At 36.5% G+C, this 142574-nt stretch overlaps 1 protein-coding gene, 1 long non-coding RNA gene and 1 pseudogene across 2 annotated transcripts; 2 read left to right on the forward strand and 1 right to left on the reverse strand.

Moving 5' to 3' along the window:
* The first annotated feature begins 10905 nt into the window (after positions 1 to 10905).
* On the forward strand, positions 10906 to 72071 carry LOC123938075. Its single transcript, XR_006817669.1, has 3 exons — positions 10906 to 11035; positions 50683 to 50738; positions 71952 to 72071. It is a non-coding gene; the product is annotated as an uncharacterized LOC123938075 (long non-coding RNA).
* A 2282-nt stretch (positions 72072 to 74353) lies between these two features.
* LOC123938894 (39S ribosomal protein L30, mitochondrial-like) lies at positions 74354 to 74945 on the reverse strand. Its single transcript, XM_046000672.1, has one exon. The coding sequence runs from the start codon at positions 74903 to 74905 to the stop codon at positions 74423 to 74425; it is 483 nt and encodes a 160-aa protein (XP_045856628.1). The 5' UTR covers positions 74906 to 74945; the 3' UTR covers positions 74354 to 74422.
* Positions 74946 to 142207: 67262 nt separating this feature from the next.
* Positions 142208 to 142342, forward strand: LOC123939292 (annotated as a pseudogene).
* The last annotated feature ends 232 nt before the right edge of the window (positions 142343 to 142574 follow it).

Raw genomic sequence — 142574 nt, forward strand, 5'->3', positions numbered from 1 at the left:
GAACCGAGGTGTATTATGCTGAGTGAAATAAGTCAGTCAAAGAAAGATAAATACCATATGATTTCCATCATATGTGGAATCTAAGAAACAAAACAGATGAATATAGGGAAAAAAGAAAGAGAGGCAAACCAGAAACCAACTCTTAACTACAGAGAACAAATTGAGGGTTATTGGAAGGGGAGATGGTTGGGAGGGATGGGTTAAATCAGTGATGGGGATTAAGGAGGACAGTTGTGATGAGCACTGGGTATTGTATGTAACTGATGAATCACTAAAGGCTACACCTGAAACTAATATTATACTATATGTTAACTAACTGGAATTTAAATAAAAATTTGAAAAAAATAATCAGAGTGCTGGTTGGCTATTTCAGTGCCTTATAGTTAGCATATGAGCTTATTGCTGTCCTATAATAAATATTAATAATTAATACTTTATATAGTACTTAGCCAAATGCTAGTCAATAATCTAAGCATTTTATGAATATTACCTCATTTAATCCTTCCAGTAACTGTATTAATGTAGGTACAATAATTATCCCTATTTTAGAGATGAGAAAACTAGGCACAGATGTACTATGTGACTTGTCTGAAGTCACAAACTGAGAAATGGCAAAGTCAGGATTTGAACCCACGTAGGCTGGGTCTGGAAGTCATGCTCCCACTCCTGTTCTATATAGCCATGTTAAGGGGTGGGCGTGGTGTCTCTGCATATTTGAAATCACACTCTACAGAATATGAACTTTGTGCTCCACTGATCCTTGAAGACTCCTGGCAGTCTCTTATCGTATTGACAAAGACAGGATGAAATTATCTAGGGAGTATTAAAAAAAACATAGCTGGAATTCATATTTTACTCACTTAGTCAACCAGTCTTTATGAAGCAGCTTCTAGGTTCTAGGCACTCTCTTATGTATTACTTGATACAATGGTAAGTGAAACACAGCCCCTGTGTCATGGTAGAGGGACACAGGCATGTAAATAGCTACATCATATACCATCTATTAGGATCAAAAGCACAGCACTATTAAAGGAAAACATCTCAGCATTGGTGCCTCTGAATTGGTCATAACTCAATATAAATATAATCAAACTCCTCAGATGCCAAGCAATGTATGTTGATGCAGTTCCTGGACTTCACTGCAGGACATTCTGATTGCTGACTCATTCATTTAAACACTCGTTTTGAAAAACCTGCCAGCTCATCTGGGATCTGCAGATAGTGTCAGTCATGACTCCCAGTCCGAGAAATGCTTGCTTGCATTTATGTATCCTTCCTCAGCATATCTGATGCAGGCAATCCACTGCTTTGTTGATCAATGACGGGAGTTTAGCACTTCATCAGAAGCCATGCCTTTAAAGTTTGGCACAAGAATTAATGCAGGATTACCAACTATGGACTTTTCTGGCCTCAATGATTTTATTATTATTATTATTAATCAAGGTCTAGTCAGTGCACTAAGCACTTCGCATGATTTTATTATTGATTTTATTATTTTTATTATTATTATTATTATCTATTAATGATTTTATTATTATTAATCAGGGTCTAGTCGTGCACTAAGCACTTTGCATGCATCCTTTAATCTTCACAGCTTCCCAATGAGGTAAGTATTCATAATTATCTCTGTTTTACAAATGAGAAACTGAGGTTCAAACTTTGCCTGAGGAGTGGCTCATAGGAAGTGACAAGGTCAGAACTCATCTCCAGCACTATCAAAGTGTAAGACTCGTGCATGTCCTTAACTGCCATGTTATCCTGCCTCTGTTTCATTCAAAAAGCACCACTGAAGAGCTTCACCACAATTTGCACCTCCAGAGTGGAACCCTCAGAGTACAGTGTGGAGACATGTGGTCCTGCAGCTCTTAATTATAAACAGTAAGCCTTCAATATCCAATGGCTGTTCTCCCTCCCACCTGTGACCTTTGAGCCTTTGAGCAGTGTTTAACGGTGCGGATGGGTAAGCTTACATTCATCCCATCAGTCTAACAAATCTCTTAAATAAAGGTAAGACCTCAGCATGGAACATATCTGGGCCCTCTAGCCTGCCAGGAAGCCAGCAGGGCTTAAGGACATTATTGCTAGTTATTGTTACATCTGAAGATCACCACTGTCAGCTCAGAAGGGAAAACAGGGCAGAGGAGAATAGAAAGGGCAGGGTAGGTGGATGTTTACTCATAAGTAGAACCGGTGCATTAGGTCGGAAGAACTTGAAGTTATTAGTGAAATCATAAATTTTAAGTTGTCATCTAAAAGTTGTTCCATTCTCTGAGAAATACAATTTAGTAAGGCATAATGTATAGATTATTAAGTTTTCAATAAATGCATAATATTATAGTTTAAAATAAAATAGTGTTTTATGTAGAGATTATATTTATAAGGATATTAAATTGAGAGAAAGCCATTATTAAAAGTATCAAGATGATAGGGTACCCTGTGAGATACATGGAGACTCTGTACTTAAGTATTCATCCATTCCTTCATTCACTCAGTCATCTTTCCAAAACACTGAGTATTAGACATTTCATTAACAGAATAGCAATAAAAATTTAAAATAATATTAAATTTTAAAAAAATTTTAGCTGGTTTGTGGATTTTAAGATAGACTTTAGAATGTTCCTTTTACTTAAAAGGAATTGAGGGGTTGTACTGAAAGTCAGTTACCATGATAAAAATTAGTATCCAAATTGAGCAAATCAATTAGCTTCTCTAAGCCTCAATCTCCTCATCTGTAAAGTGAAATGTTGGACTAGAAAACTCCTAAATTGTTCTCAGGTATAAAACCTCATGCTTCATGTACAGACCTCCCATTTATCTGCTTAAGGATAAAAGTAGTCTCTCTAGAATTAATCTCAATAAGCCAAGTAGTCGGAGAAACTTTATAGGCAATGAATATGAATATATACAAGACTTGAAATAGAACTGAACAGTGAATATATTGAGAGGAGAGGAGAGAGGACGGTGGAGATTCTAGAATGGAGAAAGAATATAGGCTAAAGAATGTTGCTTCTAGAGACTGACCTGTGGACAATAAGAAGTTACTGGAGATTTGTGAGCAGACGGCTAATAGTGGCACTATCTGGGTTTCATGCGAAAGGATAAATACTGTTGAAGACTTGACAAATTTGAAGTGTTTGGGGAACTGTTTAATTATCATTGAATTTTTCAAATACTAGAACTATCACAGATAAAAAAGAAAGGAAAGAAGGAAGGAAGGAATGGGGGAAGGGGGGTGGGGAGAGATGGAGGGAGGGAGGGAGGAAGAAAGAAGAGAATTTGAAGGAGAAAAATATCCAGATAAATGAAATAACCATTCTACATATCTATCTGAGCTATCTACATAGTTTATTACTATATATAATCTCATGCCTGGAGGCCAGTAGCCCTGCAGATAGGAATACATAATTTCATGGTTAGATACCCGAGTTACAGCTCCAACACCCCCTAGCAGATGTCTAGAAAATGTATCTAAACTCTTCCTCTCTCTCTATTTTTAAATATTTATCTATCTACTTATTTATTTAGAGAATGAGGGGAAGTGGAGGAGGGAGAGGGAGAATCTCAAGCACACTCCCTACTGACCGTGGAATCCCCATGGGGCTCAATCCCATGACCCCGATTTTATGACCTGAGCTGAAATCAAGAGTTATATGCTCAACCTACTGAGACACCCAGGCACCCCTATGTCTAAACTCTCTTCATAACAATATCCTTTTACAGAAATTTTTACAGAAAAAAATTACAAATTACGGAACAAAAAGATTGTCATGAGGTTTAAATAAAATAATACTGTAAAGTATACAGCTAGTACATGATATGTGACCAATAAATGCTATCAATAACAATAATAATAGCTGTTGTTATTATTACTATTAATATTATTGCTGCTGAGCAAATGTTAAACAAATATGACAAATAACAGGGTATCCAAAAGCTATATATGAGTAAGAGGGTGCTTGAATTTGAATCCAATTTTCCTTGAAATGAGTAGTTGAGAGTTGAGTAGTTGGGAGTTGAACCCAAGTTTTCCTTGAAATAAGTAGCATTTGGTGGGTGATAAATTCAAATTTAAATGTGTGATTTTAGAAACAGGACACATCAAAACTCAAGGGTCATTGGTCAGTGCATCACCTGAAATCCATGTCTCTTTAATTCCTTTTGTATGTTCAAAATTTTAACCACCTACTTTTCAGCATGTTGAGAAACACTGTTGTAATGAGAAGAAAATTGTATTAAAGTTGGGAGCTTTGCAAAATTTGCTTCTCTGGGCAAAAAAAACCATTTATCTGTTTTTTTTTTTAATTTAGAATCAATTTGTCAACATATATTACATCATTGGTTTCAGATATAGTGTTCAATAATTCATCAGTTCCATGTAATACCTAGTGTTCATCACATCACGTGCTTTGAGTTTTTTTGTTTTTGTTTTTTTGTTTTGTTTTGGGGTATTTGCTTTGTTTGTTTGTTTTAGCTTTGAAGGTTTATTTGGTCTTTTTTTATTACACAAGGGGAAAGAAACAGTTCTGTGGCCTTTGAGTTCTAAAGAGCTATGGTCTTCTGACCTAAATCATTGATGTATCTTTCTTTTTTTTTTTTTCATATTTCCATATATTTATTTTTTTTATCTTCTCCATTTTATTTATTTTTTCAGCGTAACAGTATTCATTCTTTTTGCACAACACCCAGTGCTCCATGCAAAACGTGCCCTCCCCATTACCCACCACCTGTTCCCCCAACCTCCCACCCTTGACCCTTCAAAACCCTCAGGTTGCCCCAACCTCCCACCCCTGACCCTTCAAAACCCTCAGGTTGTTTTTCAGAGTCCATAGTCTCTTATGGTTCGCCTCCCCTCCCCAATGTCCATAGCCCGCTCCCCCTCTCCCAATCCCACCTCCCCCCAGGAACCCCCAGTTTGTTTTGTGAGATTAAGAGTCATTTATGGTTTGTCTCCCTCCCAATCCCATCTTGTTTCATTTATTCTTCTCCTATCCCCCTACCCCCCCATGTTGCTTCTCCATGTCCTCATATCAGGGAGATCATATGATAGTTGTCTTTCTCCGATTGACTTATTTCACTAAGCATGATACACTCTAGTTCCATCCACGTCGAAAACTAAAATTGACTCGGAGATTTCACCCATGTTATATCAGAGCAAACCAAGGTCCTGATACTTAATTTAAACACGAATAAGTTTAAAATAAACAGCATGACCCCATGCAAAACTACAGCAAAATAAATAACAAAAAAAAAAGAAACAAAGAATGAAAAAGACAGAAAGAAAAGCCATTAATATAATTAAAAGACTTTTTTTTTTATATAGCCACACAGCTGTTCATATATAAAGAAGAAGCAGGCATTACAAACACAAAGAACTCTGAGAATATTGTAGGCATGAGCTGTTCATTAAAAAAATCTGATGAACTCCCTGTCACCCGCAGACATCAAAATAAAAGAACTAATGATGAACATTGATTCCAATGAAATATGGAACTGATCTAAACAGTGTTAGGAAAATGTACACAGATTATAAATTCTATAAGTCCAGACAATGTAAAAATAATATGGTGATAAACACACATTAAAAGGTTTAAGTTTCTTCTTTTCTTACTGGGAATGAATAGAAACTATCTAAAGTTGATAAATCAAGAAAGAGAAGTTTACATACATTGTATAAAGTATGCCGGCGAATAAAACTCATGATTGATATAATATAGAAAGCTACATTTTGCTAACAGAGGATATGCATTTTAAGCATCCCCTTTTCCCCCAAATAAAAAGAATATGGAATACTTCTGATTACAGTGAATCAAAAGTAGAGAATAACATAGAGATCAAAAAATTTCCAAGGACATTTTCCATTCTGCAAAAACAAAGTAAAACAAAATAAAACAAAACAAAATTTCAAAATTTATCCCAAAAGAAGGAAAAAGAGCCCCATGGGCCTGAAAGAAATAGAAGACCTGAAAGAAAATGTAAGCTTAATAAAGTAGACAACAAAAAATGAGTGACAAAATACAGAATGAGGTTTTTTTTTTAAAAAACGGAGAATACATATTTCCTTATTATTAAAGTCCTACATTAATGTTGTACGTTTGTTAGAATTGATAAGTCAATATTGATACATTATTATTACTGAAGTCTATGGTTTACATCAGGGCTCACTCCTTGTGTTGTACAGTTCTGCGGGTTTTGACAAATGTAAAATGTCGTGTATCCACCATTAGAATGTCCTAGAGAATACTTTCACTGTTCTAAAATACTCCATGTTGCACCTGTTCTTCTTTCCCAACTACCCCTCAACCCATGGCAACTACTGACATTTTACTCTCTATATAGTTTTTCCTTTGACAAAATGTCATCTAGTTGGAATCATGCAGTATGCAGCCATTTCAGATTGGCTTCTGTCACCTAATAATATGCATTTAAGGTTCTTCCATGTCTTTCCATTTGATAGTTCATTTCTTTTTAGCGCTGAGTAATGTTCCATTGTCTGGGTATTGATTCAGTTTGCTTATTCATTTACCTTTGAAGAACATCTGGTGGCTTTCAAGTTTTGGCAATTATGAATAAAGCTGCTATAAATATCCTTGTACAAGTTTTTATGTGGACATAACTCTCCAATTCATTTGGGTAAATACCTAGTAGTATAATTTCTGGGCCATATGGTGATAGATTGGTAAGAACTTCCAAACTGTCTTCCAAAGCAGCTGCACCATTTTGCATCCTCACCAGAAATGAATGGGAGTTCCTGCTGCTCACATCCTTGTCACCACTTGATGTTGTCAGTGTTTTGAATTTTAGGCATTCTAATAGGGGTGCAGTAGTATCTTATTGTTGTTGTAATCTGCATTTCCTAATAACATATGATACTGAACCTCTTTTATATGATTATTTGCCATCTGTACATCTTCTTTGGTAAGGTGTCTTTTCAGCTATTTTATCCATTTTGCAATTCAGCTGTTTCTTTTTGATTCTCTTTGTTTCCAGAAAAATTCATCATCTTCCATGCTGACCTCATTTTGTTGCTTTCAAAGGTGTCCCCTCTCTCTTTTAATTGTCATCAAAGGCACTTAGAATAATCTCTTCAGTAGGATTGTCCTTTAGGAAAACAACTGCCAGGAAGAACTTTATCTTTGAAGAAAGCCATGGGGTTTGGGGAATATAGCAGTAAGATTTTCCATTTTATAATCTGCTCTACTAATTGATTTTCCCTCTTATATATATAATTGTTTTCAGTTTTCAAGTAAGTAAATAAGTTAAGAAACAAAACTTCCATGATAGCAAGAAAAAAAAATTATAAGAAGCCAGTCACAGAAAACCTTACTCTTCTCTAATGTAATTTCTTATTTACTGCTTGCTTTCTCAACTGTTGCTAAATACAAAAGAGAAAGTAAAGAACTAAAAAAGAGGGGCGCCTGGGTGGCTCAGTGGGTTAAAGCCTCTGCCTTCAGCTCGGGTCATGATCCCAGGGTTCTGGGATCGAGCCCCACATCAGGCTCTGTGCTCAGCAGGGAGTCTGCTTCTTCCTCTCTCTCTCTCTCAGCCTGCCACTCTGCCTACTTGTGATCTCTGTCTGTCAAATAAATAAATAAAATCTTCTAAAAAAGAACTAAAAAAGAAAAGAAAAATCACATTAGCAAGATTTTAAAGAGGAAATGATCATTTAAAAACACAAATCTAGGGGCGCCTGGGTGGCCCAGTGGTTTAAAACCTCTGCCTTCGGCTCAGGTCATGATCTCAGGGTCCTGGGATTGAACCCCGCATCGGGCTCTCTGCTCTGCGGGGAGCCTGCTTCCACCTCTCTCTCTGCCTGCCTCTCTGCCTACTTGCGATCTCTGTCAAAATAAAACAAAAATCTTTAAAAAAAATAAAAATGCAAAGCTAGAAGATTTATGTAATATACAGGGAGCCTCCTACTCAGCTTCTCACCTGAACCCTCAGACAGTCAAGCTAACTTCTAGTAGCTGACAGTGTGGAAGTCTTTGATGTCCCACTAAGGCTGGAAAAACATGGCAGAGGATATTAAAGAAGAGGATGGTTTATGATTTCTGGTTTCAGTCCTAACAAATTATTGGTTAAGGTAAAAATAAAATGGCTTTCATTCATACTGAACTAAACAACCAAATACTCCTGTGTATTTCATAGAATATAACTAAAGAGAGATTTTTACCTAACCGTGAGTTCTCAGTGTTGTCCTTGACTGAAAGATGGTCTAACTTTTCCTTGAATCAAGATTCAGGGTAGAAATGAAACTATCTCTTCACTCAGGGCCTGCAGAAGCTGCTGCTGGGAATGAGTTAGGGTGTACGTCTTCCTAGCTAGTTGCTTTTAAATGTTCGGAATGAAGAAACAAATCATAAACTGAAGGCACGATTCCAAATTGTTGCCTGAGAAAACACCAAATATTTCTCTTCTTGTCCCTCTATCTCTCATTTTAAGAACCAAACATGCAAACAAACAAAAAAAAAAAAAAACAAAAAAAAAAAGAGGAAGAAAGAAAGACAGAAAGGGAAAAACAAACAAACATGCAAACAAAGCAACTACAGCAAATCCCCAAACCTTCCCCAATGACTTGTATGTATCTGTCAACAATCTTATCTTAGAAGAAAAAGAGAGGGAAGCTTAGAACTCCACCATTTTAGAGGGGTAAGAGAAGAAAACACTGTGTCCCTTTTCGGAAAGTTCCTTTCCAAACATCATCTTGAGAGCGAGTCCAAATCAAATGCATGTTGTTTGCTTTTTAGCAGAAAACTTCTACCAAAATATTGCATGTAATGGTAGAATTGCTTCTCCCTCATTTTTAATTAAACAAATAACTATAAATAATGTTCTGAGCTGGTTATGCCAAGGCCTTATTATTTTGAAATTAGGGGGAAAGTTCCAAATGAAGTCGTTTCAGTGATATAGCTTGGCTACCGGCTCCATCTCCTTAAGATAAAATTCAGCCTTTCTCTGAAAGTATCACCCTCCCCTATATTCCTCAACTCTGAGATTCAGATCTGGTTGGATTTTGGTCCTGATTTCATAAAGCAATTCCTAAAGTTCATGGAAGGATTTGATAGAGTGTCTTTAAATCAGAGTTCTGTGTTAAGGAAGCAAAGTGAAACATTATTCAACAAATAGTTTTTATGTAAGGAAAAAAATGCTTCAACTACCTTATAACATTCTTTGCGTATTCTCTCTTATACTGGAGAGTAGAGCTATAGTCATTTCTGTTTCTAAATAATATGGCCTCAGATCTGCCCACTTCTCTCTTTATCATCACAATAAATTGCCTAAATCATGATGTGTCCTCCATTCAGGCTGCCCCACTCAGTGTAGGGTAGGATTCTTCAAAGGAAATCAAATTAAGACAGATCATCAGAGGCTTAGAAATGTTTGTTGGGCCCTCTGGGGGGTTTCATGTGTGGCTCAGTCCGTTAAGTGTCTGACTTTGGCTCAGGTCATGATCTTAGGGTCCCAGGATGGAGCCCCCCTCCTCCAGCCCTGCCTTGAGCCCTTACTAGGACACCCCACTCAGCAGGGAGTCTGCTTGTCTCTCAGCCAACTTCCCAATCCAACTCCCCTACCCCTGCTTATGCTCTCTCTCTCTCAGATAAATAAAATCTTTTAAAAAAGAAAAGAAAGAAATGTTTGAGCCCTTTGACACAGGAATGACTTCTACTGATTTTTCCTGAATAAATCATCTTATGTGTAGAAAGAAATAAAAAGCTGATATATAGAAAGATATTAATCACAGCAGTATTTTTAATGATGAAAATTAAAAATAAATTAATGTCCAAGAATCAGGCAATCCCCACATTTAAACTTTGTAACCACTAAAATGTTGGTTTATCAAACATCTGAATTATTATGGGTAATAATTAATGATTAATTATTAGAACTATGTTAAAATATATAAGCATAAAAGAGATTCTGGAAATAAGTATGTCAAAGCATTATCATTGTAATGGGATTATAGATAATTTTATTGTGTTTTTTTCCCTATTCATTTGTATTTTTCTAATGATCTCTCATGCACTTGTATTACTTTTATAGTTTTTTTTTAATCATGCTTTTAAAAGTTGGAGCAAACAAAGACTATATTATTTATTATAAACCTCCTCTGTTACGAAGGCTTGTTTTTCTTATAGTGGCTACCAGTTCACACACTGCTATAGCACCCAGAAGCAAAGCAGGAAAACAGCATTTCTGAAACTCTTGGAGGAGAAGAGGGACTAATAGAGGTAAATGTCTGTCTTCCTCCCTGAGAAACCAGATAAAAACCAGGAGCCTAGAAATTATTTATAGCTGCTGGGAACAGACGAAGGAGTTAATAGAGAGATCCTGAAAAATGAGGTGTTTCTTCCAAAATAATAGTATTACTTAATATTTGAAGGGGCTTTCGCAGTTGAAACACATTACTAACATGATCTCATGCTATCCTTCTGACTACTCTGTTAAGAGAAGTAACATGGTTTTGATTTCACATATCATGCAGCTAAAGCTTAGAGAAGTTAAGGAAGTTTCCCACAGTCACAAAGCTTTTAAGTGAAAGCTATTAAGTGAAAGCTTGGGTTCTCAACTCAGGTTTCCTGATTTTCAGTTCGAGCTCTTTCTGCTCCCGAGTTGTTGCATAATGTACATGTTGTGTAAGACCCTCTCCATGTGCAAGACACACCGCTGGAATTGCAAGGGAAAAAAGAAGCATGGTTTCTAGTTGCCATGAACTTATGACCTAATAGAAAAAAACAGGACACAGAAAAACTGTCTAAGGGGACAGGTCACATTTAAAAATGCCAAGTCAGTAGTGTAGACTGAAAGTGCTATGAACGTTGAGAGGAAACAACATTAGCTGTGAGCAGAGGTGACTGTGGAAGGATGATCTTGTCATCAGGGAAGGAACTGGGGAAGGGAGGATGGTGCCCTGGCTGTGCTCAGGAGAAGAGGAGAGTGAATCAAGAAGCAGAAGTGACACCAAACCAGGTTCGATTCTCCCTTCAATCTGCGTGGAGATTCACTCATCCTATTGGTAATATAAACTCTCCAGTCATAAGTAAGTACACGAGTCGACTTTGTACCTTTTTGTTTTGGGTTGTGTGTGTGTATGTGTGTGTGCGTGCCTCATCACAATGAATTACAGTTATTGTATACCTTTCTCCTTCATTATCTGAGATGATGAATTTTCTCCATTGGTTAATCATTGAGCCACATATGTGTGGGCCTCTGATGAGCCAGACACCGGCACTGACATGGTACTGAGTACACACAGCAGACCAAGATATTGTTCACGGCCCTGCAGGTGCCTCTTTCTTTCTTTTTAAAAGATGTTATTTGTTTATTTGACAGAGAGACAGTGAGAAAGAGAACACAAGCAGGAGGAGTGGGAGAGGGAGAAGTAGGCTTCCCGCTGAGCAGGGAGCCCAATGCCGGGCTGGATCCCAGGACCCCAGGATCATGACCTGAGCCAAAGGGGATGCTTAAAGACTTCAGGCACCCTTTGGTGCCTACTTTCCAGATGGAGAGACTACATATAAAATGGGAACAATTATTTCCATGATGATAGAGATGAAAACTCACCAATTTATGAAGTAAAAGAGAAGTACCTACCTCTGCATAAATGGGGATGTGGTATAAGGAGGAGCTAGTTAAGGATAAATTGAAATTAATGAGCAAAGAAGGGAGGACAGGCAATTTCAGGCAGAGGAGGCTACATGGCCAAAGTTAAGAGTGCAAGGAAAGGCCAGTGTGCTGGTAATTGCTAGCAGTTTGGTGCTTTTGGAGATCATAGGTAAAAGGCAAAAGGGAGATGAAGTTAGGGAGATAGGAAATAACAGATTAAGTTGGGTTTTGCAAGCTATTTTAAAACACTTGAACTTTAATCTGTATAGACAATGGAGATGTACAAGAGTTTAAATCACAGGAAATGGTAGGTGTAATTAGTAACATAGCTATACCGTACTATACTATACTATGGCATACCACACAACTATACGTTAACTATATGTTAACAAGTACACGAAACATTTTGTCAGATTTTATGGGAAAATATTTTTTTAAAAATAAACAATGTGAACCTTACCAACTTTATGCGAATTTCTATGTCAATGCCTTAACTTTTACCGCATTAATGGAAAATCAGGAGAAATCTAGAAGAGCGTGATTTAATGTCCTCAGTATGACAGATGATTTCTGTTTACTCTCTACCAAGATTTGGGTTTGACTTGTTTATGTCATAGGAGGGCTGTAACCCAGAAAGTGACTGTAAAAGTCAATGGAATATTGTTCAATTGCTTATCTAGAAAAGGAAGGGTGAATATATCCTTACAGGATGAAGATATCTCTTGGGGATATAATTTAAAGAGGGCCCAAATTTTTTCAGACTACTGTAAACATTCTTTTATATTTAACAACAAAAAAATCAAATAAAACAAAAACGCATATTAAAAAATCTTGCTTTTTTTTTTGCTTCATTGTTAGCTTTCAAAAATTTTTATTTATAAATCAAGAAATGTATTTTCCTCAAAACTATGACTAGTCCAGTTGCCTGATCTTGGGACTAGGAGTTATAAATGGAGCCCTGTTCTTGTAGCTGATTTTCTGTTTAATATTATAAAGAGTCTCTCTGTGACTCAGCTCCTGTTAGAATCAGATTGTGGGGTTGCCCAGGTTTCTTGATGAAAAAAATGGAGAGATTTCCACACTTAGATGCAATCTATCTTAGAGGTATGGAAGCCCTGGAATCAAAGGATCTGGAATTTAAGAATAGGACTTAACATGTTATTTGAGTCAATATTTCCTTGTTATCCTTTATCCAATGTTCTGTGTACAGTTACACTAAGAGTTTGCAGAAGACCAGAGAATGGGCTAATTGGTCTAGGAGGGAAGCAAGGATCACACAGGTGAAAGGTAGCTTCAAGAAAGGGTTAGAAAAGGGGGCATTCTGAAGGCCATGGACCTTGAATGAAGATTGTTCCTTATGGGATGGGGCAAAATGGCACCTATTTGGATGTGATGTTAATGTTATTTCTGTAACTTGAGGTGTTATTCCCTCAAGCTGGACATCATGTCACCCCTACCTACAGTCTGAATCAAAATCCCAATTAATAAAACTTTTTTTTTTTTTTAGTTTAACTGGTAATGACAGCAACATGGGATGATTAGTTTTAATCCCTATTCTCTGCCCATCAAACATTACTACTCGGTATGGCTCATTTCCTCACTGAGCCCAGACTCACCCTCAGAATTTGTCACAGTCTAGTACTCTGGGCAGCCACTGCCAATGGACTTAGACTCTTAGCCCATTAGATACAATTTCTTTGCCATCCCCAGATTAGAATTAAAGGTATGTATACTGGTTCCAAAAGTTCTCTGTTACACTGGAAAGCTGGTGTGATATTCTTGTGGAATACATTCCTTTTAGTTGAATACTCAGTTTTCACTTAAGCCTACTCAGACAAGTATTTCTACAGTTGGCTCAAAGATGGTATCAAATACTTTACTCTGGATCCTTGCTCTGAAAGCTCTTATTCCAATAAGCTGACTTTCTTTGGTGTTACTTTCCCCTGTGCTAATTACTTTCATCATCTTACCCACAGGGAGGTAGATTATTAACATCGCTATATACATTTTTAAAAACCTCAATTTGTAAAATAAGCAACAAGAGCCCTGCCCTTTGCCCTAGGTTTCTACAAGGTGCCTAGTTAAACATGGCTTGTGTGCATTCAAGTTTCCTTATTTGATTTTAGAGGGCAGAGACCTCGCTTCTCATGATTCATCCTGTATATTTCTGACCCTTGCCACAGGGTGCTTTTGTCAATCATCTGCATAATTTTGGATAAGATGAATGTGCACACCCCCCACTCCATGTTTGGTTGCTGAAGCTCTCTCCATGTGGCTTCCATAGTCCTCTGTGGGGTTGTGGGTAGAGGAAAGGTGGTTCATCAATTTAGTCAAAAAATGTATACTGAACGCCTACTATGAACCAGGCTCTATACCAGAGACCGTGTTGCTGTGGTTGGTCAAATATAAATGATTCCTAGTTTCATGGAGCACAGGATTCAGTGGAAGAAACAAACAATAAACAGAGATAAATGATATACTAGCATAGTGAGATAAAGGCTTTGAAGGACAAGAACATAAGAATTATAAGAGAATGTATCTAGAGAATCCATTTATATTGGGTGACTGAGGAAGATGCCTATGAAGGGGTAACCTTGAAGTGGAAGCCTGAGGATAAGTGGTTAGTCATGAGTAGTGAAGAGAAGTGTTCCAAAGAGAGGGAGAAGTATGAGTGTAGTCTCTGAGGTGGCATTTGATGGGAACAATGACCCCAACTCCCCTGTGAGGGCCTAATCTGGCTCTCAAATAGCCACAGTAGCTTTGGCAGACAAATACAAATTCCAGTCCAGGAAAGAGGGAGGCCACCTTCTGAGCAGGGTGTCATATAAGAAAGATTTTCCATTTTACCTGGAGTGAGATATGTCTGTTAATTGATTTATGAATGTCTCATAACAATACACATGGGTCAGGAATGAGGTTTTATATTCATGGTAAAAATTTAAACATTTGGTACTGCCATTTGGGAAAGTCTGCACTGCAAAGGCCAAAGTCAAGACTGGAATGCTGGCTCCCCGTGTCCTCTTACAGTTTGGTATCCTTGTTGCTGTAGGTCAAATGATTTTCCATCACTCTGGCCTTTGAGAACTAAGGTGCCAGATTCTCTGAAGAGAGCGTTGTCCTGATAAAGGAAAAACATGAAGGCACTTGATGTTTTAACTGTGGAACATAAGAGAGAATGGAGGTAATGTTGTGTTTTAAATTTTTTCCCTCAATTTGCTTTACTTTTTATACCAAATTGTTTGGATACTGAAAGTCATGTTTTTGTACTTCTTTTGTGGCATTTTGACTGCCACAAAAGAGCCAGAAAAACTATCCCACAGCCAGAAAAACATTTTAAAATATAAATAAACCCAGACAGGCTCTTAGAAGCTGTTAAATTAGAACTATATTTAATTTTTTTTTCTTTTCTAAGTAACTATTACTTGGGCTGAAACCTAGCTTACCAGATCTGCCTCATTTAAAAGTTTTCGGAAACAAAATATTTGGCAGAGTTTCTTCCTGTATTAAAATTAATCACATAATATGAGGAAGGGCAAAAACTTCTTCCAGTCTCTACAGAGTGAAGGGGAAACAAAAAGGGGAGTTAATTGCCTAACAATTCACCTAAAAGGTTGCTTATAATTGTTCTACATTTCTCCAAAACAAAGATAACAAAGGTTTTCTTCTAATAGTTTAAGAAAGGTGGGGAGAGCAAGACAAACAATTCACTTAATTTTCCAGAAGGAAAACAAGTGGTAAGGCATACTCACTTGCCTTGCATCCACTACTCTCCTTTTTGCTTTACTCACTGTGCTCAACAATTAAATGAGTTAATATCCACCAAGCCTCCCAAAATATTGGGCCCATATGATCCCCTATACAAGTATGTGTTAATTTTTTTAAAAAAGAGAGAGAAATTGAAGAAGCATAGGAAAGAGAAAAAAGAGAATGAAGAAGGCAAAGGAGGAGCAAGCAGAGGGAAACTGGAGAATTCTGAAAAGCTCAGAATACATAAAATGAAGTTAAATTATTCCAGAATGCCTCAAGAACCTATACAATATCTTCTTAAACTCCAGTTACATTACTACAGACTCTCAAAGAGATAAATTCTGTAAATAGCAAAGTGAAGGTAAACTCTATAAGTTTCTAACTTACAGGTGCCATGATCCTGTGTCCTGAAACATATTCTATTCATTATAAGAAGTGCCTAAAGCTTCTTGGTTTTGAGTAGATGTAAAAAGATACTGAACTAGCCCTCCCCTAGTGGACAAATATGAAGCTGGACAACAGTGTGTAAAAGACTGCAATCTCTGAAAGAAGAGAAACTGACAAGAGAAGCCTCATATTAACCCCACCTCCCTGGGGGAATTTCCATACTGAAGCAGTGGAATGGAATAAGCAGAGCACGATGGTCCTGCTGACTTGAGGAAGCCGAAGCAGCTGAAATCTGCAGGGCAAGCACCAAAGAGGGGACTGCACAGAGCAACACCCCAGAAGTTTTCATGGTGATTGGACTGGAGAGTTCTGGACAAGTCCTTGACCATCAAGCTGTGCTTGATACGAGCAAGGTAAGCTGGGTGAGGCTTACTAAAGGGTGGAGAATAAAACAGAAATATTAGTGGCCCAGCAGTGCTGGGGACATAGGAGACCTGGCCCAGCAGGAATGGAAAGACAGCTACAACACCTTGTTAACATCACAACCAGTTATCTGAAACACCACAAAAGCTTTGATGGATTATGTAAATGAAATTATATTGTTGTACGGTTGTTGCATTTCTGAACTGGGAGTTGTGAAATACGAAATGGTTCAGTATTGACTATAAACAGACTTGGATAAGTTCAGACATATACTATTACCCGTAGAGAAACCACTAAAAAATAACAAAAACAGATATAGATAATAATTCAATAAAGGAAATAAAATGTGAAATAAAAAAAATTTCATAAACACAAAAGAACATAGGAGAAAAACAAAAGAGAAACAAAACAGACAAATAAAAAAAAATCAAGAAGATAGTTATAAACCAAATCATATCAATAATTACACCAAACATTAATGGTCTAAATACTCCAATTAAAAGGCAGAAATTGTCAGACTGGACCAAAAAGGTAAAATCAGGGGCACCTGGGTGACTCAGTGGGTTAAAGCCTCTGCCTTCGGCTCAGGTCATGATCCCAGAGTCCTGGGATCGAGCCCCACACCAGGCTCTCTGCTCCGCAGGGAGCCTGCTTCCTCCTCTCTCTCTGCCTGCCTCTCTGCCTATTTGTGATTTCTCTCTGTCAAATAAATAAAATAAAATAAAATAAAATAAAATAAAATAGTAAAATCAAATTAGATTTCTGCCTCAAAGAGACATGTTTTAAAGTTAAATACATAAATTTGATTTTTTCAAAAATAATGTCTTTTTTATTCTCTTTTAATAAATAAATAAATAAATAAATAAATACATTTAAAGACACAAATACATAAAAAGCAGGAGGAAACTGGGGATTATATTAATACCAAAGTAGATATCATGACCAAGAGTTTTAAGAAGGATGGAGTGCCATTTAATAATGATAAAATGGAATCACTAGAAGTCAACAATCTTAAATATGTATACTTCAAACAACAGAGCTTTAAATTTCATGAAGCAAAAATTTGCACATCTAGAGATAGAATTCAATCATATAAATTTAGTAAGTTTGTAGGGTACAAGGTCATTATACAAAATGATTCCATTTCTGTACTAGCACCAAGCAGTTGAAAAATGCAAGAAAATGCTACTTACAGTTACATGGAAAACATAAAGTACTTAGGAATAAATTTTATAAAAGATGAGCAAAACTTCTACATTAAAAATTATAAAATATTACTGTTAAGTATACTTTTATTTAAAAATCTAGAAAATATTACTGAGAGAATTAATAATGATCTAAATAGAGAGATATACCTGGTTCACTTAATATCATTAGGATATACATTTTCCCCAAACTGATTTATAGATTCAAAACAATTAAAATAAAATTTCTCCCCATGATTCTTTAGTCTTGTGGCTACTTCAATTCAAGACTTTTAAAATAGAAATTGACATGTTGATTCCAAAATATATATGAAAATGCTAGGGGCCTTATGATATTAAAACAATCGTGAAAAAAAAGAAAAAGAAGTTGAAGGGCTTATATGACTTATTTTAATACTTAACATAAAGCTACAAAATCAAGTAGCTTGGTATTGGGGATAAGATCAAAGGCACAGAACAAAGATTCCAGTTTGAATTGTAACTGATTGAATTGTGACGTCTCAGTATGGACAATTCTGAGATGTAAAAAGCCAGGAAAACTCAGTCATAAGTAGGCAGCCACAATTTTGTGAGATGTACCCCCTGGAGCTTGACCAGAATCTCCTAGTAAATATTGAAGAAAAATCCCCTCAAGTTTCTGGCAGAGGAAAGGGAGAAGGAACCATTTGGAAACATGCCAGAGCACTTTTTCCTAATAGTCCTGCCCTCAGGAGAAACTAGTTAATCAAAACCTAAGTGATGTGGAAGAAGGGAAGGAACCCAACTCCAGTCCATTTTAGCCATCCCAACTGGGTGGTGGTGGTGGGGAGGGGGTGGTGTAGAAAAAAACAGGAACAACTTGTGAAGCTTATAAGTTAAGAGTTAACCAGAAGCCTTACTGATGACACAAAATAGTTAATAAAAACATATTTTGTGTGTATTTTATATATATATGTATATATATAAAATATGCTATAATCTCACAATGAAATAAGCTAGAGAAAATAAAATGTTAAGAAAATCATAAGGAAGAGAAAACACATTTACACTATTGTAGTGTATTTATTGAAAAAATCCATTATATAAATGGACTGTGCAGTTCAAACCCATGTTGTTCAAGGGTCAATTGTAGTAGGCTATATTTTGTATAAGAAAGAAGGGGTAATGGGAATAGATATCACACATTTGCTTGTTTTTGCAAATAAAAAAACCCCAACAACATAGGAAGGACAGAAAATGGTTACCAATTTGGTATAAATTGGAATAGTAGAAGGATAAAGAATATTTTAATATAGTTTATAATTTGAGCTATGTAAATGTTCTATATATTCTTTAAAAATAAGGCTAAAATTAAAAGATTTTTTAAAAAGCAAACCCTAAAACTGAATACAAAGAGAAACAAATGAATCTAATCCAATTGCCTATTAAATTGATAATACAGCCATTCAGGAAGCAGAATTAATTCAAGCATCTTTGGAAATAGTGTCTTAATTATAAAGTCTTAGTGGGATCAATTATAAGAGGAAAGACAACTTAAATTTTACCTAAAAGTTTTATTGTTAGTTGCAATACTATTTTAATTCTTAAACTGTTGAATTTATGACATAAAATGAAAAATAGGTAAATATATCATTACAAGAAGTCAAAATTCTCACTATGAGAGAAAAAATATAAATATAACAATTAAAAATCTGAGAAAAATGATGTAATGCTAAATTGGAATTGGAATTCCTTTTAAAATATATTGCCTAATTCTATCCATTAGAATAGCCTAGGAACAATGGTACCCCAGTAAGGAAAATACATACTACTCAGATACTAGTTTTTAAATACCACTCCCTAATAAAAGGAGCTGAGCATTTTGGAGAACAGACTGATTCCAGATATGGGACAGGAAAAATCTATAGTAAGCATGGGATCCAGAAAGCAAAGGAGCACTCAGAGACAAATGGGGTAATAGCAAAAGGACAGAGGAGTATACTGAAAGGGGCTCCTCTGGGCCAAATTTGATATTATTGGAGTTTCAAAAAGTATAGAGATAATAATATATTTTAATGCATTAAATTTTAAAATAATTCATGACTCCACTGTGATATTCAAAAGGGATAGGAATGGGGAAGGAGTGGCTCATATTTTGAGAAAAATTCTGGTTAATAGATAGGATTAGCCATTTTGCCATCTCCAGTGTAATAGCTTATCTAGGTAAACACCATCGAAGAACACTAAAATTGGGATGTGGGATTGTAGGAAATAAGATACTCACAGAGTTACAAAGATCACTTACTAGATAAAACTTTTTAAATTCAAGTATAATTAACACTAGTATTATATTAGTTTTGGGTGTACAAGATCATGATTCAACAATTCTATACATTACTCAGTGCTTATTAGATATAATTTTAAATAAAAAGAGTTAATGTTCATCACCTTCACCAAGTAATTAATTTCGCATTAATAGCAGTAGTTCAGGAATGCCTGGGAGGCTTAGTGGGTTAAGCCTCTGCCTTTGGCCCAGGTCATGATCTCAGGGTCCTGGGATCAAGCCCCACATTGGGCTCTCTGCTCAGCAGGGAGCCTTATTACCCCTCCCCCTCTGCCTGCCTCTCTGCCTACTTGTGCTCTCTCTCACTCTGTCAAATAAATAAAATCTTTTTTAAAAAGTAGTAGTAGTTCAATCTGGCATTATATGGCCTCTGATATTATGCACTAAGTATGCATTATCTCCTATAAATTATTCTTACTGGAAATATTCAATGTGAATCTAAACATGAGAATGCAATTTGAAAAGCTCAAAATGTCAGACATTCTACAACTGTCCTGTACTTTTTTTTTTAAGTCAATAAATGAAAAACAAAACCAAAAAGCAGGGGAGCTATTCTAAATTAAAATTAAAAAGGGGTCAGGGGGCAAGATGGCAGAAGAGTAGGGGACCTTACTTCAACAAGTCCCCTGAATTGAGCTGGATATCTACCAGACCACTCTGAACACCCACAAAATCACCCTAAGATGTAAGAAGATATATCTGGATCTCTACAAACAGAATATCTCTGATAGTTGGTTTCGAGGTATGAAGTGGGGAGCTGTGATTCTACAGGCAGATATTGGAAGATAAATGGAAGGGAGAAGGAGATTCTGGGATCCTGTGCCACCTAGGCACAAAGCCTCCCACAGCGGGGATGGGGCACAGACTTGCAAGCCAGTAGTGGCAGGGAAAGGACTTTAGGACAGCTCCCCCAGACTGAAACCTGGAGCTGTGGGGGCACCCAGTGAACTGGGGGCAGCTAGTGGTTTTAGAAGCACAAAGGGCAGGGAGATGTTTGGACCTGTAAACGAGGTCTGGGAGGGCTGCTGTGGGGCACAAAACCCTGGGTGGTGTGGTTTTTAACAGCATAGACAAAAATAGAGACAGTATGGCCTGGAGTGCTTACTGAAAAACAGGCTGCAATCTATCTGTTATGAGACAGAGATTTGGATACACTCATTTCTGCTCTGATTCTCCAAAGAGATGCAGAAAGCCACCAGGGAAAGCTTCCAGAGAATAAAAGCCCCCCAAAACCAGTTTTCACTGGGTCCATCCCCCCCCCACAGGGGACAGGGCAACTCTGTCCAAACAAGGTTGTCTGAGGAAAAGCAAGGCAGGCCCTCCCACCCCAAGAGATCAAGCTAAAAGAACAAGAGACCGACAACCCTAAGGTCCCTATAAAACAAGTGCAGCTTGCTTGGGTTGTGGTCAATAATTTGGACTCTGTACATTCCCTCAATTACCCCTCAACAGAATGACAAGAGGAGGAACCCCAAACACAGGAAAAATTGAGAGACTGTGACCGCTGCCACAGAACTAATGGATATGGATCTAAGCAAGATGTTGGAAATAGACTTCAGGTAACAATTATGTAGATAATAGCTAGGATGGAAAAAACCATTAATGGCAACATAGGTTCTCTAAGGGCAGAAGTGAGAACTGATCTGGCAGAACTTAAAAATGCTAACAATGAGATACAATCTAATCTAGACACTCTAACTGCTAGGGTAAATGAGGCAGAAGAATGAATTAGTGATCTAGAAGACAAACTCATAGAAAAGAAGGAGCAGGAGGAAGCCTGGAACAAACAGCCTAGAATCCATGCAAACAGAATTAGAGAAATAAATGACACCATAAAATGTCCCAATGTCAGAATTACTGGGATCCCTGAGGGGTGGAGACAGAGAGAGGACTAGAAGATATATTTAAGCAAATTCTAGCTGAGAACTTCCCTAATCTAGGGAATGAAAAAAGTATTCATGTTCTAGAGGCAGAGAAAACCTCTCCCCAGATCAAAGAGAAGAGAGCAGTATGCCCCAGTATGTAACAGTAAAACTTGCAAATCTTAAAACTAAGGAAAACATCTTAAGGGCAGTTAAGGGGAAGAGATTCCTTGCATACAGAGGGAGGAACATCAGAATAATGCCACACCTATCCACAGAGACCTGGCAAGCCAGAAAGGGTTGGCGAGACATATTCAGGGTAAGAACATGCAGTCGAGAATACTTTTTCAGGCAAGGCTGTCATTTAGAATGGATGGAGAGATAAAGAGCTTCCAAGACCAGCAAAAACTGAAAAAAAACATGTGACCACCAAGCTGGCCCTGCAAGAAATATCAAAGGAGTTATATAAAAGGAGAAAGACCCCAAGAGTGATATAGATCAGAAATTTACAGACAATCTATAGAAATGAGGACCTCATAGGCAACATGATGACAATAAAAGCATATCTTTCAATAATCACTCTCAACATGAATGGCCTAAACGTTCCCATAAAACAACACAGGGTTGCAGATTGGATAAAAAGACAGGACCCATTCATATGCTGCCTACAAGAGACTCATTTTGAACATAAAGATACATACAGACTGAAAGTGAAGGGATGGAGAACCATCTTTCATGCCAATGGACCACAAAAGAAAGCTGGGGTAGCAATTCTCATATCAGACAAATTAGATTTTAAGCTAAAGACTGTAGTCAGAGATAGAGAGGGACACTACATAATTCTTAAAAGGTCTATCCAACAAGAAGGTCTAACAATTGTAAAGATCTATGCCCCTAACATGGGAAAAGCCAACCACATAAGCCAACTGTTAACTAAAATAAACAGACATATTGATAATAATGTGTTAATTGTTGGAGACCTTAACACTCCACTCTCAGCAACAGACAGATCATCTAAGCAAAAAATCAACAAAGAAACAAGAGCTTTGAATGACACACTGGACCAGATGGACCTCATAGATATATACAGAACATTTCACCCTAAAACAACAGAATATACATTCTTTTCAAGTGCACATGCTACTATCTCCAGAATAAATCACATAATAGACCACAAAACAAGCCACAGTAAATTTAAGAAGGTCAAAAATCATGCCATAGATCTTTCCTGATCAAAACAGTTTTTCCACAAAGAAAATAAAATTGGAAAAAGTTCAGACACATGGTACTAAATGACATGATACTAAGCAAGTAAGGGCTCAATGAAGGCAATCAAAGAAAAAAGTTTAAAAAATATATGGAAACAAATGAAAATGAAAACACAGCAGTCCATAATCCTTGGGACACAGCAAAAGTAGTTCTAAAAGGTAAGTAAATAGATATAAGCCTATGACAAGAAACAAGAAAAAACTCAAATAAACAATCTAACCTTAACCTAAAGAAAGTAGAAGAAGAAGAACAAAGCCCAAGATGAGTAGAAGAAAGGAAACAATAAAGATCAGAGCAGAAATAAATGACAGAAACTAGAAGAAGAAGGAGGAGGGGGAAGAGGAAGAGGAGGCGAAGAAGAAGAAGAAGAAGGAAAAGAAGAAGCTGTGAAATGTGTAAGCCTGATGATTCACAGACCTGTACCCCTGGGGCAAAAAACACATTATATGTTAATAAAAATAATTTAATTAAAAAAAGAAGAAAGAAAAGGGAAAAAAATCAGTGAAACCAAAAACTGTTTCTTTGAAAAGATAAACAAACTTAACAAAGCCTTAGCCAGACTCATCAAGAAGAAAAAGAGAAAGGACCCAAATAAATAAAATCAGAAATGAAAGAGAAGAAGTAACAACTGACACCACAGAAATACAAAGAATTATAAGAGAATATTTTGGAAAATTATATACCAACAAACTGGACAACCTAGAAGAAATGGATACATTCCTTAAAACACACCATCTTCCAAAACAGAACCAGGAAGAAATAGAAAATCTGAACAGAATACAAGTAACAAAATTGAATTGGTAGTAAGAAAACTATCAAAAAATTAAAGTCTAGGACCAGATGGATTCATAGGTGAATTCTGCCAAACACTTAAAGAAGAATTAATATCTATTCTTCTCAAACTATTCCAAAAAATAAAAGAGGAAGGAAAGCTTCCAAATACATTCTGTGTGGCCGGCATTACCCTAGTAGCAAAACCAAAGATACCATGCACACACAGATACATACGCACACACACACAAATTACAGGCCAATATGCCTGATGAACATAAATGAAAAAATCTTCAACAAGATATTAGCCAACCACACTCATCTATCTATATATTAAAAATATCATTCACTACAATCAGGTGGAATTTATTCCAGGGTTGCAAGAATGGTTCAGTATTTGCAAATCAGTGTGATACACCACATGAATAAAACAAATGATGAAAATCATATGATAGTTTCAATAGATACAGAAAGACCATGTGACAAAGTACAACATCCATTCACCATAAAAACTTTCAATAAAGAGGGATTGGGGAGCATACCTTAACATAATGAAGGCCATAAGTGAAAAACCCACAGTTAAAACCATATTCAATGGTGAAAAACAGATTTTCTTCAAGATCAGGAACAAGAAAATGATGTCCACTGTGGCCAAATTTATTTGACATGGTACTGGACGTCCTAGCCACAGCAATCAGACCAGAAAAAGAAATAAGAGGCATCCATATTGGTAAAGAAGAAGTTAACTGTCACTATTTGCATATGACACGATGCTATAGATAGAGAATCCTACAGAGTCCATTAAAAAGCTAAAAGATGGTTCTTCATCCCTTCACTTTCAGTCTGTATATATCTTTATGTTCAAAATGAGTCTCTTGTAGGCAGCATATGAATGGGTCCTGTCTTTCTATCCAATCTGTAACCCTGTATTGTTTTATGGGAGCATTTAGGCCATTCATTTATTCAAATGAATTTGTGATCATTTGCATGATCAATTTGCATGATACAAAGTTAATACCCCCAAATTGCTAGTGTTTCTATATCCTAATGATGAAGTGGCTGAAAGAGAAATTAAGAAAACAACACCATTTACAACTGCACCAAAAAGAATAAAATACCTAGAAATAAACTTAATCAAAGATGTGAAATACCTGTATTCTGAAAACTAAAAAACACTGATGAAAGAAATTGAAGATGACACAAATGGAAAGATACTCCAAGCTCATGCATTGGGAGAATATTGTTAAAATGTCCACATTATCTAAAGCAATCTACAGATTCAACCTCAATCAAGATACCAACATTTTTCAGAAAACCAGAAAAATAATACTAAAATTTGTATGGGATCGCAAAAGACCCCAAATAGTCAAAGCAATCTTGAGAAAGAAGAACAAAGCTGGGGGTATCACAACTCTAGATTTCAAGATGTACTACAAAGCTGTAGTAATCAAAAGCCAATGGTACTGGAACAAAAATAGACACATAGATCAATAGAATAGAATAGACATCCTAGAAATAAACCCATGCTTATTTGGTCAATTAATCTATGACAAAGGAGGCTAGAACATACAGTAGGGAAAAGACAATCTTTTCAATAAATGGTGCCAGCAAAACTGGATAGCTACATGGAAAAGACTAAAACCGCACCACTTTTTAACACCATACTCAAAAATAAACTCAGAATGGATTAAAGACATAGATGTGAAACCTGAAACCATAAAAATCCTAGAAGATAACCCAGGTAGTAGTTTCTCTAACACTAGCTGTAGCAACATTTTCTAGATATGTCTCCTAGGGCAAGGGAAACAAAAGCAAAAATATTGGGACCATGCCAAAATAGAAAGCTTTTGCACAGCAAAGAAAACCATCAACAGAACAAAAAGATAACATACTGACTGCAAAAAGATATTTGCAAATAACATATTTGATATAGGGTTAATACTCAAAATTTTTATTTTTTAATTTTTTTTAAAAATTTTATTTATTTATTTGACAAATATAGATCACAAGTAGGCAGAGAAGCAGGCAGAAAGAGAGATAGGAGGAAGCAGGCTCCCTGCTGAGCAGAGAGCCTGATGTGGGGCTCAATCCCAGGACCCTGGAATCATGACCCGAACCCAAGGCAGAGGCTTTAACCCACTGAGCCACCCAGGCACCCCCCTCTTTTTAAAAGATTTTTTTTTTTAAATTTTTATTTACTTGACAGTGAGAGAGAACACAAGTAAGCGGAGAGGCAGGCAGAGAGAGGGGGGAAGCAGGCTCCCCACTGAGCAGAGAGCTCAACATGGGGCTCGATCCCAGGACACTGAGATCATGACCTGAGCCGGAGGCAGAGGCTTAACCCACTGAGCCACCCAGGCGCTCCAATACCCCCCATTTTTTTTTTTTAATTCTACAACTCAACACCAAAACAAACAAACAAACCAAAAAACCCAACCAATCCACTTAAAAATGGGCAGAGGAACTAAATTGACATTTTTCCAAAGAAGATATACACATGGCAAACAGACACATGAAAAGATGCTCAACATCACTAATCATTAGGGAAATGCAAGTCTAAATTATGATGAGATATCACCTTAAACCTGTTAGAATAGCTAAAATTAGAGACAAGGAATAACAAGCATTGATGAGGATGTGGAGTAAAAGGAACCCTCATACACCATTCCAACCCTCATACACTGTTGGAATATGAAACTGGGGGAATATAAATACAAACTGAATTAGGCACCAGGAAAACAGAATGGAGATTCCTCAAAAATTAAAAATAAAAGTACCATATGATCCAATAATTCCACAACTGGGCATTGACCCAAGGGAAACAGAAAGAAACACTAATTCAAAAAGATATATGCACCCCTATATATATTATTTACAATGGCCAAAATATGGACACAATCCAAGTGTCCATCAATGGATGAAAAGATAAAGAAGATGTCACACACACACACACACACACACACACACACACACTGGAGTATTTATTATACAGCTGTAAAAAGGCTGCTGTTGTGCCATTTGAGACATATGGATGGACCTAGAGTATATTATGCTAAGTTAAATAAGGCAGACCGAGAAAGATAAATACCCTGTGATTCCACTCATAAGTGGAATCTAAAAGAAAAAAATTAAAAAAAAAGAGCAAAAGCAAACCTATAAATACAGAGAACAAACTGATGTTGCCAGAGGGGTGTGCAGGGGTTGAGTAGAACAGTTAAAGGGAAGGGGGAGATATAAGTTTCCAGTTAAGGAATGAATAAGTCACAGGAATAAAAGGTACAGCATAAGAGACATAGTCAATGATACTGTAATAGCAATGCATCAGAGCAAATGGGAGCCGCAGTTGTGAACACTTTACTGTTGCTGTTTATTTGTTCTCTGAAACATCTTACTGAGAGGCCAGCTGTGAGTTCAAGTTTTTCGATGCCAAGCTGAGAATGCCGCACCTCACATACCACTTCCTTTGGAAATGCATAACAATCCAAGTTTTTCAAAACCCCAAACTATCTTTTCTATTCTTTGAAACTCCATGCTTTACCACAGTGCAAGTCTCTTTAGGTTTTTAATCAAATATTTGCCAGCTGTTTTCTAATCAAGAAGGTTCTGTTCTTTTCACATCAAGGAATCACTTGATGTGGAATCACTTAGGAGACAAACAACAACATAAAATAATTAGATTTGATTGAGTATAATTGATTCGAATGTTAATGAAACAGTGCCTTCAATATGTTTCATTTCACTTAAATTTTGATGACACTTAAGCAGTTGTCTTGCTTCCCCCAACCTGCCACCCTTTATTTTCCCCCACCATCGCATTTGACATTTATTGTTCCTGTGTATCAACACTGTTTGTCTGAAAGCCTTTTAATTAGCTGTGGGTGAAGTAGGAGAGGAGCGCTCAGCTCTTCCAGCTCTATCACCTCCCATGTTCGTTGCCAAGGGAACCATCTCACTGAGTCAAAAATAAAGGACTCGTCAAATTTGGTTGTTTTTTTCTTTTGCCTTGATCAGAGCCACTGAAATGTCCTCTTGCATCAGACCACATGTGACAATCTCTTCTTCCATTTCTTCCCAAAATATCTGAAAGCGATCTTTATAGTATGGGATCAAAGAGGGAAGTTTGACAAGCTAGTGTTGTGAAAGTTGGCTGAGGTCAATGCCATGAAAACAATATGCCTTTGTTTTCTAAAGGAAATTTAAAAATTTTAAATTATAATTGATAAAAATTATAAAATTTAAAATTATATATTGAGATATTTGGACATTGTAGGCCCTGTTTGACTGGAGTGGGTGGATAGGTTTGTATTTTATTCTGACCAGTGTTTTGAAATATCAATAAGGCAAGTGATGAGCCTGGCCTTGAAGGCAGGACAGGATCTAAGCTGTTTTGTTTGCTTCTATAGTACTCTTGTCCACTGGCACAAATAAACTCTCAACAAATGAAAAGAATTTCTCACCAATGGCTGCTGCCAACCTACAGAAGTTCTTCTGAACTGTTTTAAAATATCCAGCCAAGTTACTGTCTGGAAAAATCTAGAGGCTGGTGAGGAAGAGTCTTTGCAGCTCTTCTACTCAATATACCCTGCCCTTACCTCTTCTGAGTTCTAAGCAATGAAGCTCCATGAACACAGGGGAGGGAAGTCCCTTTGTGGAGAAAGAATCGTCCCTTGGCCCGTTGTGAGAGTTCGGGGTGAGAGAAAAATTGTTCTGCCTACGCACCCTCATTTTCAATATTTTATGCAAAAAATATGAAGTTAAAATGGGCATTATGGGACATTTTCCTTGGGGAAAATGGATAGCCAAGCTGAACAGAAGGGAAGATAGAGCAGGTCTGGAATGGGAAGAGCCAGCTCCACTCTTTTAATCCAGGTTTCTATGCAGTAGAGGGAAGTGGTCTGCCTGTTTTTACTATATTTTTGTACCAGTTGAGCCACCTCTTTCTGAGTCATTGCCCAGCTTCTCAGCTTTGACTGTTTCTCAAATTGTGGCCATTTATTACCTGCATCAGCATCATCTGAGGGGCATAAAATAACTGCAACATCCTAGGCTAGACCCCAGACCTGTCGAATCATTCTCTGAGGATGGAAGCCAGACAGCCATACACTTTACAATTACCCCAGGTGATCCATATTTATATAATGCATAAAGACTAAGCCCAGAGAATCTGTGATCACGGTAAGAAGAATTCTCTAAAGGGAGGGGGCACAGGGCATTCTTTTCAGAACACAAGTTCTAAATATGGATGAGCTTTGGTGCGGGAGGGTCCATAACATACCTAAAGCTGTTTGAGAATTTTTGTGTGAAAGCATGTCTAAATGCATCTTTCTGGTGAAGGGCTTTGGATCTTCAATCAGATTCCCCAAGGAGTCCACGACTCTCCCCAAAATGTTAAGAGCCACTTGTTTGTGGAATGCTTGAGCTGATGATGTCAGGAATAGTGGCAAGTATCTCCAAAATAAAATGTCTTGAAAAATCTCCTAACCCACTCTCACTCCTTCCTTTTCCTCCCCTGCAACATTGGCCCCAATGTGGATACTGAAATAGTCCAGATTCATCAAAATCTCAATTACCAAATCTTTTTGGTTTGTAGTCAAACAAAATGACAAAGTGAGTATTTTAATGGCTTTCTTTTTTGGACTAAATGATTAACTCAAACCAGAAAACAAAAGGTTAATTTTGTCCTCTGCCCACATTACAAAAACAAAATCAGTATTGATGCAGTCACTCCACTTCTCCAAAAACCAAAGTGGTTCTGAGAAATCCCTCACCACTTTGAAGAGTGAACTATTAGAACACTCATGATTAGAGAAATCAGATTAATTGGCCCAGAGTGTGATGTGAGAGTGTGTTCTTTAACGACGATAGCTGTGCAAAGTGGATGAACACAGCACTCATTCAGAATGGTTCACGGAACTAAGGCCATGTTTCTCAAAGTGTGTTTAGAGAACTACATGATCAGAGTTATCCTGGGAACCCTGCTAAAGATGCCAATTCCCTGTATCCATCTAGACCTTAAGAATCAGACACACTAGTGATGCGTCCAGAAAATTAGTTAGAACAAGTATGGAGGAGATTAGTAACTATGAAACATCAAGAAATGTGAGAGTTCTCTGGGTAACATTTCTCCTGAGTCATCTTTACATAAGGACAAAAGTTACAGAACAGAGAAGCCAGTGCTAGTGAGCCTAGCACCTGAAGCACATTATCGACAAATAGTAAAATGGCACCCAGTCTCTCTCCATAGGGGATTTTAACCCTGTCCAGATGTTTCCTTTAGAAGGTTGAGAATTGGAAAATGATTGCATAATCATAAAAATTCTGTCCTGAACACAATTAAGAAGCTTATTACACCATTGTGTGCAGTAGATATCTTAAAACTTCATTACTCTACAATTGAAAAATCCCAATGAGTATCACCTCCATTCAGCCAAAAGGGCTCACCCTAAGTATGAAATGATAAATTCTAAAATTATAGGGCAATTCATATCCCACCTCTAAGACTCTCTGACTGATAAAGGATGTTCAGACCTGAGCCTGTCCATCCCCTGGTGTATGCAGGGTTAGGGAAGGGTGCGGACTTCACATATTGTAGTTTTACTGCTTTCAGAAGGGTGTGTCTATGAGACCAGGGAATCCATTCCCAATTCGGTCAGCCTCAGAGAAACAAAACATTTCTGTTTATTCTTCTCCTTTTATTAGTCTCTGAAATTGTCACGGCTTAGAACACAGGCTGAGATGATCTTTCAGTGTTCATTGATTCCACACCAAAGCATTTCTAAGGAAGCTGGGAATAGATCTATAGCCATAAATAACATAATTCGTTTGTCATCAGATAACTAGTGAGAACGTTTGCAATGTCTTCTTGTATATTTTTGCTCTCTCCCAATGTTGTGCAAAAGAGAGATCTGCCTCCTTGGAAATAAAGTTAGTTGTATTTTAACATTTCCTTCTTTATTAAAAAGAAAAAAGAATGCTAAAACAAGGCACTAAATTTACTAGGAGGTATAAGCAGATCAGTAGATACAAAGTGATGTCAGAGAGCTATGTCCACCCCCATAAATTTCTGTGGAAAGAGTTTCACAGTAGGGTTTGCTGAAAGACCTTTTCACTAGTCTCCCCAACTAAGTTAATGAGGTCATTTACACAGGAGCAGTGAAGTTCTGAGCTATTAGAGCCAATTGGGGACAGCAACTTCTGGCTTGTTATTTATTGTGGACAGAACAGTACCCCCACCCCCGCAAATGCCTATATCTTAATCCACAGAGTCTGTGAATATGTTACTTTATATAGCAGGGAAATTAATGTTGCAGGTAGAATTAGGTTTGCTAATCAGCTGATGTTAAGAAAGGGAGATTATCCTAGATTATTCAGATGAGCCCAATGTAACCAGAAGGGTCCTTAAAAGTAGAAGAGGGAGGCAGAAGAGTGTGAGAATATCAGTGTGAGGACCTGACATGCCATGCTGGCTTTGGAGCTAGAAAGAGGCTACGAGTCATGGGATGTGGGCAGCCTCTGGAAGATGTTAAAGGTAAGAAAACTAATTCTTTCCTAGATGCTCCACAATGTAACACAACCCTCCCAACACCTTGGTTTTCGTGATACCCATTTCAGACTTCTGACCTACAGAACTATGAGACAGGAAATTTGGTTTTGGTATGCCACTAAACTTGTGGTAATGTGTTACAGCAGTATTAGCAAAACTAATACATTCATCTCAATATTTAGATATCTCTAAGCTTTTCCTTTTCAGAACAAAGTTAATTTTTAGTACTTTGAAAATATTAATCTGGATTTTTCTTCAAATTGAGGAAAATTTCAGACAATTTCCTATTTCACTTTAATTATCCCTAACATCTGAGCAATGCTTGACTTATTGCAGTCATATTAAACACTTAACGATGATCATCATGATATAATAATAGAGCATCTTGAGCACTGAGAGGACTTTGGTTTCTGGGGAGATACCAATGTTCAAGTCTGGGTTGATAACTTTAGGAGCCCTAGATATCTTAGAGGAAAGTAGGGTATGGAATTATGCTCAATCAGGAGAAAGTTCATCTTCCAGCATCTGCTATGAAGAAAACCTGTTTCAATTGTTTTCATTTGCAATTCCCTAATGACATGATTTTGAGGACCTTTTCAAATTCCTGTTTGCCATATATATATCTTCTTTGATAAGGGATCTGTTCAGATCCTTTGCACATTTTATAATTGGATTGCTTATTTTCTTAAAGTTGAGTTTAAGAATTCTTTGTATATTTTGGATGCCAGTCCTTTAACAAATACGTGATTTGCAAATATTATCTCCCAGTCTGTGGCTTGTCATTACCTTCTCTTAACAGTGTCTTTCACAGAGCACAAGTTTTTAATTTTAATGAAGTCCAACTTATCAGTCTTTTTTTTTTTTTTTATGCGCCAGGCTCTTAGTGTTGTACCTAAAAAACCATTACCAAACAAAAGATCATCTTGATTTCCCTCTAATTTTCTTCTAAGAGTTTTATAGTTTTGAATTTTAAATTTAGGTCTATGATACATTCTGAGTTAACTTTTGTTTCACTTTTGCATGTGAATGATCATTTTTTGAAAAGACTGTCTTTGCTACATTGTATTGTCTGACTCCTTTGTCAAAAAGCAGTTGACTATATTTGTGTGGGTTTATTTCTGGGTTCTCTATTTAGCTCCTGTCATTGATTTTTCTATTCTTTCAGCAGTCTTAACTAGAATCTTAGAATACTATGAAAAGAATGCCATTATCATGTCCTTTGTAGCAGATATTTTATTTTATTTATTTATTTATTTTATTTCTTTGCAAATTGATTATTCTTCCCCTGTGACATTTGAAGTATGGCAGAAGGCAATTGGTTCTGTTTAGTGTTGGTCCCTTGCAGGACTTCTAGGTATTTCTTCCATCTTTTCTTCTATATCCAGATGAAATCCGCTGCAATTAGTTTGGGTTAAAGACAACTAATTAGTCATTGAGTGGGCAGAGTTACAGATGAAGTTAAAAATAGAGAATTCAAAAGTGTGAGGTCTCATTTGAATTTCCTTTTCCACTAATACTGAGATACTTTCTTATCGCACACTCCTCTAAGACAGGTCATTCTCATTTTGGATGCATAGCTCCATACCACCCATACCCTTGGATAAATTCTCTTAGTCTCTTAGACTCTTTTCTGCTTCTTTAAGATCACCCAAGAGTGGTAACATCGGTGGCTTTGTTTGGAGGTTAAATAGGTAAAAAAGATTCTTTGCCAATTCATTTAAGTAAATCGAGGCCAGCCAAGATTAAACAAAGCATTTCTCCACAAAAACAGTGTAGTTCTCCAGAGCTCTCCTTTGGCATTTGGAACCAAGGTCTCTGCCAGCAACAAAGTCTAATATTTTTCTTGCTTTGTCTTCTGGGTGATGACCTTGAGGTAAGGTTGAAAGTATAATTCAGCATTCTGGGATTCTTGGACAAATTCCATAATATCTTCAAAATTGCTAACAAGTCTAATTGCTAATGTGATCATAGCTTTCTACTTTGATGCATTTTAATCAAAAAATTAAAACTCTGTCAGTTTGGTCCATATTAAATTCTCCATAAATGAAAATGAGGTTCAAATTACTTTTGCTACTTAGGATAAATAGTCAAATCGATAGATTTGGCTTTTCACCATCCAAAAGGATAAGGTATAATTTTGGTTTAAAATCACATAGCAATCAAAGTTCTTCATGTAGGCCTGCTGATTTTAGAACACCCCTATTACATCAGCTGCTATGCATACAATTTCTCTGATCTTAAAGGGCTTCCTAATAAGTGTCTCCCTTTTCTTGTGTAAAAAAAGGGGGGGCGGGGTGCCTGGGTGGCTCAGTGGGTTAAAGCCTCTGCCTTCGGCTCAGGTCATGATCCTGGGGTCCTGGGATCGAGCCCCACGTCGGGTTCTCTGCTCCCCAGGGAGCCTGCTTCCTCCTCTCTGCCTGCCTCTCTGCCTAGTTGTGATTTCTCTCTGTCAAATAAATATTAAAAAAAAAAAAAAAGGGGGGGGCAGGGAACATTTCAGGTTATGCATTGATTCTCATTTGCTTAACTCATTTATTCATCAATGACTTCCCGAATATTTATTATATACCAGGAAATATACTAAATTCACTTCCTGAATATTTATTATATACCAGGAAATATACTAAATGATGGGAGAACACAAATGAGTGAGACACAATCCCTTCCCAAAAGAATTTACAGCCTATAGAAAGCCTAAATTCTTTCCCAAAAGAATTTACAGCCTATAATATGATGCCAAGGAAGGTCTCTTTCTGTCTTCAATACATTAAACATGTGGATCTTAATCACCAAGACTAATCCATTTTATTTCCAAACGAAAAGTTTAATCAAACGTACCTAATCTGGCTTGTAGTCTCCCCTTGGTTTTTTTTTTTTTTAATAAACATATAATGTATTTTTATCCCCAGGGGTACAGGTCTATGAATCACCAGGTTTACACACTTCACAGCACTCACCATAACACATACCCTCCCCAATGTCCATAACCCCCTCCCCCTCTCCCAACCCCACCTCCCCCCAGCAACCCCCAGTTTGTTTTGTGAGAGTAAGAGTCACTTATGGTTTGTCTCCCTCCCAATCCCATTCTCACCAAAATACTAGCCAATAGGATTCAACAGTACATTAAAAGGATTATTCACCACAACCAAGTCTCCCCTTGTTTTAAAAAATAAACCTTCAAAATGAATTTTTCAAACACAGAAACTAGTTCTTTATTCACATGTGTATTTACATGGCCAGGCATGTAGTCCCAGAGTTTTTCTTGAGATTGGTGCTGTTATTGAAGGGCCATGGCTCCTAGGTTAACTGGATTTTGGGTTTGGTTAAATGGTTTGGTGAAAGCTGTAACTTCCCTGGGTATTGCAAGAGTCTTAGGTTCTGATGGAAGCAGAAAGAAATCATGAATGTGGATGGGATTAAGAAGGTCAGTAAGATGGGATTGGGAGGGAGACAAACCATAAATGACTCTTAATCTCACAAAACAAACTGGGGGTTGCTGGGGGGAGGTGGGATTGGGAGAGGGGGAGCGGGCTATGGACATTGGGGAGGGGAGGCGAACCATAAGAGACTATGGACTCTGAAAAACAACCTGAGGGTTTTGAAGGGTCAGGGGTGGGAGGTTGGGGGAACAGGTGGTGGGTGATGGGGAGGGCACGTTTTGCATGGAGCACTGGGTGTTGTGCAAAAAGAATGAATACTGTTACGCTGAAAAAAAAATAAATAAATAAAAAGGGTAAAATAAAAAAAAAAAAAAAAAAAAGAAGGTCAGTAAGTGTATGCCTCACTTGATTACTTTTTAAACCCTTGGAAACTTAATTTCATAATGGCTTTTCTCCCAATTAACACCATTCTGAGAGGACTATTCCCTAATCTACAATTTAAATAGCTAAAAAGAAAAAGGTCTCTATGTCTTCAATGCATTGATAATTCAGAAAATACAAGAGCATAGTGTAGCCAAAGAAAAGGAAGTATTCCCTGCAGACATAAATTATCTAATGAAAGAAGTTACAGCAGGGGAAATTAAAACAAATCCCCTCATGACAGTCTGCTTGAGGGGACATATTGTTGCTCTAAGAAGAACACAAATTAAAAAGAATATTTGGTCGAGTTTCATTCTTCTACATAGCGCTGTCCAGTTTTCCCAGCACCATTTATTGAAGAGACTGTCTTTTTTCCATTGAATATTTTTTCCTGTTTTGTTGAAGATTATTTGACCATAGAGTTGAGGGTCCATATCTGGGCTCTCCACTCTGTTCCACTGGTCTATGTGTCTGTTTTTATGCCAGTACCACGCTGTCTTGGTGATCACAGCTTTGTAGTAAAGCTTGAAATCAGGTAACGTGATGCCGCCAGTTTTGTTTTTGTTTTTCAACATTTCCTTAGCAATTCAGGGTCTCTTCTGACTCCATACAAATTTTAGGATTATTTGCTCCAGCTCTTTGAAAAATATCGGTGGAATTTTGATCGGAATGGCATTAAAAGTATAGATTGCTCTAGGCAGTATAGACATTTTAACAATGTTTATTCTTCCAATCCAAGAGCATGGAACAGTCTTCCATCTTTTTGTGTCTTCTTCAATTTCTTTCATGAGTGTTCTGTAGTTCCTCGAGTACAGGTCCTTTACTTCTTTGGTTAGGTTTATGCCCAGGTATCTTATGGTTCTTGGTGCTATAGTAAATGGAATCGATTCTCTAATTTCCCTTTCTGTATTTTCATTGTTAGTGTATGTGGTCCATATACACAATGGAGTATTATGCCTCCATCAGAAAGGACTAATACCCAACTTTTGTAGCAACATGGACGGGACTGGAAGAAATTATGCTGAGCGAAATAAGTCAAGCAGAGAGAGTCAAGTATCATATGGTCTCACTTATTTGTGGAGCATAACAAATAACATGGAGGACATGGGGAGATGGAGAGGAGAGGGAGTTGAGGGAAACTGGAAGGGGAGATGAACCATGAGAGACTATGGACTCTGAAAAACAACCAGAGGGTTATGAAGGGGCGGCGGGGGGTGGGGTGGGGGGGGGGTGGGAGGTTGAGGAACCAGGTGGTGGGTAATAGGGAGGGCACGTACTGCATGGAGCACTGGGTGTGATGCCAAAACAATGAACACTGTTATGCTGTAAATAAAAAAATAAAAAGAAAGAAATAAATTAAAAAAAAAAAGAACATTTGGAATATAACACCCAAGAGCTTAATATATGAAATATTATACACTGTTCGAAATCATAAAAGTAAAATTGGGATCTACATCTGCTGAATGCTTTAAAAAACTTTTTATTCACTTTTGACCAAAAATGTGCAAAGGAGTTCAACTAATGTTAAATCTAGGAGAAAAAGGACATAAAACCATTTGTGTAGAAGAGCCAGAGAAGTGCAGACAGTGAGAAGAGCCAAGGAAAAAATACTGACAATGATTTAAAAATAGGAACAAACAGCAATAAGTGGAAGAAACATCACCCAAGGGATGAACTATGAGGACACCCAACACTCCTGTGCAGCTGCTCTGGTCTCTTTTCAAAACGTGAGCCAAAATAACTCAGGGAGCTATTCTTGACTTTAACTGGGGGACTACAACTCTGGCAAATTATGAGGATGCTCAGTGTTAATACTGCTGGGGAATTTCAACTAGGCTAAAGCCTGCCTGAAAATTCCAGATGCTAAAATTTGCAAACATGTCTTCATACCAGAAGTGCCTCTATGTAAAACACAAACATTCATAATTTGTTTTTTATGTTCATCTTTGTATAATTCATAATTTTACATTTTAGGTCCTTTGCACAACTACTGAATTGTTTTATCTTGAGGGGGTATATGGGCCATTTATCATTCCCCATTTTTTTTTTCATTTTGTATTTAAAATATGAATCTAGTTTATAAGTAGAAAGAGACTGCATTTATTGAGCACTTACTATTGTCAGACCCTGTAATACACATAGAAGCCAAAGCTGAATGTAGGCTTTCTGGGCCCTTAACGTCTTTTGAAAAGCAGTAACATTGTAATATAGTGAGCTCAGATCTGAAACTTTGGTCTTGCTACTTTTTCTCATTGGGAATAATCTTCTCCCTTCTCCCTAAAGTATAAAATAACAAGAAAGAGAGCTCCATGGGTGAAATGAATAAAACAGTGAGTATATTTTTTTGCTTTCTGAATGTTACCAAGTTGAAATAAATATCATAAATATCACATAGGTTCTATTGTTCCAACTGTGCATATTGCAAAAAGTTTCAAAAGCCAGCGGGACAATGCTAAATCTCCAATATTATAAACTCATTCAGAAAATCTTCCCTCAGCACAGTTATTCTCTAACAGGTATGCATTCTTCTCAATTTCCTTCTTTGTTTCCTAAAAAGAACAGTGTCTTTGGTAAACTTTTCCTGGGTTCAAATTCCTGGTTCCACCATTTACCAGTTATATAAATTGCATAACTTTGATTTATTTTCATCTGTCAAATAAGGATAATAATACTGCCTGGTTGTGCTGTTGGGAATCTTAAATAAGACAGATGCATTTAGTATAATGTTTGGCATACAGCTGGCACTCAATAAATGTTCATTTTCCTTCCCATTGCATTATAAATATTGGTCTCATCAACAGTTCATCATTTCCCCTGAACAAATTTTTCAAAAAATTTCTTTAACTTTAACCATCATCCTTTTTATAAAACCAAAAAATATTTGAGCTAAAAATAATCTTAGAGATTACTTCAATGCTTTCATAATCCTCAGTGGGGTCTAAGTATAGGTAAGGAAACAGACCCAGAAGGGTGAAGTGACCTGTTCAAGGTCACAGAGGTGGTGAGAGGTAGAATTTTAGGACCAGATCACAAGTCTCAAGACAATATTATTCCTATATTGCCCAGGGCCTCCCTATAGATGGTTTTCTAATTCAGAAAAGATTAAAAATGATTGAGTTTTTTATAATACTCACTGAAATCTTCCTCTTTGCCTTAAAGAAATGGCAAGTTGGACCTTGGGATGTGGGCTTGAGATGTTTGCATTATACTCTTTGTTCACTTACTTGTGTTGTAGAGTATGTGATGCCAGTTCAGGAACCATTTTCAGGCTCCAGAGGCAGCATTGCTAACTCAGAATTACAGTGTCTATTTCTCACAGCAGTATAATTCTGGTGTGCCAAATACCAAATATTCGTTCTTTCCTTTTGATACCTGTTTGTTTGGCTTGGTTTTAATCTCAAAGAAGTCATTTCATGAGGAGAATTCTGTCTCAAAATCTAACAAAGAAGTGGACCTTCTTAAGTTCTGACAGGGTGGAAGACACCCTAGAATGAACTGCTTATCTAAACCCATTAAATGCTTCTGCACAGCAAAAGAAACAGTCAACGAAACAAAGAGGCACCTCGCAGAATGGGAGAAGATATTCACAAATGACACTACAGACAAGGCTGATATCCAAGATCTATAAAGAACTCCTCAAACTCAACACCCCCCCCCCAAAAAAACCAGATAATCATGTCAAAAAAATGGGCAGGAGACATGAACAGACACTTCTCCAAAGAAGACATACAAATGGCTAGCAGACACATGAAAAAATGTTCATCATCATTAGCTATCACGGAAATTCAAATCAAAACCACACGAGATACAACCTTACACAAGTTAGAATGGCAAAGATTAACAAGACAGGAAACAAGGTGTTGGAGAGGATGTGGAGAAAGAAGAACCCTCTTACACTATTGGTGGGAATGGAGGTTGATGCAGCCAAACAGTGTGGAGATTCCTCAAAAAATAAAAAATAAAGTTACTCTATGACCCAGCAGTTGTACTACTGGGTATTGACCCCAAAGATACAGATGTAGTGAAAAGAAGGGCCATATGTACCCCAATGTTCATAGCAGCAATGTCCATAATAGTTAAACTGTGGAGAGAGATAAGATGCTCTTCAACAGATGATGGATAAAGAAAATGTGGTCCATATATACGATGGAATATTACTCAGCCATCAGAAAGGATGAATATCCAACTTTTGTATCAACATGGACGGAACTGGAGGAGATTATGCTAAGTGAAATAGGTCAATCAGAGAGAGTCAAGTATCAAATGGTTTCACTTACTTGTGGAACATAAGGCATAACATGGAGGACCTTAGGAGGAGGAAAGGAAAAGTGAATTGGGGGAAATCAGAGGAAGAGACAAACCATGAGAGACTGTGGACTCTGAGGAACAAACAGGATTTTAGAGGGAAAGCGGTGCGGGGATGGGTGAGCCCAGTGGTGGGTATTAAGGAGGGCACTTATTGCATGGAGCACTGGGTGTGATACATAAACAATGAATCTTGGAACACTGGAAAACTAAAATTTAAAAAAAAGAACATTAAATGGCAGTTCTTTTAACAAATGTAAGTGAGTTAGTCTTTACTAACCAGGAATTATGATTCAGAGAGCCACTCCATTTACCTAACAGAAATAAAGGAATATATTCTCAAACAGTGTTCTAATATTGTGGACAACAGTAGAAGATTCCATTCTGGCTTGGATTCAAGAGAATTTATTCATTGACATGCCAGAAGTATCTTATCAGTAGCTAGTTTTAGCTAGTAAGGTTTCTCATAGTATGAACCCCCAAAGGAGAAAAAAGCAAGAACAACAACAAAATTATAATGATGTTCTACAGTGAAACTTTCAGTGAAAGTGACATAATGAAATCCTTTAAGATTCTTCTCCCCCTCAAACTTAGCGGTGCTTGTTACCATTACCAAGTATTCTGTCTAGATGGGTGAACAATAAAGGATAACCTGGGTTTCAGGACACCCCAGACTTCTCTATTAGTCACACATTAAATAAAACTTTCTTGAGGATCTACTATATAGTCTGAAAGCTAATTTAAAAGTCTGGATATGGGGCGCCTGGGTGGCTCAGTTGCTTGAGCATCTGAGTCTTGATTAAGGGTTTGATCACGATCTCGGCGATTGAGCTCCCCCACCCCAGCTGGGCCCTGTTTTCAGCAGGGAGTCCCTTGAGATTTTTTTTTTCCCTCTCTCTCTCTCTTTCTCTCTCTCTCTCCAAATACATAAATAAATTGTTTAAAAAGCAAGTCTGGGTATGACAGTCTTACACGTGCCCCTCTTCACCTACTGCGCATGTGCACCCATATGCTCTTTCTTTCATCATCTTCACATTCAACAAATAAACTTGTTATCAGGGTGAAACACTCTTCCCCTCCTAGTCTGCATCCCTTCCAGCCAGAATCAAGGCGGCAAACTGTCCTCTCTGAAGCAGTGCTATCCAATATTAGGCTAAATGTGCTTCTGACAAAATTGGTTCTGTTATCAGAGCAATATTGGCACATAGTGTCCTTTCTTTCCCTCGTCCCAAATTTGCCTTTTAAAATCTCAGACAGTGTCACTTAGTTATATGAAAGTACTATGATACTATCATAAAGCCAACAAGCTTGTGGTATTTGCTACTTCGAAGTATTATTGGCTACAGAGGTAAATTATTAGGAAAATTGGTGGAAAAGTGGGATATTTCTAGCAAATGAAGACAAGCTGAATATGTTAGGTGCAGGTAATCCCAATGTTTAGCAAATGAAACAGGCTATTACACATTCCTATTTTGGTGCCCCAGAGAAAGAACACTCAATGACTTCTGCCAGGTAGTGTTGAATTTAATTGAAGTTGAAGTGGCTTTTCTGAGAACAGAGGCTATAATATATATCTTTGTATTCCCAGCACATAGTAGGTAGAAGGCACAGCTATATATATTCTAAGAAGCCACTGATTTTAAATGCATCATTATTTTGTATGCAACTAAGAAATTTTAAAATGTTGCCAAATAACCCAATAGTTTTATTCCTAGTGAAAGAACTGTATGAGACATAGATTTTTCACTCATTGCTCATATGAAATAAAATAAATTGACTAAGATATTCCTAAAACTTCACATCAAGATGCCATAAACTAGAAGGTGTAAAAATTTCAGGAATATTAAAATATGGAAATAATGTGCACTTCAGAATTGTAGAAAATGAGAGTTGGTATTCAGTATCTCATGTTTGCTATTGCTGCTGACAATGGTAATAATCATCTGCATGATAGTGATCAATAAACACTAATTCCTAGTTAATATTTTCCATTAGGTTGTGTGACTATTCCACTAATGTCCTTCTATGCCACCTAACTATAATCTCTATGAGGGCAGTTACTGTGTCTGCTTTTCACATCACTGGCCCTGGCCTATAGCTGAGAGTTCTGTAAATATTAGTTGCATATTGATAGACTGAATAAGTGAACGATGATGATGATGGAGTGCCAGTCATACACATAAGAATAGCCTGAGGAATTTTTAAATGATATTATGACAGGTGGATTTCATCCTTGGATCAACTTGAGATGTACATTCTCAGGAATGTCAGGAAGTTAACTTCCAAAAAGCCACTTTTGAATTGCAATGGTAAAAAGCTTCTTGAAGTGCAGATACTTCTTTGAGATGGAAGAATCCCAACCCAGCTAAGTGTATTAAATAATTTGCAAAGCTGAAGGCTGAAGTCATAACAATGACCTACCAAGATAAAATTTCATTTATGCACCCTCATTAGTGAAAACATAGATGATAGTAAATAAGAAACGTGATTTTCACATGTGACAGCATCTAAGAAAGACTTGAGTCACATGTGTGAATACTTATAAATGTAGTAGTGTATCAGAATTTTGGTTAAAAACAAAACTGTAATCTATTTTATCTGAAAAACACTTTTATACAGTATTAAAATTAAAGTTTTAAACTCATCTTAGAAAAGTCCCATCAGTGAAATCAATGGTTCGGTACTCACTAAAGGGTAAGTTCTGGGGGAGCCTGGGTGGCTCAGTAAGTTAAGTGGGCAACTCTTGGTTATCGGCTCAGGGTCATGATCTCAGGGTCGTGAGATTAAGCTCTGTGTAGGACTCCATGCTCAGCACAGAATTTGCTTGAGATTCTCTCTCTCCCTCTCCCTCTGCCTCTCCCCTCTGCACTGTCTGCCTCTCTCTCCTTCTAAAATAATAAATAAATAAATCTTTAAAAAAAAAAAAAACTAAGTTCTGTGAGAGACTTGTCTTTCTTGGCATATCCCCAGCACCTACAATTGTGTTTAATAAATATTAAGTGCTCAATATACATCTATTGAATAAGTGAACTAATGTTTTGACTATGTTGAAACCCTTTCTGCCATTCATTTAGTGGTAAAATGATATTAATGGAGGATTCCTGGTGCTTGCTAGCTGATATAAGGAAGATTTAGGAAGCCTGAGTTTGAATCCTGTTTCTACTGCTGCTTCACACTCACACAAATCACATAATGTCTCTGGGCTTCTGTTTCTTCATCTGTAAGGCAGAATTGGTTATAGAGTAGTCTTTCTCAGAATTAAGTAATAGATAGACTCTGTGTTAGATATGATAGGCTAAGTCATACTGCAATAGTAAATTGATCTCAATTCTCAATGAGACACAATTAGATTTTTGTTCCCATCCATATTCCATGTCCATTAGGGACTTTCAGGGGTCTCTGTTCATCTAGACTCACCAACTAGACCATGCAGAATTCCAAATTACAGCAATAGGAAAAGGATTAGAAATTGTGCATTTCATTGGCTAGAAATGGTCATATAGCCCCAGCTTAACTACAAGGAGAAAAAATGTGAAAGCTGATGGTGTCTTGGGTCCATTACTAGTGAAGTCATCCCCCAGTTACTGTAGGTGTTTGTTGCTAAGACCTCAGAGTTGCACCCTTTTTCTTTAGAATTATCCCCAGCTAAGTGGAAGCCATCTTGCCTGGGAAGATTTTCCATTTCCCAGGGATGGCAACAAAGACTGACTGACACCCTGGTATACAAAATCAGGCCCTTTGCCTCAAAGACCACCACTTCTGTGGTGAAAATCAGACTCCAGAGCTTCCTGAGAAAGGTTAAGATAGACTCCTATTGAGACCTATACTTTGATTAGCTTCCCTCCAACTCTTTCCAGTTTCCCTCATTCTAACCTCTCAGAGTACTCCCTCAGTAATTCTCTTGCATACAAATCTTGCATAGAAATCCTCAAACTCTGCTGCTAGAGAACTCAATGTAACAGAGTTTGTACTGATAGGTCCTAGAAGCGTGCTCTAACAATGGGATTCTGAGGTAAGATCATTGAAAGCTGTATACCAATTAACAGACAGCATTAACAGACAGCATTAGTGGCAAGTGGAGTATTACTAGGTCCTGGCATGTAGCAGTCGAATCACTGTAAGTTTTACCTGTAGTGAACTGGAGTGGAATACAGGTATAGTGGGATACACTGGCAGATGCTGTGCCTTTGGTTTTGAGAGGTAGAGAGAGGAAATAGTAGTTATAAGGACTTCATAATTGTTTGAATAATGCTAAGTGCCAATAATGCTTTGAAGAGAGGAAATGGAAGGCTCAAATACATTAATATCAACATAAAGCAAAATGTGGCAGTATTTAAAGGAACTTTCATTTTTTTCAGCTGAGAGTAGACAGAGATAAATAGTAGACACAATACTTATTGTAAGAGTGGTGGAACATTAAAAAAAAAAAAAAAGTGAATTCTCTGCCTTGGCAGAACTACAGACCAATATCCTTGATGAACACAGATACAAAAATTCTCACCAAAATACTAGCCAATAGGATTCAACAGTACATTAAAATGTTTGATTATTTGAAAAAGCATTATTTTCCATACCCACCAGAAAGGGGGATCCAAAGCAGATTCTATCTATAGCTAGTGGTGGAGGGAAAAATCTGAGCTTGGTTCATAGGTGCATTGGCTTAGTATGTAGGGTCAAGCTGGAAATGTACTGCTATTGAACCAGACTCCACTCAAGGATGGCCCTGAAAGACAGTGATGAGTGTTCTCCATGGGGATGAAATCCTCCAATTGGAAGAACTTCAAGCAGTGCATCTGGTCATTCACCTTGTGAATCACAAAGAGGCAGTCTATAATAAGGGTAAAAAATTGACTGCATGGTAAATGCCTTATATGGTGTGTTAGAAGCCTGGTAGGAGTACAATTAGATTAGAGACATGGAAGAAGCATCTGTATAGTGCTGGGGAATGAGTACAACATATAACAATATTTGCATCATAAATCAGTGCTCATAAGACAGTGTCTGTCATGGAAGAGGAACTAAATAACAAAGTTGACAGGGTGACTTGGCCAATAGATGGCAACCAACATCTGTTGTTGGTTGCACAGTGTTCATGCAATGGGCTCTAGAACAGGGAAGTAATGGTAGCAGAGATGAAGGTCATGTGAGAGCCCAGACAGCATGGATTCCCTCTCATGAAGGATGATCAACTGCTGCCACCAGTGAGTGTCCAATAGGCCAACAACCCATACACTGAGAATACAGTATCATCCTCCAAAGAGACCAATCAGTTATTTGGTGACAAGTTGATTACATCAAACCCCTTCAGCATTATAGGGGCAATATTTCATCTGGACTGTCAACAACTTTTAGTCTCTGCCCATAGCACCCAGCTAGCAGCACTCCAAAGTGTCTGATCTAAGCCTCCAAATCCCACTTAGCATTGCTAGGGACCAAGAGACAAACTTTATGGCAAAAGATGAGCAGTGGTGGAACATAGCCATGGTATCTATTTATTGATCCCACTATATTCTGGATCATCCAGAAGCTGCTAACTTAATAGTGGTGGAATATCCTCTTGAGGGGTCTTGAATTTCCACCTTGTCAAAAATACTTTACATGGCTGGAAAGCTCTTCTTCAGGATGTAGTATATACCCTAAAACAATGGACATTAGTAGTTCTGTGTCACCAGTAAGTAGAATGCAAGGTCTGGGAACAAAGGAGTAAAAGCAGGAATGGGCCCACTCACCATCACTCCCAGTCACCCACTCAGGGAATTTGTGTTTCTCCACATCTATAACTTAGGATCCAGTGGTCCTGGTTCTTAGAGGGAGGATGCTTCCACCAGGGGACACAGGGAGAATCCCAATAAACTTAAAGCTATGACTAACTCCTGGATACTTTCAGCAACTCAAGCCAGTAGACCATCAGACAAAAAACAGTTACCATACCAGCAGAGTAACTGACCCTATTCATCATGAGGAAATAAAGTATGGCTAGCCAGTGCAAACAGGGAGATTTGTTGGGTTATCTCTGCATTTCTATGACCAATTTCACTATAAAGAACAAGTCCAATAACCACAGGCTGATAAAAGCATGGTAACTGCGTCAGATGCTATAAGACAAGCCAACTAGTCCAACAGAGGTGCTACCCAAGGAAGAGACATTCTAGAATAAGTAGTAGAGAAGAAAGGATAAAGGCTATGTCTGGACCAATTGTATCACAGGAGCTGTACTTTATTTAAATAAACTTCTTATAAGTCTTTCCCAAACATTGACCATTCAGGACCCCAGAAAAACTGTGACTAGATGGAGTTAACTTAATCTGAGAAGCAAGTATATCTGAGGACTGCAAGGCAGGTACTATAGCAGGCCTCGTGGTTGCTCTCCCCAGATCCACTTCACTGGGCTAGAATACCCATCCCCCAGTTCTCATGCCTTAGCCCTCATTAGTGGCTCATAGCTATTTCTCTCCTCCTAATGGGAGCCATTATAATAACTCCAGGGGGCAGTAACCCATGGTGACACTGAATAAGCTGCGGAAATTCATGCTCTATAGCTTCCAGTAGAACCAATCTAGTTCCAGCTGTTCTCCAGCTGAGACCACATCCTAGCTTAGCTCCTCCTTCCGTCCTATGCTGCTCTCACTATCCCCCATCCTCTTCTGAAATCACTTCCTCAATAAATCATTATACAAGAATTCCAATCCCTGGCTCTGCTTCTAGGAAACCCCATCTAAAACAGGGAACAAATGGATCATTTGGCAGACCATCATCTCTCAGCCACAGATGCCTTTAAAAGGAAAACATTTCTTCCAGATTCTTGTTGAAAAAGATCACTTTTGTTTAAATATTAATAAAATATGCTCAGAGGTAAAGGTACTGTGGGTAGCTCTAACAAAACTATAAAAACAGAATAAACTTGCAGCCAATTAGATTAACCAAAGCAAAAATAAAATGTAAATTTACTATATTAATGTAATGTGACAATTTTTTTCTGAAACAAATTGTCAGTGTTTTTAAAAGAGAAAGATGTAGCCCCAGTTTTGGTCCTTTATTTAGTCTGTTCCTGTATTTTAAACTCAACAATACAAATTCAGAGCATGTCATTGTTGTTATTGTTTAAGTATTTTCTACAAAATATCATTAATAACTTCCAGGCTTTTTTTGCTAATTCAGAACAATCAGCTTGCATTCTAAACTAAAAGCCAGCTAGTAAACAATTCTTTAGTGGCGATTGTAATTGTAATAAATTCTCACTTGATAATTTGTTAAAGCATTCATTCTTTGTTGAGGTAATGGTTCAGAATAAAATGGTTCAGGCTCTTTTGAGTTTGGAACATCCTTTCTGTATGCCTCATGAAGATTCAATGCATTTACTACTTTTATCAGTTTGATCTACTATGCCACATCCATTCATCGCATGCCCCCTGACACCCGTTGAGATTTCTTTGATGGGAGTAATACCAGAAACATAAAGGCAAATATGATCATTAAAATTAGGAAGCTATGTGGAAGGTCCTCCCATAACCCCCAAAGTGGTTCTATTATATTACAGATCATTAACAAATTGAAAATAAACAGCTAAAATTTTATCTTAAAGAATTCATATGCCCCTGGTGATACACTACACACACCATCCCTTCAGCTTGTATGCTTTATTTTGGGAAGTGGTGCTCTAAAAGAACTATGAAATCCTTTCTATATTAAATTATATAAATGTTGCCAGTCTCAAAGCTGCCATAAATTGTGACTGTTCATCTGAAAACAAAAACAAAATAAAACAAAACATTGGCTATTAGAATATGATGCCTTTGCATTCCCACCAGAAAACACTGACTTTAACAGTGAATTGAAACAATTACTGGTTTTCTCTCATTAGTAGTGCCCTGGCTTTAAGAAACCTATTCTCAGCTGGATTTTAAGGTTTTCTTTTCCTTTCCAAGTAGTAAAGACTTATGGATGAAACTGAATTATGGATGAAACTGGGTGGCTCAGGTAGTTAAGCGGAACTCTTGGTTTAGGCTCACATCATGATCTCGGGGTATTGGGATTGGGCTCTTGCTCAGCACAGAATCTGCTTAGGATTCTCTCTCCCTCTCTGTCTCTGCCCCACTCACTGAATTATGGATGAAACTGGGTGGCTCAGGTAGTTAAGCGGAACTCTTGGTTTAGGCTCACATCATGATCTCGGGGTATTGGGATTGGGCTCTTGCTCAGCACAGAATCTGCTTAGGATTCTCTCTCCCTCTCTGTCTCTGCCCCACTCACACATGCATGCTCTCTCTTTCTCACTCTCTCTAAAATAAGTAAATAAATCGTCTAAATAAATAAAATAAAACAGTAAAGCAACATTTCTTTTTTTAAGGGGAAAAATGCCTACTTTGAGCTAATTAAATTCCAGTGGTACCAATTCATATGAATTAGCAAGAAAAATGAAGAATAAAAATATCCTCTCCATTTCAAGTGCCTCTGTGGAGGTTGACTCAGATATAAATGCATTGGCTGTATCTAAACTCTCATTTGTCATCTCAAAGACAGAACATTTATTAAAAACAAATAAAGCAAAACTGTTTTTAGAGATCTATTAAAAGTTTATGACATTTTGAGACTCTATTAGGCATTTAAAGTCAATTTTCTTCTCAGACCTAACTCATAAATAGCATTATAAGAAGCAATTTAAAGAAAAGAAAAAGATTGGTCACTAGTATATAAGCTGCCCTCCTTTAGGTCTGGTTAAATTGCATTATTGCGATGTGACCCAAGACACCACTACAAAATAACTGAAATCAGTTATCTAGTATCTTAGGGGAATTCAAGTTCTGAATTAGAGAATTTTTCAGGACAGAGAAACTCAGCTTTTCTGTTGTGGTTAAAAATAGAGAAAATGCACAGTCCTACAGACATAGGTTCATATCCTATCTTCTTTACCTTGGGCTATCTGTGTAATTTTGTCACCATCATCTACAACATCTACATCATCATTTGCAAGAGCAAAAATTACTAAGGTTTCCGAGGATGACAAAATGTATGAACAGCTTGAAATTGCTGCTTGGCACATTAAGTCAAAAAACTAGGCACTTTTCACTCATTTCGAGGTCATTTTTAAATTCACTGCAACTGATTTTCCTTAAGCCCCTTTTTATGAACTTCTCTGCCCTTACCCCATTCTTGCCCTGACTTCTTCCTGGGATTACTTCCAAAGTTAGTATTAAATACAATTCATACTTTTCAGGCCTTTCCTTACTTGACTTCTTTGCAGCATTGATGCTAGTAACCATGTATTTCCTTCTTAGAAAATTTTCTCTTGGTTTCCACCACACAATGATCTTTTTGGATTTCTTTTAACTCTTATGGCTTCTCCACAATCTTCTCTGCTCACCACTTAACTAGGTGGTTGCCAGCTCCAAAACCAATTCTCCAATTCTCCAAACACTAATGGGGTGTCCAATGATCAATTAAATTCTGACACCTAGGACCCAAAGAAGTATCAGACTCCATAGGTTTAAGGGCTCAGTCCCACACAAAAAAATGAATGAATGAATGAATGAATGAATGAAATTAGAAAATGGCTGCCCTCATTTCAGAAACCAATTTTAAGTCCCTGGGAAACCTGTACTTCTGACTTTTTTCTTTCCTTTGAATAAAGGGGTAAGCAGAAATTGAATAGAGAGCAAAAGAGATAAAAACTGTCAGCAGTTAAAGCATATAAGAAGTGTTATTCCCCTCCGAGGAGCACACCTATAGCAGAAAAAAGAAATAATCCTAAAGGCCCAAAGACAGAGCAGTACAGGCACAGAAGATTTTTACACAAATAAGCCAAAGGACTTGAGCTTATCTATTTAAAGGCAAATTGAGAAAAGAATTTATATTCACAGTGCTAAGAATTATGAGAAAAGGTAAAAATCACACCTTTGTATTTCTTTAAATATTTCTCTACATGATATATCCAAGTTAAATGTATTGTTTAATCAATATGCATGATTTGCTCATTAAAAATACTTCAGAGTGCCTATTGTAGAAGAAATATTATGAAAAAGACTGAAAGGATTACTGACTTTCCTGTCTAGCACTTACTTCATTGTGATCTCAGCCTATCGCTCAGTCTTTGAGCTATTTTACAACTAAGTTGTAAAAATCTGACAGTAATGCAAAAGATTTTGGTTCATAGGTATGCAGATGGTGCCTGGTAATATGCAATCCATTATCTTCTTGTAGATATTAGCTAGTGTCTTCAGTTTTGCATCTATTTGTAACTTCTTCTCAGGTCTTGATGCCTGTATATTTGCCCACTCTTCGGATTCTACTTCAGATCAGCTGTTCCACGTATTGATTCCCTCATTATTTAAAAATAAAATTCATCTTTTATAACTACATGTGTCGGCAAGTGTTGTAGTTTTAGGGATTGAGCCCTAAAGAAGATAGAGTTCCTTCTAGCTTACTCTTTTATCACATTTGTTGTTCTAATAAAGATTTCTATGATTTTGTAAAGTCTGAGTAAAAAAAAAGTTATTTCCCTAATTAGGTGGATTTGATTTATGGTGGCCTATCATGTGACTAGACATCTAGTAAGTAAATATCAACCCAACTTCCAGTTCATTTAATAATTAAAGTTTATGACTTTTTCATAAACTTTAAATCAAACTCCCAGATAGTTCTCAGTAAGTATAACTTTCATTCTGTCCTGGGCAATGTATTCTCAAAAAGTTGGTTTTAATAAATATTATCTGTAAAAAACTTGCTGGGTTGAGTTTGCTTATGTCTCTAGGTACCCTAAATTCAGGGCCGAGATTGGAGTTATGTCAGGCCATCAAAGAATTACTCTACTCCTGATTATGTCTATTATTCTATGAACTTAACTGGAACAATGCATTTGAACAATTTTTTTGAGTTAAAAAAATATTGTTCCTATTCTTCAGTATACTAAAGTATGGTTTCATCTTTGTACCAGGCTCCATTAAGGGAAATTCTGTTATATAATAGGAGATGCTCTCTTCCAGCAAAACCTGACAAAATGCCAGAGAAAGACAACTAAGAAGGCCTGCTTTACCATGTGTTTTATATTTAGATAAAATTCAAGTTTCAAGTTCCTGAGAACACTAGATACAGCAATGGAATGGATCATTTATTTTCTCTGTGCTTGGAGGCTCTTTTTCATACCTTTGGTGTCTACTGACTGTTTAGCACATCTTTTCCAGATTGTGAAAGAGATTTCTTTTTTTGCAGTGAGTGTGTCCCAAAGGCCATATTTTCGACCCACTTCTACCTGAAGAGCATGGCACTGTATCCACCACACCAAGCCCCGTGGTTCTAAAATCTATTATCATCTTCAGAATCTGGGGGAAAGAATGATTAGGTTTTAGATGACTGTCCTATTCACACTCCATAATCTTCTGACATCTATTTCTCTTAGAAATAGTTCCAAGTCAAGGACAGGAAAAAAATGTATTCAACCCTTACACTTATAAATCTCTTTTTTATATTTCAGAATTACAAGTCCTATTAAAGTGTGAAATTTGGAGAATCCTTTAACTCTTTATTCAGGTAAGAAAGATTCTTCTTAAGAAGGTAGATTGGCTTTGTATTGATTCAACAAATATTTATTGAATGTCTGATCTATGCTGAGCATTGTCTAGGTGCTGGGGATGCAGAGATAAGAGACACTCCTTGAGTTTCCAAGAGGCCATACTCTAGTGAAGGGCACAAGGAAGTACACAGTCATTACACACATTATCATACTTGGGAGAGGTAAATATGGGACAGCTGGGAAGCACACAAAAAAAGGCCCTTAACAGGAAGAGGCTTAGGAGCTTCCTATGGAGGGAGATTTCTGAGCTGGGTTTTCACAAATGAGTAGGTTTAGCCAAACCAAAAGAGATGGCAATAGAGTAAGGCACGCAGAGAGAGCTGCAAGCACAAAGGTACTGACAGGGAGAGCAAGAACTTGCAAGATTATAAGAAGCTTCAGGCTTTTTGAACATCACACTTCAGATTTCAAGTTGGAAGTGATGAGGTGAGAAAAGGAGTGTTCCTTCCTCAGAGCAGAACTTAAATATTTTCTAATCCACTGAGATAAGATGACTTTTAGTGCTTTTAAAAGGTAAGGGGAAAAATTAAAACCTGTTCTCAGAAATAGTCACAGTGTACAAATTAAATCAAGTTCCAAATGTAAATTATAGGCTTTTCCTTTAATGGTAATTAAATTCCTTTAATTTCCTTTAATGGTTCCAATGCTTTGGAACTATCTGGAAATGGGGCAAGTTACCTAGCCAGTGGCTACCAACTCATTTGACCTTGTGCTTCCCCCCTTCACCAGAACCATATCTCTCTGGGCCATTTCTTGACCATTCACCCAATTTTATGCTCTGTAAGTATTCTCAGCTTGATAGGCTGGACAAGCTCTAATCACTTCTCTAGCGTAACAATTGAATTAGTGATATCAAACAAAATACTAACGTTATTTCTTTTTTATGTTATTTCTTTTTATACTTTTATATACTTTTTATAACATTCACAAAATTAGTGTCCCATATCAAGAAGTTTTTTATTTCGTAAAGTGATATATAAGTTTATATGTGAGAAAATACAGATGAAAAGCAAAAAAAATTTTAAAAAGGAAAAGTAATAAGTAATGACTTCTTTTCACAGTATGAAAGACTTATTTTCGAGCTATTATAATTAAAATAGCATCTTATTGACATAATATATCAATGAAACTGAAAAGAAAGCTAAGATATTGATTTGAGTAATATCATCAGGCCTTCTTCTGAGCCCTTTTCTTTTCTCTAGAACTCTGAGGTGATCTCATCCAGTTTGTGGCCTTAAGTACCATTTACATGCTGATGATTTCCAAATTTTTTTCAACGTAGGCTTGATCTCTCAGTTCCAAACTTGGATATCCACTTGCCCACTGTATTAGTGTTCTCCAGAGAAACAGAACCAATAGGATATGTGTAGATATATAAAAAGATGCTTCTTATGAGGAATTGGCTCACACTATAATGGAGGCTGAGGAGTTCCTCCATCTGCCAGCTGAAACCTGAAAGCCCAAGAATGCTGGTGATGTAGTTCCAATACAAACCCAAAGGCCTGAGAACCAGGGTGCAAGTGGTGTTAATTCTCAGTCCAAGTCCAAAGGCCTGAGAACTAGGAGGCCTATGATGCAAGTTGTGGTACAAGGCCAAAGGCACAATAATGAGGAGTGCCACTGTGTGAAGGCAGGAGAGGATGGGTGTCCCAGCTCAAGCAGATCAGAAATCTGCCCTCCCTCCATGTTTTTGTTCTACTCAGTTCCCCAATGGATTGGATGATGATGCCCATCGGCACTGGTGAGGACAATCTTCTTTACTCAGTACACAGATTCAAATGCTAGTCTCTTCTGGAAACTCCCTCATGGACACACACAGAAATAATTTTACCAGCTATCTAGATATCTCTTAGTCTAGTTGGGTTGACACATAAAATCAACCATCATATGTTGGGGTTAAGGTAGAGCATGAAATCAGCCATAATACCTGGCTTGCTAAAATGTAATGTGGAGGCCACTGGGGGCAAAGGAAGGTTTCAGAGAAGAGTGGAGGCCTTTGGACTGCCAAGGCATGTGTAGCCACTCAGCAGTTGGAATGCTGCAGGGAGTTGCCTTCCCCAAGCTTTCTTAGCCCAAACCGCTACCCTGTGATCTGAGAGATGAATGCATTGTCCCTTAGGCTATATTTAGTAGAACTGACAGATTAGCATATCTTATCTTTCCTGTAAACTGACTCTCCTAGTTTCAGTAGGAGCCCTGGTCACACATCAGGTGCTGAGAAACAGTAATAAGGATTTGTGATATCCTGAAGGACCAATATAAGTGGGAGAAGAGTAAAGGGTGTTCCATCTCTGAGCGTTGACGCCCTTGCCTTCTCTCTTTCACAGCAAAGTTTGGAGTAATCTTTTATCCGCGGGTACAGGAATTGCTGGCCATCCCCACAATCATATCTATACAACAACCTACTTAATTAATTCTCTGAAACTCTATTTCTCCCAAGATGGTCTTCTATTTCTTCCCTTCTCAATAAATGCCACCTCAACTCACAGTTCCTAGAGCTGGAAACCTGAGAAACATTCTTAACTTTCCTTCCCTCACTCCTCATATCCACTTCTAGAACAAGTCCTCTTGTTTCTAACTCCAAAACATAGCTCCGTCTCACTGCTACTAACATAGTCTAACCTACAAAACTGGCATTGACTACAGCAAAGGCCCCCAAACTGATTTCACTGCATCTACTCCTGTCCTCCTCCAATTATTTCTCCTTTCCTAGTGATTTTGTTATAAAATAAATCAGATCATGTCACTCCCAACTTAAAACTCCTTAATGGTGTCTCATTTAAGTAGACAAAATTCCATCTTTACAATGCCCTGCAAAGCATTGCATGATTTGGCCCCACCTGAATAGCAGAAGTGCTATTAAAAATCATTGAAATAGGAGCACCCTATTCAACTGAATGGCTCAGTCAGTTAAACCTCTAGTTCTTGATCTCGGCTCAGGTGTTGATCTCATGGTCGTGAGTTCAAGCCCCCAGCTGGGCTCCACTCTGGCCATGGAGCCTACTTAGAAAAAAAAAGAAGAAGAAGAAAAAAATCATTGATGTAAATTGGAAATTTTTTCACACTTATCTCATTTCTACTTCTTACATTATTGGCAAAGTATAAACTGAGCTCATGATCTTAACAAGAAATATAAGCACACACACATCCACGAAACATACAAAAAACACACATATCTCTGTCTTTGCTAGGGCAGGCCCATCTCTGCTGGGTATTTTTGTTACAATGTAAGTGACATGTTACCATGCAACGCAGGCCATATCAATCAGTCCTGAGGAAAAAAGATAGCAGAAGCCACTTCATCAATTATCACCAAATTTCACAAACTATGTAGCTTTGTCAAGTTTTATATGGTACAGTAATAAGCTGGGGGAAAATTATGATTCTGTACCTGCTAAGGTTTTATTCAAAAAGAAAAGTGAATTGGGCACCTAGGTGGCTCAGTGGGTTAAGCCTCTGCCTTTGTCTCAGATCATGATCTCATGGTCCTGAGATCGAGTCCCACATCGGGCTCTCTGCTCAGCAAGGAGCCTGCTTCCCCCCCTCTCTCTCTGCCTGCCCCTCTGCCTAATTGTGATCTCTCTCCATCAAATTAATAAATAAAATCTTAAAAAAAAAAGTAGATTAAAGATTTCAGGTAAACAGGGAGCACCTGGGTGGCTCAGTGGGTTAAAGCCTCTGCCTTCGTCTCGGGTCATGATCTCAGGGTCCCGCTTCAGGCTTTCTGCTCAGCGGGGAGCCTGCTTCGCACCCCCCTCTCTCTGCCTGCTTCTCTGTAGACTCTACAAAAAGTGCTAAAGCACATCCTGCACACTAAAGGCAAAGGTTACCAAGATACACCCTATTTGCTTCTCAGCAACAGGTTCTATTTCTTCACTGCTTCCCTACTCCAGAGGTGCCTTGGGAATGGTTTATTTCCCCCTACTACAGCTCACCTCTCACCCTCACGGCCACTCATCCTAACACACAGGCCAGACTATCAGTTTAGCACGCTGTGATTCCCTCACTCAGAACATTTCCCCCAAATGCAAGGTCTCGGTTTCACTTCTGCTTCATGAATACTTACTTAGCGTTTAAATTGCAAACCCTCAGTCACTCTAACGTTGTGTTTTTAGGGTTAACCATGTGTATGCATTGCTTCTGCTAGAGATCTTGGTTTTGCTTAATCAGTTGTTCAATCAGAACCCTGTTGTGATTATTTTATCAGGAAGGGTAAGTGGTTAATACTCCCCCTAGTTCTTCACTCATCCAACAATATCTTCCTTCCATCATGACAGGGAACTGAAATTTTGGGTGACTTCATGATTGCTCATCCCAGTCACTTCTTTATGCATAGATGTTATTTCACTATTTATTCTAGCTTGCAGCTATTTTGACTTCTGACATTTATAAATCTTTTTCTAAATAAAAGCTGTGATATTTTCTTCTTAAATTGAGAAACACAATAATTTTACCAGAAATATCTCTACTTGTATGTCCTTTTCCATCTCTTATTTGGGATTATGGGAGCTTCATTAACCTACCAAATAAGGCCTACAAATCAAAGACTTTTTTTTTTCTCTTGCCCAGAACTTCAGATATTCATAATAAATTTAAAAATTTCCCAAGAATACATTACACTTTTAAGTATTCCTCCATTCATTTTATGTAAAACAATGAATAGACTCTGTAGAAATGTTAACAAATATAATAATTCAAAAAGGATTAGGCCTTATTATCTACTGATTTCATAAAGAACACATCAAAAAAAATTTTCCTAGCACATGCAAGTTACAAAATATTCTAAAGCTACACGATGATTCTAAAATTAATAATTTGACCTGCATAACAATGGTAATAAGAAATAATAAATATATTAAATTTCATGCAAAGTCTCTCATGAGTCATAATAAAACTGTTTGAACCCTAAATGATTGTTCTAAAAGTAAAATAAATGATAAAAAGAAAGGCCTGGTTTAATACAGATAAAAAGGAACATTGATTAACATAATATTCTGCAGAAAGAGTGTTTTGCATAGCTTAATTAGATATATGCTTTTTTTGGAAACTGACCTTCTTAGGAACCACATGACTTAAATGAGAGTTCATTGGACCCCATGACTTCATCCCTCTGTTAGCCCCTACTTTGTATCCCCATCTCTTAGCCCTACATTGAAAGTTCTTAGCATTTCTCAAAGATTCCCAAAAATGCTGCAAGGACAGAAGGGAAAATTTTGTCTACCCCAATTACTGGCAGAATTGAGAAGCAGGCAAAATCTATTTTCATTTCTCCTAGCTATTCATCTCTACATTAGTTACTTTACCCTTTCCTGCAGGCACCAATGCCTAATGCTCTTAGAATGGATATAAGCCTAGGGGCTCCTGGGTGGCTCAGTGGGCCAAAGCCTCTGCCTTCAGCTCAGGTCATGGTCCCAGGGTCCTTGGATGGAGGCCCGCATCGGGCTCTCTGCTCAGTGGGGAGCCTGCTTCCCCCTCTCTCTCTCTCTGTCTGCCTCTCTGCCTACTTATGCTCTCTCTCTGCCAAGTAAATAAATAAAATATTTTAAAAAAATAATGGATATAAGCCTTAAGAACACAGAACAAAGAGAAGACACAGGGGATGAAAACCCAGGGAGAAGGTTGTTAGGTTATTGGGGCACCAGTTCAGTGGTGTAGGAATGGCAGTAAAAACCTCAGATGATCCAAAGGAGATGACAGTCCCAGTCAGAACTAGATGTTCGAGGCTTATCAAGTAGTGTGAGAGAGTCTATGCGAGTGGCACAGGGTCTGAAGCTGTGGGTGACAGTGGGAAGTCACAAAGTTATTGACATCACATAGGCAGAGCCTGAGGTATAGAGCTAGCATTCTAAAATTGCCCCAGATCCAACTGGAAGTAGAACTGTCTGATGTGGAGAAACAGAACGGATACTGAACAAGCCTAGAGTAATCCTCCAATATGCTGATGCTGGAGGAAATACCCAGTATATTTTGGAGAGAGAGAATTTGTTAGGTATGTAACAGTATACGGATAATACACACTCTAGTATCCCATTCCAGGTAACAAAGAAATGCATTGCATCAAATTCTACCATAGGTACATTGGGTCACAGTACTTACAATCTAAAGACCAAAGCATATTCTAAGGTAATGATTAGAGAGAGAGGCTGTAGGTTCAATGACTATTGCAAGCATGAGCTTCCCACAGTAATTAGAAGGCTTTATAAACTAGTCCAATTGCACCGCAATTGATTTTTAGTCATTTGGGAACTTCTTAAGCTAGGTATCATGCTAGACACTGACTATGGCTGCATACATGAACAAGATGAAATTTTCATCCTTGTTATCTTCTTTTAACGTGGTATGGCATTAAGGTATGTGGACTTGAGATCAGCCAGATTCCAATTTTGGGTTTCATCCCTTCTGAGTTGCCATGGGTAGGTTACTTAACTAATGAATTCTTAGTTTCCTCATGTGTCAAATAAAGATAATGTCCAGATCACAGAGCTATTAAAGTCAAACACAGCAAAGCCTGCAGTGCACTAATACTTAGTAAATTCTCAATAATTGTTAGCTGCTATTATCCTTTAACATTTTGTGAACAAGAACACACAGTTGTTGAGAACCGTAGTAGGAGACTCATATATGAGAATTGCTGCACATTAATTTATACCTGATGGCAATCTAGACTTTCTTCTGTCACTTTTCCAAGAAATACTACTACAGAGGCATTAGTGAGCTACGTTCATATTCAGGAACCTGTCAGAGTTCCTAACTGGTGAAACTGACATCTTGGTTGGAGATGATAAATGTAAAAATTAATGAAACATAAACATGTGAATGATAGAGTTGTAAACATGGTGGATGCTTCTTAAAAATCCAGAAATAAGGCACAAGACCCAGAAGTCTGAAGCTTCTGAGTATAGAGCCACAGAAGGGGATCCAAAAGAAGAAGAGAAAAGTTCAGGCACAAGATATATTAGGTAAACTCTGCCACATGACAAGAGTCCAGGAGTGAGGGACATGCCAGTGAGGGCATACCACTGGGTTCAAATTAGACCAGAAAAGAAGCGCAGGGTGGTGGTAAATCTGGGCTAGAAATACAAAGTGTGATATTGACTGTGGTTGGTAAAACTGATGGTTTCTCTGCACTATCAGATAGAGTGGCTCATCAGCAAGGACTGACAGTTCCAGAGGGAGAAAAAAAGATATGTATAAAGTCCAAATTGGAACAAAATTGGCCATAGTTCTGGTCAGACTGAGGTAAAGTGGCTGTGGTTGTCAAAGGCATAGGCTCTTTCTTAAGGTCTGAGTCTTCAGGGAGGCTCTTCCCAAGGAGAATGTCATGTCCAAAACAGTGCCATTTAAGATATTCCCCGAGCACGATCTAGAAGCCACTGATACTTTAACAAAGAAAGGAAAGAAGAAGGAGGAAAGGAAGGAAGGAAGGAAGGGAGGGAGGAAAGAAGGGACTAGATCAGTTTAGCCTCAGCTACAACGGTAAGGACCTAAGGTGAGCAGATGCTAACCAGTTCTGTACTTAGGTTGATGAGAAAAAAAGAATCAAAATGTCTCTTCCTTATACATTATTGCAAATCTAAAAGATTTGTCCAAAAAAGTTGCCTTTTGATGTCTGAAGTTAATCTGTATAGCAATGCAAATGAACAAAATTTAGTAATGAAAATCTAGGACAAATGCATAGCATTTCATTCCTTGGAAATGAAAGATTTAAATGTGTGTGTGGCACATATAAGCAAAAGCTTATGTATATAGCTGACTGCTACTTTAAAATGAAACATATTCATACAAGTTCATATCATTCTAATAATGTAGGAAAGCAATAATAATCCCAGTAAAGTCAGTCCTACCATATCAAGAGAAACCTTTCTCAAATCACTCAACAAATGAAATTTTGAGCTTTGGGGGCTACTGAAGAGAGGAAAAACAGAATTAATTTTCATAGGAAAAGTGATCAGATAAATATGGACAATGTAAGGTGTTTCTAAATCTTGCTTCTTTAGGAACTTTGTGAAAGTTCCACTGTCAACTGAAAGGGATTAGCATGGCTTTAGAACCCTGCTAGTGGGTAAACTTCTGCCCATCGAAAAAAGAACCACTTTGAAATTAAAGCTCAGATTCCATAAAAGAAAAGTTCTTCAAAATTTGCACCATGTTCCAATAAATTTGCTTTAAATCAGAGAAAACAATCCTTAATCTCTGAGTAGAAATGTTTCACACTGTTGGCTCAGTCTGCTTAAACAAATCTAATCTATTCTAATATATCAGCTATGAGAGGGTCTGGGGAAAAGGGGAAGGACCTGCACACTTTTTATGCTATTGCTGTTGATGGGGTCACAAAGAGGGCTTGTTTTCCATCTTTTCTTATATCTGATAATAACCAGAACTGATGTGCAAACAGCTAAAAAGGCCAGGATAACGGAGATCAAACAAGTAGAGACCCTGTGAAAGACAAAAATGGATGGGACATTTAAAGAAATGAGTTTATTTAGGTTATGGCAATGAGGATAATGTTCATTAGTGAGAAACATCTAAGGAAAGGTGGAGGGAGGGCCTGCAGTTTTATAGAGGCAGATATGAAGAAGGTTGGAGATGGGTCCTACATGAGTCGCTGAGAAATGGTGGAAATGAGTCTTACGTGAGGGCAGAGTGGTCTTTGAAAGTAGCCACATCTCAGAATACAAAAGTCAAATCTCAGGGCTCAAATAAAGTACAATGCTGTCACCCCTTTTTATTCTTTAAAAAAAGTCAATTGTTAGTTGGCTTAAATAAAAGAGCTACTTTATTCTACACAATACTACATCATTCTTACTTACAAACTAAAGCAAATTGAAATAGTAAATAGTACTACAAGTAGCACAAATAGTAAATTTAGAAACAACTGTGATGGAAATGCTTTCAAATTTATAGTTAAAAATAAATTACAGGGAAGAGAAGCAAAGTTTTGTAAAACATATATTTGAAGTCTACAGTGGTTGTTTTTTGCAGATCTCTAAAACCAAAGAACTGGAATAACAAAACTAATGTATCTTTTTTTTTGGGGGGGGGTGAATGAAGACTATATAATCCCTGAATCTGTTTCTTGCACAGTGGTACTTTGATTATTATTTATTAAGGCAACTTTCAGAGATTCATTAAAACAATACAATAGCATAAGTAACACCCATGTACCACAACCTGACCTCAGTGATTGTTACTATTCTACCATTCTTATTTCTTTATTCCCCAAGAAGTTTTTACTCAAGTATTTTAAATAAAAAACTAAACATCGGGGCACCTGGGTGACTCAGTGGGTTAAGCCTCTGCCTTCGGCTCAGGTCATGATCTCAGGGTCCTGGGATCGAGCCCCGCATCGGGCTCTCTGCTCAGCAGGGAGCCTGCTTCCTCCTCTCTCTCTCTGCCTGCCTCTCCAACTACTTGAGATCTCTGTCTGTCAAATAAATAAAATTTTTTAAAAAAATTAAAAACAAAAAACAAAAAAATCCCAAAACATCATATTTAAACAAAAATAGTATGAATATTTAACTGGAAATGGCTTGTTTTTAACCAAAGGGAAAATACCATTATCAGAACTTTAAAAAGATCAATAGTAAGTCCTTAATGTTTTATAGTGTTCAGTCTCTGCAATTTTCCTCATCTCCAATAGAGGTTTCTTGGTTTACTCAGATTAGGATCCTAATGAGATGCATACATTGCGTTTGGTTGAAATATCTTTTTAAGTGTTTTTTCATCTCTAATATCTCACCTTTCCCTTTTTATGCCGTGTGTCTGTTTAATAATCCGAGTCTTCTTTTGTCACAGAATTTCTACATTCTAGGTTTGACTAAAAGTATCCTTAGAATTTCTTTTAATCTGAGTTAGAATCTTGATTCAGATTCAAGTTTTATGGCAGGAATATCTAGCAACTTTTTGTTCAGATTAAATCCTATTAGGGTTGTGGATATATTAAATACCTTCTTTAGATGGATCAAAGTTCCTGAACACAAGTGAATTTTTAGAGCTCCATCTATTTGTTCTATTTCTCAGCATCCAAAATGATCCTTAAAGAACAAACTTCAAATTCTAGGTGTGTCCATAGAAAAAAGCATGAAAACCCAAAGGACTGCATTTCTAAAATACTTTCCTTATTTGGACATAAAGGGACTAAACAGAAAGAGATGCTCAAAGCCCAGCTTCACAGAGTTCATATCTCTTCCAGAGTGCTGTCTTGGGGTAAAAGCAGATCTTCTTCCTCCAAGATAATTTTAAACTCTCACTCCCATTTCAATTATTGATGTGTAATTACTCCTATCCACTATTTCTCATGTACAAATTTACTCTCTTCAAATGTAGGATCTTTTAGGTTTATTCTTTTACCTTGGACCCAAAAATCACTTCCAACTTCCAGATATTATCAGGTTCTAAAGGAATAAATGTTCATCTTGATGAAGGTGAAGCTATACTTCTGGTTGTGCTAAAAGCATGTCGGGGGGCTTCAGGACACCCCCCCCCCTTGAAGTAAAGGAAAGGTTGCAACAGAAAGCAAAAATGAGAAAGAAGGAAGAAAGCAAACATAAATTACAAGTCCTTCATGGTTTAACCAAGGAATGGCCATGTCTATGTATTGAATGAATCTGTCCAAACCCTTACAGTAGATCACTCTGTTTCTATCACAGAGATATTTTAAGATCTGTGAGACAAGAACATCAAATTTAAGTACACTGTCCTTTTTCTGGGATTCGCAAATTACATCTGAGAAAGATAGAAACATAGATCCCATTTAATTTATCATCTACTCACATCTCTTCCCTCAGCATCAGTCCTTTATTTTCTGAATAATTTTTATTCCTTTTCTTTGCTTATATCTCCATTTAGGTAATACTGGCATGACTTTACACGCTAACAGGCTCATTACTAGTTCCTGATCATTTTTGTTTGTTTTTCATATTTTATCCATCTCCCACAGAAAGACTATAACATCTAAGTCATTTATTAGTCTTGGTAGGAAACAAAATCTTTCCTTTATATGTAATTGTTCTGAGTTGTTTAGATTCTGACTGACTTTATTAAGATGAATTGAGCCATGGTAGGGAAGGCTTCTTGCTAATAGTTAATAAAGTTAAATTTTGTATGTGCAAAATGATCTCAGGGCCAGGGTGGATCTTATGATTAAAAACATTATTTGTCCTGGCTTTTAAACAGGGAACATTGCTGGTTAACTTAGTAGGAAGCAGAACAAATATCTGGTCAACATCACCCTTGACTTTGGACACTTAATGATTTGTACATCTTGTTTGTTGAACTGAACTGGTTCACTTAACTCTAATGGCTGTTTTCAAGGTTAAATTCATTTTTAAGCCTTCAGCCATGGAAATGCAGGAAGTAAATACTCACAGAATGGCAAGCTTGTAATAGGAACATGGTGAAAAACAAGGTGCTCATTCGACTAAATACAAAAAGGAATCATAATACTGAAGCCAGTCTGAAGATTACATGACTTACTGATTGGGCAACAAATATGGAGATTTTTTTTTTTTTGCCACTGTTTAACCAAACCTACATTAGCAATAGATTGCCATGTGAATAGGATCTAATAATCTTACTGTATTGGACTAGCTTCCTTAACAGTCAATTCAATAATAATCAGCATTCTGATTATGATGTTAAGACACTTGACTTTTCTAGAATTATTTCTACTCACTGAGAGAGTGAAAATGGCAGCATTCAAACATAAGAAACACGATTATTGTGCTAGAGTGGGCATTTTAGTATAATATTTGAAATAAAGCTAAGGTATTCTTATCTTTAAAGGGAAGGCCAAATGTATAAGGAAGTTTAAAAGATAGTTGAGGTCTTGAGGTACACTCTAATATAGAAACATTGCGTTATCTTATAATTCATGTGTTTAACAATAGCATTGAGATATAATCCATTTAAAGTGTATGATTCAATTTATTTTAGTATATACGCAGCTTTGTATAAACATCACCATAAGGTAAATTTAGCACATTTTGTTGATCCCAAAACAAACCCTGTGCTCATTAGCAGTAACTCTACATTCCCTCCTCCTCTCAGCCTCTAGTAATCAGTAGTCATCTTTCTATCTCTATTGATTTGACTATTCTGGATAATTCATGTAGATTATATTATATAATATGTGGTCTTTTATAACTGGCTTCTTTCACTTAGCATGATGTTACAAGATCCATTCAATACTTCATTACTTTCTATTGCCAAACAATATTCAATTATTGCCAAACAATATTCAATTGTTATCATTTGGGCCAGTAAAAATAAAGCTGCTATGAATAGCTAAGTTTTGTTTTGTTTTCCAGTTTTATCGAGGTATAAATTGACAAATAAAAACTGTGTATATTTAAGATGTACACTATGATTTGCTCTATGAATATATTGTGAAGTAATTACCACAGTCAAGTTAACTGGTATCTCCGTCACCTCACATAGTTACCATTGTATGTATGAACATGGTGAGAACACTTAATATCTACTGTCTTCAATGGGGCTCCTGAGTGGCTCAGCTGGTTAAGTACCTGCCTTCAGCTCAGGTCATGATCTCAGGGTCCTGGGACCGAGCCCCATGTTGAGCCTGAGAAAGAACTGCACACAGTCTTCCAGACTGCCAGAAATAAGTGGGATTTTAAATGTAAGCTTGGTTTCCAAGGAAGTTGTTCCCGCATCAGGGCTTATTGTTTCCTAAGCAAGGAAACCTGCCCCTGAGCTGGTGAAGCCTGGGGCCTGCACACGGCCTTCCCAAAACCCAAGGTTGGCAGTTGTTATGGACTGTTTGGGGGACTGTGTCTCTCCAACCGAATTCATATGTTGAAGGCTTTCCCTAGTACCTTAGAATGTGACTGTATTTCGAGATAAGGCCTTTAAAGAGATAGAGTTAAATGAGGGTGTTAGGGGCCCTAATCCACTATGACTGTTGTCCTTATTGGAAAAAGAAATTTACACGCAGAGGGATGACCACGTGAGAACATAGTGAGAAGGAGGCCCTCCATAAGCTAAAGAGAAAGGCCTCAGAAGAAACCAAACATTCCAACACCTTGATCTTGGACTTCCGGCTTCCAGAACTGTGAGAAAATCAAGTTCTGTCATTTAAGCCAGCCAGTTATTAGTCTTTGGTTATGGTAGCCCCAACAAGCTAATAAAGCAGTGATCCCAGGAGGCTCTTTCCCTGGTTCTCTTGAGCTTCTAGCTGCTGGGCCATCTTGCTCATATCATGGAACTATCAGCCTCCTTTTTTTTTTTTTTTTTAAGATTTTATTTATTTGAGAGAGGGAGGAAGAGCAGACAGAGATGGACATGCAGACTCCATGCTGAACATGAAGCCTGACACGGCGCTTGATCCCTTCCCTGAAATCATGATGTGAGCTGAAACCAAGAGTCAGACGCCTAACTGATTGAGTCAACCTGACGCCCCAGTCCTCCTCTTAATTACTAACTTAATTTTAATTCCTAATAAACTAATTTCTTCTTTTCTTTTCTCATTCCACTGAGAATGTGACCTGTTCACATACAGTATTGCCTTATAGAACAATGACTTATACAAAGTTTTTCCTTAATTCATATTTGACCTGACAAATACCATCCTGCCACATAGTAATGCTAAATAGTTACTATATTTCAAATAAAATATAACTGTGTGACATTTTTGGATGTATTACTTACACAGTGAATGTGTAAGATTTAGAATAGAGAATTTAATAGAACCCAACAGTGTGTGTCCTCTACCTTCTTTCCACAGTTGAGGTAAGGAAACTGAAACTTATAATGGAATCATCAATGATGTTCTTCTCTGAACACAGGCTATTAACACAGTGATCTTTGCTGTCATTCCATGGCACTGGTAAAGAATTTACTTTTTAGCAATATGAGATAAAATAAAATAAAAACAGTAGACTCTTGGTCTCTATCTGCTCTGAACTCAATTTTTAAAAATCTGAGTTAAGTCACAAACCCTAATTATTTTTGTCTTTATAATATTAAATGATTTTACTTGATTGCTTTCCACTTTTAACTAACTACTCAAACACCACAATGTCATAGTATTTCATGAACTATCCCCGGGGATTTTTACCATTTTTAAGAGGTATACTCCACTCCAAGCCAAACCTTGACTTACGTAAAGTTAGAATAACTAGAAATTTTCAATTTGTTTCAGAAGGATTGATTAGTGTTTGTATTTGAACAGTATTCTCCCTTTCTTTTTTTTTTTAAGATTTTATTTATTTATTTGACAGAGAGAAACACAGCAAAAGAGAGAACACAGCAGAGGAAGTGGGAGAGGGAAAAGTAGGCTCCCTGCCAAGCAGGGAGCCCGATGCAGGGCTCGATCCCAGGAATCCGGGATCATGACCATAGCCAAAGGCAGATGCTTAATGACTGAGCCACCCAGGTGCCTCAGTATTCTCCCTTTCTTATTCTGAATATTACTTAAGTTTGATTCATATGAAACATTTCATATATAACCATTATATAAAACAAGATACAACTCTTTTTTAAAAGCTTTATTTATTTGAGAGAGAGCAAGAGAACATGAGCTAGAGGGGCCACTGGGAATCTGAAGCTGACTCTGCACTGAGTACAGGGCCAGAGGCAGGGTTCGATCTTATGACCCTGAGATCACCATCTGAGCCCAAATCAAGAGTTGGACTTACTGAACAAACTATGCCACCCAGGTGCCCCAAAATAAGACACAAGAGGCTTTCAAAATTTTTCTTGGCAGCTGTCAACCAGGTTTTACATTTTCAAATTCGTGTGGACACTGACCTCTAAGTTAGCTGACAGCAATAAGGCTGGCAATAGGACTTCTCTTAAATAATAACCACTTGGTGAACAAAATCTTTCTACTGGTTAGAGTTCTCTCAACATCTGAAGCAAGGGGAATTTTGTGACTAATTTAAGATGGAATTACTTATCATGGCTTGGTATCCTGCTCTTATGATCTAACATTGCCAAGGAAATCAATGAATAAAGTGTTAAAATTAAAATGGGGGAAAAAGTTTGAATGAGGAAAGTTTGTTTAAAAGTGCCTTTCAAATTCTTAGCCCAGCTTAGAAAATACCTTCTTTATAAAACTCTGAAGCTTTTCAGTATTACTTACAGATTGATTTATATCCTCTAATTCATTGCCAAGGTCTGGTATACACTCAGTGCTGTGTGGTTTTCAATGTGAAAATGCACATTAAATCAAAGAAGAGAAATGGAGTCCTAAAGAAATGTTTCATTTAAAATTATGAAATATAAAAAGACTACTACTACTACCATTTTTAAAGTTCTTTAAACCCAGGAGTTTACATTCTATCTTTTAACCAGAAAATAATTAGCTTTAGCGACTTTAGTAAACAAGTTCCTTCCTACATCTGACTTAGAGAAAAAAGATTGAACAGAAGAAATTGAGTCAATAACCAATAACCAATACTTAGTTAAATATAATAGTTAAAAATGTTTTAGTTTTTGTACTGAAGTCAGTTGCTGTCTCTCCCAGTATCTCATATCTCTGCCGCTACATGATTATCCAGTAAAAATAATCTCAAAACCATAAACACTCATGTTGGCAAAACAAAAACAAAAAACAAACAAACGAACAAAACCCTTATTTTTAAAAATTATTTTCTTTACTGAGACTATAAAGAGAAGCAAGTTATTTTTTTTTAAGGTTTTATTTATTTATTTAACAGAGAGAGATACAGAGAGAGAGGGAACACAAGCAGGGGGAGTGAGAGAAGGAGAAGCAGGCTCCCCGCTAAGCAGGGAGCCTGATGCAGGACTCCGTCCCAGAACCCTGGGATCATGACCTGAGCCAAAGGCAGATGCTTAACTGACTGGGCCACCCAAGCACCCTCAGGCAAGGTATTTTAGAAGAATTTATGACAAATGTTAAGCACCAAGTCTTAACACATTTACTTTTATAAGGCATAGGTCCTACTTAAAATAATCATCAGCAAGTCTATTTACAGTTTCTATCCCCAAAATAAATCCTCAGTCTGACCACTTCTTACCATCTCCATCACCTCCACCCAAGACTAGGGCTGAGACAGATAGAATGCACATATACAACTGTACTGGTCATTAAAATATTGAAGCAATTCTGGCAAGCTTGTATATAGCCTCTTAGCCATGTGCTGAGCCTGCCAGGTGCCCCTGCCAGCCACTCTGAGCTTTCCTCTGAGACACCCTAGACTGCCCTGGATATAGAAACTGAAGCGTTAACAGCTGATATAGCAGGAATCCCACCCACATTTTGATCCTTGCGACTGGTCAGTATGTATGACATACGGGACCCTCTCTTGCAGTAGACTCCCTGCTATCATTCTTATCCCCTTGACGTCTGTTCTACAGGAAGGCAAGGTGATTTTTACTATTACTAATGCAAATCAGATCATATTGCTTTCCTCTTTAAATTCTTCAGCAGTTTCTCATTATATTTAGAATGAAATCCAAACTCCTACCTAGGCTTAGTTGGCTTGCTGATGACTCTATCTGTTCCCAAAGTCTAGTCAGTGGCTATCCTACAATTTCCTTCCCATGTGCCTGTTTGTTCTTTCCCTCTGCCATAATACCCTTTCTTCCAATGCTTCCAGTCCAAAACCAACTCTTTCACTAACAATAAGCTCAAATGCCATCTCCTTAGGACATTCTTTGATCAACCTATAGATGTAATCTCTCCCTCTCAAGCATTGCTACCAATATTCCTCTATTCTCTTAAGACCTTAATTGCTGATTTTTATTTATGAATTACCTTCTCCTCCCAGTGAACCATATGTACTTTGAAAGATATATTTTTAACCCAGATATAAGCTTTCATTTCAGTCATCAGTAAGTTCCCATCTAGAATGAACTTGCCTTTCTGTTTATTAGCTGACTTCTTTCTTTATGATAAACCTCAGTTTTAGGTCATGGGACAAAGAGAGTCTTCATAAATTTGCACTTCATGGTGAGTTAACTTTGGCTTATGGGAAGGGAGCTGTGACAATTCCCCTCAGGACACATTGCTGCCTGCTTAGGAAAACTTAACTATAGTTTATAAACTTGAAGGAAAATAAGGTAGAACAACTCCCTAAAGAGATTCTTTCCAGATGTTTTTTGAGTAAAGTTAAATCCTTATAATCATTCAATGTTCACTAGTCTCCTTGCTCAAGAGTTCATCCAACTATGCAAGTCATATTTCTTCTCTAATAAAAACAGTTTTAAGCCAATGAAAGTATTTACTGGCATTGGTTCACTTCTATGAGAAGTGAATATTTTAATATTTTTAAGCAGATGATCTAACTGCAAAGCTAAATTATTTGTACTTCTCATAAATCTTATCTTTTATCATCAAACAATTATTTTTGGAATTATAATATTTTAGTGCCAGAGTTCCTTAGAGTCCAGATAACAATAGCTAACACCTAACAGAATATGCCAGGTATTGTTTTAAGTGCTTTCTATGCAGTAATTCATTTAATCTTGACAATAGCCTCTGAAATAAGTACTATTAATATCATCATCCTTATTTTAAAGAAGGAAAAATTGAAATACAGAGAAGTTAAGTAACTTATCCAATGTCACAAAGCTAGTAAACAGCAGAGATGGAATTTGATCCCAGCCACGTCTTGTTTGGATTTATATGGCAAACATGTCCTTGTTCTAACCCCCTTCTCCATCACCTAGTTTTGAGGTAAAATATTTGACTTCTTAACCCCCTTCTCCATCACCTAGTTTTGAGGTAAAATATTTGACTTCTCAGCTTCCCTTACATATTGAGGAAGATATGTGGCCCTTCTCTGCCCAGTAAGAGTAGACATGAGTTCTTGGGAAAGATTTCCCTTCCTGAATAAAAAAGAAAACTTCATAAAGAAAAATATTTGGCCATTTGCCTTATTTACATTGTTGCTCTCATATCCTAATTTTAGGATACTTATTACTTATTTTTTAGTGGGAGTTGTTCTTTCTTATTTAGTCAATACCTGAAAAACAGTTTTAAGAAGAAAGGGAGAGTGAGATAGGACACAAGCAGCTTAAATTCAGGTATATTGCCTCTCCTCAGTTCTGCTGTGTGCTGTGCCCTGGGGCATGTTACCACTCCGTCCCTACACTAATGAGGACATCGATTGTGTCCTCAGCAATCAATGTGGTATAAATGTATACACACTCTCCACTTCAGGGTGAGCAGGGTGGTTTACTGAGAACTATATGTCACATATAGTTATTTTTTTATTTCTTTGGAGCAGGAGGGTAGTTGAAATGATTTATTTATTTCTCTTAAACTGACTCTGGTAGATATTGGTCTGGGACTTGACCTCCATAAGTAAAGTGAGGGTTAAATAAAACAGTGCATGTATAGTTTCTGGCATATGTGATGTGCTAATTAAGTTCTAGCCATAATTGTTTTGCTCACATATGTAATTCTCTAGCCATAATTAAAATAAAACAAAGTCAAGCAGATTTATACCACACTCTTAAGATTACCTAACCACTTTCTTTGGTTGCTTAGCAATGAAGGACAAAAGGACAAAGCTACCAGTGTGACCAAATACTGAATTTACATGATTGGAATTTTAGCCCCAAGAAGTCTTTCAATAGTAGATATTGTCTTAATGTGAAAATGACAATAAATACTCCATATCTGACCTTGTACTCATATTGAAACATGTTTCCAGATATAAAAGCTATCCTTCTCCTTTGCAATAATTTTCAACTGGGAGACATTTTCACTGAGGAAGAGTTTTGCTTACTATTTAGTAAGTTTTGACTTTTATTTACCATGATGAGTCGACAAATGCAATAGAATAATGTGTTATCTTAAATATCTTGGGTCAGTGGAGGAAAAAAACAGAGGCAACCTTCATGTGTTAATGATATTTAACAAATGAAATGACAAATGTGAAAACAATGTTTTCAAACTATTTCAAATAGAGATAAATAGAATTCAGTGAAGGAGAATTGAGTGATGAGAGGACACACCATAGCATAAGCAAGATCTACTCAAAAGGACTGACATTTTGCTAATTAATCCATATATATATATATATAGAGAGAGAGAGAGAGAGAGAGAGACAGAAGAGATATATGTCACTCATTCTATTTCTATAGCTACCAAATCGCAAACCATCATTAGCAATAAGTGTAGCAGTAAGAATATGAAGAATATTTTGTTAATAGATTGTTAAACCTTTTCCAGTATTTTAATTTCAAGCACAACCACTGAAATGACTGAGTCATTAAAATAATGTGAGAGTAGTTTAAAAACAGCTTACTGTTTAACAGAAAGAATATCAACAGCATTAATGACAATGACTTAGAAGATGGCCCATCATAAGCAAAATTTAAGGAATCATGTTAATCACAAGTGAAAAAGAGACTAGCAAAGCACATTTTCAAACCAATAAGCTCAACTTTAGCAATTAATTAAAACACTATTTATCATATCAAATTAATTTTAATGTTATTAGTTGTAGAGTTCCCTTTCAAAATTTGGGTATTTTGGTAACCACTTTTAGCAAAAATAATTCCAAACTTAACCAGAATATGAAACACAATTACTTCCTGCATCTTAGTAAAGTCACATAGAAGCCCTCCAAATTTGTCTAGAATGTTTTAAAACTTTTTTTAAAATGTGTGATATACTATAAATTTATTCTTATTTTAAAGCAGTAAAAGGCTCTAGCATAAGTAGTTTACTCTAAATTGTTAATATATATTTTCACATTATTACAATAAAAATTATGCAAGTCAAAACTCAAGTTCTTAAAAATGTTTTCCTTACAAAGTAGTCTATATATCATACTCAATTTTGAGAATCTGAAATTTTTAAGAAATTGAATTGTGTTATATTGTCAATATTGATGCATGTATCAAATGTAATGTTTGTTTATGCTTCTTCTCTTAAAAAAAAAACTGCCTACAACTTCAAGATTTAGTTTAAAAACCACCAATTCTGTGAAGCTATTCCTGAACTCCACACCACCACAGTTAACAATAGAGTTAATCACTTCCTCTGCAAGTAGCCTTTATAGCTCTTTCACATTTCAGTGTCCTTTTATCATCTTCTGATCTTCCTTCCCAGAAAGCAAAGTCTTTTAGGACATAGTCTGTAATTTATTCATCATTGAAATCACAGTTCCTGGTCCAGTCCCTGGCACATGGAAAACATTCAATAAATGTCTAATGAATAAATAAACAAAATAGTTGTTTAATTAATTGGTGGAAAGGCAGAAGCAATTACTCCCATCAGTAATAAGACTCAAAAATCTGCAGCATGTGATCTCTTGAAACACATCAATGTCAGAAAGCTAGTTTGTAATGTTCATACACCATCCTGGCTTTTTCATACCGGAGAAAAGCAAGAATACTCACTGTAGGAATTTACAGATTGTAAATCAGTCTATCAGCAAGTGTTTCCCAAACTGTCATCTCAACCTCTCATCTTGGGGAATGATTTCTTAGGGGAAGTAAGAGGAAGGGTATCAGAGAGCTGTGCTGAAAAATAACCAGTTCAAGAAAGTCACTGAACTTTGAATGAAGTTGCTGCTGGGGACACATCTGTTTAGGACTCAAATGAAAGGCAACAGAAGAGACATGGACCCCTTTATGAGTTGTGTGTAAGTCCCAGCACCATGTCTGAAACTCTTATCAGCTGGAAATATAAGCCAAGTTCCTACCTAATTTTCCTTTTCACCCTGGGAATTGCTTGGCAGAAACTGCTATGCTTTGGTAACAAAGAACTACCAAATCCTAGCAGCCTAAAACAACAACGGTTTCTTTCTCACATGAATGTCCACCAGCTGGTGGTTTTGCTCTGCGCCATCCTCACTGAAGACCTAGGCTAATTGAGCATCCCCTGTCTGAAACATCCTGGTCGTCTTGGCAGAAGTAGCTTTTGAGGGTCAAGCAGCAGCAACTAAATGCTCCAGCTCAAAAGTGATATGTGTCATTTCTGCACATGACACATACTTTCCAAAAATAGTGGCCCCTCCCAACCACAAGGTGGCAAGCAGTGCCATCCTATTTTGTGCTCAGAAGCTGAGGAGCCAGCACTTACTACCACCCCTAAGACTAACTCATTTGGGAGGTATGCCTTGCCAGATTACCAGAATCTTGTCATGGGGATTACCCTCTTTTCAGTTAGGAAAAAACAAAAACCAGATCAGACCAAACCTAAAAATCTTCTTTTCCTATTAATTTATTAGCCTCAAATTTGCCTTTCAAGAGATGAACTATACTCTGTGAACAGCCATTATGTGGGGCAAAAGAAAACAGACACAACGATGACATACTGCATGATAACGTGAAGTTCAGGAACAAGTGCGCCTAATCGATGGTGAGAGAACACTGGAGGGCGATTACCTCGGGGTGTAATACTGACTGGGAGGAGTACCTTCAAGGGGCTACCAAGGTTTTTTCTCTGCAGGTACATACAGAAAAGTTGACTGAACTGTACTCTTAAGATTCGGTTGTTAAATGTGTGTGTGTTATAGCTAAAAAAATAATTCTCATATATAGAACATAGGCATTAATGGAAGCTGGGGAGAAATGAAAGATTCGTGTAAGTCCATCTTTCTCTCTCTCTCTTTTTGTTTTTCCTCATACACTCTCTCACACACATTTTATTTCTTTTTTTAAATATAATTACTTAACATACAGTGTATTATTAGTTTCAGAAGTAGATTTCAATGATTCCTCAGCCTTAATAACAACCACTGCTCATTATATCACCTGCCTCCTAAAGCCTATCTTTTATCTAGCATATTGTTTAAAAAACAAAACAAAACAACAACAACAACAACAAAACTGCATCTGTAATCCAAATGAGAAAACTATTCACCCAGAATTCATGAGAAAGTGAAAAGTGAAACACTGGAGATGTTTCCATAAATTCTATAAGCAAGCCTTTTCTTAAGTGATTGCAAAACATCCTCATCTTCAATAATAGGTATATGCAGCTGATACACTTAGTCAACTCTAAAGATACTCTAATGTAATAGAAAAAGAGATGTTTCCTGGAAGAGGCTAATGCAAAAAAGCCAACTTGTCAGGAACCCCTGTCAATAGACATGAAGTTTTAAACAAAATTATTGATCCATAGGCAGAACTAAAAAGCACATGCCAGGGGGACATAAAGTAATATGGTTCTGGTTTTTATTAGGGATTGAAAATTTTCAATAACTCTTCATTATTATAGGCCTTTACTCTACATACTATTTAATGAGGCTTTGAAAATCTTTGTCTTTGTACTTATTTAAGAAAATAAGGGTTACATTTGGAGATTAAGTCCTCTTAGTGAAATTCCATTACTATATAATAATTTTATAAGGAAATGTGTATTGTTTCATATTAAATGTATTATGAGTATAGGTAAAACTCTAGTCATTTTGACACTCTGAATAAAACTAGCTGATTTCTTCAGATTGTTTAATAATTTACAAACAATTATCCTCTTTAATGGTTCTCAAATTTGTTCAAGTGGCTAGAGACATCATGGAGACCTTTTCAAAATACCATAATCTTTTTAGCATATGTTGAAATTTCATATTTAATTCCTTCACACAAATAAGAAACTACTTTCTTAGTCCAAAAAAGGCAAAAAAAAAAACAAACCCCAACCACACCCATACACATACACACAAAATATAAAGTCACAATCATTAGCACACAACTTCTGAAAAGAAAAATAATTATCAAATCAAGTATGATAAACTGTTTTTAGGTTTTCCTATATTCACTTGCTGCTTTTAATTCAATAACAATAAATAATATATAAATAATAAATAATATACTTATGTATCATATGCTATAATGCATAATAGATAAAAATATTTATATATTGTACACTATAATAAATAATACTGAGTTCAATAATTCAATAACTAAAGATCACTAATAGACAAGAAACAGCTATCACCAAAGCTTTTAATAAAATTTTAAGAAGGAAAAAATAAAAAATAGAAAAAATCTATTGATTTTCATGCTTTTTTTAAAAAAAGTAGGAAAAAAATATTATTTAGCATTAACCTCAAAACACTTTCTTTCAACTTAAAGAAGCCCAGAGTTTCAGAACACATAGCTTGTTTGATTTCTCTGTCAATGATAAGAAGTGGAAATCCTTTTTGGTTTTATTAGAACTGCTAAAGCTTTCCTGGGATCTGATTTTATTTCAGCTCCTTTACTTTACTGCAATGAAGGCAAGGGAGAATTGGAAAGTGTTTACATATAAGGGCTATACCAAGAAACATCACAGGACAATAACCTCTAATCTTTTTTACTCCTATACTACTAGAAAGAATTTTGGCAAATTGTATGCCTCTTTGCACATTTTTAAGTTAACCATAATTTTTTATCATAAATCTATATTATAAACAATATAACTTCTGGTCTGTTTAAATACTGACATGTAAATAAAACTGCTATATTTTATATCCAAAAGGAATAAATATTATTCTCTATTTTAATTAAATATTGAATTAGCTCTTCTTTACAAATCAGAAATTTCATATTGCTTCCTTTTCTGCTCAAAACTTGTATTTCCATTCCACTTCCCCTACAGAATTTTACCCTAATCCAATCTATTTTTTTTTTTAGCCAGTGAAAAGGATTAGTATTTAAAATATATTTTAATGAGAACACAATGATTTACATTTCTTAATACGAAACTGCTCTGGCCTTAGGACTTAACTGCTTCTTGGTCTATGGGGTTTAGATGCCACCGCACTAATTCCCCAGTGCTCTTGAGGCACATGTTGGACATGTCCTCCTCTGCTGGAAGTCCTTGGGGTAACTTCAGGGGCTTGATCCTTATCAAATGTTTAACCACTTTCAGTTTCGCACTCACTGAAGGGATATTCTTATGAACTTGAGGAGTATGTGCTTTTTCTAGTCCAAGCATCTTTATTGTATCTTTTTCCCAATATAGACGTCTTTTTGTACATGTTATTCTGGTAACAATATGCAGTTTATGAGGGTGCTGTGGATCCCCACCATATTTTTCATGATCTGCAGGTGAAGGCTGAAATACTTTATCTGGAATTCTTGACTTGGTAAATTTGTGACGAATCCAATCCACGTAAATAAGAGACTCCGTACCTTTTGTCATCGTTTGGAGTCTGCCTGGGGGCCTCTGAACTATTGAGCGCAAAATTCCCGCCATGAGTGTGGTGACGGTTTTCTTCTGAGGTGAGTGAAAAGTGAACAGTCTAATCCAATCTATTTTTATATTTGAAATTATTTTTTTAACCAACCTATCTTACTTTCCTAACACAAAAATCTGTACATAAATTTAAATGTTTTTTAAGTCTGTGAGACCATAGGGGAGCCTGGGTGGTTCAGTGGGTTAAGCCTCTGCCTTCAGCTTAGGTCATGATCCCAAAGTCCTGGGATCAAGCCCCACATTGGCCTCTCTGCTCTGCAGGGAGCCTGCTTCCCCCTTTCTCTCTGCCTGGTGCTCTGCCTACTTGTGATCTCTCTCTCTGTCAAATAAATAAATAAAATCTTTAAATTTATGAGATCATAAAGCTAGATTTAATTATTTCAAATAATAGTAAATAATTAATCAATATGATATCAATAGTATAAATATTGATAATTACCTGACATAGAAAAGTAAAATTTTATTGGAAATGTAAATTAGTAGGTATGGTTGTTTTTGCAATTGGTTCACTACTTATTTCTAGGATGAGACCAGGATTAACAAACATTCCATTCCCACTCCATTTTTTATAGATGTAATTGCTGAGAAATTATATAGAGGAAAATGGAAGGAATTTTGTATACCAGTGTTACTTAATTCTTTGACTCCTTCCGTGTTATGTGGTTAAAAACTGCACACTAATTGTATTAGTAAACCATCACATTGATCCATTATCAAAAATTATTTTCAGTTCTCTATCATCTGACACTCAATATGTGCTCCTTCAGTATTGTTAAAACAGAAGAACTGGCCTAAACTGCAAGTGAATTTGTTACAGTCAAAAAGCAATGTACTTCTTCAACTTCTCGAAAGTATACCCAAACGAACTTATCAAGACTATAAAATGACTATTCATTGTATCTTTTACTCCTACCTCTAAGCAATTTATCCAAACTGATGCAATCAAAAAGAATTGGAAAAAATTCAAAATATTGTTAACTTCAACACATCTTGCCCCAAATAATTTTTAGTTGTTTATTTTTATTTCATCATGTGTTTTACATATAATTTTGTTAAAACTTTGGCACTATAGATTTAACTCTTTCAAGTTATGGAAAATGTCTGTCTTATAACCTAATATAACCTAATTAGCACAATCACCCTACTGCCTCTTTCCTTGACTGCTCAAAGTTCTTATAACTTGGGTTTTCTATCAGTATATGTCATCTTTGGAGGACAAGTATAGGTATGGGTTACAGAGAGAAAACAGTTTATTGAATTATATGCAAGCCATTCTGCTAAGAGATAAAAGCTGCTCCTTAGATCTCATCTCATTCACCTCTTCCTAGTTCCCTGCTGTCCAGTCTGAAAGACCTCTTCACAAGCTTTGAATATGCCAAGCAGAAAACCACTTCCTGGAATGATTCCTCACTTCATTAAGATATCTGATCAAATATACCTTATCAAATGAAGTACCCCACCACTCACTGTCTCCTTACTCTGCTTCAATTATTTCTTCAAACTTATGCCCACTTGATATATTATATATTAGTTGGCTTATAACTTGAATCCACTCTTGTCAGCATTTAAGATCCATGAGAACAAATATTTTTGTTATTCCTGCTGTGTTCCAAACACCTAGACCAGTCCTTGATAGAGCATCTCAAGTTTTTCAGGATCTAAGTGGATAAATGAATGGGAATCTCTCTCATTGCATTTTTTTTATAATTCTTTTTTTTTTCTATTTTTTTTATTTGTTTATTTTCGGCATAACAGTGTTCATTGTTTTTGCACCACACCCAGTGCTCCATGCAGTACCGTGTCCTCCCTATTACCCACCACCTGGTTCCTCAACCTCCCACCCCACCCCACCCCCGCCCCTTCAAAACCCTCTGGTTGTTTTTCAGAGTCTATAGTCTCTCATGGTGGAGTAAAATAGTAAGAGGATAAAAAAATGAACTAGGATAGGATTAATAATAGTAATAGTCTATTTTGCCAACTGGACACTTAGAAAATTGTTATATTTCCTAAAACAAAGAAATCTTAAACACAAAAACTGTAAGTAAGTTTTACTTTTAGTAAGAATCCACTATATCAGAAACAAATGAGTATATTAAACCGTTCTAGAAATTCACTATACTTTTCCTTATTTTCTTACTTCATACTAGTGAAAACTTGAGCAAGGAAATCATTGTTACAAATACTTTGGCTGTCAACACTTATCTGGGTCATGCTAGGATACAATCTTATTCTCACTTAATCTTAAGAAATAAGATTATTTCTTATTTCAGCTGAGGCACTGGTAGTTGATAGCTGGATGAAAACACTAAAATACATTTGAAAGCAAACAAACAAAGAAACAAAAAAGTTGGATGGCTGATTTCAGATGAAATTTAAAAATGTCTCACAGCGTTCTAGATAGAATGTCTAACTTAAAGAAAAGAGGAGTAGTCTTTGTGGAATTTGGGGCTTCAGAAACTGAACTGTGAGAAGGAAATTGTTTTTCAAAGCATCCTTCAAATTACTTTCATAAAGGTGAGAGCCCACAGATAAACTTAAAGGAAATTATGACATTACACCTGACATTATAACTGAGATTTGAGGCAAACCTGAAGTGGAATTTGCTAATTACTGACCTTCTATATCCTATCTCTTTGGGCTTTACCATTTACATGTATCATAAAAGATGTCATTTTATGTGTTACCTCCTGGCCATTTTTCATTCGTTTGTTTTAGGTTTAGCTATATGGTTCATTTATTCTTTGGTATCTTTTAGGTCTAGTAACTTGGAAGGGATACATGCTGTTTTACTTGAAATCTTACAATCAAACCATTAGTCCCTAATTATCGGTGTCAAGAATGAAACAGTCATTATTTGCTTTTTCAATGACAGGACAAAGTAATTTGCATATTTGTACTTTCCTTAACACCCCTATCCTCTCTTTGGTGGTGTTTTGCTTTTTGTTTATAATCTGGAATGTTTTTATTATAATCTGGGATGATTTTTAAGTTATCATCAATTTTAAAAATTATGTTTATTTTGTAAACAGACAACAGTTGTTTACACTTTAAATGGTTTCAGTGCTCAACATCGGTCTTTTCCTATCATGGTATAGGTGAGGAGTTTTTATTTTGATGTTATCTCTTGTTTGAGTTCATCTTCAAATGATGTTGGTGCCCCTAGGCCCTATTTCACCACTGCTCTGTCACTAACCAACTCTAACCCCTCCAGATTAGGAGGTCTTAAAGGGGTAGACCAGCATTTCCTCATTTCCTACAAAGGATGCAATACCTCACTACATTCTTAAGAAGTTTAAGAGTCTTTGGTGGCTCCTTTAATTGGTCTCATCTGTGCTCTATCTAATAAAAATCCACCAACATTACATTCATGTCATAGCATTATTACTATTCTCTACTATTGTTATTCAATTATCTTTTCAATAGGTTTTGGGGAAAGAGCAGGTCTGAAAGGAAGATTTGATCACATCATTCTTTTGCTTCAGATGTCCTAGCTAAGTCCTCACCTATAGAGTAACATTCATACTCTATAGAAGAAAGATCCTTCATTCTTTGGCCCAGCCTAAATCTTATACCAGAGCAAGTGCCGCATTCACCTCACCTAGATCTGGTCTTCTGCGTCTAGATAAACACAGAGGAAGATATTTTGTCCTTAAGCTGGTTTAGACAGAGTCCAAAATTAAAGCCATTCTTATTTTACTTTGCCTTTGATATCTTATTAAGTACCAAAAGTATGAATGAAAAATCAAGTCAAAGTAAATAAGCACATCAATAGCAGTTGAACATGGAAGCATGTAGGACAATTATCTATGAAAAACCTGTTTTTATATTTTGACAAATATCACAGGAACTAGCATCCTAAGTAAAGCCAACTATAGTGCAAGCCAACAAACACCTTGGAAAAATTTACCAGTGCTTTTGGCCATGAATAGTACTTCTCAAATGTTAATAAACATGAAGAACTACCCTACTTAACCAATAATATCATTCACCAGCATCATCGGGGAACTCTCAGCAACTCTTCAGTCCCAACCATCTGACTATGTTGACGGCCAGGTCAAATACTTTTCTAGCTTGAAAATCAAATGAAGAACATCTTTCTAGTTTGTTCTTAATTCTCCTCTATATATTGCTTATTATAAACAATTTTATGAGTTCCCATGACATTTATACGTAGAATAACTGTTAAACCTAAGTTAAATTTCTCAAAAAATATTACTATGTCTAATGAAGTCGCTTTTCTGATCTATGTTAATCTTTCTTGCAAATCAACTTTAAATTACATTCAAGCTTCTAGGCATACTAGATTATGAGTTGCTCCACAGCAAACACTAGATATGTTTACTTGGTCTAATTAACTAGGATAAAAGGATCAGCTGGCAGTACCTTGAGATATTTGCTGTAGATTTCTAAAAATACGCGTAGAAATTGTTCTATACCAAAAGGTGCTTAATGAATTTGTGGGCACTCAGAAGTTTGGACAAATAAATCAGGAAAAACACATTTTCTCTTTTGGACAATGGTAAATCAAGATAATTTTCATTATCTAGTTAATGCTAATCATTTGAAATATCTCTTATTAGCATTGAACCAAATGCCTCTATCTGTAATTAATCTAATAAGCTTTTAATACTTACCGCAATAAAATGACTGGTTTGCATTTATATACACCCCGGTTTTTTCCACATAAAAGGCACATAAATACAAATTAGTATACACTTTTACCAATAGATGAAATTGAGTTACTATTAATTTTGCATGAAAATTTCTATCAAGCATCGAAGAAGTGGTCAGCCTTCATTTGTACACAGTCATTGGATGGCAAATGCTTTTTTTCATAGGAATCTGAGAATTCAAAAAAATTCGCTGCTAGAGGTCTGCTATTACGAAAAGTATTAGAAACAGGATAACCAACTTAAAATAAGAAAATGGGTTTTTCAGATATAAAGCTCTGATGATCAGATCCCTAGCATTATAATAATTTTTAAAAAATTTCTAAGTGTGTTTAAAACGGGTCTTCTCTTCAGTACATCATTGGAGAGCAAGATTTTTGGTTTTTGGCAGTGGCGGCAGAGTCCCATAGTCTCTATTGCCTCTTATAGGAGAGGAGATGGCTTTTATTAGAACAAATACTTTTGAGACATGAATATTAGTCAGTTTTGGTAATGAAAGAAAGTAGTTGTGCCTCTCCTCCTTCCTCAGTGAAGCTCTCCTCAATCTCCTTTGTTTTCCAAGGCCTCCCCAAGCTCTTAATTTTGAAGATCTCAGTATCTCAAGATATTCTCAGTCCTCTTCTTTAGCTACAATCACTTGGTGATTTCATTCAGGTTTGAGGTTTAATCCACCTTCTCTCTATTCTAATGCTCCCAAATTCTTACCTAAGTCCAGACCTTACTCCCAAACTCCAGATTCGTGTATCCAATAGCTGCCTCAACATTTCCACTTGGATGTTAAATAGCATGCCAAAGTCAGCATGCCCAACACTCAGCTCCTATTCTTTCTCTACAGAGACCTTTGATCTAGATGTTTGTTCCCTTTGCTGGAAGAATCCCCCCCCCCCCACACACACACAGAGGAATGACCACGTGTACATGCATAGACAGACACCACACACACATACAAACCAGACTGCTGCCTGGTTAAACTCCTAACCTCCTGAACCGCCTACAATCTTTGCTCAGATACTGCTATCTTAATGAGTCCCACCCTGATTGTCTATTTAACACTACAACCTGATCCTCTCTGTGACCATAGGCACACTGATGATCTTCCTTATCCTGTTCTACTTGTTTCGCTTACAGCACTTTAACTTACTATTTGATCCCTTATTTATTTTGTATCCTCCTGTTGAGATATAAGACCACTAAGGGTACCATCTTTTTCTCCTTGGTTCATGGTATATCTCAAACACATAGAATAGTACCCAACACAGAGTAGTTGCTCAGTAATTATTTATTGAAAAAATGGGTGGCAATAAATAGACACAATAAATAGACACTGAATTCTCAGTACATAGGGTTAATCTTGTATGAACTTATATTTAAAAATCTATCTCATTGCCCCTCCACATTGCATTCTTTCATCTAGCTACTTCTCTTCTCTTCTCCTTCCTTTCCTTCCTTTGCAGATGCCCAATGCTCTCTTGCTGCCCCTTGATTTCTACTTAGGAAACTATGAAAAGTAGAATAAGACATGAGGAGCTCTCCTTGAACCTTTGTTCCTCAAATTACTATTTCTGTGTTTTGTTCTTAATACTATTGTGCAGGAAATTCAGAAAACATCAACTGGATGTTAACAGAGATCAGCAAAAATATGCCCCCAACTTGTCCAGACTTAATTCTATTGTCCAGTAAACACATTAAAAAAACCTTGAAAATGAAGGTCACTCTGTGTGTGTGTGTGTGTGTGTGTGTGTGTGTGTGTGTGTATTATAATACATGCTGTTATAAATATAAAGGATTATTTGCTGGAAGTTCTTATAGTAAGTTCTTAGAGAAAATGCAGTCATTTGTACTTTATAATCAAGGATGCTAAGATTTTCCAATTCAGAGTTTGACAGGTATAGACCCTATGAATTAAGGCACAGCAGAATTGACCATTTTGTCAGATAAGAACATCACACAACATGCTGGATCTAGGGTACTTTTTTTTTTTTTAAAGATTTTATTTATTTATTTGACAGACAGAGATCACAAGCAGGCAGAGAGGCAGCCAGAGAGAGAGGAGGGGAAGCAGGCTCCCTGCTGAGCAGAGAGCATGATGCGGGGCTCAATCCCAGGACCCTGGGACCATGACCTGGGCCGAAGGCAGAGGCTTTAACCCACTGAGCCACCCAGGTGCCCCACTAGGGTACTTTTTAATATAAATAAAACTTCAACTTGGATCCCATTTCTTTCAAGATGTTTATGAGCATTTCTGGATTTCTATCCCATCCCCTCCTCAGCCAGGACTAGGAAGATCACAAGTTCTAACATTCTTGATCCACACTGAATTAGGTGTTTATTAGATAAAATTATTTCTGTGCCGTCAAAGCTTTCTTGTCATTTCATAAAACCTAAAAAACTGATCACTCCGCTACTAAAAATTTCCTTATTAGACAACATGAGGGTTCTTTTGTTTGTTCTCCCTTATGTGCCAGTTTTTGATGGTGGTGATTCTGGTGAGGTAAGATTATTTTTTTTTCCATTTTATTTATTTTTTTCAGCGTAACAGTATTCATTCTTTTTGCACAACACCCAGTGCTCCATGCAAAACGTGCCCTCCCCATTACCCACCACCTGTTCCCCCAACCTCCCACCCCTGACCCTTCAAAACCCTCAGGTTGTTTTTCAGAGTCCATAGTCTCTTATGGTTCGTGGTGAGGTAAGATTAGAGGAAAGGTTTCTAAAGGTTCCTGCTAGGCATATCCCCTTGGCCCTATGGAATCCTCAATTGTATTAAGGAACCCAGAACAAAGTAAGGTCAGAGTAGGTCTAAAACATAAGTCTCCAGGTGGCCCTCGGCTGAAGACAGTATTGCCTGTATGACTCTATGGAATATAAAATTAATACAATTACTTTGTCACCTTGAACAAGTTCAATCATCAAGCAGTAGAAACAGACAGCAAGTCCAAAAATATTCACTTTCCAATTGCTTTACTATATTTCTCCCCTACTGTCAATACTGAATTCATCTGATAGGTCCACTATCTACAAAACCTTAAGCCAAAGCCAAGAGTTCATCAGCAGAAGTAATAACCATACCTATCATGGTACCCCATTTTTACTCTTTTCTTATCTCCTTACACTTCCTGCCATCTTAGATCCACACATCACATATCCACACACCACATATCATATATCTTAATACCTCTGATCAGTTACTGATACACTTACACACAAAATCCATTTTTATGTTATTTTCTAGATATAGCTCTTAGGATATCTAAAGGAAAACTTTTATTTCTTCATGTATTAAAAGTGTTAAAAGCATAAGCAATTAATTTCACATGTTGTAAATGAAATTATTTGACTGACGTTGGACGACATAGAAGTTAGTGGTTGTTTACAGTTTGAAGTCTTCATAAAGTAATAGCTATAAGACTACATTTATCAATATTTATCTGAAAATAATTACAAAATTTCTATCATTACCATCCTAGTCCACCAACACACACATAGACACACACACACATACACACACACACACACACAAGTTTTTCTTTTTTAAGTCATTGGTTTCTTAAAACAAAGGGACTGTCTTTCCTGCTCTCATTAGATTAGTATTTGCAAACTCTAAGTTTGATGGTAATAACAGCTGGTTTCTTTTTTTTTTTTAAATGAATGTAGTGAAAAGAAGGGCCATCTGTACCCCAATGTTTATTGCAGCAATGGCTATGGTCGCCAAACTGTGGAAAGAACCAAGATGCCCTTCAACGGATGAATGGATAAGGAAGATGTGGTCCATATACACGATGGAGTATTATGCCTCCATCAGAAAGGATGAATACCCAACTTTTGTAGCAACATGGACGGAACTGGAAGAAATTATGCTGAGCGAAATAAGTCAAGCAGAGAGAGTCAAGTATCATATGGTCTCACTTATTTGTGGAGCATAACAAATAACATGGAGGACATGGGGAGATGGAGAGGAGAGGGAGTTGAGGGAAACTGGAAGGGGAGATGAACCATGAGAGACTATGGACTCTGAAAAACAACCAGAGGGTTGGGGCGGGGCGGGGGGGGTGGGGGTGGGAGGTTGAGGAACCAGGTGGTGGGTAATAGGGAGGGCACGTACTGCATGGAGCACTGGGTGTGATGCAAAAACAATGAACACTGTTATGCTGTAAATAAACAAATAAACGAATAAAAAAATTAAAAAAATAAAATAAAAAAATGAATACTGTATTTTATCTATTTGTTTTATTTTTATTTAAATTCAATTAATTAACATATAATGTATTATTGGTTTGCTTTGTGTCAAGCATATACTGAGCCCTGTGAATGGACTTGTTCATGTACATCTGACAACAATCCTGTGACATAGGTTCCATGATTATTTCACTTTACAGGTTAGGAAACTAAGGTACTTTTACCATGGTAAGTAAAGCTAACTCTACCCCAACCTCTGATGTTCTTAACTCATTGTATAAGAACTTGTCCATTGATCATATCAATTATATTACCACTAACAACATTTTTTTTTCTGCCCAAAAGCCCATTTATTAACTTTTCCCCTAAATACATGATTTGCATAGTAAGAGACATTAAAAATAAGATTTAGAAGAAAATCTGCAACTTGGATCTACTGATAATGAAGAAAAAATGTTTTAATTTCCATCTTGCTTCTCATTTTTTTTTCCAGTTTTAAATTTATTTTTTCAGCGTAACAATATTCATTGTTTTTGCACAATACCCAGTGCTCCATGCAATACGTGCCCTCCCTATTACCCACCATTTTAAATTTATAGAATATAATATCTTACAGACTTAAGAAATACATCTTTCACACATACACACAGAAATAAAACAAAAGTTTCACAAATCAGTAATCAACCTTACTATTTTACTACATGCAAAGTCACTCCCATACTTTCAATATTATTCTAGTCTAGTCTAGTGTATTTTTTAAGTATCATCAACTCATTAAATTGATTTTATACCCGATTACAAATATTCTGAAAAATGGTAAATAATGATATTTAGCTTTTATTTTTCTATTACTTTATTTTTTTTTAAGATTATAGATCAGTGGAACAGAATAGAGAGCCCAGAAATCGACCCTCAACTCTATGGTCAACTAATCTTCGACAAAGCAGGAAAGAATGTCCAATGGAAAAAAGACAGCCTCTTCAATAAATGGTGCTGGGAAAATTGGACAGCCACATGCAGAAAAATGAAATTGGACCACTTCCTTACACCACACACAAAAATAGACTCCAAATGGATGAAGGACCTCAATGTGAGAAAGGAATCCATCAAAATCCTTGAGGAGAATGCAGGCAGCAACCTCTTCGACCTCAGCCGCAGCAACATCTTCCTAGGAACAACAGCAAAGGCAAGGGAAGCAAGGGCAAAAATGAACTGTTGGGATTTCATCAAGATCAAAAGCTTTTGCACAGCAAAGGAAACAGTTAACAAAACCAAAAGACAACTGACAGAATGGGAGAAGATATTTGCAAACGACATATCAGATAAAGGGCTAGTATCCAAAATCTATAAGGAACTTAGCAAACTCAACACCCAAAGAACAAACAATCCAATCAAGAAATGGGCAGAGGACATGAACAGACATTTCTGCAAAGAAGACATCCAGATGGCCAACAGACACATGAAAAAGTGCTCCACGTCACTCGCCATCAGGGAAATACAAATCAAAACCACAATGAGATATCACCTCACACCAGTCAGAATGGCTAAAATTAACAAGTCAGGAAATGACAGATGCTGGAGAGGATGTGGAGAAAGGGGAACCCTCCTCCACTGTTGGTGGGAATGCAAGCTGGTGCAACCACTCTGGAAAACAGCATGGAGGTTCCTCAAAATGTTGAAAATAGAACTACCCTATGACCCAGCAATTGCACTACTGGGTATTTACCCTAAAGATACAAACATAGTGATCCGAAGGGGCACGTGTACCCGAATGTTTATAGCAGCAATGTCTACAATAGCCAGACTATGGAAAGAACCTAGATGTCCATCAACAGATGAATGGATAAAGAAGATGTGGTATATATACACAATGGAATACTATGCAGCCATCAAAAGAAATGAAATCTTGCCATTTGCGACGACGTGGATGGAACTAGAGCGTATCATGCTTAGTGAAATAAGTCAATCGGAGAAAGACAACTATCATATGATCTCCCTGATATGAGGACATGGAGAAGCAACATGGGGGGGTAGGAGATAGGAGAAGAATAAATGAAACAAGATGGGATTGGGAGGGAGACAAACCATAAATGACTCTTAATCTCACAAAACAAACTGGGGGTTGCTGCGGGGAGGTGGGATTGGGGGAGGGGGAGCGGGCTATGGACATTGGGGAGGGGAAGCGAACCATAAGAGACTATGGACTCTGAAAAACAACCTGAGGGTTTTGAAGGGTCAGGGGTGGGAGGTTGGGGCAACCTGAGGGTTTTGAAGGGTCAGGGGTGGGAGGTTGGGGGAACAGGTGGTGGGTAATGGAGAAGGCACGTTTTGCATGGAGCACTGGGTGTTGTGCAAAAAGAATGAATACTGTTACGCTGAAAAAATAAATAAAATGAGAAAAAAATAAAATAAAAAAAAATAAAAATAAAAATGTAACTTCACTAAAAAAAAAAAAAAAAAAAAAAAAGATTATTTATTTATTTATTTGTCAGAGAGAGAGAGCAGAAGCACAGAGAGCTGCAGGCAGAGGGAGAAGCAGGCTCCCCGCCAAGCAAAGAGCTCGATGCAGGACTCAGTCCCAGGATCCCGGGATCATGACCTGAGCCAAAGGCTGACGCCTAGACTGAGCCATCCAGGCACCCCTATTTTTCTATTACTTGATAAACTTTCTAATCATTTGCCAAATTTGATGCAAAAATAAATTTTATGATTTCCTGATAACCTTGTTTTAAAAAACAATAAAACATTCAGATTGTATCTACTCAAGAGAAACACAGAATTCAACACTTCAAAAGATCTGACAAGGGTTGTTTTTTTTTTTTTTAATTTTTTATTAACATATAATACATTATTAGCCCCAGGGGCACAGGTCTGTGAATTGCCAGGTTTACACACTTCATAGCACTAGTATAGCACATACCTTCCCCAGTGTCCATAACCCAATCACCCTCTCCCTACCCCCCTCCCCCCAGCAACCCTCAGTTTGTTTTGTGAGATTAAGGGTCTCTTATGGTTTGTCTGACAAGGTTTTACGTATTTTCTTAAACAGCAAAAGTTACATGAAATCTTCATAATCATGATAAAGCTAAGCACACAGTAGTCTCTTCCTATATATTACAATAAAAAGAATTATGTTGCAATAAGTAATAAAATGGAAATTAACTTTTAAAATGTGTTTTATTTATCGACAAATATATTTTTAGTTGCTTGAAAAAGTAATCAGTTTCTTTCACATCTTTTCTTAGGAAATCTAAAACTGTCTCCTATACACAAAGTTTTTAATTCTAATTTTTAATATTTTCTTGGTAAATAAATCACCTAAGCATAATTTATCTTTTCACAATATACAGTGGAATCATTCCTCTCACATTTTCATGGTTGGAATGACTTGAAAGGATATTATTTGTTTTTATATAAAAGAATAAGACAGGATGCCTGGGTGGCTCAGTCAGTTAAGCATCCAATTCAGGTCAGGTCATGATCTCAGGGTCCTGGGATCAAGCCCCATGCCAGGATCCCCACTCAGCAGGGAGTCTTCTTGTCTCTCTCTCCCTCTGTTCACTCTCCCTGTCTCTCCCTCTCTCTCAAATAAATAAATAAATCTTAAAGAAAAAGAATAAAGAAAAAACACTGATTGGAGAAACTACATTTTTCCAAACTGAGTTTAAGCATTGGTCATAAGACAAAGTGTAAACATTTGAAGATTATCAAAGCCAATGTCTACCCAAAGTTGGGGTCAGCCAGTCTTTGTTTACTTGGGAAGAACAAGGATTAGGCTTTTATTCAGAGACGGTGTTAAAAGCCCTCCTACCCAGTATAACTCCTAGCCACATACCCGTGTCCAGAAATAAATAGCTGGTCCACCTTCAGTGCAAGTTAACAGTAAATGCAAAAAAGGAAAGGCAAGGATGGATGGAAAACTTAGAGTTAACCAACTGATTTGCAGGAAGTTTAGAGGTGGAGTTTCATATTTGTGAAATGCTTTTGTGTAGGTATCATGAATTACACATGGCCCATTTCTAATATATATATTGAGAGAACTAACAGATACCAGATGTGCAATAGTAGCCTAAAGGAGTAATAAAGAGAGGTAGACTTCACAGTGTCATCACACTTATGTCATCTATAAATGACACAGTTCATTTCCATTAATGGCTTCTTCCCATTTTTGAACTTTCTCAAAATGTGAAAACATATTATCACTCAAATGCTATTTTATTCAAGTGCTAAATAAATTTTTTGTCCTTGGACTTGACTAGTTAGTTAAAAAGAAACCAAACCCTATACTTGTTGAGGGTAATTTGGACACTGTCCACAAGATGCTCATGTCCATAATCCTCCCATCTGGTTTCCCTACTAGAAGAACTTGAGAAAGTAAGGAAGTAACATGCTGAATTGTTACAATATTTTTTTTCAAACCTGTGATTCCATATGGAAACAAAAAGTCTCTTGTTCCTGGAAACTTGATTACTAAAAAACTTGTTTGCTCTCTCTAATTTGTTTGCAATCTTTTCTATATTGCAGAGTCAGAAAAATGTCAAATACCACAGAGATTTAGCAAATCTCTCTGATGCCCAGCCCTGAGCAGGGCAGGAGAAGACTGCTTACCAGTTTGCCTCTTTTTCTCCCATAAGTTCAAAGGCGGTTCCCAGTTAGATCTAGCGGTTCAATCGAACAGCTTGTGTTCATAACCTTGAGTCTCAGTACAAGATTTGTTCCAGACTGAGGAACCAAATAAGAATACTCTTTACTGAGGAGCCAAATAAGAATACCAATAAAAATACGAAATAAAATACAAATAAGAATACTCTCTTCGGGAGATATCTAGTTGGACTACAGGCCTCAAACACCAATGAAGTCGTCTCAGGAACAACATAGGGAGAGCACCCGGCAGTTCAGTGCTACTGCAGCACAGGCAAACACATGGTACGACTCAGCTGGGATAAGGGTTGATGAAAGGCATACTCTAACAACACAAGGACCAAACTCTGCCCACAACACGCAAAAAGAGATACTGCAGATACTGGACTGAAGGCAAATGCAGCTCAACCACAACAATAAAGACCATAAAATACACATAGGAAACATCCTGAAACACCAGGATCTGGTGAACAGGGGACACTGCACTTCAGGGCACTACAGGACCTCTTCTTCATAAGGTCACTACTTGTAAGAGTAGGAAATGTAGCTTTCTTTCTTAACACATAGAAACAGACAAAGAAGGTTAGACAAAATGAAGACAGAGAAATATGTCACAAATGAAAGAATGGGACAAAATCACTGCAAGAGAGCTAAATGAAATGGATATAAGTAATATGTGTGATAGAAAATTTGAAGTAGTGGTCATAAAGATGCTCATTGAACTTGAAAAAAGAGTGAAAGACCTCAGGAGACCCTCAACAAAGAGATAGAAAATATTAAAAAGGACCAATCAGAGAAGAAACAATGGAAGAAAACAATAAATTAAATTAAGAATACAATAGAGGTAATAAATAGTAGACCAAAAAGGACCAATCAGAGAAGAAACAATGGAAGAAAACAATAAATTAAATTAAGAATACAATAGAGGTAATAAATAGTAGACCAGAAGAAGCAGAATAAAGGGTCAACCTGGAGGACAGGTTGACAATGAAAAGCAACAAAGCTGAAAATCAGGAATACGATCAAGCATAATAACATTTGCATTATAAAGATCCCAGAAGGAAAAGAGAGAGAAAAGGAAGCAAAAAATTTATTTAAAAAAATAATAGCTGAAAACTTCCCAAATCTGGGAAAGGAAAGAAAGCCAGATCTAGGAGACACAGAGAGCCCCCAACAAAATCAACCTAAGGAGGCTCACACCAAGACATATAGTAATTAAAATGGCAAAAATGAGGGGTAGAGAGTATTTTAAAAGCAGCAAGAGAAAAGAGTTATATACCAGAGAAACTCCATAAGGCTCTCAGCTGATTTTTCAACAGAAACTTGGCAGGCCCAAAAAAAGTGGCATGATATTTAAAGTGCTAAAGGGGCGGGGGGGGAGCTGAAGCCAAGAGCACTCTATCCAGCAAGGCTATCATTTAGAAAGGAAAGAGAGATAAAGAGTTCCTCAGACAAATGAAAGTTAGAGGAATTCATCATCACTAAACCAGCCCTATGAGAAATGTTAAGGGAGATTCTTTAAGTGGAAAGGAAAGGCCACATGCAGGAGTATGAAAAGTAGGAAGCACAAAAGCAGTAAAGTTAATTACATCTATATAAACCAGTCAAGGGATTCACAAAATAAAGTGATGTGAAGTATGACACTATATACTTAAAATGTGTGTGGGGTGGGGAGAGGGGTAGAGATTTCTACTTTTTAGAATTTTAGAATGCTTTTTAGAATTGGTTCAAACTTGGGACACCTGGTTGACTCAGTCAATTAAGTGTATGCTTTTGGCTCAGGTCATGATCCCAGGGTCCTAGGATTGAGTCTCTCATCAGGCTTGTTGCTCAGTGGGGAGCCTGCTTCTTCCTCTGCCTGCCACTTCCCCCCTGCTTGTGCTCTCTCTCTCTCTGACAAATAGATAAATAAAATCTTTTAAAAATAATAGGTTTGGGACACCTGGGTGGCTCAGTAGGTTGAAGCCTCTGCCTCCAGCTCAGGTCATGATCTCAGGGTCCTGGGATTGAGCCCTACATCGGGCTCTCTGCTCTTCAGGGAGCCTGCTTCCTCCTCACTCTGCCTGCCTCTCTGCCTACTTGTGATCGCTCTGTCAAATAAATAAATAAAATCTTAAAAAAAAAAAAAAGGTTCAATGACCATCAACTTATTATAGACTGTTACATGCATAAGATGTTATGTATAAACCTAATGGTAACCACAAATCAAAAACTGGTAATAGACATGCAAAAAATAAAAAGAAAGGGATCCAAGTATATTACTAATTAAAGCCAGCAAACCATGAGAGAAGAAGGCAAGAGAAGGAAGGAATAGAGAAGAACTACAAAAACACCTATGAAACAAGTAACGAAATGGGAATAAGTACATACCTATCAATAATTATTTGGAATGTTAAAAAATAATTACTTTGAATTTAAATAGACTAATCATGCTAATCAAATGACACAAGGTGATGGAATGGATAAAAAAAACAAGACTCATCTATCTGCTGCCTGCAAGAGACTCATATCAGACCGTATCAGTCACATGCAGATTGCAAGTGAAGGAATAAAAAAGCATTTCTCATGCAAAAGAAGTGAAAAGAAAGGAAAGCTGGGGGTAGCAATACTGGTACCAGACAAAATAGACTTTAATACAAAGACTGTAACAAGAGACAAAGAAGGACACTACATAATCATAAAGGGAACACTCCAACAAGAAGATATAACACTTATAAATACTTATGCATGCAACATGAAACTTATAAGCTCCCAAACTGAAGCAGGAAGAAATAGACAACTTGAACAGCCTGATTACCTGCAGTGAAATTAAATCAATAATCAAAAAGCTGCCAACAAACAAAAGTCCAGAACAAAATGGCCTCAGAGGTGAATCCTACCATTTAAAGAGGAGTTAATACATATTCTTCTCAAACTAGTCTAAAAAATAGAAATGGGAGGAAAGCTTACAAATTCATTCTATGAGGCTAGCATTAATCTGACACTAAAACCAAATAAAGACACTATAGGTTACTATCTCTGATGAATATAGGTACAAAAATCCTCAACAAAATATTAGCAAATCAAATCCAACAGTGCATTAAAAAAATCATTCACCACAATCAACTGGAATTTATTTTTCAGACATAAGTGTGGTTCAATATTTGCAAATCAATCAACATGACACATCACATCAATAAGAGGAAGGATGAAAACCATATGATCATTTTAATAGATGCAGAATACATATTTGACAAAGTACAACATCCGTTCACGATAAAAACTCTCAACAAAGAAGGTTTAGAGAATACCTACCCTAACAAAATAAAGTACTGTGTTAAATATTTAATATCATAAACTCACAGCTAACATCATACTCAATAAAAAAAATAGCTTTTTCCTCATGATCAGAAGCAAGACAAGGATGTCCATTCTTACCATTTTTATTCAATATAGTACTGGAAGTCCTAGTCACAGTAATCAGACAGGGAAAATAAATAAAAACCACCCAAATTGGAAAGGAAGAAGTAAAACTTTCACTATTTGCAGATAATAAGATACTATATATTGAAAACCCTTAAGACTCCACCAAAAAAACCACTAGAACTAATAAATGAATTCGGTGAGGTTGCAGGATACAAAATCAATATATAGAAATCTATTGCATTTCTATACACTAATAATGAAGTGGCAGAAAGAAAAATGAAGAAAACAGTCCCTTTGCAAATATACCAAAAATAATAAAATATTTAGGAATAAAACTAAGCTATGAGGTGAAAGTTCTGTACACTGAAAACTATAAACACTGATGAAGGAAATTGGAGATGACATAAACAAATGGGAAGATATTCTATGCTCATGGATTGGGGGAACAAAAATCATTAAAATGTCTATACTACCCAAAGAAATCCACAGAGTCAATGAAATCCTTATCAAAATTCCAATAACATTTTTCATAGAACTAGAACAAACAATCCTAAAATTTGTAAGGAACCACAAAAAAACCAAATAGCCAAAGCAATCTTGAGAAAGAAGAACAAAGCTGGAGGTATCACAATCCCAGATTTCAAGTTATGCAGCAAAGCTGTAGTAATCAAAACAATATGGTACTGGCATAAAAATAGACACATTGATCAATAGAATAGAGAGCCCAGAAATAAACCCACAATTGTATGGTCAATTAATCTTTGACAAAGGCGGCAAGAATATGCAATGGGAAAGACAGTCTCTTCAATAAACGTTGTAAAAAACTGTACAGCTACATGTAAAAGAATGAAACCAGACCAGTTTCTTATACTATACACAAAAATAATTCAAAATGAAGTAAAGACCTAAATATGAGACCTGAGACCATAAAAACCCCAGTAGAGAAGGTTTGGCCCTAGCAACATTTTTCTAGATATATCTTCTAAGACAAGGAAAACAAAAGCAAAAATAAACCATTGAGACTACATCATAATTAAAAGCTTCTGCACAGCCCAGGAAACCATCAATAAAACTAAAAGACAACCTACTGAATTGGAGAAAATATTTGCAATGACATATCTGATAAAGGGTTAGAATCCAAAATATATAAAGAACTTATACAACTCAATACACACACACACACACACACACACACACACCCAATTAAAATGGGCAGAAGGCAGGAACAGACATTTTTCCAAAGAAGACAGACAGAGGGCCAAAGACACACACAAAAAAGATGCTTAATTAACATCACTCATCCCAAAGCCTCCATTTATGTTAATTTGTTAATTTGTTTTGTGGTACTGTTTCCAGTTCATTCTGCCACATAGACAACAAATATTCAAGTTCTTTTGATGTAGCTATCATTATGCTGACCTTTGAGAAAGAGATAGAGAAGTATAGTATGTATCTTCTTCTCTCAATGAGTTTATAAATGAATTGTGGAGACACACACACAAATTAATTAACAATACAAACCGTATTGAAGAAGTGTGATAAAGCAATATTGTATCAAATTTCTACTTAGTGGCACAGAAAATATATGCCAAGTGTTCAGAGGAAGACTATCTACACTGTCAGGGAAGGTTGAGGGAGAAAGGACTTTACTTGGGACGAAAACAATTAATACAATTTAGATAAATAGATTATGCAGTTTTCCAATAAATGTGTGTAAAGTCACAACCTAAGCCAAAATTCAGAGCAAAAACTGCATGTACATGTTCAGACAACAGCAAGCAAATCCAGTTGAAAACAGAGTTTGTATGTGTAGCACAGCGGCATTTTTTTACAATTCTTTTTATTGCAAGGGACACATATCCAACTAAAATGGGAGACTGAGGAATTGTTTTAATTCACTCAGTGGTACTTGCTTCAGACAGGATTGGGACTATATTATTACTATAATTATTATTATTTTAGGGATGATATTATTATCTTAGGGCTGTCTATCATTCTTTATTTCTCTGCTTTTTTCCTCTTTGTGGTCTGATTTCAATCTGTATATTGGCTGTCTGTGTAGGGTGGGAAAACTGGCCACTGACATTACCATATTCATACCTATTTCTCTTAGAAAGTTTATGGGGGAGGGGGGGAAGAACTTCTTTCTCATAGCACCTGAATGTCAGTTCAGGGGCTTGGTAGAGATCATGTATCAGATGGACTAACTATAGGGGCCAAAGGAAACAGAAAGGTATTATAATTTCTTCAGCCTTCATCATGTGCCTACCACCCTGTGATTATCATACGGAAGAGATGCACAAGAATTGGAGGAGGGTATTCCCTAAACATAATAGAGATGCTAAACAGGCAAAAACAAAACAGAACAACAAAAAACAAATAAACCAACAGATTTCCCTATGATAGTTGATAACAACCTTTTCCTTAGATTTTTTAGTTCAAAACATTTGAGGGGTACAATATATCTATATACTACATGCACTACCTATGAACTATGAAACTCAATCCTAGTTCAACAATTTCTAGGATGATGTCTGGAGTCTGAAAAGTTCCTTTAGTGACCCCACTACATGCCCCTAGAAGGTGGGTGCACTCTGTCATCCCATCCTAATCACTGTTATAGGAGGATAAAGCTGGGGAGATGATTCAAATTCAGACAAAGGAGTATATTAAATGTACAGATAAGAAGACTGAATTTTATTGGATTTGTACTTAATACAGGCAGTTACTGGGATATCATCACAGAAATTAACATTTATACTTCATTTTTTAAAAAATCTAGTATTTGTTCATTATGACTCGCAAAATTATGAGTCTTTCTTGCTTGCTTATTGTCTTCACATGGAGAAACCTAAAACTATAAGATTCAATTAATCTGAGCTTCTCTCTCTCCTCTCTCATCTACATGTTCCCCTACTTCTCACGTTTTAGCTATCTTATACCTATGCCCCAAAACATTCTGGAGAATGTCAGAAGACTGTGTGGTTTTATTCCCTAACCTCCCCTTCCCTAAAATCCTCCATGCCCTTCTTTTGTGTAGGTAAATAGAAAATCTAACCACTGAGAAATCCTGGAGCATGTGACTAATCATACGTGTAAGACATGCTGTCAGGGACAACAGTAGAACGTTCTGAGAAAGAATTATGAGAAACAGGATGTGAGAATAAATCTGATAAAGAATTATGAAAGAAAGAGTGTCAGAGTAAACTTGGTAAAGAGTTATGAAGTGTAGTATGTCAAGTAAGTTTAGTGTAACTATTGATGCAAATTATATATTTGCTATTACTGAAAGTAGGATGATGTATAATAATTAAAGCTTTACTTCCATATGATAGAGCTGAAAATACACTATAGCTTTGTAGCCACATGCTGGCTAACTTCATGCATTCAGGATATCTTCTTTGTTCAATAATAAAAATAAGCAAATTTCATATTTGTGAATTGGCTTGTTCTTTCAGATCTCCATTTTCTTTTTTCCCCAAAGTCTGCATCTGTTCACTTAGAAGTTTCAGTGGGTTCAGGAGTCAGTCTAAGAAACTAAAGAGAGGGCATGTCAGAAGAATGAACTGAGGCAGTCTGAAGAACAGAGTGGACCCTGGGCCCAAAGGAATTCATTAAACACTTTGTGTCATTGAGATCATCTAAAAGCTAAGCCAAAATTCTTTGTTCAGAAAGATGTAGCCAAAGTGTTTCTAAAATTAACTCAGACCCTGAAAGAAACCAAATTGCTACTTGTAGGCTACTGAACACTAAAATACCTATGAGTTTTCTTTAACTTTTGTTAAAGCCAAATATTCTAGTTTGTCCTTGTGAAATTACTGGCTCTCACCCATCATCATGAATAATTAGATCAGTATTTTAAAAGCATAAAATGGATATACCAAAGCATACAGTTTTAACTGGTTTTTGTATCCCATTTTATTCTTTTGCTACTTGTTCACATTCTGTTTCTTTTTGTTTCTTTTATATATTATATACATATATATACAATATTAAATATGATATTAAATACATGCTTTAAAAAATTGCATAGTACCAAACGAAAAGTTAAAATCTCTCACCCAATCCCATAAACCCCAAACTTCTTCCCTGGAGAAAAATAACTTTTAACTAATTCTCCTTTTAATCTTCTGGTGGTTATCACCACAATTCTAAATGAAATGCTTAATCCATGGCTGGGAACACTGTCTTTACGTGGATGACTCCAAAACTTTTAACTCTAATCATGCCTTCTTGACTGAGCTCTAATCTCATAGAACCAGCTACCCCCTTGCATGCATAATAAACCCAAAAAACTCTTCACTCTTCTAAAATAGAATTCTAGATTCCACTTTATTTCCTGCCCCAAACTAAGTCATAGCATAGTCTTTCCCATTTCTGTAAATGGCAACATGATCTATTTGAGTGCTCATATTAAAAACCTACGAGTCTTCCTTGATTTTTCTTTTTACTCCTTCCTCTCTATTTAATCAATCAGCAAGTCAAAAAATGCTCTCTGACCAAAAAATATCTTGAATCTTTCCATTTGTATACAACATCTCGCTCCTCTTGGTTCAAACCACCATTGTTTCCTAACTGAGTTCCTAAACGAGGTATTAACTTGTTTCCTTGTTTCAAACCTTGCCTCATTTCAGTCCAATTCTTATCATCCTTGGACAATGAAGCATTAGGGGCACCAACCACCCACACAGTCTAAAACCTACATATAACTTTTTTCTTCCTCATATAACTTTTGACTCCCCAAAAACTTATTAATAGACTACTGTTGACTGGAAGCCTTACCAATAACATAAATGATAAATAAATACATATTTTGTATGTTCTATGTATTATATACTATATTCTTAAAATAAAGTAATGTAAAGAAAAGTATGTATTTTTAAAGATTGTTTATTTATTTGAGAGACAGACTGAGAGAGAGAGAGAGTATGAGAGCAGGGAGGGTCAGAGGGAGAAGCATGCTCCCTGCCGAGTAGGAAGCTGGACACGGGACTCGATTCTGGAACTCCAGGATCATGACCTGAGCCAAAGGCAATTGCTCAACCAACTGAGCCACCCAGGTACCCAAGAAAAGAAAATGTATTAAGAAAATCACAAGGAAGAGAAAGTACAGTGCTATATCTATTGAAAAAACCCTGCATATAAATGGACTTACACAGTTCAAACCTTGTTTTCCAAGGGCAAATTGTATAGCAGCCAGATAAGTCTTTAAATTGTGAAGTCAGATTCCATTACTCTCCCTTTTAAAACCCTTCTACTATATTTGGAACAAAATCAAAATGCCTGATTGTGACCTATAGGTCCCTGCATGATTGGATTATTGCCTGTTACTCTAACCTCATCACTTGCAACTCCTAGTTGCATCCTGTGCTTCAGTTGCACTGGCCTCTGTTCTGTCTTTGAGTCACCAACAGGGATTTTCCTGGAATGCTACTCTTCTGGTTTTTGTGTGGCTTCGTTCTCATCCTTGAGGTCTTAGTTCTTAGTTTAAAGATGCAATTCTTGTGGAGCCCATCCAAACGCCGTTCCTCTTACTTTTGCATGTAGGTTTCGAAAGACAGACTTCCATTTCTCAGCCTCCTTGTAGCTAGAGGAGGCCATACTACACAGTTTTGGCCAGTAAGACATTAGCCTGTGGTCTCTTCTATTTCTTCCTTCTTCCCTGGAATGCAGATAGAAAGCTAGCTGTGGAGCAAATTCTTGCTAAGAAAGGCAAAACAGGGAGGAAGGAAGAAACTTGTTTCTTAATGACATCAGTTACTGTCACCATATCAATCATATACTGAAACCCCACACTTCATATTTCATGAGAAAGATGACTCTTTATTGTTTAAGCCACTGTTAATGAAGTTTTCTGGTGATCACAGACAAATGTATTCAGTCAGAATTATATCACACTAAGTAGCACACTAAGTATCACTTGTAACACTAAGTATCCTTAGTCTCCCACTTTATTTACTTTGTAACATTCATCTTATACTTCATAACATTTATCTGGATCAGAATTATTTTGTTGGGGCGCCTGGGTGGCTCAGTGGGTTAAGCCTCTGCCTTTGGCTTGGGTTATGATCTCAGGGTTCTGGGATCAAGCCTCACATCAGGCTCTCTGCTCAGCCAGGAGTCTGCTTCCTCCTCTCTCTCTGCCTGCCTCTCTGCCTACTTGTGGTCTCTCTCTCTGTCAAATAAATAAATAAAATCTTATTAAAAAAAGAATTATTTTGTTTACTAATTTTATTAGTTTATTATATATCTATCCCAGTCAACAAATAAAGGCTGAACAAATGTTAAATAAATCTCAATAACTGTTACTTTACTGACAGATAATTTCTTTTCACGCCTTGTTAAGAAGGGTGAAAATGTAGCTTACTAATCGTCAAATAATTTTATTGTGATATGACATTTAATTCTTTGTAGTAAACTTTTGGACGTAAGTAGTTCTTCAATCACAACTTTTTAGGCACTATCTATTGACTTTCCATTATCTGAGGTGAGGAAATCAGCAGTGCTGCATTCTCCAACTATCTCCAAATTCCATGAGAATTTTTACATTAGCAGGACTTAACGTGTTTATAATCTTTTCTATACCTAAAATTAAATCATTCATAATTTTGCCTAGGGGTGGTTCTACAAATCAGCAGTTTTGAAAATTATTTTTATAGCTATTTTTATTCTAGAACAGAATTATATAGATCAACATGTAGAAACGTTGTCCCATGTCACTAGCCTTATTTTTAAATTATAATACATGCTTTTTGAAAACTGCAAAGAGTATTGAAGACTATAGAAAATAGTGAAAGTGTACATACTTTTGTATAGGGTTTTAATTATTTAGTAGGAGTGGGATTTCATTATATACATATACATATATATTTCCATTATCTTTTTTTTTCTTTTTTGCAATATTATGGCCATCTTTCTATCTCTCTGGTGTATTTGTATTGCATTTTCTTTCATCACTGTTTCGCATTCGATATGTATGTTTGAAACGGGTTTTTTACCCCTACTGGAAGATCATTGAAAATGTTTCCTACCATTTGCTGTCACATTAGTAAGATGTTTCCTATCATTTGCAGTCACTTTAGTAAAATGTTGTATTTGTAAAGGTACACATGTGTTTCTACAGGATACATTTCTTTAGTCAGAAGATAAGTCCATTATACATTTTAATAGCTATAGTAGAAATTTTCCCAGTGAAACTTTTGGATCAGTGCTGTCCAATCAAATATAATCTAATCCAAATATAAAATCTTAAATTTTCTACTAACCAGAAAAAGAGGAAAGGGAAAAGATAAAATTAATTTTCAGCATATATTTTATTTAACCCATTATGCCCAAAATATTATAATTTCAGCATGTGACCAAGATAAAAGGTTATTAATGAGATGTTTTACATTCTTCTTATCATACTAAGTCTTCAAAATCTAATACATATTTTATACTTGCAGTACATCTTAGTTCAGATGCGAAATTTTTGTTAGAAATATTTGATTTATATTTAAATTTCACAAATACATAGTTGTAAAAGTAAATTTACATATCCAAATTGCTCTAAATATACTTCAAAGTTTTTCAATGATTGAACTGAGTATTCGTTTTTAAATTTAACTTTATATTAAATTTAGAAATTCAGTTCTGTTACACTAATCTCATTTTAAGCACTTAATAGCCAAGTGTAGATAGTGGCTTTAGTATCAGACAGCACAGATATAAATTAACCAGATTAACCAAAGCTTTCTATTCTCTCTGTTCACCAAACTAACAAAAAGCTGAATACTTGCAGCTAGGAAGCTATCCAGCTATCCTTTGGTAGCCCTAACGAGCATTTTCCTACAATTGAGTTGAGTTTTTTATTTACAAAGATGAAGTTGCACTGTTATGAAATATAGTTGATCTCTTTGTTTTTGTCATTATAATTGTGCGATTTGATCAACATTACAAAACACTGATGAAAAATGAACTAGTTGCTTTGGAAAAACTTAATAAAAGAACATTTACTTAATAAAAATCTATTGATTTAGAAGTTGGCAAGATGACTGCAAGTGTTTGGGAAAACACTGTAAAAATATTGTAAGAATTCTTTACTCCTTTTGCTTGGTAAATTTCTTTAGGACAGATACTGGAAATAATAGACAATTTAGAGATCCCTTTAGATAATCATATAATTTTCCTCCTTTTAACTGTTTAAGTAATCACATCTAGAGTTTTACTAATATTTTATTTCTATGCTTTCATGTTATTCCCTTAATACACAGTTGGGTTTAATTTCTTAATATTTTTGTCACTACTTTTGTACTTATTTGTATTTGTACTTTTCCATGCCTGATTTCTAGTATCCAATGCCTGCCCCGAAGCCATTTGCATAGTTTTAAGAATTGCATAATATAAAGCACCATGTCAGATGGAAGCTATGCTGACAAACTGCGTTTCAGGCAATGGCTTTGATTTCCCTTAGACATATATGGCATAGCTATTCTTAGTCTTTATTTGGTGAATAGGAAGATCCTAAATCACTTTCTTCCTGTCTCCCAGTGTGAACCAAAAATAAAAGGCACATTTTCTTTTGTTCTTTCTATTGCCTAATGTGTAGAGAAAATGAGTTGTATCATTTGAAATCTGTCTAAATAATGGTGCTTAATTAATTCTCTGCTTTAATTTCATATCATTCTCTTTAGCAGTTTAAATGCTCTTGGCTGCAAGTAACAGATTTCCTGACTACCACTACACAATGTGAAGACATTTATTTCAACAAAGAGGATCAGATAAAACAAAAGAAAAAGTTTGCACCATTAGTAGATAGAATTGAAAGAGGAATGTCATGATTTAGTAACTAGAGGGAAACATACGTTTCTTCCCCTGTTATCTTTTTTCAAATATAATATAGACAAAATACTAAAATAATCTGACCTTACAATCAGACCATTAATATTTGTATCATAAAAATTTTTAAAGATTTTATTTATTTATATTATTTTATTTATTTATATATATTTATATTGTTTTATTTATTTATATTATTTTATTTATTTATTTGTATACTTACAGCAAGTAAAGGGAACATAAGCAGGAGAAGTGGGAAAGGGAGAAGCAGGTTTCCCGATGAGCAGGGAGCCTGATATGGGGCTTGATGTGGGGCTCAATCCCAGGACCCTGGGATCATGACCTGAGCCAAAGATAGACGCTTAACGACTGAGCCACCCAGTGCCTCTAAAATGTTTTAAAAAGAACTGTTTAATACATCGCGTGCTCAATTTTTTTAAATTTTTTTTTAAGATTTTATTTTTATTTATTTGACAGATAGATATCACAAGTAGGGAGAGAGGCAGGCAGAGAGAGAGAGAGGAGGAAGCAGGCTCCCTGCCAAGCAGAGAGCCCGATGCGGGGCTCGATCCCAGGACCCTGGGATCATGACCTGAGCGAAAGGCAGAGGCTTTAACCCACTGAGCCACCCAGGCACCCCGCGTGCTCAATTTTTATCTCTTAAAATATTATGCATTAATAACATCTTAATATATTAATAAGAATACAGTGTTTCTGTATCATCGATAAAAGAAAATAAAAATATTATTTATCTAAAATTTTTAAAAAGAAGTACCTATACAGGTGATTGCAAGGTTGGTTTGTGGTTTGAATATACCAAGAAGGATCCAGGCCTTTTTAGTTTTCTACTCTGCTATCCTTGTGCTATAGCTCTGTCTCTTACTGTTGCAGCATGCCTGTTTAAGTTCCAAGCATCATTCAATTCTATAACAACATCCTCCGAAGAAAAGATAAAGTTGGAGGGAAATAGAGATTTCTTCCTAGATCCCTCTCATTTTATCAGAAGGGATTTTCTTCTGCAGAATTCCCAATAGAATTCTCTTTGTATCTCATTGCTCAAAATTGGGTTATATGCTACCTCTGGCTGCAAGAGACTTCAAGAAAGTCAAGAGACTTCAAGAAAGTGATTATCTCTTTTGAATGCTCTAGCTGCAGGTGGAAGAAACGTATGTTTCGCTCTAGTTACTAAATCATGACATTCCTCTTTCAATTCTATCTACTAATGGTGCAAACTTTTTCTTTTGTTTTATCTGATCCTCTTTGTTGAAATAAATGTCTTCACATTGTGTAGTGGTAGTCAGGAAATCTGTTACTTGCAGCCCAAAGCATTTAAACTGCTAAAGAGTTCTCCCTTCATAGAACTTAATATTTTTATCCAATTATACTTTTAATGTTTTCCTTGATTCATTGAGTGTATCCCAGCCAGTACCTTTTAACTTGCTTGGCTTTCTTTTGGCCATCACTCTGAGGGCAAGTCTCAGCCTCTGCTTGTTTTTTCTTTTCTTTTTTTTAGTTGTAAATTTTATTCATCAGCCTCTGTTTCTAATATAAACACTAATGGTCATCATATTCCAAATAGTTTATCACACTTGATATGTTTTCAGTCACTTGCTTTAAAACACAATCTCATGAGATCCGACTCTCCATTCCCCTGTTATTTCCAAAAACACACTTTAGTGCTCATGTTTCCATGGCAGACTTTTTCCCATGGCAGTATCAGATTAATCAAATTCCCTCTAACCATTCCCCTGCCAGAGTAAAAAGACTTGACATCTGCATCTTCTTTTTAGCTTTGGACTGTAGTAGAACTGACATATTAGCACATCCATGCTTAGATAAAAGAGATTCATTTGGAAACTAAGCCTGCATTTAGACAAATACAAGTGTATCTGATAAATTGTGAGTATTACCAGCCTGAAGGCATGGGTTGATTTGAGTATAGAGGAAAAGGCAAAGGCTACTCCACTACAAAATCATTCTCAAAATGAACAACTGTAACGTCATCTGTATATGCCAAAGGCCAACTCTTCTCAGGATTAACTTTCATGTAGAACACAATTTTTTTTAAGGAAACGTGCTAAAAAATATGCCAGTTTGAAGCACCCCCTCCCCACACACAATTAATCTCTTAGATTACTTAGAACTTAGACCAACAAAAGACTTTCAGGAAGAAGATATTTGCAAATAACATTACAGATAAAGGGCTGATATCCAAATCATAAAGAACTTCTAGAACTCAACATTCAAAAAACAAATAACCCAGTCAAAAGGGCAGAAGAGGGGTGCCTGGGTGGCTCAGTCATTAAGTGTCTGCCTTCAGCTCAGATCATGATCCCAGGGTTCTGGGATCAAGCCCGGCATCAGGCTCCCTGCTCAGTGGGAAGCCTGCTTCTCTCTCTCCCACTCCCCCTGCTTGTATTCCCTCTTTCACTCTCTCTCTCTCTCTCTGTCAAATTAAATAAATAAAATCTTAAAAAAGGGGGGGGGGCAGAAGACATTTCTCCAAAGAAGACATACAAATGGCTAACAGAAACATGAAAAAAATACTCAACATCACTAGCCATCAGGGAAATACAAATCAAAACCATAATGAGGGGAGCCTGGGTGGATCAGTCATTAAGCATCTACCTTCAGCTCAGGTCATGATCCCAGGGTCCTGGGATTGAGCCCTACATCGGAATCCCTGCTCCATGGGAAGCCTACTTCTCCCTCTCCCGCTCACCCTGCTTGTGTTACTGCTCTGGCTACCTCCCTCTGTCAAGTAAATAAATAAAATCTTTTAAAAAAAACAACCCACAATGGGATACCACCTTACACCAGTTAGAATGTCAAAAATTAACAAAATAGGAAACAACAAATGTTGATGAGGATGTGGAGAAAGAGGAACCCTTTTACACTGTTGGTGGGAGTGCAAGGTGGTACAGCTGCTCTGGAAAACAATATGGAGGTTCCTCAAGATATTAAGAAGAGAACTTCCCTACGACCCAGCAACTGCACTACTAGATATTTATCCCAAAGATACAGATATAGTGAAAAGAAGGAGCACATGCACCCCAATGTTCACAGCAGCCATGTCCACAACAGCCAAACTGTGGAAGGAGCCAAGATGCCCTTCAACAGATGGATAAAGAAAATAGTGGTCCATATATATAATGGAATATAACTTAGCCATCAGAAAGGATGAATACCCAGCTTTTGACTCAACATGGGTGCGACTAGAGGAGATTATGCTAAGGGAAGTAAGCCAAGCAGAGAAAGACAACTATCATATATTTTCATTCATATGTGGAACATAAGCAGTAGCATGGAGGACCTTAGGGGAAGGCAGGAAATCTGAAGTGGGAGAAATCAGAGAGAGAGATGAACCATGAGAGACTATAGACCCTGGAAACAAACTGAGGGTTTCAAAGGGGACAGAGGTGGGAGTAGGGGTAACAGGGTGGTGGGTATTAAGGAGGGCACATGCTGTGATGAGCACTGGGTGTTAACGTAATTAACGAATCACTGAACATTACATCAAAAACTAATGATGTACTAAACAGTGGCTAACTGAACATAATAATTAAAAAAAGAATTTTTCAGAAAGTTTATTGTTACTGTGCATGGTGATAATAAAAATAAGGCAATTTTCAGCCAGTTTTATTCCTATTTCTAAATTCTTATAGATAATGCCCCTTTCTCTCCTCTCAACTGCCTGTGCCTGGAGCTGATATGACTACTACCCCATCATTGGTATGTCATTAGGGGAAACAAAGACATTTTGTATGTTCACATTGTGCCAAGAATTGTCTCAGTGTTTTCTATATATCAGAGGCAGATATTCCCTGATTTTGGGGTGAAAAAAACTAAGACTAAGAAAAGTTAAATAAAGTTTGTGAAGTAATTGGAAAAATCCAGAATAAGTCAGATTCATCAGGTTCCAAAACCCATGCTCTCTAATGGATATCAACTAGCTTATAAGGAGTCATAGAAACATGGATTCTAGTCCCAAACCTTCTGTTCCTGATCTGAAAAAGAGGAGGCTTAGGTGAACTGACTCCTATGATCTCTTTAAAGAAAAAAAAATGAAATTTCTCTTTTGGGTGCTCTCCATGGGTCAGTCTTTGAGGTAAGCGTTTTACATATTATTTATTTAAAAACAAAAACTTAAAAAACTAGTAAAGTAGGGAAGGAAACTAAGATGCAGAGAGGTTAGATAACATGCTGAAGGAAATCTAGAGTTAGCAAATGGTGGTGCTGAGATTTAAATTCAGACCTATCTGGTTATGAGGACACATACTTAACCTAAAATGCCTATTGCTTTAGAGAAATTGTTCTCAATTAGAGATGTACATCAGAATATGTAGAGCCAAAGGGAAAAATTCTTAAAAGCATATTGAACATTATGTTATTTTGCATTCACATTTCATAAATACATTTTATAGGACAGGTTTCTGGATATTATTCTCACCTGTTATATTCATAGATAAGGGAAATATCAACATATGTAGAATCAGAAGCTGGAGAGGGATGTAAGTTTAATTCTTTCAGAATTTTAAAAATCACAATGAACAATCAAAAGTTCCAGGCCTGAGCATGAAGAGGGGAGGACACAGAAGCAGAGTGAGAGTGATGTAGGGAAGCTTCTTCACTGAATGTTTTTCCTGATGACTGAAACCACACTTGCCTCAGCCAACTCAAATTTTTATCCTTCTAAAGACACTAACAGTCTTGACACTTTTGTCTTCCTTATAATTCTTTCTGGTTATCCTATAAGTTTAGACTATAGCAGTAAAAAGAGAGCATACCCTATCTTCACAGAGCAAATAGTCTTACATGTAGGAAAACTTCTGGACCAAACTCAGATGCTTACCTTCTTTCTGCAGCTGAGTGGGATGGTATTAGCAAGTATTGAACCCATAGAGAATTTCCTTGCTGATGTGCAGTCCTGGCCAGAAGCCACGTCAGCTTTTTTTTACCTCTGGGGAAAAGCTGGCAAATGCAAGGTGCCAAAGATAAACTTTACCTCTTCAAGTTTTGCCAGGGAACAGCCCTATTTGCTCCCAACTCAATACAAGCTCATAAAATCTATTTCTGTCCTGTGGCCCCAGAGTAGGTGCAGCTTATTGGGAATGTGTCTGGACTAGTTGAACAAATAAAGGTGAGAATAGAGAGGAAAAGACAGATTCAAGGATGCTTATGAAGAAAAAATTGAGTGTTTGGTGAATGACTGGATGTGGACACCAAGGGAGGAAAAAGGGATTCAAAGCAGGATGCACTTTTTAGCCTGGCTGGTTTGAGAATGATTATCACTTGATAGAAATATCAGTTAATACGACAGTTTGAGATGTACTTTAGATAAACTGATAAGGACACTTACACACAACATGAAAAGAAATATGTTCAACATCACCAAATTGGGTAAAAAATAACATTCATGCTCCTCTTAATATCTGAATAAAAGTCTACATAGTCTTTTCTCCCCACACAATCTTTAATCCCATAATAAACCACTCAGTCTCACATGTGATTCTAGGTACTTATGGAGAAAAAGTGGAAAATTTAGTCAGTTCCCAATCGGGTTTCTGTTCTTTGCTTCTCTTACCTAACATTACTGAGAACTGCTTTATAATAGGCACCATTATGAATCTTTCACAGGTATCTGTGTATTTAACATTCACAACAAACCTATGAGAAGGAGATATCACCACACCCATTTTGCTTATGAAGACACTGAAGTCCAGAGCCAGGAGTTACACACAACCTACCTAGCTTAGAGACTCTGTCCTTCCTTGCCCTTTGTACCCTGCTGTCTCTAACTTCATGCATAGCTCTGACACCTGGTGATGCTGCTGGGAACAAGCAGTACGACAACCTGTCACAATCCTTATTCCCTGCTGGGACTTCAGTGGTGAGCTAAGGTTTGCCTGTTCCGCAGTACAGAATAGCAGAAACCCAACACAGTTCTGGTTTGCTGCCCAAATTCATAATGACTAGGGCATTCTTTGCCACCAAATCTAGGGTCCCAGAGCCTATATGAGTCCTAAATCAATGAAGATAAAAGATTCCCCTCCCTGCTCCTACTGGAAAAACATGTTTCTCAGAGTATGTCTCTCCATCCAGTCTGGGTATCCAATGTTACAGCTCTTTAGTAACATAGACTGTTTTCAGTATGCACACATACACACACACACACACACACACACACACACACACACACATCATACATGCCTACTCTCAAGAGGCATCTATAGAGGCAGGGTGTCCAGCCTTTTCCCGGGACAACACAGGCCCTGGAGTTGTGCTCCAGACCTCTTAGGAAACCTGGTGTCTCATTCTTGGCATTTGCTCTTGGTTAGGTTCCCTAAATCCATGGGTTCTAATAATGTTGAACTTCAAGGAAAAGGCAAGCTAATGTCTCCATATCTTTGCTCCCTGTCCTCTTGAATTCTCTGTAAATTTACTCACCTTCCTGAATTTCCTTCAATTTGTTTTAAGCTTGGCATATTAAGTAATTTGGAAAAGGATATTTGTTCCTAGCACAAAAAGTAGCTAATTGTCTCACATTCACATAAAATACATACATAAAACATTCAAGTGATTCTTCCCCAAACAAAGGTCCACCCACAGGTAAAAGAAACCACTGATGGGATACTAGGTGGCTCAGTCGGTTAAACATCAGCCTTCAACTCAGGGCATGATCCCAGGATCTTGGGATCGGATCCCACATCAGGTTCCCCGTTCAGTGGGAAGTCTGCTTCTCCCTCTGCCCGCTACTCCCCCTGCTTGTGCTCTGTATCTTTCTCTCTCTGACAAATAAATAAAACCTTAAAAAAACAAAAAAAGAAACCATTGACAATTTGACAAGATCATTTCTTTAATTAACAAATAATTCTTGAAGTCTTCCCTTATTGCATGCATCCTACCTAGGAATGGAACTTCAGTAAGAAGTGAGAGTGTGTCAGCACAGCTTATCAAGAAATTCTTTTTTAGAATTAACCTAAATCCATGAATCATATAATTTATTATAATGAATATCAACTAGAATCATCTAGAATAGATAGGAGTATGAATATGAAGCTCATATTCTAGCCATCAAAAGCATTTTGTCGTACCCACTAGAATGACTATTATTACAAAAATTAAGAAGAAAGTAATGAGTGATGGCAAGGGTGTGGCAAAATTGGAACCCTTTTGTATTGCTGCAGAGATATATAATGGTACAGCCACTGTGGAAAACAGTATGGTCAGTTCCTTAAATAATTAAAAATGGCTTTCCATATGGTCCAGGAACTCTACTTCTGGATATATATACCCAAGTGAATTGAAACAGGGACTTGAACAGAAATTTATATGCCTATGTTCTTATTCACAATAGCCAAAAGGTAGAAGCAACCCAAGTGTCCATCAACAAATGAAGGGATAAACAAAATGGCGGGGGGAGGGGGAAAGGGGGGGTGCATGTGGGTGGCTCAGTCATTGGGCGTCTGCCTTTGACTCAGGTCATTATCCCAGGGTCCTGGAATCGAGCCCGGCATCAGGCTCCCTTCACGGGGAGCCTGCTTCTCCCTCTCCCACTCCCCTTGCTTGTGTTCCCTCTCTCTGTCAAATAAATAAATTAAATCTAAAAAAAAAAAAGTGTGGTATAGAAATACAATGGAATATTGATCAGCCTTAAAAAGGAAGGAAAATCTGAGATTACAACAAAATGGATGAACCTTAAAGATATTATGCTAAATGAAATAAGCTAGGCACAAAAGGACAAATATTGCATGACCCAACTTATATAAAGTACCTAAGAGTAGTCAGACTCCTAGAAATAGAAAGAATGGTGGTTGCCAGGGGGTGGGAGCAGGAAGGAGTCGGAGTGGGGAGTTAATGTTTGAGGGATCTGGGGCTTCAGCTTAAGAAGAGGAAGAGTTGTGTGGAGGGTGGTGGTGATGGTAGCACTATAATATGAATGTTACATATACTTTACAACAGTTTTTGTCATTTTAATTTTGAGTAAAAACACACACACTTAGTCTGGCGTGGGAGAAAGACTGCTAAACAATTTACATAGCAGTGCGTGCCAGGACAGTGATATGCAGCATCGGTGCACTTTGCATGGCGGGACACTCGCCACAAGTAGCCCTGTCATTTAAAGTCAGAAGATGAAGAGGAGGGTGGTACCATTTTGAAGTGTTAACTATTGAGCTCCATTCCGCCCACTATGATTCAGTCAGTAGGACCCCTAGTCCTGGCAGTTCAGAATCGGAGAACAAAGGTAACAAATTCTTGGCTTTCATGTTCCAAAGCCGCAGTACGAAAGAGGGACAGAAAATATTTAGAAGATTCAAGTCCTCTCCCTAACACATATACGCAGATTCCCAGACTAGGTAAGGTTCAACAGGGTGGAGGACAGAGAGAAGAGAAATGACAAGAGTACTGGAATTGGAGTTTAGACACTAAACAATTTGCCTGGGCAATTCTCTGTGGCATAGAGTATCACATGGACTAGTGAGAAACAGGGAGTGAGTGGGAGCAGAATCAGTGGCTGTACCACGGTTTTGGTGCTCAGAGACATTTTTCTCTCCGCATGTACTGGGTGAGAACTAAGTGCACAACATCTGCTCTGGAGCCCTACCTTAGTTGCCCTTCTCACTGATTACAGACACTGATTACATGATGCCTACATGCTTTCAAAACACTCAACCTCCATCCTATCTGCCCTATATAAAATAATCTCCCTTTCAATAGCTTAGGAATCTTGTATCTCCCTGAAAGGAAGGGCAGAGGTCTGAGTAACTGATAGTGATACAGGAAGGGGAAGGAAAGAAAACCCGAGCTAGGACATGATAGGTGGAATAAGCTCAAGCTTTCCCATCCACCTGGAACAATGCTGGAACAGAGATCAGCTTAGTTAATTAGAAAGCTTAATGTGCTAGGGGCGCCTGGGTGGCTCAGTGGGTTAAAGCCTCTGCCTTCGGCTCAGGTCAGGATTCCAGGGTCCTGGGATGGGATCAAGCCCCACATGGGGCTCTCTGCTCAGCAGGAAGCCTGCTTCCCTTCCTCTCTCTCTTGCAGCCTCTCTGCCTACCTGTAATCTCTGTCTGTCAAATAAATAAATAAAATCTTTAAAACAAAAAAAAAAAGAAAGAAAGAAAGAAAAAGAGAGCTTAACGTGCTAAAAGCAAAAAAAGTCTGAGTACCAAGTATTAGAAATTTCAGTAGATATTCTGTGGAAATTTTTTTTAGAAAAAATATGAAAATACTAGTGTTTAAATAATGAAATCCATACTAGGGCTCTTTTGGATGGGAAGACTAAAAAAGACCCCTCTACAACCAAGCAATGTCACCAGGACCATACTCTTGATTCCTAGAAGACTCTTATTTAGTTTGATACAACTATAGATACAAAGCACAAAGTCTCAGGGCACAGCAGAGTAGAGGTCACAATCAGGAGTATCAGGGGTTGGAAGAAATCAGGACAAATTACTGGGGCCCAGAGGTCTGGAAAGGGGTCTAGCCCTGACCACACTGCATTGTCAAAACAAATACCCTAAAAAGATTTTCAAGCCATCTGGCCAAATTTACTCTTGTAGCTCTAGTTACAGACTTGACTCCTCTGGGATCAAGAGGGAAAACAGAAAGAAACCAAGCTGATATGTCTAGACCCTAAAATCTCCAAACAAGGGTCAGTCATGCATTTTTGATAGGTCTATGTCAATACTTAACTCTTCTTTAAAAGAGGTCAGCTGAATGCAAGATAATGGAACTCCCACGACCTATTGACTTTGTTGTGTCATTAACTAAAATTATTCCTAAGCCAAATGTGACCAATTTCTTTCTTATAATGCACACAGTACCCAATAGACTATAGCTTCTTGGAATTCTAAATCTCTTAGCAATAATTTAACAGTAATGCCACAATGTCTCATTGTTCTCTAGTGAGAATCATCTCCACGTGATTGTTCCCAAGTCCATTATTCATTCTTTTCCTTTCCTTCTGGCTGTTTCCTTCCCCATGGCAACTCCAAATTACTAAGTTTTCCAAGGTACCAAATACAGGCAAATGGCTAGAAATGGGAAACTGTCCTGTGTGGATCTTGTTTCCTGTATAAATACTCATCAAAGAGTGGACTTCGATTACAACCCATTTCTAGAAATATGAAATTAGTCTATTGTGTGTTGATTCCATTCAACCAGCGGACTTGCTATTTAAGTATAAAAAGATAAGATACTATGTAGTTTTGCAATAATTTTTAAAGTATCAATGCCTAATGAATTAGATCACCTAACAATCATGTTCATTAGCTCCAGGTGAAAACGAGTGTTGCTTTAAAACTATTTTACTCCCCACCAATGAAAGCTTAATAGTTAAAGAAAGTGACTGGGGACTCACTTAACCTATGAGGGTTTGCAATATAAAAATTTTCTCTCAGGTATAACACTTAGATGTGGATTATATTCAGTTAGTAAATAGTTACTGAATACTACGTCTAAGAAATAGAAAAAACAATTAGATTTCTGCCCCTGAGGAATCTGCAAATTTATAATCTTGGGGGTAGATAATACTTTTAAGTAATCTTATTACAAACCAGTTGCAGCTCTTCATAGGTCACAAGATATTAGAATCTATAGTCAATTCCTAGGTAGCTAAAAAAAAAATGTAGTCAAAGTATACCTTGAAAATCTCTTAAATTATCCATAATGTATAATATATACATAGCTTAACTTATAGTGCTTTTGAATATGCAATATGTACCTTAATATGAAATATAATAAAGAGCAAACACGCAAAAGTTATTTAGATTGTGGTATGTTACACATATTATTTCATATAAAGTAACTGCTATTTGGTTTAAGTGTTTACACCCTAATATAATTTCTTGCTTATACATAGGCATTTATTTATATTACAGCAACATTTTAGAAAATTGCTTGAGGGTCTTTGGCATGATATAAAACACATTACATTTTTTCTTCTTTAATATAATGCAAAATAAATTCCTGATTAGCATTTTCATTCAGAGCTTCTGAGTTTTAGAAATTGTTTCCAGACATTAAGTACAGATGCCAGTATTTCTCAGTGACAGAAAGATAGCAACTGAAATGTAATTTCATACAGCTGATTTCATGAAAACTCAGAGCAGTGCTTCAGGGTAAGGTATGCAGAAACACAGAGATGCCAAACATCTGGAATACAGTCAATGATAGCACTGTATATGCATAGAGAAGCAGAGAAGCAGGCCTTCACCAGGAAAATTTTAGATCACAGAGTGTTGGGCTAAGAGGCTGAGAATTTACTGATAGGTAACAGAATGTCTCATTTATATATTATATATAGATAGATAGATCTGTATCTATATATATCTATATCTATATTTTTTTTAAATGAGGAATCTAAAAACATTCTTGGGTGAGAGAAGGAGGGTTAACACTAGAAATAATTTGGCCAATCTAGTTTCTTTGAAGAAAATGGATTAAAGTCGGTTTAAATCCACAGGTGCCCCCTACTGATGAAAAAAAGATGGCAGCACAGAGGGAATACTTGATCAGTTCCTCTGCAGCTGGAATAACCAATGATGAAATACTTTCCTTAGAATGAAATAATAAAAATTCCTCAAGCAAAGTTCTCCAACAGTCTAGAGCATTATTCTCTGAAAAATAGCCACTGTTCAATAAGAAGTTCGGATGGAGGGCTGAGACCAAGAGGAGAGATTTCTTCTCTAGTTGTTACAGAATATCAGTTCAGTGAAGCAGTAACTCATGGAGAAAGGAAAAGTATAAATCTTCTTTTTAAATACCTTCAAAAATCTGAAAATAGTTTGTAAACATATTTATAGCTTTCAAGAAAAGTCAAGTTAAAAGCATTTTAAGAGATTGCAGCTCAAAATATTTCCTATGTGCTCTCTAGCACCATCATAAAGTATACTTACGAGGCAAATAAAGTTTAGAATTTAAATCCTGAACAAGGGAAACAAGGCAAGACACTTCTAATTCCCTGGAAAGAGTGTCATTATTATACCACATTAGAAGATGTGCCCTCTACAGCATCACTCATGTTCTCCTACTGTGTCTCTTCTCCTGACAGTGCCTTCCTCTTTATACTTGATCTTTTTTCTCTAGAAGTGAGAAGGGACATAAATGGTCCAACATTTAGGGCAGAAGAAATGAGAAAGAAGAATTTTATTCTTTCCCTTTGCACCAAATTCTCATCCGTCGCTTTTGGCAATTTGGTAACCAGTTTTGAAAATAACCAGCTCTATGCTCACTGAGATAAAGTAATGCCTCTGTGCCTCAGTTTCCATATCTATAAGATGAAGAGGATGGAATACATGGTCTTTAACATCCCTTCCCATTGTAGATTCAAAGTATTACTTAGAACTGTAGAACTCAAGGAGAGCCAGCTCTTAGAAACCTTCCGTTTTTCTATACCATAAAAAAAAAAAAAAAAAAGGAACTGGAATGAAGACTTTTGCCTGCTTGTGGTTATTTCTATTCCATTTTAATTTCTTCTTATTTGAAGTCTGAAAAAACAGCCTACATTTCAGAGACAGATGAAGATTTAAATTTACACAAGTGACCCATTTTCCAAAACCAAATAATTTTTTTTCTGGTCCTAATACTATTTAAACATATATGTGTGATTTTCATGATCTTATATATTTGAGAATTTTTGCTATTTTTGTTGATTATTTGATCCAGTTTTACACATATTATTTTCAAATTTTCAGCTTAAAAAATTTTTTTTAGCTCTCCTAAAAAGACAGAATTCTCTTTACTTCTCAAGGATCCCTGTCATTGTATTTCTACTCTATTCACTACTAAAAGAACTAAACATTTGTTCTCACACATATTTTTGTTTGCTTTTTCTTTTGTCTTTTACTTAAAAACAATAAGTTAACTTATTGTGAAATTTAAATTTGCCAAAGATATTAAAATAAAATTCTTTAATTTAAAAAAAGGCTTCAGCAAGAATGACTACTTCAAATCTCTAAGGGTACAGCCTGGTAGGGGCATTAGAGTAAAGGAATAGGGGATAAAACAATCTGCAACTGACCATCTCATAAGTAGGTATTTGTAGAAATACAGAAGTATAGAAAACCAATCACAAGCAATTGTAAAAGCTAGATAGATGGCAAAATACCCAGCTATTGCTTTTGCCACCTCAGCATCCAGTCCCTCTTTTGAAAACTACCACGTTTTCACTTGAAGAATTCTCCCTGCTTCACTCTCAGCCCATGTACTTTGAAGGCTCTGCGGAGCACCTATGTGCCAAATCTGGCCAATTAAAGCACTGCCTCCTTCAGGCCACAGAGGTATGGATGGGTATGTGAACCAAGACAAAATAAAATATTAAGTCTATCCTTGTCTCACTTCTAAAATGTGTCTAATCCTATTAAGTTCCTTGAAGTTGTGGTTATTATTTTCTCCTTTGAAAGAACAACTATATTACCTATTTAGTTTATCTCACAAAATTCTTCTAAGATGAAATGAGTTAATATACAACTTGTGAAATGTTTCTAAGCAGGTATTTTAAAAAGCATATGCAATTATGGCATGCATAATTGAAATAATAAAATACATATCTTACATGTGTCATGCTATTATAAAAATAAGATATAAATGTGCTTTGGAAAGCAACATGCAGGGGCACCTGGGTGGCTCAGCAGGTTAAGCCTCTGCCTTCAGCTCAGGTCATGATCTCAGGGTCCTGGGATCGAGACCCGCATCAGGCTCTCTGCTCAGTGTGGAACCTGCTTCCCCCTCTCTCTCTCTGCCTGCCTCTCTGCCTACTTGTGATCTCTCTCTCTGTCAAATAAATAAATAAAATCTTAAAAAAAAAAAGAAAGCAAAATGCAATATATAAACACAAGGTGATGGTGATAACAACATACCAGGTTTACTATTAAGCACCAGGGGATGAGTTCACTGAAACTGGGAATAAACTCATATTCTCTGAACCCATTCATCAATTTATTTTTCAAGAATTTACTGAACACCGCTATGTGCCAGGTACATTCACTGGGGTCACACAAAGGCTATACTGGATATGTATGTGTGTATACATATATGTGTGTGTATACGTGTGTGTGTGTATATGTGTGTGTATATATGTATACATATGTGTATATATATCTTCAATACATATTACACATACATACGCACACATACATATCAAGAAAAAAATGTTACTTAACATATACATGTTCTCCCATCACACATATATAAAAATAAATAATATCTAAAGGTCTACAGCTGTTTCTGCCTTCCAAGGAAATTAATCATATCAGGGGAAAAACCCTTGCATAAATATCTGAGTTGGGCAATCAGTAAAGAAAATGTTTTCATTTGAAGTTCCTATTTTTTTTATTAATTTCGGTTATCCAACATATAGTACATCATTAGTTCTGATGTAGTGTTCAGTGATTCATTAGTTGCGCATAACACCCAGTGCTCATCACATCACAATCCCTCCTTAATACCCAGCACCCAGTTACCCCATCTCCCCAACCTCCTCCCTTCTGCAACCCTCAGTTTGTTTCCTGGAGTCCATGTTTTCTACTGTTAAATGACAGAGTCCTCAAGAGAGAGCTCTCTGCTTATTAGAACACTTTAATGAGTCTGATGACATGACAAGTAGGGCCACAGTTTAGATTTGGATCATTATAGTAAAAGTCACTCTTAAATGTGGCAGGCAATGCCCTAAGTCCTGTACTACAACAACTCACCAAATGTACATCACAAACCAATGGAAGAGTTACTCCTATCATCCTCACTATAGAGTAACCAGAGCATCATCATTATACAGCTTGAAAGTGACAAAGCTGGGGTTTAAACATGAGCTCTAACACCCTTACCCTTAAACAGTACATGGGATTGCCTCTTTAGAGACTTTATCAAATCAAAGGGTGATTTTTTGAGTGACAGTAGAGAGGAAGTATAAAAATAGAAACTCATTGATTTGGCCAGACTATTGAGATCCATGTGAAAAGATATCCAGCTAAAATTCTTTAGTGGCAAGTATGACGGTGGGTTTAAAAAAACAACAACAGTTTTATTAAAATTTGATGACTATACCATTCAGCTCATCCATCTTACAAATGGATGCAATTTACAAAAAGACAAGAAATAACAAGTATTGTCAAAGATATAAAGAAAAAGGAACCCTGGTGGTGGGAATGTAAACCGATATAGTCACTGTAAGTATAGAGAACCCTCAAAAAACTAAAGACAGAAATACCATATGATCCAAAAATTCCACTATTGGGTATTTACCCAAAGAAAACAAAAACACTAATTCAAAAGATATATGCACCATTATTTACAGTAATGTAAATAATGTTTATTTGTTAATAAATAATGTTTATTTCAACATTATTTACAGTAGTCAAGATACAGAAGTAACCTAAGTATCTATCCATAGATGAATGGAAAAGGAAGGTTTGATATGTGTGTTGGTACACACACACACACACACACACACACACATACACACACACAATGGAATATATGCAGACAAAAAAAAAAAGGATGAGATCATGTCATTTGAGACAACATGGATGGACCTAGGGGATATTATGCTAAATGAAGTAAGTCAGACTGAAAATGGCAAATGCCATATGATTTCACTCATATGTGAAATCTTAGGGAAAAAGAAAAAGAAAAAAAAAGAATAAACAAATAAAAAGCAGAACCAGGCCTATAAATACAGAGAACAAACTGACAGTTGCCAGGGAGTGGAGGAGTAGGGGAGTCATGTAGGATGGGCAAAGTGGGTAAAGGAGAGTGGGAAATACAAGCTTCCAGTTATTAAACAAATAAGTCATGGGAATAAAAGGCACAGCATAAGTAATATAGTCAATGATACTATAACAGCGACGTATGGGAACAGATGGTAACTATGCTTATGGTGAACATAGCATAATGTTTGAACTTGTCAAATCACTATGTTGTACTCCTAAAACTAATATAATCTTGTGTGTCAACTATACTCAAATTTTAAAAATTAAATGAAGTGTAAGATTTGGTGGTTTTTATTATATTCACAAAGCTGCATAATGATCACCACAATTAATTCTGGAACATTTTCATACCCGAAAAGAAACTCCATTCTGAAATGGAGTGACAAAGATCCACTCTCCATCATGCTTAGGTCATAGAAAATCACAACAAATTAGCTTCCATATAAAGAACAGTAAATCTTATAGCTGTAATTTGCAGCATTTGATTTCATTTGGTACTCCTGATGCAACCCTGTGCTATCATCAGTGGGATACTATCCATACTTTATAAATGCAAAAACTAAAACTCAGAAATATTATATGGTATCATTAACTCCTTACAGAGGGAAACCTAAAATCCAGGTCCCTTGATTCTAAATCTTATCTTTTCTGTACTTTTTATTGTACAGTGTTTTATAAATTATAGATAAGCCAATATATCCATCTCTGAAATCCAGTAAGTTCAAAAACTCTCCCATGGCCCAAAAGGTAGTCAAAATTACAAATTTTGGGGCGCCTGGGTGGCTCAGTGGATTAAGCCGCTGCCTTCGGCTCAGGTCATGATCTCAGGGTCCTGGGATCGAGCCCCGCGTCGGGCTCTTTGCTCCGTGGGGAGCCTGCTTCCTCCTCTCTCTCTGCCTGCCTCTCTGCCTACTTGTGATCTCTCTCTGTCAAATAAATAAAAAAAAAAAATTACAAATTTTTACCTGAATACCTACATTATTTTTTTTCTATCATTATTTTTTTCTATCAGTGCTAGCCATCAAAATGTCACTCTACAAATGAAGTTATCCATCCCTTTTGCTACTTATCAAGTCATTTAAAAAGTCTAGAGTTTGTGAGATTATTATTGTTACCATGGTAATGAACTTCAATATCAAACTCTATTCATAAATCATCCATAAGTAAAGCAAATTAAAAAATGAGACTTGATAAATACTGAGAGTTTTTTGCTTAAAATAGAATCAATATTTAATAATAATAATAATATAATGTGAACAAATTAAATTCAAGATTTACTGTATGCCTACTATATACCATGCTTTGTACCACTTTCTGGCGATATGGAAACAAATAGTATGTTTAGAGCCATTGGCACAGATTACTTTTTCAGCAGTTTGATCTTTCAACTAAGGCTACAGTTGGGTTTGCCACAATATTATTTTAATGTGTGAGCTAATAAACTAAAAATATAGGATACAACCAAACAGTCATTCATTTTTTAAAATAATGTTATTACATAATACTTAAGGGGCACCTGGGTGGCTCATTTAGTTAAGCATCTGCCTTCTGCTCAGAGTCTTGGAATCAAGCCCCCAGTTGGGCTCTGACTCAGTGGGGAGCCTGCTGAAATTTTCTCTCTTTCCCTCTGCCCCTACCCCTGCTTCTGTTCTCTCTCAAATAAACAAAATCTTAAAAACAATAATATTATCTAAATCCATCAAAAATTATTTATAATGTGTTTTTACAATTTAAAAAACATTTTAAAAGTTTATAAAATAGTGTTGATGGTGTGATTATGCTTTTCTTCTTTCAATTTTATTGTGTTCACTTAAGACATGATTCAGAGTTGAAGAATGAATTTGCTTTTTGAAAATCAACATTATAAATATTTAGTAGCTGATAAAATGATACAACTGGAAGTCTTCAAATTTGGCAATAGAAAGAATAGGGAACCCTATTTGCTGAAAAGACATTATCTTGAGCAATTTTCTATTCTAGAAACTACTTATTTGATAGTCTCTTCAAGAGTCCCAGTCAATTAAAAATAAAGAAAAAAGAAAGAAAAAACAACACCAAAACACTTCCAGTTCAAATCTGAAAACATTTCCCTAATAAATCAACCTGCCACCGTAATGAATTTCTTCATGTAAACTTTTTTGATTGGCTATCTTACCAAGAAAAGAGTGTTTCCAGAGACCAAGCCTGACTCCAAATAGATAGGCTGATCCCTACTCCTTTCATAAAAGGTTAAAGAAATTGCATGGTGTAATATCAAAATCAGTCAGTCCAAAAGCTAAGAAAATGAAGAATAACCATTCATTTTCTTTATTCTTCCCTGTGCTGCTCTTTCCATGGTCCAATGGAAATATTTTTAAAATGATGTTATCTCTCAATTCAGAGTAATCATTAAAAAAAAAGAAAACTATCTACAATAACTTTTCAAAATAATGATAGCTAAAACTGTAATCTTAAGAGTATTAAGGAACTGGTACTGCTTCTGGAGAATTAGTCAGATATTGTGGGGGTCCCCTGATTTGCTACTACTTTTCAGCTCTCAGCTCGAACACTATTTTCTCACAGAAACTTTACCACCAAGACTTCTTCATAATAGCCATTATTGTTATTCTTTCACATTTATTTGACTTTGATGAATACCATCCTCTGTACTACATTGTAAGTTTCATAAAGCAATGATTTTAAATTATTTATTCTATATATACCTACCATCCATCAGAAATGTGTCCACCACACCAAAATATTTTTTGAGTGATTTAGTGAATTATGTGTCTAAGTTCCCTTATGACCTTAAACCAGGCAGTTTAGGTTTTATTCCAAGGTTTTAACAATTAGATTTGGTATATAGGACATACAGAATCTAAAAAATGAAATTATAGAAAATGTGGTAAGATCAAGGGAGGATCATTGAAATCTGCCACTAATTATGTAATATTAAAAACTACTTTGTAATATCTTAAAATTATCAATACGTTTTTACGATGATGGTATTTTTTTTTCACCAAGTAAGGAAGGAATCAAGATGCTAATCCACATTTAAATTCCACTTTAGACATAACTACTGTAACCTACTAGGTTCTTCTGGAGCCAGTATGCACATGCCAGGAAGACAGATTTTGTACCTACCATGTTCCCTCTCCCTTGGTTTTGGAGAAATTCATGCTAAAGCCTAGATGGGCAAGACCAAGGAGTCACATAGCTAATACATATGCTTCCTGGGTATGAGAATTTTATATCTGAATCAAAGGTAGAATGTCTAAGCTAGGATGAATGAAAATCAGGTGCTGACACAGGAAGCAATGGGGAGATATTTTTGAAGAGTCGCTTCTTGGATTAGTAAATCATTACTTAGTAGTTATCTCTAACTAAAGCAATTCAACAAATACAATAAAGAAATAACATAAGCCACATAGAGCACTTGACTCCTGTTGTTGTTTTAATTGATTGTACACTCTCATCTTCAAATTGTTTAATTGGATCAGGTTGTGTTAAGACCTCAAGGTAAATGTATTTTAATATATGCAAAGAGAGCTTTAAAGAAAATTATCAAAATTATAGTAATCACTTGGCAACCTAATATCTTTCCATTTGCTTCTATAGCAACTTGCTAAGGTCTTAAGGGAATTAAGATGGCTAAGTTCTGAGCTAAGTTATGAATTAATAGATATTTTGACTTTAAAATACCACTCCGAGTTTAATTACTTAATCCTATTTAATGTGTTTATTTACACAGAAATCAGTCAGCCTCTTGAACTATTTCTTGACTGCTGACATCTGAATCTACTTTGTCATTAGCATTTCTTCTTAAGGATAGCCAATGATAATAACTAATTAAGTTACAAGGAGCCCTGTTAAGGCAAACTAAAAATTCTTCAGCATGAGTGAGTTTCATTATGTTCACTGGCATGATGCTTAATGTTAGTATCAACATAACTTCAATTCTCTCTCTTAAATCATTTAACTTAATTCCACTATGGTAGGGGAATATACTAAAAGGTTTTAATCCTTTGAAATTTGTTCAATTGTTTTATGATTCATCATATGGTCAATTTTGCTAAACATTCATGTGGGTTAAAAGGAAGTTAAATTCTGTCATTGTTGGTTCAGTGTTCTACATAGCTCAGTTAAGTCATTAATTTTGTTGTTCAGATCTTCTGTTTTATTTTTTTGTCTGTTAGATAAATTAATTTTAAAACTAGAGTCAACTCATTTTTTATGATTTTATTTATGTATTTTGAGAGAGAGACAGCACAAATGAGGGGCAGAGGGAGAGTGAGAGAGAGAATCCCAATTTTAGTACATGTGCTGCCAAAGCAAAAGAGGGAGAGAAAATCCCAAGCAGATTCCACATTGAGTACGGAGTCTGATTCAGGCTCAATCCCAGAACCCTGAGATCACGACCTGAGCTGAAACCAAAAGTCGATGCTTAACCAACTGTGCCACCTGGGTGCCCCAAGCTAACTGATCTCTAAGAAAATCAGTAGTAGAGTGAAGATAAAGTGAATATTCAAGGTTTTCTCCAAGATTTTTGGTCTGAGCAATGGGAACGGTAAGTGGTAATTACATGAGATAGAGAAGAAAGGATAGTCACTCTACATGACCTACAGTCTCCTACACATCTGCTGTCACTATCTCTTTCTCTACCCTGCTACCTATTTCCCATACCCTGAAGGACTTCATGTGAATGAACATTCAGAGATAATACCATACTATTTGTACTTAAAATAAGCTAACACCTTCTCATGGTGTTTTCCCATGGCATGGCCTATGAAAGACGTTGGTCTTCCATCAGACCCAGGAGAAGTGAAAGGGAGCTACCATGTTTCATGAAAACCCTCTGAGAGAATTGTGAATCATTTTATTATATAGAGAGAGTAAAAATTACACATAAGCAAGTATTTCATTAATTTATTTGAACATTATATATCCTTAGCATATACCATAGCTTTGAATTCACAGATGCTGCAAAATATAATGAAATGGCACTCAAGCTTGTATAAATGTCAGAGAGGTTTAAAGTAATTTCTCTACAGTAATAGTCCTCACAAGCTCATTCACACCCTTGTTGTATAGTTTTTCATTTCTATAGGATTTCAGCACTTAAACTGAACTCAGAAATTTGAGGACCCTTCAAAAACTGAATATATCTGAGCATGCATAGATAGATATTTCATAAAATCCTTAGAAATAATAATTCAGCTCTCCAGGTCAGGCCAGGTCAGATCAACACTGGTAATTCAAAGAATTTGTGATATGTTAGGAACAGAGAAATAAGGTTGAAAGCAGCAATGGCTGCTTTGTTTAAGCAGTGATGGAGCTGATATTTATGATTTCCATTTTATTTTTTTAAGAAAAGTCTTTCTAAGCTAACATGGTGTGCTAATCTCTAATAAAGACAAGGCTTTTGCCTCCCATTTAGATTGAAATCATAAAGGTCTGGTTTTTCTATAAAAACACTTCTCATTTTTTGTTTACAGTGTATTCATAAACAAATCCCTATGTGTTACTTGTTTCCTTTTCCTAGTTAGAGAGAATGTAGCATGAAACTGAAGTCAGGGATTAAACCTAAATGGATTTAAACTGCAGGACATTTTGTTCTCTATGAAAAGCAGATGACAGTAGCATTCATATTGGGGGGAAAAGCAATGAAAATAGGAAATAAATAAAATTTTACATAAATTTTAGAATTATAGTATATTTTTCTACTCAAAAGCTATATTATTTTCTTGTATGAGAAGATCAACAACAGAAACACTTAAGAAATCACAAACCTCTGCCTTATATTTAGAACATGCTTGCATTTTTGTGGTGTTATGTCTTCTGAGAGCTAATAATAACATCATAATCTTGGGTCTGCGGACTATCCTGCCTAGAGTTAACATTTGAGTAAAAGACTGAGGTTCAAAGGGTCACACAAACATTCCAAACGCAATTCTGAGAAAGGGATCATTCCATTGCAGCACCTCACGAATTTAATACATGAATACAAATGGTAATATCACATTTTGTTCCCTGGACCCAAGCTCATCAAAGCTCAATTTTTTTTTTTTCAGAGTGGAAGAAAATGAATAGGAGGCTACATTCATCCTTAAATAACTCAAGTAGATTCCCTGAAAATGACTAAGTCTTTCCTTGTTTTTATATCTTCCTTCCCCTCTCCTCCATCTCACACACATCCCCCCAAAATGAGTTATAGTAAATAGCTTTTTTTTTTTTTTTTGCTCTTAGTCAAAAAACGTACTAGCTTTGGATGTTTGTGCCAAACAGCAGAGCCAAGAGGTAATAGACATAGGAAAGAGAAAAAGACATAGGACAAGAAAATCATCCCAAAATAAATGAGGACTTTTCAACCACCTGAATATGCTCTAAAATCCTCTCTTAACTATTCTAAGGATTAGGGACTGCTCTTATCCCACCTTATATAATGTTTTCTGAATTTACAAAAAAAAAAGTTCAGTTTCAAAAATTATAACTACCATAACTGATTGCTGAGTTTGAAACATATGTTATAAATCAGTCATGCAGCATTTACTCTTAAAGGAAAAAGGACAGAATCAAAATTTTAAATTTTAAATAGAATATTTTAATTTAGTTGTGTGGGATATAGGGAACAAAAAGAGTTCCAGCTTTTGAACTAAGAATCAGGTGGTAACATACTTTTTTTTAAGGTTTATTTATTTTGAGAGAGAGAGAGGAGTGGCACAGGGAGAGGGTGAGAATTTCAAGTGGATTCCCCCACTGAGCATGGAGCTAACATGGGGCTCAATTTAATAGACCCCATGATCATGAGATCATGACCTGAGCCAAAATAAAGTGTCAGATGCTTAACTGACTGAGCCACCTAGGCGCCCCTACTTTTCTTATTTATAATTTAACAGTTGGACTTTTCCTATGAACTAGGGGGCAGCTGATGGTTTATGTCATTAAACTCTTACCACACCAAGTTAGCAAAAGGCTCTCTTTTCTCTTTTGAACAAATAAAGTTAATAATAACAAAAAAAGTAATAGCTAAGTTGACTGAAAGCTTACTATTCGAGCTCTTTACTTGAATCAATTAAATTCTCTCCACGAGCTTATGAAGAATACACTAGTATTATCCATTTAGCCAAAGAAGCTAAGACTCAAAGAAGTCAGGTAACTCTCCCAAGTTAGTAAGCAGAAATGTTTATAACCCAGACTGACTTCTTCTTCTTTTTTTTTTTTTCCAGACTGACTTCTTCAAGAGCACTCTTAACCTTTCACCTGCATAGCCCATAACATTAAGCCTATATCCTTGCACTATTCATCAAAACTGAAATTTTTCTCTCGTCACTCTTTAAATTTTATTTTAAATATGTATCATCCCTTAGCAATTGTAAAAATTCTAGTAAATAAGTTTAAGAATAGTTTCTGGTGTTGTTGCTTTTCTATTACTAGCTTTGCTTGCATTTGCCTCCCTATACTATTTCTTTCAATGTTGCACCAATCATCGTTATTGGTAACACCCGTAAACATTTACTCCTAGTGTCTAAAAACATTCATTTAGCAAATATAATGTTCTAGGCCTTGTTGAATGAGTCAATAAGTAAATAAAAAGTTGGATTTCTACTAGATTGTGAAGGGAATTACCTATCTTGTTAAACTGTCTCCTTAAGGCAATGGGCGACAGATTATGTAGTAAGGTAGTGTCATACTCTGATTTGATGCTAAAAATAAAAGTCACAAGGGTGGAAGTTTGAAAGAGTGAAACTAGATAATCAGGGAAATCAGTTAAGGGGATTTTGCTGCCTTATCTAGGCAAAAAATAATAGCAACAGGAATTGAAAGTAGGGTAGATAGAAAAATCTACTGAAGAGATAACCAGAATGAAGCCACATATTGATAGTAAAGAGGAAAGATGCGAGTACATTTCAAGAATAGAAATCCTTCCATACAGCCCAGGATCACAACACAGGCAGGAACATATCACCACTTGGGGTTTTCATGCTTGGGAAGAAAGCTGGATAGAAAAAAGAACGTGAGTGTAATCACCCAGATCTAATTTTTCCTGCCATGAACAGAGATTTAGCAGATCAGGAGATAAAAGTGAAAGTAAGTGCCACTTGACATCCTTCTACCTGCACTTCAACCTAGCAATATGGGTTTCACTTATCTTCATACACCTCTGGTCAAAAGAGAAATGGAAACCTCTGGTTTTCAGCAGCATAAAAACAGAGGAAGGAAACATGGGGCTATTTTTTTCTTCCTTATAGGAAGTTTCCATGAAATCTCCCTCAGAAAAGATGATCCAAAGGCCAAGAGTAAGTTAGCCTTAGGAGAGTGAGACCTGATGTCATTGTAATGAAAGATCAAACACTGTCCAACCACCATAAATGACCAAAAGCTACACCCCAAATTCTTGCCATATTTAACATTATTCTTTATTGTAATAATAAGAAAGATAGCTTAAGGAAGCTGAGACGATTTATTAACTTGCATAAAAGTTAACTTAAAAGGTTCCTCTTTGGGGCACCTGGGTGGCTCAGTGGGTTAAAGCCTCTGCCTTTGGCTCAGGTCATGATCCCAGGGTCCCGGAATCGAGCCCTGCATAGGGCTCTCTGCTCCACAGGGAGCCTGCTTCCTCCTCCCTCTCTGCCTGCCTCTCTGCCTAGTTGTGATTTCTCTCTGTCAAATTAACAAAAAAGTTTCCTCTTTGTGTCTGAATAACTATCAGATTTTTATTCTCAAATTGTTTTTTCCATTTCTAAAGTAAAGTACTTATAAAAACACAAGAATATAATATCATGACAACATTGAAGACAAAACTGATGGACAACTTACTGTTAGAATCTATTACAAATCCCATGGATAAAAAAAACTGAGAATCAATTTCAATATTTTCTAATTGTTTGTTGTTTATTATCTCTCTCCTGCTAGGCTATACTATAAAAATAATAACTATATTAATAATGACAGAGAGGAACAAAGAGAATTAAGTTATGAGATTTAAGTCATGGGACTCAAATAATGATATTTAATTATCGAGTCAGATAACTGGATACAAACTAAAATCTTTAAATTTAAATAGTTGTGAAATTTTAAAATAGGTCATTTACCATTACAAATACTGGAGAAATATATGACATATTTCAAAAAGCATAAAGATAAGAAATGTCCAAGAATTAACAAAAGAATAAAAAAATACAATAGAACAGACATACCTATTGCAACAGTAAATCTGGATAGCTTAAATTCAGTACCATAAAATTGGCTTACCTAAAGAAAGTTAGAAAAATGGCACAAGTAAGTTTAAAAGAAAATTGATGAGTGAAGGTATATAGAAAAAGTCAATACAAAGAAAGGTGATGACAATAAAATTGGACAAAGAAAAATTAGGTAAATAATAAAATTATATAAGGATCATTCTATATTGATAAAGATTTTGATTAAAAACAAAATGATGTCTATTATTAAGAATGTTTCTGTAATGGGGCACCTGGGTGGCTCAGTCATTAGGCATCTGCCTTCAGCTCAAGTCATGATCCCAGGGTCCTGGGATGGAGCCCCACATCAGGCTCCCTGCTCGACAGGAAGCCTGGCTTCTCCCTCTCCCGCTCCCCCTGCTTCTGTTCCCTCTCTTGCTGTGTCTCTCTCTCTGTCAAATAAATAAAATCTTTAACAAAAACAAAAAAAGAGAGAGAGAATATTTCCGTAATGGATATACGTTCTCTTACAATAACAAATATGAAAACCAGAATACATTTTAAAAATTGACACAGACAGTAGTATTAGAAGTTTGTAATACAGTTTCAGCAAATTTAGTACGCAAAAACCAAGCTACTGAGACTATAATTATATATTGATTTACATTATTTCATATTATATAGGCAACACAAGAGTATGTTGCATACTGTAAGTATTACGCTTTTTAAATAAAATACATAATTGTAAAACCAATAAATTTGACTACATGAAATATCAACGACAAAATTAATAGGAAAATTAGAATAATGTTTAGCATGAATAATACAGAAAGGGAATTGATTTTTGTCAAAAATATAAATTATTATGAGAAATGCTAGCAATCTCATAGAAAAATGAGCAAAGGACTGATTACTCACAGAAGACATATAATTTTTTTAAATATAAAGAAACTTCAAGTATGCTATTCATCAAAGATATATAAATTAAATCAGCAGTAAAACTGGAGGATGCTTATTGAATAAATCCAATTTTTAATTACTAAGCCAAGTGAGAATGTCATAGTCTGAGCAATTTTAAATGTTGTTGATGATAAAGCTTTCTGGGAAATAAGTAAAAAATTTGAGACTTAATAATGTTCAGCATATCTTTGTTATTCACTGAAGGGTATCCCTTTGGAAATTATACAAAGTACACAAAAAAATGTAAGCACGGAAATCCTCATTTCAATATTACTTACGAAAACAAAAAATATCTAAAATAAACCCATAATCTCTTAACTGAAACACTTAGGAATTTTTTTGGAATTCATCATATTTTTATCTCTACAATGCAGACTAAGCCCCTGTGAGTTTAGGGGAACACCCCATAATCTATTAATATTTCTGCTGGGAAATATCTTTAAAAGGGATAAACATAGATACTCAATAACTTCACATCAGTTTAAGTAAGTCTTGTCACTAAATTAGATCAGGGCTGCCCAGGTGCCCTCAGATGAATTATAAAAACTCTTTTCTTTTCACAGCTGTTCAGATTTTGAAATTAGAAATAAAGGACTCTAGGGCCCCTGGGTGGCTCAGTCAGTTAAGCAGCTGCCTTCTGCTCAGATCATGATCCCAGTGTCCTAGGATCAAATCCCACAATAGGCTCCCGGTTCAGTGGGGAGTCTGCTTCTCCCTCTACCCCTACCCCCTGATTGTGCTCTTCTCAAATAAATAAATAAAATCTTAAAAAAAAAGAAATAAAGGACTCTAGATATGAAAATTTGAAATTATAGAAAAGAGAACTGTAATTGATGGACTATTTGAAGCATCATTTCATTATGAAGCATCCATATGACAGAATATGACTTAACAAATAAAATTAGAGTTAAAATGTTCTATAGGACAAGGAAAATCTATTTTATATATATTTGACGTAAATATTAGTATTTGAAACTATATACAGTATAATTTGAATTTTTAAAAATATTTCTGTGCATAAAATGATGCAGATAAAATACTATGAATGTATGAAGAACTACTAACTAGTTCTTTCTCAGTGTTGGGGTAATGGTTAATTTTTGTTTTATTTATAACTCTTATTTATGTTCTCCAATTTTTAAAATAATGAACATGCATTCCTTTTATCTCAGAAAAAATGCATGGCTTAGAAGTAAGACAATGTGGAAGGAATATAACTTAAAAATCATTCTTTTAGGTTTAAGCTGTTATAATTAGGATAAATCTAAGCAAGTATCCTTTAACTCACAGAAAGATAAAAGCATACATTTAGAAAATAATCTGAATTTCTTGGCTCTCAAGGTGATTAATAGCAATAGTAGTTCACTAAGGAATGCTTTGGAATGACTATCCCTAAGGAAATCTAAATGATTTACAACTCCTGCCTATATTCTTTATTTATCATAAAGATGTGTTTTATGTTCTGATTTCTCCTTTACTTTTTTAAGGTTTATTTATTTATTTATTTATTTATTTTTAAGATTTTATTTATTTACTTGACAGACAGATCACAAGTAGGCAGAGAGGCAGGCAGAGAGAGAGGAGGAAGCAGGCTCCCTGCTGAGCAGAGAGCCCGATGCGGGGCTCGATCCCAGAACCCTGGGATCATGACCGGAGCTGAAGGCAGAGGCTTTAACCCACCGAGCCACCCAGGTGCCCCTAAGGTTTATTTATTTTTAGTAGTCTTTACTAAAGAGGGGCTCAAACTCACAATCCAAAGACCAAGACTTGCATGCTCTTCTGACTAAACCAGCCAGGCAACGCCAATTTCTTCTTTAGAAGAATGTGGATAAAATGTGATGGTGTGCCACAGGGAGATTAAAAGAAAGGGAGTTAGAAATAAGAAATTAACTTCAAGGTTCTTTCAGTCATTTTTTTTACCACTTTCATCCTGGAATATGGAGAAATGATAACACAAGAAAGTACTAACCTATGTGTTTGCTCAGTGCAGTTCACAAGTACTCAAAATATTATCCTGAATATATACTATAGTCTCTTTATGACCCTTCTTGGTCTCTTAGCATTTGAGTTCTCAGTCAAACATAATTTTTCTCTTTAACACAAACCCCACATACACACCCAAATCTTTATTTTAGCATTCCCATGGGTGGCTCGGGCTCTCTGTTCTATAAAAAGACATTGGAATTGAAATACTTAAAAATTTTTTTAAGTAATCGCTACACCCAATATGGGGCTCAAACTCTCGACACCAAGATGAAGCGTTACACGCCCCTCCAGCTGAGCCAGCCAGGCACCCAAAAATTCACAACAGCCTCTCCCAGAAAGTTCCAAATGTTCAGTATTTGTTCCATTTCCCCGATCCTGTTGTAAACAACAACACCTTAGGATCTCATCTTCTTAGGCGGTAGTCACCACTTGACTCACACAGGGAGAGTTAGTAGCTGGTTATGAATGAGCACCAAGGCAGCTATTTTTAGATCATTAAAAGACAGACTTTCTGGCTCAATCCAGTGAGTCACATTCTCTTGGTAAGAAAACATGCAAAAGCTGCTCTTTAACCCTTTCAGATCCTTTCACCCAAGTTAAGCCTGCTCTAAGCCCCAAGGTTAGGACAGCTGACTCTTGGCTAGCTGTCACAAACAACTTTTAATTTCAGAATAGCTTGGTGCCTCTCCTTGTTTTGTTTTGTATTTAGATTAATTTAGGTACAGTTGATACAAATTTGTATATGGGAGCCTCTGGTTGTATTTTTTAAAAGTAGAAAGAAATCCTATGAAGGGGATATGATATATTTTTTTAAAGATTTTATATATTTACTTGACAGACAGAGATCACAAGGAGGCAGAGAGGCAGGCAGAGAGAGAGGAGGAAGCAGGCTGTCCGCAGAGCAGAGAGCCCGATGCGGGGCTCGATCCCAGAACCCTAGGATCATGACCTGAGCCGAAGGCAGAGGCTTTAACCCACTGAGCCACCCAGGTGCCCCAGGGGATATGATAATTTCCCCTGAAGACTAAAGACCTGAAGTCTTTAGTAATAAAAGAATATAAATTTGCAAAAGGGTGAAACATTGTAGTTGCAGATTCCTTGGATATCAGAAACCTTGAGAATTAAAGTTACACATCCTAGAAAAATAAATACTATCCAAGAACCAAGGATGTGTCTTAACAACAACAGATGACCAAATCAGATAAGTAGTGTGTACTGGAGGAGACTTGTACTGGCTCAATGCAATGTTTGTGCTCATTTGTTCTTATCCCCACCAGTGATATCACCGTAGTAGCTTGAAATTGGCCATGGGTGGAGTGTTTAACCACAGAAATCATCAAACACTACAAATCAGAGCTTTTCCTCGCTCTCTTTCTCTCCCTCTCTCTCCATTTTTTCTTTCTTTTTTTTTTTTTTTGTCCTTCAAGGAAGTTATTAACCACTTTTTAGACATAGACTAAAGTATATATTTTTCAGAATTTTTAATAATATAACTAGTGGTAGGTGTGACTCTATGCACCTTCAAAGTCAGTGCTATATAATGAAAAACTACATACAAAGCAGGATTTTTTAAATTAATTTATATTTTTTTAAAGATTTTATTTATTTATTTGACAGATAGAGATCACAAGTAGGAAGAGAGGCAGGCAGAGAGAGAGGAGGAAGCAGGCTCCCTGCTGAGTAGAGAGCCCGATGCGGGGCTCGATCCCAGGACCCTGAGATCATGACCTGAGCCGAAGGCAGAGGCTTTAACCCACTGAGCCACCTAGGTGCCCCAAGCATGATATTTTTTGAAGTCAATCTCTGATTAATTGAAGATATACACTGTAATTCCTAGGGCAACTACTAAAAAAATTTTTTGTGTGTAAATGGTAAGTCCATAGTGAAGATAAAGGAAATCAAAACAAAAATGCCCAATTAACCAGAGATGGAACTGAAAGAAGATAAAAGAAATAAAGAATAGATAAAACAAATAGAAAATAAGATTGTAAATTTTAATCAGACCACACTAAAAATAACAAATTGTGAATGATCTAAACATACTAATTAAAAACAGATTTCAAACTGGAATGTTTAAAGTATACATTATTTATAAGAAACCCAATTAATGTAAAAGCAGAGATAGATTAAAAGCAAAATGATGACAAAACATATACCATGCAAAACCAACAAAAGAAAATCAGAGTGGCTATACTGTCACATAAAGTTACCTCAGAACAAGGAATATTACTAATGTTTAAAAGAACAGTTAGACAATAATAAATGGGTCAATTCTCCAACACCTAACAATTCTAAATGGGTACACCCCAACAACATGACCTCAAAATACATAAGACAGAAACTGATAATACTGAAAGGAAAAAACAGACAAATCTATGACTATAGAACACTTCAACACTCCTCTCTCAGTATTGCTACAAGAAATACACAGGAAATCAGTAAAGATATAGGAGACAAAAGCAGCATTATCAATCAATCTGTCAATAAAATGTCATGTTATTGACATTTATAGGATACTCTATCCAACATCTTAATAAACATTTCTTTCAATTGCATGTGGAATATTCAACAATATAGACCACACCAGGGCCCTAAAACAAACTTGATCAAATTCAAAAGAACAGAAATCTTACAAAGTATGTCTTTTGACCACAGCAGAATTAAACTAGAAATTAATTAAGAGGTATATCTGAGGGGCGCCTGGGTGGCTTAGTGGGTTAAAGCCTCTGCCTTCGGCTCAGGTCATGATCCCAGGGTCCTGGGATTGAGCCCCACATCGGGCTCTCTGCTCCGTGGGGAGCCTGCTTCCTCCTCTCTCTCTGCCTGCCTCTCTGCCTACTTGTGATTTCTCTCTGTCAAATAAATAAAATATTAAAAAAAAAAGAGGTATATCTGAAAATTCCCCAGTATTTACAAATTAAAGCTGCAATGAATATATCATCATTACAACTGAGTTTGATGAGTTTTTTAAGTACATGATTTTTTTAAAAAAATATGATGACTCTCCCCTACAGTACAATGAATTACTATCAGCATATGCAGTCTTGCAATTGTCTTATAGGACTAAATATGCCAGTTCTCAAAATGATGCCTGGCAGAGTTACTCCAGTTTTAAACTGACATTCAAGAACTTTGCCAACACCATCCCCCACATACTATGTCCATATGACAACCTCCTAGTAATTCTTTTGGACAAATTCAAACATCACTGAAAAGCCTTCCTTGACAACTGTCATGCCCGCTCCTCATCATCCCCCTAAATTAGACTCTCTTTCCCTCATATTCCCATACAACTCTGTACATACCTTTTGTAATGCTCTGGTGTCCTCTATCTGGTTAACTCCAGTTGTTGTTCAAACTTCAGTCCAGGTTCAATGCAAGCATTCCATGACTCCTCTCCCCTACTCAACTTTATTGGGTTAGACACCCCTCTTATATAAGCCCCAAAATGCAATGATTAGTGTAAGGTTTCTTAACAACAGCACTATTGAAATTTCTGACCTAATAACTCTGTTGTGCAGGGCTGTTCTATGCATTGTAGGATGTTTAGCAATATCCTTGACCTCTATCTGTTAGATACCAGTGGCACATACCCCCCAAGTTGAGACAGTCAAAAATATCTCCAGGCATGGCCAAATGTCCTCTGGATGGTGGGCAAGATACTCCTCATCTGAGAACCACTGAATCAGTCCTACCAATCATACTGACTGAGATTAGTCTGCTTTTCTGTTTAATTAGTCTATTTTGGACCATTGATAACTCATAGGAATAAAGTGTATTTTCTTTCTGAAGCCCAGGATCTAGCACAGAGACTGGCACCTAAGTAAATGCTTAGATGATTTATGACCCTATGGAGTGGTATTTTTAATATAAACCAAGGCAATCACTACTTCCAAGAAGATTATCTAGAATATAAGATGCTAGTCATGCATATAATTATTATTAGGCAGAAACTTGTCTTTTATATCTTAATTCTTGCCAGGAAATACACTCCATTGAGAATCAATCTGTTAAACAATTGATCATTAGATTGAATAACTTTTAATTATCTATTTTGTTTTTTAATATTTTGTTGTTTTTATTATTAGGGAGATTTTATTTATTTTTTCCTCCTAAGTATTATATTTAATATTGCTACATATGTGTATTTTTAAAATTCAGTTAATTAACATATAATGTATTATTAGTTTCAGAGGTAGAGGTCTTGATTCATCAGGCTTATATATGCTCATTATATCATATCATGTGCCCTCCTTAATGTCCATCACTCAGTTACCCCATCCTCCAAATCCCTCTCCTCCTGCAACCCTCAGTTTTTTTTCCCTATTATTAAGAGTCTCTAATGGTTTGTCTCCTTGTCTGATTTTGTCTTGTTTTATTTTTTCCTCTTTTTCCCTATTATCCTCTGTTTTGTTTCTTAAATTCCACATGGGTGAGATCATATGATAATTCTTTCTATGATTATTCACTTAGCATGATACCCTCTACTTCCACTCAGCATGACACCCTTTAGTTCCATCCATGTTATTGCAAATGGCAAGATTTCATTTCTTTTTGATAACTCAGTAGTATTCCATTGTACATATATATACCACATCTTCTTCACCCATTCATCTGTTGATGGACATCTGGACTCTTTCCATAGTTTGGCTATTGTGGATATTGCTACTATAAACATTGGTGTGGGTGCCCCTTTGGATCACAATATTTGTGTCTTTGGGGTAAATACCAATTAGTACAATTGCTGGATCATAGGGTAGCTCTATTTTCAACCTTTTGAGGAAACTCCATACTGTTTTCCAGAGTGGCTGCACCAGCTTGCATTCACAACAGTGTAGGAGGGTTCCCTTTCTCTGCAACTCACCAACATCTATTGTTTCCTGAGTGGTTAACTTTAGCCATTCTGACTGGTATGAGGTGATATCTCATTGTGGTTTTGATTTGCATTTCCCTGATGATGAGTGATGTTGAGCATTTTTTCATGTGTTTGTGGCCATTTGTATGTCTTCTTTAGAGAAATGTCTATTCATGTCTTCTGCCCATTTCTTGACTGGATTTTTTTTTTCTTTTTCTGTGCTGAGTTTGAGAAGTTCTTTATAGACTTTGCATTCTTGCCCTTTATCTGATAAGACATTTGCAAATATCCTCTCCCATTCTCTTGGTGGTCTTTTGGTTTTGTCAACTGTTTTCCTTTGGTGTGCAAAAGCTTTTTATCTTAATGAAGTCCCAGTAGTTCATTTTTCCCTTTGTTTCCCCTGCTTTGGAGACGTGTCTAGCAAGAAGTTGCTATGGCCAAGGTCACAAAGGTTGCTTCCTGTGTTCTCCTCTAGGATTTTGATGGATTCCTATCTCACATTGAGGTCTTTCATCCATTTTGAGTCTATTTTTGTGTATGGTGTAAGGAAATGGTCCAGTTCAATTCTTCTGCATGTGGCTGTACAATTTTCCCAACACCGTTTTTTGAAGAGACTGTCTTTTATTCCATAGGATATTCTTTCCAGATTTGTCAGAGATTAGTTGATCATAAAGTTGAGGGTCCATTTCTGGGCTCTCTATTCTATTCCATTGATCTCTGTGTCTGTTCTACCCAGAACCATACTGTCTTGATGATTACAGCTTTGTAATGGAGACTGAAATCTGGCATTCTGATGCCACCAGCTTTGTTTTTCAACATTCCTTTGGCTATTCGGGGTCTTTTCTTATTCCATACAAACTTTAGGATTATTTGTTCTAGCTCCGTGAAAAAAGTCGGTGGTATTTTGATAGGGTTTGCATTGAATGTATAGTTTGCTCTAGGCAGCACAAACATTTTAACAATATTTGTTCTTCCAATCCATGAGCATGGAACATTTTTCCATTTCTTTGTGTCTTCCTCAATTTCTTTCATGACTGTTCTGTAGTTTTCAGATACAGAAACTTTGCCTCTTTGGTAAGGGCTATTCCTAGCTATCTTATGGTTTTGGGTGCAGTCGTAAATGGGATTGAATCCTTAGTTTCTCTTTCTTCTGTCTCACTGTTAGTATATAGAAATGGAACTTATTTCTGTGCATTGATTTTATAACCTGTCACTTTGCTGAATTTCTTTATGAGTTCTAGCAATTTGAGGCTGGACTCTTTGGGGTATTTCATAGTATCATGCCATCTGTGAAGAGTGAGAGTTTGACTTCTTTGCTGATTCAGATGCCTTTTATTTCTTTTCATTGTCTGATTGCTGAAGCTAGAACTTCTAGTACTATTTTGAAAAGCAGTGGTGAGAATGGACATCTCTGCCATGTTCGTGACCCTAGGGGAAAAGCTCTCGTTTTTTTTCCACTAAGAATGATATTTTCCATGTGCTTTTTGTATATGACTTTTATGATACTGAGGTATGTTCCCTCTATCCCTGAACTGTGAAGAGCTTTAATCAAGAAAGGATGCTGTACTTTGTCAAATGCTTTTTCTGCATATACTGAGAGGAACATATGGTTCTTGTCCTTTCTTTAATTAATGTACTATATTACATCAATTCATTTGTGGATGTCGAACCACCCTTGCAGCCCAGGAATAAATCCCACTTGGTTATGGTGAATATTTTTAATGTACTGTTGGATCTTATTGTCTAGTATCTTGGTGAGAATTTTGGTATCCATGTTCATCAGGGATATTGGTCTGTAATTCTCCTTTTTGGTGGGGTCTTTGGTTTTGGGATCAAGGTACTGCTGGCCTCATAGAAGGAATTTGGTAGTTTTCCTTTCATTTCTAGTTTTTTTGAAATAGCTTCAGAAGAATAGGTATTAATTCTACTCTAAATGTTTGGTAGAATTCACCAGGGAAGCCATCCGGCTCTGGACTCTTGTTTATTGGGAGCAATTTCCTTGCTGGTTATGGGTCTGTTCAGGTTTTTCCATTTCTTCCTGTTTCAGTTTTGGTAGTTTTTGTGTCTCTAGGGATGCATGCATTTCCTACAGATTGCCTAATTGTTTGGCATCTGGTTGTTCATAATATGTTCTTATAATGGTTAGTATTTCTTTAGTGCTGGTTGCAATCTCTCCTCTTTCATTCATGATTTTATTTACTTCAGTCCTTTCTCTTTTCTTTTTTATAAGATTACTAATCAAATTAATTATTAATCTAATTAATTAGTAATTATTCCTATTAATTATCTCAAAGAACCAGCTAATAGTTTTGTTGATCTGTTCTATTGGCTTTTTTGGTTTCTATTTCATTGATTTCTGCTCTAATCCTTATTATTTCTCTTCTCTTTCTGGGATTAGGCTTTATTTCTCCTCTTTTTCCAGCTCCTTCAGGTGTAAAATTAGGTGTTTGAGGCCTTTCTTGTTTCTTGAGAAAAGCCTGTATTACTTGTATTGCTATACACTTCCCTCTTAGGACCACCTTTGCTGCATCCCAAAGGTTTTGAACAGTTGTGTTTTCATTTTCATTTGTTTCCATGAATTTTTAGAATTCTTTAATTTCCCAGATGACCCATTCATTCTTTAGTAGGATGCTCTCTAGCATCCATGTTATTTGAGTTCTTTCCAAATTTCCTCCTGTGACTGAGTTCCAGTTTGAAAGCATTGTGATCTGAAAATATGCAGGGAATGATCCCAATCTTTTGGTTCTTGTTGAGACCTGATTTGTGATCCAGTATATGATCTAGTCCGGAGAATGTTCCAGGTGCCCTTGAAAAGAATATGTATTCTGTTGCTTTAAAATGGAATGCTCTAAATGTATCTGTGAAGTCCATCTGGCCCAGTGTGTCATTCAAAGCCCTTGTCTCTTTGTTGATCTTCTGCTTAGATGATATGTGCATTGCAGTAAGTGGGCTTTTAAAGTCCCCTATGATTATTGTATTATTATCAATGTGTTTCTTTAATTTTCTTATAAACTGGTTTATATAATTGGCTGTTCCCATGTTAAGGGTACAAGTATTTATAATTGTTATATCTTTTTGTTGGATAGACTCTTTAATTATGATATAGTGTCCTTCCTCATCTTTTATTACACCCTTTGGTTTAAAATCTAATTTGTCTGATATAAGGATTGCTACCCCAGCTTTCTTTTGAGATCCATTAACATGATAAATCATTCTCCACCCCCTCACTTTCAGTAGGGGAGTGTCTTTGGTCTAAAATGAGTCTTGCAGATAGTATATCAATGGGTCTTGCTTTTTTATCCAATCTGATATGCTATATTTTTTGATTGGGGCATTTAGCCCATTTACATTCAGGATAACAATCAAAAAATATGAATTTAATACCATTGTATTACCAGTAAAGTCACTGTTTCTCTATATTATCTCTGTTCCTTTCTTGTCTATGTTACTTTTCGGTTCTCTCTTCACTTAAACGATCCTCCTTTAATATTTCTTGTAGAGCTGGTTTAGTGATCAAATTCTTTAAGTTGGTTGCCCTGGAAGCTTTTTCTCACTTCTTCTATTTTGAATGACATCCTTGCTGGAAAAACTATTCTTGGCTGCATATTTTTCTCATTTAGCACCCTGGATGTATCATGTCAGTCCTTTCTGGTCTGTCAGGTCTCTGTGGATAGGTCTGCTGCCAAACTGCTGTTTCTAGGTTATGCACCTCTTGTCCCAAGCTGCTTTCAGGATTTTCTCTTTGTCTCTGAGATTTTCAAGTTTCACTATTACATGTTGAGGTGTTGACCTATTTTCATTGATTTTGATGTCTCCTGGACTTGGATGCCTGTTTCCTTCTCCAGATTAGGGAAGTTCTGTGCTATAATTTGCTCCAAATATACTTTCTGCCTCTCTCTCTTTCCTCTTCTTCTGGGATCCTAATTATTCTAATATAGTTTCACTTTATGGTATCATTTCTCTCTCAAATTCTCCCCTCATGATCCAGTAGTTGTTTCTCTCTCTTTTTCTCAGCTTCTTTATTTTCCATCATTTTACTTCTATATCATTCTCTCTTCTGCCTCATTTATCCTAGCAGTTAGAACTTCGTTATTTATTGCAGCTCATTAACAGCCTTTTTGATTTCAACTTAATTAGATGTTAGTTCTTTTATTTCTCCAGAAAGGGATTCTTTAGTGTCTTCTATGCTTTTTTCCAAGCCCAGCTAGTATCTCATAATTCTTATTCTAAACTCTAGTTCTGACATCTTATTTATATCCAGACTATATAGATATAGATATTTGATTAGGTCCCTGGCAGTCAGTACTGCCTCTTGGTATCTTTTTTTGAGGTGAGTTTTTCCATCTTGTCCTTCTGTCCAGAGAAGAACAGATGAAAGGAGAACAAAATACTAAAATGGGAACAACAATCCCAGAGAAATATACACTAAACATATCAGAAGAGACCCAAAATCAATAAAAAAATAGATGAATAAATAAATAAATAAATAAATAAAATAATCAGACAGGTGAACAGAGCAGAGCAATACACTGGATCCTGTGTGCATTTTGGTATGTTTATTAGAAAACTATATCCCAAAAATGTAAAGAAAAATTTACATATATGCAAAAATAAAATTGAATACAATGAAAGGACAGAAGGTAACTGTAAAAATGAAAATTAAAGGACAAAAAAAATAAGGACTATAAACAGGTGAACAGAACAGAGCAATACACTATATCCTGGGTATTCTGGTCAGTTTGTTAGAAGACACTACATCCCAAAACTGTAAAGAAAGAAAAACTTATATATGTAGAAAAATAAAATTAAAGACATTGAAATGATGCAATGTAACTGTAAAGATGAAAATTTTAAGACTTTAATTTAAAAAAAGAAGAAGAAAACGGAGAGAAAGAATATGATCAGACAAGTGAAGAGAACAGAGCCATACACTAGATTGTGGGTGTATTTTTTCTATTTGTTAGAAGAAACTGCATCTTAAAACTGTAAAGAAAAAAAAAGAGAAAAGCTTGTATATATACAAAACTAAAATTAAATACAACAGAAGGATAGAATGTAAATGTAAAAATGAAAATTTTAAAAGATTTTTTAAAAAGATTGATAAAATAAGAAATTGGTTGAAAAAGGAAAGAGAAAAAAATTAAAATTGAACAGCTAAAAAAAATTGAACAACTAAAGAATCATGGGGGAAAAAACATGAATTCTCTATTTTCACCTAGCACTGGAGTTTTGCAGTCTCTATGATCAGAAACTTGGTCTTAGCAGGATGTTCTTGCTGATATTCTGGGGAAGGGACCTGTTGCACTGATTTTCAAGTGTCTTTGCACTGGGAGTAATTGCACTGCCCTTGCCAGGGGCCAGACTAAGTAAGGTGCTCTAGATTGCTCTATGTGGCTTTTGTTCCTTGAAGGCTTTCTGAACCACAGAAGAGGATAAGAATGAAAATGGTGGCCTCCTACTCTCCAACCCCAGAGCTGAAAGCTCAGGGCCCCACTCCTCAGTGCATCCTCAGGGTAAAGCAGTCAGTCACTCCTGTCTCCCTGGTCTCCATCTGCACTCCGTGTTCACCCAGTCTATGACCGAGCATTTCTATCTCAGGCACGTGACCCTGTTTCATGTCTCCAAACCCTGCACACTCTGGCACCAGGCACTTAAGCTCCCTTCCTCCGGGGGGAGGAAGTGGGGTCTGGCCATGGTTCTGCCCCTTCCTGGGACCCAGCTTAGAGAGTAGTTGATCAACCCTGCCACGGTTCACAGTATATGCCAACCCCAAGCTGAGAGCACACTCCCGGGCTTGCTGAATTGAAGCTAGTTTGCCCACTCTAATGCCTGGGTACTCAGCCACACTCAGGCATCCCCAGTCTTCCTGTGATCCTGAGGATCCTGAAACCATACTGTCCCATCTAGGACTCCACCCTTTTTCACCACCTGAACACCGTTCAGGCAAGGATGTCCCTCACTGGAGCAGATTTCTAAAAGTTCTGATTTTGTGCTCCACTCCTACATCACTTGCCATTAGCCAGCTTACAGAGGCTCCCTCCTCCCATGGTTTATCTTCCCATATATCACCTACGTTTCACTTCTCCATACCCCTACCTTGCAGAAAGTAGTTAGTTTTCTATTTGTAGAGTTGCGGCTATTATTTTCTTAGATCTCTGGCTGAGCTCACAGGTGTTCAGAATGATTTGATAGCTATCAAGCTGAATTCCTGGGACCAGACTTAACTAAAGTCTTCTACTCCACCATCTTGGACTATCCCTCTCTTATTATCTACTTTGTGTCTTTAAAAAATTATTGCTACAAAAGAAGTATATGTGCATTGTAGAAAATTAGGAAAACATAAGTAAATAAATCGTTCACCACCAGAGACCACCACTACTAATTATCTTAATTCTATACTTCCAGTTCTTTACACACACACACACACACACACACACACACACACACACACACACATCCCTTTTCAGTTTCATCTCAGTATAAAATCATATTGCACATGTTTTTTTCTCAAACTGCTTTTTTCAGTAAATTATCTGTACTTTCTACTTTCTCTTTCAGTACATTTTATCTCCTCTGATATTGAGAGTATTTTCAAAATTCCCTATTTAATCCCCAAATATTGCACACAGGAGGTTTATTTATTCAAATATCAGATGTGAGGATGCCTGGCTAAGTGTCTGCCTTCAGCTCAAGTCATGATCCCAGGATCCAGGAACTGAGTCCCGCATTGGGCTCCTTGCTTGGTGGGGAGCCTGCTTCTCTCTCTGCCTGCCACTCCCCCTGCTTGTATTCTCTCTCTCTCTTTCTCTGACAAATAAATAAAATTATTTTTATATGTATATATATATATACATATATATATAAAACACAAGATCATTTGTCTCTGTTTTTTATGGCCCTTAGTTTCTCATAATCAACCACAATGTCTTTTTCACAATAGTAACTTTTTAAAGAATCCAACCCATTTACTTCCTGCAGAATATCCCTGAATTTGTCTACTTTATTTGCTACACTCTCATTTAACTTGTTTGTCTATATTCTATATTTCTTATAAATTGAACATATTAGAGGCTTAGTAGATCCAATTTAAATATTGTTTCCTAGAATAATTCATAGCAATGGTGTGTAACTTCATGTGGTATTATATCAAAAGGCACATATTATTTCATTAATAACCAGTAGTGATGCTACAGTTGATTGAGTCTTTTACTAAGTTACTTTGTTTTCTCCTCCACTGAACAGATAAGTTTTTCCCTTACTATTAAAAAATAACATGTGAGATTTTCTTTTAGCAATTAACCAAATTTCTGATTAACCACTTAATGATTTTTGACACAAATTAATAATTCCTCCCTTAATCTAAATCATTTGAGTCTGTGAAATTATTCTTTTCTAATTCTGTGCTTTCTGTTTTATGACTGACATTTTTCTGTAAAACAGTTCATTTCCTTAAAAATCGGGATATTTGGTTACCTTCTTTGTGAGGATATAAGCAACAGAATTCCCACAGACACCTGATGGGAATATTTGTACCATACTTTTGGAATACAATTTGGCATTATCTACACAACCTATGACCTAGCATTTCCATTTTAGTTGTGGCATTTCCCGCTTTAAGGTGTTTTCCACTTAAAAATCATAAATCTGTTTTTATAAATTAGACATTTTAAAAATAAATGCTAATCAAGAGTCTATTTATCAACATTTTAAATAAGAAAACTTGTAACATTTTTATGTCAACTCAAAACCTCAACCAATTTCCTAAAACATAACTAATTCACAGTAAAATACCTATGCATATAAGTGACAAGCTGTCAGGTTAAGATGTAAAATGGCTGAAGTGTTCATTAAATGATTAATATGTTCATTTCAAACAATTACTTTGTATACAGCAACATGCTGTGTTAGTCTGGGTTCTCTAAAGAAACACAGTCAATTGGATATATGTATAATTTACAATTCATTATAAGGAGCTGCCTTACATGATTATGGAGACTGAGAAGTCCTGGATCTGCTGTCAAGATCCAAGTATCTGCTTGGATGACCCAGGAAGGCCAATGGTATAGTTCTAGTCTAAGTCCAAGTCTGATGGCTGGAGAAGACCAATGTTCCAGCTTGAAGATAGGCAGAGAAAGCAAATACTCCTTTACTCAGACTTTTGTCCAATTGAGACAAGCAATGAATTAGATGAGGGTCATCCACATGATAGGGGGCAATCTGTTTAATTTACTCTATTCAAATGTTAATCTCATCCAGAAATACCCTCATAGATACACAAAGAATAATATTTAACCAAATATCTGGGCACCCACCTCCAGCCCAGTTGACATGTAAAATTAACCATCACAATGCCCTTTGCTGATTCTGACTGCAACTTCCAAAATATTAACATTTAACAATTCTACTTAGAATATAATTCAAGACTTCCCCTACAACACCCACCCCCAACACACACACAGAGTTTTCTTGAAAATGTAGTACTGAAATTGGGGATAAATATAAATTTTTCATATAAAACATCAACTGACAAGCATATTACAAAGACACCTATATTCTAAAGTTTGAATATCAAAATCCAAGAGGTGTTGCACCAGGGAAATATTAAAGTATGCCAGTACCTACCATAAAAACATGTAAAGACATGTACCAGCAAAAGTGGTGTAAGAATATTGGCAGCAGTTACTTACAGTAACCCAAGCCTACAAACAACCTGAATGTCCACTTATGGTTGCATGAAGGAGTTGGAAATATTCATACAATGGAACAGTATATCACTGAGAAAATGATATAGCCAAATGCTATAGTATAGATGGCATTGCAAATACAATATTGATCAAAAGAAGAAGGATAAAAGTAATTCCAATAGTGTACCGAGCAGACTGGAGTGCACTCTCTGGAGAGTCTCACTCTCCTTCCTCTGCATCATGTCTGACAAACACCATAAGGCTGAGGTTGAGAAATTTGGTAAGTTTAAATTAAAGAAGGCATAAAAGCAAAAGAAAAATCTACTGTCTTCAACAGAAATGACTGAACAGAAGAAGCAAGCAGGCAAATTATAATGAGGTGTGTGCCACCAACATGCACTGTGTACTCCACAAGCACTACTTTCTTATTTTACTTATTTCAGCTGTTTAACTTTATAAGATGCAAAGAGGGTGGATCAAGTTTAAATGACTGCTTCCCCTTTTCTCACCAAAGAATCATAACGACCCACAATGATTTTCTTTCTTTAAAATTTCAGGAGGTAGTTTCCTCTAACAGAACAAAATACACCCAAAATCAAGTGTGTGG

Source organism: Meles meles, chromosome 3, assembly GCF_922984935.1.
Source record: "Meles meles chromosome 3, mMelMel3.1 paternal haplotype, whole genome shotgun sequence".
Classification (NCBI taxonomy): Eukaryota; Metazoa; Chordata; class Mammalia; order Carnivora; family Mustelidae; genus Meles; species Meles meles.

What these genes read in the sequence shown, in the direction of transcription:
- LOC123938894 (XM_046000672.1), bottom strand. Translation starts at nt 74,905, where the DNA reads ATGGCGGGAATTTTGCGCTCAATAGTTCAGAGGCCCCCAGGCAGACTC.